The 144,179-nt window shown below is 38.8% G+C and overlaps 1 protein-coding gene across 1 annotated transcript; it reads right to left on the bottom strand.

The window, feature by feature from the left end:
- Positions 1 to 36,094: 36,094 nt before the first annotated feature.
- Positions 36,095 to 95,876, bottom strand: ELL2 (elongation factor for RNA polymerase II 2). Its single transcript, XM_080925329.1, has 12 exons — positions 95,631 to 95,876; positions 81,325 to 81,372; positions 60,514 to 60,635; positions 58,896 to 59,059; positions 52,293 to 52,552; positions 46,435 to 46,559; positions 46,194 to 46,278; positions 43,955 to 44,522; positions 41,965 to 42,031; positions 38,725 to 38,896; positions 37,871 to 37,915; positions 36,095 to 37,727 (listed from the first exon to the last, which is right to left on the bottom strand). The coding sequence occupies exons 1-12, from the start codon at positions 95,775 to 95,777 to the stop codon at positions 37,611 to 37,613; spliced, it is 1,920 nt and encodes a 639-aa protein (XP_080781455.1). The 5' UTR covers positions 95,778 to 95,876; the 3' UTR covers positions 36,095 to 37,610.
- Between the last annotated feature and the right edge of the window lie 48,303 nt (positions 95,877 to 144,179).

Raw genomic sequence — 144,179 nt, 5'->3', positions numbered from 1 at the left:
CTGCACTCATGTAGCCTACCACATGCCTAGTGTCTAGGGAGGTCAGAAGAGAACATCAGATTCTCTGGAACTTTATGGATGGTTGTAAATCACCATGTGGGTACTGGGATCGAATCCATGTCCTCTGCAAGAGTACATATTACTCCTAACTAATGAGCCATCTTTCCAGGCCCCAGTGAACCCTTTTAATCATGCTGGCTCTTGCAGCATTTTTTTTTTACCACTTAGCATGTATGGATATATCACAGTCTAGCCTATATCTATAATTGATTTAGATGTGTGTGTATGTGTGTGTGTAAGGGTATAATGTGTATAGATGTGTATGTGCATATGTGTATGTGTGTGCATATGTGTGTGTCTATATGTATATATATGTGTGTGCATGTGTAAATGTGTATATGTATATGTTTGTGTGAGTACGTGTGTATGTGTGTGTACATACAAGTGTGCGTATTTGACTGAGGCTTAAAACAATCTTATATTTCTTTGGGGATGTGACTCAGATTTGAAACCAGTCTAGGAACAGGAAAATAGCTTTGTCCATGGACCAGGGAACATCTGGATTTTTGCCTTCTGGAGCGAGTTATCCAGGCTAGCACCTGTTGACTGCTAGTGTGAGGCAAAATAAATCTGGTGGGTGCTATGCATAGCAAACCTGGGTGGGTTGGCAACTACCCACTTAGCTTAGTTGTTTCCTTATCTCTGTGGGCAGAACTTTTCCCCCCTGGTTCAAGTAACTTTTTACCATCGTCTTTGCTTTGGGAGCTCTGTGAAAGGTAGACAGAAAGAACAGAGAAACTGCTCAGGAACTTCCTGTCTACAACAGCTTACACAAATGCTCTGTAAAGGCAACTGAACCTACCTGCACATGATTCTGCTACAATTTTAAACTAATGGTTTCAAAGGCAAGTTAAATTTAAAAGGTTTTCTTCATGCTCATTTAATGTGTGTTGTTGAGAATGCAGAGGTAGGGAGAAGGGGGAGTGGGATGGAGGGGAGAGGTAATTAGAGGGTGCAGGGTGGTGGAAATGGTGGTGGTGGGTTTTAGATTCTGGGGATTAAACTCAGGTTTCTCAGCTTGAAACAAATACATTTACCAGCTGCGTCTTCTCCTGGGCCTACTGTGGGGTCTATGGGAAGGTTTGGAGGGAGGAAAGGGTAAGGGATGAAAATGATGCAATTATAATATAAAAATCAAAATTATTAAAAATAATATAAATTTAATACAAAAATGTATTTCATCTGGCCTTACGGATGTTTCACTTCTTTCTTTCGTGTGATTGTATATTAATTGTTTAAAAATGAGTGCTACCATGACGTTTTCATATTTGTATATTACTTTAAGTGATAAGATTCCTAACACTAGCCATTAATCGATTAGGTTACTCTCATTCAGGGAAACCCAGGAGAAACAATGTGGTAAATTCAGTGAAGTAATTCTCTGAGACATGATTCTCTGCCGGGATGCCTGTAGAAATATTGAAGTTTTTTGTAGAATGTCTCAAACACATCCCAGTCCTATGCTTAGCATTTCCTTCATTAATTAACAACTCTTTCTATTTATAACATTTTATTTTGCTACCTAAAGTAGGATTGTATTTATTTAGGTGTTTGGGAAACAACAACAACAAACCCATGAAGTCATTTGTATGCTTGAATTTAATTTAATCATGAGACACAACATATTGTGGATGTTGGGATTCTGTAAACCCCACCCCTCAGTTACCTGGCAATAACCAGGTACGCTCCGCCCTAGTGATGTGACACTATAAAAGGGGCTGCTTCCCCCTCCTCTCTCTCTTGCCTCCTGGCTCTCTTGCCTCTCTAGGCCTCTTTGCCTCTTGCAGCCCCCTTTACTCCTTTACTCCTTCTCTTCTCCTTCCCTTCCCCGTCTCCCTCCACGTGCTTATGGCTGACCTCTACTCCTCTCTCTCTCTCTCCCCCTCTCTCTACCTCTACACCCTCTTAACTTTCCCATGACCTGAATAAACTCTATTCTGTACTATACCATTGTGTGGCTGGTCCCTCAGGGGGAAGGAATTCCCAACATGGGACCCCCAGAGGCATCTCCCTTGCCCCCAGGTCTTGCCTTACCTCCATGGTCCATATGCCCTCCACTCTCTTCATCCTTCCCCTAACAGTGGACATGCTGACTTTTTCAACAAACATATGAGACATACAGATACATGCGTGCACACAGACACACACACACACACACACACACACACACACACACACACACTCAGCCAGCATTCTTACCCACTGGATGATCATATATTATGTATTTTCCTAATGCATGGGAAGATGATAATTATATAACTTTCTGTTTTTACTGTTTTTTTAGGACTCTAGTAGATGGTTTGCTTATTTATTTAATTATTTTGTGTGGGGGTTGTTTGCCTTCATACATGTCTGTGAATCATGTGCATGCAATGCCATAAGAAACCAGAAGGAGGCATCATATCCCTTAGAACTGGAGTCACAGACAGCTGTGAGCTGCTATGTGGGTTCTAGAAAGCCAACCTTGATCCTCTTGAAGAGCACACACTGTTCTTAACTGCAGAGCCATATCTTTGGCCCCAACTTAAGATTTTTGTTTTGCAAAATATAAGTCTGAACTCTTTAAGGTAAAGAGATTGCTTACAGATGATTGTCTTCGAGCCTTGTTTTAAACTTCACATGTGCATGCACACACACACACACACACACACACACACACACACACACACACACAGGCCCACACGTGAGCACCCAGGTAGTCAGCTTTGTACTTGTACTACAAATATGAGTGCCAGGTTTTGTTGATGAGGAACTGGCCATTTCTTAGAGGAAGGAGACATTGGGGACATTTCCTAATGGCACAGAATAAAGCTGTATTGTTTCTTAGATTTGCTGTTCTGTGTAACCTGAAGCTCTAGGTCTTGTTTCTGATCATATGGCTAGCCAATTACTCCGCAAGGGGCAGCAGCCAATCCAGGCTTTCCTTGTGGAGCCCAGCCCATGGCTCACACCACCCCGAACAATTGTAGCACATGTTGCAACTGAAAGTTCTAAGGCTCTTGGACCATTCTGAGTGAGGCTCCAAGTTCTGCAGAAACTTAAAGCATTTAAATGAGGTCACTGAGGTTAGTGAGGGACTCTGGGCGCCCCTGCCTTGTGGTCAGAGCACTTGCTTCTGGAGGTAAGGTGGAGGACTGCGGCGTGCTCCTCGACCATCGAGGAAAGACGAGAGGAAAGATGACCACCACCAGAGGATTCTTCTCAGATCACGCTTTATCGTGGGAGCCTCTTGATTGAAGGGGAGAGCAGGAAGCGAGGGGGCGAACTACCCTAGCTGTCCGCTTATATAGGGAGAAGCGCATATGGGCTTGCCATGATTGGTTGTCACCAATCTGCTGACACCAGAGGCCTCGGGATTGGCCGGAGATAGGTTATGTACTGCGCATGAGCAGGGTGCAGCGCCTTAGCTGACAGGAACATTACTATATATGGAGTTGTTTACCTCAAACCGTGAGGGAGCCAGCGCCATCTTCTAATGGCATCTGCATTTGGCTCCCCACAGAGAACTGTTGGAAACTTTATTGCTAAGGTCATGGTAGGCTCCTCTTGAACTCACAGTCCAGGCTATCATGAGTAGGCCCAACTCATTCCTCTTTTAACTGTCACATTATTTGGGATCAATGCCTCATTTATTCATGAGCTCTTCTTCTTACTAGTTGTCTGACATGGCTGCACATCTCTTTTCAAAGGCACACTGAAGGATCTATGGAAGCAAAAAAGGAAATACGGATTTTCTCACAACTGCTGGCAAAGCATATGCCCTATTGTTCTTCTTAAAGTTGGAGGCAGATCCTGACTGGAGGAGCAAATGGTAGCACCATGGGAAGAGACAGCAGCTATGATGTCTGGTACTCTCTACGCCCATCTTCCATTCTTTTCCTGATTCAGAATACCAAGGGGTAACCAAATCTCTCTTAGCTTACACACCCCTCAATAGTAAGGAATAAACTTATATTAAAAGAAAGACCACAAGTTATGTATGACCCAAAGCCAAAGCAGGTAATTTAAGAGAGAAGAATATGTTAGTGATTTAAGGTAAATAAGACATTATAAAAATAACCATGTGGAAATATCGATGTCATTAGAATAAAGAACATAATATAGGAGAAAAATGATAGAGAACTTAAATAATTAATCGATAAGTTAGAAGACAAGATTAAAGGGTTTTTGTTTTTTGTTTTTTGTTTTTTGTTTTTTTATCCTGGAAGAGAAGAAGGGGAAAAGATAAAATACAAGCAAAAAATAGAGTATGAGGAGGCCAGAAGGCTTCCTGGTAATAGGAGTCCCAGGAAAAGAATGGGCTGACACTTCGAAATTTGTGAGGTGCTGCAGATAATTTTCTTAGAATTCGGGGACATTCTCAGTTAAATGACCTGTGGTTCACTGACACGACCATCATAAAACCTTGCTTTTATCAGCATTATTTTACACAAGAGTCTGTGGATTCATGTACATTTTATATTAGAAAATCTATGATGTGGTGTGTGTGTGTGTGTGTGTATGCTACACAGCCTCACATCCTCATTTCCAGATGAAAGCCTCTAATTCCAGGTGGCCTTTCGAAAAGCTCTTTCTGTCCCATAGTCCACCTGACAGACTTGCTCTCAGGTTAGACCTGAGTCACAGGCCTGGACTTTATTGTCCTCATGAGCCTTTCCCTACTGTATGTTTGCTGGCCTGCCAGAGGCTGCTATATGCTCTGTTTTATTTTTCTATAACTTGGTCTTTCTGAGGACTGGGGTCAGAGACTACATCTTTGTAGCTTTTCTGTAAGAAGATGTCTTGTTTTATTCTTCTATTAGAGCAGTGGTTCTCATCCTTCCTGTCTCTGCAATTATTTAGTATACTTCCACATATTTTGGTGACCCCAACCATAGCGTTTTTATTATTACTTCATAACTGTAATTTTGCTACTGTTATGAACTGTAATGTAAAAATCTCTGTTTTCTTATGGTCTTAGGTGACCCCTTGAAAGGGTCATTCAAATCCCAGGTTGAGAACTGCCATATTAGAGGGAACCCTGGCCTGAAGAAACCCCTGCAGCTACTGTATCTGTTTGAGGGTCCTATTATGGCATTTATGTAAACATCTCATTTATTCTTTACTTCATAATTTGTAGCATGGATTAATAGTGTTTTACATGTGTAAGTGATCATTTTTAAGTACACCTTTTAGAAACAGAACATCCTTTCCAAAGAAGATTTTCTAGAGGGTCATAGTATTAAAAATTTTTAAGTAGGATTGTTTAGGCTAAAGTGGGGTGTAAGGGCCATGGGCTTCATTCTCCTGCCTCCTACTTCTCCCGTGAAGACCACCAGGACTTCGAAGGAAGGCATTGATTAGAGCACATACTTCAGCATGTGAGACTCAAGGTGTGACCACCTGACTAGATTCCTAGTTTCAAGCAAAGAAGCAAAAGGCTTCATCAAAAAGCATTACAGAGCTCCCCATAGCTCTGGAGACTTGGAGGATCAGGGTGCCTTCACCTGCCTTTCTGACTCTTTGAAGGGGAAATATATAAGCCATGCCTGAACCAGGCTTTTTTTTTCTCTCTACTGGGCTGTAGGCTGCTCTGCCAAGGCTCTCGAGCCGGTTAGTGACACCTGTGCCATGTTCTGAGAGTCCAAGTACTGTTTTTTAATTTTGTCATTGTACTTTTATTCATGTCACATATTTTGGCATTTCCCCAGAGGATTAGGAAGAGACAGGATGGGAGGCTAAGGCAGAGGGTCAAAGAAAGGACCATATTTTCCTCCTTGCCAAACCAAAATGGTCGGGAGGTTCAATTGTCCCTGCCTTGGAAGTTTGCATAAAGCTACACTCATGTGCACAGACCACACCCCCTGCCCCTCATTGCAGCAACCTCTGCACACTAGTATCTTCTCCACGCTTTGTGGGGTCAGCCATGTCTCAGCACTTGGCACTATTTTCCGGTACATGGCAGTACGTGAGATGCCCACACAGGCTGTTAGTGACTTGGAGAGAGCTTTTTACTTCTCTACAGTCCAACTGTAGATGCTCTGAACTGGGCTTCTTTTTATTTCTTTCTTTAATCTGGTGCCCTCTCTTGTACTATAGGGCAACAGCAGCCTTGTAGGTTACACTGAGGACCAAAGTGATATGCTTTAAGCCACATTTATTTTGTTTATAAGGCTGACCAAGTTACTGTTTTGTTTAGAAAAGCAGATAGTGAAACTTGAGTCTGTTATTGGCTCAGAAATTAGTCACCTAAATAGGAGTTTAAAAACTCTTTATTTTACTTGATTGATAAAATAATACATATTAAAAGTAGCATCTAGAAAACCAAGAAATGAATAAAAAAATCAACATTCAAAAATGTGGCTACTTTTTAGGTAAGAATTTTTTTAAAAAAGAAAACATCTTTTTAGAACAATTTTAGATTTGTAGCAAAATTAAGTGAACAAGAGTAGGGTATACTTGTTACATTATTGGGCCAGTGTGAAGACAACACTGTGTGGTTGTGGCTCTGTTGTTGGGGGTGGAGGTTGCTTCTTTAGTGTGCAGGCAGCCTGGGGTGGAGTCCTAGCATGGAATGAAACAGGTATGAGAACACAAATAGCCCATGACAGATTTCATAGCAGGGTTTGGATGGTTTCCCCACTAACCTTCTCTGTTTCAGATCTTACACTAGTACCCATCCGTCTATGATGTCTTTTTTGGTTTTGCATGACCCTAAAATAAGCCTGCTTTTGTGTTATTGTTCCTTTTCTCTACATATTTAAAATTGCCACAGACTAGGATGGACCATTTTTCTAATGTTGGACATTCAGATTTTCACTTATCATGTAGGAAAAATTTAAAATTAGTTCCTGGAAATAACTTCCCAGGTTCTTGGAAAAACTGGGGGTTAGTTTGGAAATAAACTATGTGGTATAGTCTCCTAGACAAAAGGCTATTGTCTGAAGGCTGAAGGCCAGTGGTGGCTCTCCTGAAGGATGGGCCTAACTGGAGGCAGCCAGAGGAGGCAGGGGACAAGCTGGTGTGAAGTTAAGTCATCCTTGCTCCTGTGAAGCCAGAGCATTCAAACCTCTCTCTCAACCACTTAAGGATAACCCCCTAATCGTTTAAAGTAGTGGTTCTTAACCTGTGGTTCTCGACACTCGCTTGGGTAGATAAACAGTAACAAAATTACAGTTATGAAGTAGTAAGAAAATAATGTTATATTTGAGAGTTAGCACAATGTGAGGGACTGTATTGCAGGGTCATAGATTAGGGAGGTTGAAAACCACTGTTAGTCTGAAGTTTAGACCCACATTTTGCACCTGGCACCTGTTTGTTTTTCCTGCAGTTAGGGACTGTTGGCTTCATGGGGAAACCAGGCCTAGTGTTGGCAGAAGTGAGCTGGAGCTGTGAGAAAAATTTTGACAAAATGCATCATCCGGAGTAACCCAGCAAGTTCAAACTGCTCCCAGAAATCTGCAAGCTATGCCAGTCTGTATAGAAGGTTTCACTAGAGGGCAAACGGTTGCAAACATATCATGCCATTTCTCATGTACATGCATCCCAGCCCGTGTGACAGTAACAACTCTGTGTGCTGTGGAAAGGGTTAAGCTGAGCAGCTGCAGGGCTGGGTGGACCTCTCCTCCCACAGCAGCTCCTGGTCTATACCCTGGTAGTTCCAGTGCCCAGGCATCATTGTGGCAGCATTCCATCGAGACAACTTGGACTCTGGAGCTCTCAAGGCTGATTCAGCTTGTTACACGTGCTGTGTACTTCCATGTGGCAGGGGCCGAGGCTGAATTCATAACATGTTTTCCTGGTCTGCTCTTGCTGCCTAAGAATGAGCCAGGCAGTGTGCCTTGTTTGTTCAATGGGGACAGGTTTGTGACCACATCCCTGCAAGCTACAGTGAGAGGCCTTGTTTGCTTTTGCCCTACAGTCCAGCCAGTCTCCTGACCTTTAACCCAGAACTATTTGTTCCAGCTGGTCCTCAGTCTGACATTATAGTTGGAAACAAAGAAAACCAAAACAAACTAAAAAAAAAAAAAAAATCCAACCCCATCCCCCCCAAAAGACCAAAAAATAAATAAATAAATAAACCCACTCTCTCCAACCATTCCTCTGTACTTGGGGGTCAGAAGATCTGGTTACCTTTATGGTTTAGGAGAGGATGAGTTAGTTAGCCTTGAAGCAAGTAGCAAAATATACTGTGGTTCAGAGGCTGACAGGGCACCAAGAGCTGGGATATTGTAGGAAACGAGAGAGCAGAGACCCGGCCAGAGTTCTCCTTTAGTGCTCTTCTGCTGTGTGTTCATGAATGCACAGACAGCTTCCTCCTCCAGCAGATGTTTGGTCTCATGTTAGAAACCTCAGCAGTATGGTCGTGCCTCCTGGTTATGACATAAGCACACTCTGTAACTAATAGAGGATCTGGCCAAAACCAAAACCTGCTGCTGGCCAGAGCTTTCTGAGACCCACTTCCACACTCAGAAATAGCTGAGGCTTGATGTCAGACTCCTTATGGCTGGCTGGCTTTTACTTCATCTCTTCCTCTCAACAGTTGCTCAGCCTGTCTTTACTTGCACGTGGGCAGGAACTATGGCCAAGAAAGGAGGAGCCTCGACAGCTGCCATCTCAGTCGTGGCCAAGTCATGAGGAATTCTACTAGCAGAGCCACCATTTGATTCCCTCACTTCCATTCTGCTTATATAGAATGGTGAGAGATTACATGGGATTACTTAAGTATGAGTTTCTGTTAGTTGCACAGTTTTATACAAATTCAGCAATGAGGGGGGTGATGGTCACTTTTCCTATTTGTTCAAAGGTCATGTCCAATCTTGTCCCCTTTACATAACACCATAACACACACACACACACACACACACACCTTGAATATACATGTGCACATGTGCTTGCCACACCACATTCTGTAACAAGGAAAGGACCACGTGCAGCCTCAAGGACTGGTTTGGGTGTAGAGTATGTATTTCTGCTAGAGTTCCTGGCAGGCCTTGCAGTCAGACCTGCCTTCTAAGTCTCAAAGCTCGCAGAATCCAGAAACCTTGGTCTATGCTATCCACTCCAGGCTGCGGCTTATCCCACACCATCCAGCAGATGGCACTGCACTCCGCACTGCCGCACCGGTCTCTGTTGTCTGTCAGGAAGTCAGTCCTGTGCGGTCAGGAAGTGGGTCTGCTGCACAGAGCAGCGGGCATACGCAATCGATGACACATAGGGTTGATGAGGGCCTTTGTCAGAAGCAATGGGATCTGGCGTCACCACCCAATGGAAAACAAAGTGCTCTGCCTGGCAGGCCCCGGAGATCAAGGTTGCTCACCATTGATGCCTGGCTTTTACGGGCTGCATGAATTCACAGGGAAGTTCAGAACCTGGCTGTGACTCAGATTCACTTTCTGTAAACTAGGGTAACCATTCCCACTTCCTCTGCTTGGACCATTATTTGAACTTTGAGGTCTGCAATTGTTCTGGTGCTTACTGAAGGCTTTTGAGTATTTTATAAGTACTATTTCTTTCCTCTTCTTTAAATTTTATTTTGAGATAAGGTCTCACCATGTAAGCCTGCATTCTTGGATCTGGCTACGTAGATCAGTCTGACCTCCAGTCCACCTGCCTGTCTCCTGAGTGCTGGGATTAAAGGCACGTCTCACCACCCCCAAACCCCAGCAACACTTGGCACAGATTTGAAATATGTTGTCTCTCAGCCCTTCAAAACCGGGTTAGTCTCAAATACCACACTGCTCTGCCCTTGCTTTGAAGGCAGGAGAGTAACCTCCACGAAATGCCTGAAATTCAGATGGCATTAAACTCTATAGACACTGTTTTACTATATACATATACACCTTATCATGTATATGGCTGCATCTTTTGTAGTTTTTGAAGCCATAGAAAGTTAGTTCAGGGGGCTGGAGAGATGGTTCAGTGGTTTAGGGCACTGACTGCTCTTTCAGAGGTCCTGAGTTCAAATCCCAGCAACCACATGATGGCTCACAACTATCTGTAATAGAATCGGATGCTCTCTTCTGGTATGTCTGAAGATAGTAACAGTGTACCCACTTATATGAAATAAATAAATAAATATTAAAAAAAGAAAATTCAGGCTTTGTTTCCTTTTTTTCCCACAATTTTATTGTTAACAGATCTTAGCAGATCTAAGTTAGTAGATCTTAGCAACCCCAACATACTTCTTTTATTAGTAGAGATTTTTATCCTGCTTTAGACATTTTATAGCTCATCTTCGACGTACCTGAATTGTAGACATTACTCCTCTTATATGTTGTGGACTGTAACTGAGTTGGGGTGAATTGAACACAGTCAAGAACTACAGTCCAAGGTCCTTCTGACTAATGGGTGGGTGGCATCTGCAGTACATGCACATGGGAGAGATGACTGGACTTTATGGGACAGGGTAAGATGGAATCACAATACTCAGTGCTGGAGGTATGTACACCATCTTACAACTTAAGAACTGTTTGTTTCTAGAATTTTCTATTTAATACTTTTGGAATATTGTTGATTGTCAGGCTAACAAAAATCAGACAGTGAATAAGGGGAAAATGGCTATCTACTATTCACGGGTACGTGTACTTGTATAGAAATTCATGTGAAACTTTCAAAAAGTCTTGTGGCAGGAAGCCCCAGTGATTACCACACCAGGTGTATTGATGACTGGAGTCAGTCTGTTCTAAAGAGTCTGGCAGAACCGGATTAATGTGTGAAAGACATAAAATGTAGTTAGACACTGAGAAGCAGCAAAGCCTGAAGTGCTCCCAGTTTTGAAACAATGATCAAGAAGGCGGCTAGGTAACAGTAGCCATCCTGACAGGGGGAGCAGCACCTCAGGACTCAGCTCTGTGTGGTAGGGGGTGGGGGTTAGACTCAGCTAGATGTCCCATGGTTGGTGATTCTCTTCCATGCTTCCCTCTACAGCTCTCTCTGTTCCCAAAGTTCCTCTAGCTATATTTGAGGGGGAATACACCCCAAAGAACTTCCCCACACTCCACCTCTAATTTTGTTTAACTTGTCCCTCAGGAGTTTTCTGATCATCTTAAAGCCGCTCTCAGCTTGTGAAACCTCACATCTCATTTGCCTTCAAATACCATTTTATATAAATTGTGTGTGTGTGTGAGAGAGAGGGGGGGTGAGGGAAAGGGAGAGAGGTGGAGAGGTAGAGAGAAAGAGACAGGTAGGAAGGGAGAGAGAAAGAGGTAGAGAGAGGTAGAGAGGGAGAGGGAGGGCTCTCCCTCTAAATGTGTGTTGGAATATCCTTTGTGTGAGAGAGAGGGAATGCAGATGGAAGCAAGCCCCAACCATAACTGACCCAGACATAGGGCACTGGGGACCAGTGAGGCTGAGGAAGAGAGCAGCCATTGTCAGTGTACTCATACGTCCATGTGTGTACACATACTTCCACATGGTCCATCTGTCAGTTTTCAAAGCAGCTGTTCTCAAACAGAGGGTTGCAACCCCCAAAAGACTATTGAAAAACACAGATAATTTATATTATATTTTATAAATGTGGCAAAATTATAGTTATGAATGAAGTGGCTATGAAAGTAACTTTATGGTTGTTGGTTACTACAACATGAGGAACTATTATGAATCACTGTTTTAAAGGGCTTTTGTTTGGAAAAAAACTAATTTTACTTCTGTGTTTGTGTCTGCATGTGGATATAGCACACATGTGTGCAGTTGCTCGCAGAGGCCAGAAGAGGGCTTTAGACCCCGTGAAGCTGGAATGGCAGGCAATAAGGAAATGACTGAGAATTAGCATGGACTCTGGAAGAACAGCAGTGCTCTTAATCACTGAGCCATCTTTCCAGCCCTGTGTCACAAATTTTAATCTGACTTTAGTAGGTTTGAGTGACTCCAGCGAGCCCGGGTAAATTCCGTGTGCCAGCTGTGTGTGCCTTAGGCCACTTTGAGTAATGCCTTCAAATTTCTCCTAAGCCTTTGTAGAGAGACAGGGAAGATTGTTTTCAAGTCTAAAACATGTGTCATTGTCTTTTCTAGAGTCACCAAGGTTAAGTCGCACCTACAAGTCAAGAAGGTCTTGCTAGTAATCTGTGACCACAGTCCCAGCTCTCAAGTGGGGGTTATACCCCTGAAAAATTCTCCCCAAAGATTTCCGCATTCCTGCCGGACAGCTAGAAAGGCTAGCAATTGCTCCATGTTCTTAGGTTGATTGAGTTTATGTAATTAGAAGATTGTAGAATGCCAGCCAGACTTTTTATTATGCATGCCCCTTCCCTTCCTGGGGACTGTTTGCATAATGGAAATTTCCTGTCTGCGTTTTCAGTGTCTAATTCTCTATGGTTGCTCAAGTATTTGTGGCGTGTTTTACTGACTCATGCCCAGATGCCTCTGGTAAAACTGATGACTGGTGAATGAAAAGTAGTCAGCAAGGAAAGCCCAGGACTTGCCCCCAGCCTGCTGCACGGCTCCTGCTGATTCTTCAGAATAAGTTGCCAACAGATGAACTTTCAGAATTTATAGTTCCACTTGTCATCCTCATACTGAATTGGAAAAAGGGTACAACCTAGGGTAAAGTCAAACGGAAGTGGTCAGTGACTGAGTCAAACCTTCTAGACCCAAGCTTTGAGTGTCCTTTTTGCTCCCCTTGAAGCTTCTGTGTCAGCCCTGTGGCAGAGGCTTCCCCGGAAATAGCTGAGTCACAGTTGTTCATTTCCCTAGCATTACGACCATTATCACCTCATCTGACACAAAAGGGGGTGGGTGGGACGTGAGAGGCACACAGTAGAAATAAGCTCTTTTATGCTAACTACCTTTATGAGGTGAGGGCTCTTTTGAAAAGTCAGAAGGCTGATTATAAAGTCAGGGGAGCCCCCTTTCTGTAAGGAAAAGCAAAGAGCAGAGGGACTCACACAGTGTCTCCTGCCCTCCAGCGGCTGGTTTGTTGACCAGCCACGCCTACTCTTCTCAGTGTAGTTTTATTTATTAATTTATTCCATTTATTTATTTGCTCATTTAAAATCACAATTACTGCCCTTGTCCCAGTTCCCCCTTCACAGAGTCCTTGCCCCCTTCTCCTGTGAGAGGGTGGGGCCCCTCCTGGGTATCCCTCACACACCCACACCCTGGAGCATTAACTTCCTGCAGGGTAGGGTGTATCATCCCCCACTAAAGCTAGACAAGGCAGCTCAGCTAAGGAGTGGATTTTCCAGACAGGCAACAGCTTTAGGGGCAGCCCCCACCTCCATCCTCTAGTTGTTGGGGGACCCACATAGAGACCTAGCTGCTCATCTGCTACATTATGGCTTTGATCCAGCCAGTGTATGCTCTTTGGTTGGTGGCTCAGTCTTTCTTAGAGAGACAGAGTCTCTTGTTGCCCAGGCTCTCTATGTAATGATGGGTAACCTTGAACTTCTGACTCTCCTACCTCTACCTCCAGAGTGCTGGGATTATAACCCTGTACCTAACCAATTGCTTTTCACTTCAGTTCTTGTCCTTTCAAGTATCTTATGTTCCTTCTGAAATGTGGGCACAGGTCATTCTCCTGGCACATCATGTCTCTAACTGATTGGATTTTTTTTCAGGTAGAAGTGTTGACTGGAAATGTCTTTTGTTCCTGCTTGTGGAACAGCAGTACAGGTAGTATCCAGTGTTGGACATCACTCATTTCCTGCTTGTGGCAACCAAATGGCCGTTGAATGAAATGAGCTCAGAAAAAAACAAACCCCTTCCTCTGGTGGGTCCAATGGCCCTCAGAATAGCCAGGACACGCAAACTAATTAAATTTCATATTCTCCCTCTACCCAAACATGACTTGCTGGATCATCTATTAGATGACAAATCCGGATGTTTCTGTTGCGTGGTTGCTATTTGCCACATGCTTCCTGTTCATGTTTCCAGGTAACCTTAATGGTTGTGTGCTTCTGGGTCAGGGGAATAGAAAATAACTCACCTCTTGGTAAGTGGTTTTAAAAGTATAAACGGCAGTTAAAAGCCGTTAAAGAACAATCTTTGTTTCTGGCTGTTACAACCCTGTTTGTTTTGTGATAGGATCCCCCTGTATGGCTTCAACAGAAGGCAGGTTGAAAGAGTCTGAGACTGGTTTTCTTCTTTGTAGTGCCTTCCATGTGGGGTGTGGGAGGGAGACTGCTGGGGGAACTGATCCCTCCTCCTCTCCATAAGCTTGTCATTCATGTGTGGGACTAGACAAATTGCCCTCCAGCAACTTGGCACAAGCGGTGGGGTGGATACTTTATCCTATTGGGAGGGCAAGAGGTTGGAATGCCCACAATTTTTCTACCCTCTCTCATTTCCGTTTAAAAATTGCCGGGGAAATGGGCCCAGATCATGTGCCTGTTTTGACTTGATGTAGTCACCAAGTGACTAATCACTCAAGCCTACCCTGGTGCAAGCAGAACCAAGTGAGGCTTGATTGTCCAGTTTTGGGAAGTGGAAGAGCAACCTCTCTGTCATAGCACGGGACTTTCCTTCCTCAGAGTAGTGAGCATGGGTCTCATGTTTATAAAATCTGGAGCTCTATGGCATCTTCCTATCAGGGTGGAGAAGGGTGAGCAGGTACATGATGTTCAATACATCTCATTTTAAAAATATTTCTTTGACATTAAGTCTTCACAGTTATTAGCTGCTATAATGTGTGCCGCTTATCATAAAAATCGTGCCACCATTTATTCACAGCCACCATGTCACCCTGTGCCTTCCCTGAAGTCTTGCCCATAGCTCTTCCATCTTTTAGTATACATTGCTCCTCATAGTTGATGGAGAATTCTGTTACATAATAACTCCTAGGTCTTAAACAAAAATGTCAATACCCACCTTATATAGTGAGTCAACGCAGGACCCAATTTGAATATGTATGTATGGCTTTTGGGAAACACAAGGGGTGTCATGCAAGGTTTTACATATACTACCATATGAACCATAACTACATATGTATTTGGTGTTCATTAATTCTATGAAAACGAGAATTCCAGGCTGTCCTTAAACGAAGAAAGAACTTTATCAATTGGCTTTCAAGACTCTTGAAGTACTGGACTTGTAATTCTCCTAATTAGTTGGAGCCCTGTAAGTGTGGAATGACAGAAACCTAATGTTTCATACTGAGACATCTTGAGGCTTGACAAGGCCTAGGTTCCCAGCAGGATTTAAATGACATATATCAATGGGTGAAAGTTTCCCCAGGGAGCTCAGAGAAACAAAGGCCTATTAGACTCTAGAAAGCAGCAACCAAGAAAGCTCTGAGAGTTCTTACAAATTAAAACTACCAAAGTTCATTTTCTACTTCCCCCTAACCACATATAGCTCGGAAATAAGACTGTTCAAAGCTATAGATAAATATTAAGTTCTTCAGTGGTAGTTGATAAAATATTTCCAACTTTTATCCTATGTTGCCGTCCTCCTAAGCATGTGTTTGGCTTGTTAGTTTAACACAGTAAGCAAGCTGTTCTGGGCAGCTGTGGAAGTGACCATTTGAGAGAATGTAGGCCCAAGGCTGAGAACAGCTCTAGCTAGAGGGTAGCATGACTGTACAACCATGGGCCAAAAGACAAAAAAGGGACATCTTCAACAAAAATTCCAGTGTGGGTGGATTTCAAAGCACAGAGCAATGCTCCTTTTAGGCTTTGAGTGCTGGCGCTTAGTTTATAATTTTACACCTTTGTCCTCTGGCTGGATGGCTGCAGGCAAACAGACAGCTCATTAGGAAAATAACCAAAGAGCTAAATATAATAGAGGAAGTAGGCTAGGTGCAGATCCTGGGCAGACAAGAATTGCTCATAGTACTTCATAGATGTTCAGAGACCAAGCCAAACCAGTGTGTCTGTTTCTCTGAGACCAGCTATCCAGGGCTTTGTCAAACCAGGAAGGGAAGAAGTTTCAAAGGACCTTTTGTGGAACATACACAGCTCTGGCCCCTGAGATTCAAATCAGGTTCTGGAAACTTGTGTAGCAACCACCTGCATGCATAATGCTTAGAGACAAGCCAGAGCTGTCCCCTCCCCACCCCTCCCATTCCAGTCCTAGTGATACTACCTTGTTCTCTATGAGCCTTATAATTTCCCTATTGCTAGGAAAGAGATTGTTTAAAGAAAAAAAAAGATGAAAAGCAAAGAAAAAGAAAAACCTCCCAACTGCAATATAAAGTATAAAAGTTATTGGATTATAGTAGATTATATTTTTTGTTAGATGTTTGCTGCAAACTATATAGAAAATATATATATTTAACTAAGGCATTTAGTGTCTATTATAGATTATACTACCTGAGGAGGACAATTAAAACAATATATTAAAAATACACCATACTATATTTAATAAATACAATATTGCTCCCTGGGCTTCTAACAAAATTTCAAACTATTGTCTGCTTATCTATCTGTCTGTCTGTCTGTCTGTCATTTCTGAACAAAACAGAACTATGAGTAGACCAACAGTAAACTTATTAAAACCTGAAATAAAACACAACTCATAGTCTCATTTATTTTGACTTTTGTTAGCTCAGACCTTCGATGATACCATTATTTTTCTTTTCCATAAAATGATCTGTGATGCTTATGTGTTCTTTCCCACCTTCTGTATTACAAGCTCACACAGAAAAACCTGTGTTCTGAGTCTCCCTGCATTGTCAGTTCTTATTCTACTTAAACAACTTAGCTTTGTTAGAACACAATATCAAGGGATATGGGATGTAGATTTGATGTCATAAGGAGATGATGAGGCCAAAGCCCTCAGCCCATCCTGGCTCGGGTCTTACTTCCTACTCTGTGGCCTCTGGTTGGTCCTTTGGGTCTTTCAGCTTGTGTAGATGCTTCCCTCACATAGTTGGTATGGACATTAAGCACTGTTCAAACATAAATATTTATCATTAGTAGTAAAATTTCTATTTTTTACCAAGACAAAAGAACATTGGTAGTCACTCATTTGGTATGTTTTCTTCCTATTCCTGACATTTATTTAACATGCTTCCCTTTCTATTTTTGTATGTGGTTCTCTTAGAATTTTGTAAGTTTAAAATGACTCTGTCATTATTGAGTCATAACTGAGTCAGACACTGAGAACGAGAATAAGTGAAACCTGGGGTAGAATTGTCTCAGATTCACAAGGAACTAACATTATAGTCAGTGCTCAATAAAGACAAAGAATCTGAAACCCTGAGTTGGAGTTATAAGCAGAAGATACCAGGGATGCATCTACCTGCACAGCACTGACAAAGTTACAAGCATCAGCTGTACAGGGCTACTTGAACCTGAAGGCCTGGTAACCTATGATCATCCTTGAAGGCAAGAGGCTCAGCAAGCTGAACAAAGGAGGCCAACCAGTGAATCAGACCTATGGTTATGCAATGGCTTGCCTTGCAGTTTGGAAAGCTTGCTGACAATAGGTACGCTCTCTCTCCACCCTTTCATTGAGGTTTCTTGGCCCAGAAGGGTTGAATCTCTGTCCAAGGCCTATGTCTGAACTGAATTCCTTAAGCATTGGTCATCATTGCCTGCCTTGTTTCTATTGTGATTGAAGTATTTATAAACCAGCAGTTCAAGTTCATCTGTAAAGCCTAACTGGTACTGAGATTCTCATGGTTTAGAACCATGGTCTCATTTAAAAACATGATGGAGCCTCCTTGCAGAATGATGCTGTTGTGTGCTTGAAAGTACAAGGCAAAACAAACAAGATACCAAGAAGACCAAAAACCAATATATATATATATGGTACATATACATATATACACATATACACACCCACACCCACACACCTACCTACACATGTACAAACATACATACTCACACTAATATAGTTTTCAAAGACATTTAAAATATGTGATTCTTACACAGATAGTTCTTTATGTTGAGATCTTCTGGTGGGTTTAATAAGTATTTTATATTCAAAATATCCAATGAATTATATTTTATATGGTTATCTTAAGGTGTTGATAGCAATTGTTAGCACCTATAACTGTGAAAGTTTGCAAATGAGAGAAGTTCTAACTTCAGTTGCAGCATAGTTATATATAGATCTTTTCTATCTCCAGAGTTGTGGACTTTCTGACTTTTTTCCAATCATGCCTCCTCATAGCTATAGGTACTAGAGTAAGCATCGAACTACAGTGGCTTCCCTGCTACTACTCCAGAGAACAATCACGTGGACAGCATCTCCCATGTCTTGTTGGTATACCAACTTTCAAAACTCAGGTTTCAAGGACTGGGGGGTGGTAGTTGGGGGGAGTGAGTTAGGTCATTTAGTAATGTGCTTGCTATGTAAGCATGACTTTAATCTCTGAAACCCAAGTAAAAACGTCAGGCCTGGTGGCATTACAAAAACTTGTAATGCCATCATAAGGGATATGGAGACAGGCGGCTACCTGCTGGCTAGCTAACCTATCCTACCTGGAGAATTCTTAGCCAAAGAGAGACATTCTCTCATAAAACAGGGTGGACAGTGACTGAGAAATGACACCCCAGGTTGACCATACATTAAACAAATTGGCTTTTACAGGTTGTCCTCAAAGGGCAGCTTTTTGTAGTGTGCACTTAATAGTGCACTGATGAGGTTAGACTGGCGTCTACAGTGATTGTGCATTGCACTTGTACTGGTGGCTTTGCTAGATGACCAAATATCCACACGCAGATGGGAAAAATGTGAGATGTTTTTCAGAGTCATCTTGACTTTGAGGGCATCATACTTTTTGAAAGACACTGAGGTTGGCACCCAAATGGACCAATAGCCAGATAAATGCCAACTGAGGCCTTCATCATCAGTGGCAATAGATAAGGGAAGAGAGCTGGAACAACTGGACTCAGAAATGAACCCAGCTTGCAAAGGCATTTGTATAACTTCAACCCCAGGTCCTTGACCTGGGCAGAAGTGGGCTTGATGAAAACATACCTTACCAGCAAGGAGCCATTGCAGGATAGAAATGCAAAAATTAAAAATGCAAGCGAGGTGGCTCATATGAGTAATGAGGCCTAGGCATCAGGATTGACATGTTCAAGGCTATCTCAAGCAAAAGACTGAGACATTGTTAAAATAAATAAACAAATCTACTTTAATCTCTTTTTTCCTCAAAAGAGTAATGGCTTAGTTCTGTGGAGGCAAAGGATGAACTGATTTTCGAATTTGGCAATTTCTATCTACCATAAAAGCAAAAGGATTTAACGGCTCTTGGAACTTACATGTTATAACCTGCTTAGTGACAGAGTTTTAATTTTGAAATAATTTTTTGGGAGAGATTGTTATCAAATTTTAAAAATGTGTCTATTAAGGTAATTTTATGGGGGGTTTCTATTAAGGTAAGTTTCTGCTCCACTCTTTCCCATTTAGCTCCCGAGTAAGCAACACAGAGGTATCAGAATTTATTAACAAGCTGCAAGTCTAAACTGAGCAGGTTCTGAGACTTCTATAACCTTAGTATAACCAGACAAATGTTCTTTTACTTGATAACTGAGTCTTGCTCTGTTGGATGTGTGTCCTAAGGGCTTATCCTGCTTCATGGTGAATTTTTTTCACCTCCTCTGTCCTTCTCCTCATGGTTTCTACCTGAGAGGCCCTACTGTATCCAAAGTCTTGCTTTTCTCTCTCTTCTTCCCTACCAGAGATTATTGGGGAGCACTCTCTACAGCACATTGGTCAATACAATGCCCATGCCCAGATTGCAACCTGATTTGGGGGCACAAAATTCAGCATCTGAACATAGCACATGAGACCAACCGGAACGTCTAACTGTGTCAGTAAGTTATATCATCATTAGCAAATTTTAATGTGCAAGGATGGGTATGTATTATGTAAAGTATATATGCACATACTTTGTGGTCCTTTCTGTCTGTAAGCATGCTATTAGGTGCTGCATACAAAGAAGCTAGGTAAACACCACTTTTTCATAATGAATGAAGGGGTAATGAGTGGAAGATATATCACCAGAGTGCTCACGCTTCCTTGTTTGTCCCTGAGTCATGAAGGCAGTATTTCCACATAAATATCTGAGTTTACAAGGCTTTGGGCATAGGCTGAGTCAAAACTGCACAAGGGAATAGCCATACAGACAAGAAGGGAACATAAGGTTTAGGAAATGTGAAGATGAAAGCATCTCCAGATAATAAGAAGTCTACTTTTAAAAGAACTCCATCTCTGAATTGGAAAAGAAGATGTAGTAAGTGACAATGGAAACCCCTAGCATTGTGTATGGTTGACTACTGGCTCTGGACAATGAGTCTCATGGACTTTCACAGCTGTCAGCATGTTTTCTCAATGCCATGTGCTTCATAGGAGTGAGTTCTTCCTCTCACTTTTTTTTTTTTTTTTTTTTTTTTTTTTGATATCTACACTTCTTAGGAGCAATATGTTCTCATTCATTCTGTGCTTGATAGTGGAAACTCCCCAGCTGTGCTTAGTACCATCCTGAATACTAAAAAGTGCTGACCCTGATCCTGGACTTCTATCTACCCCTTTCATTGAGGTTCATGATTAAAGCCCAGCCAAGGCTCTACACAGAGATACAATTTCCCATTTTAGCCATGGGGAAAATAGCATCATCAAATTTTATTAGAACTTATCTTTATAATGTTGTCACTGGGACTCTGAAATAGGGTTCTTTGCTCTCATGAAGAATGTGTTCCCTGTTTTGCTCTATACTAGTCATTTCCTTCCTTGAACCAAAACAAAACAGAACAAAACAACAAAAAACAAAAACAAACAAACAAACAAAAAACCCAACCCAATGCACAGAGAGTTCTGGGAACTGTGGAAGGATTAAGAATGACCTTTAGCTGGGGAGTGAGGCAGCTCTAAAAGATCTGACCTAGTTTCTTTTCATGTGTATCATGTTACACCTCTGTGGAAAACATGGGCAAAGTCCCATGCCAACATCAGGAAGATCCTTAGAATTCACAGCAGACTGGTCCAGTTCTGCAAATTCCAGGGTAAAACCCAGCTAAAATGTACTGAGGGCGTCAGCAGCCACAGTAGGGCTGTGTTTCTTTGTGAAGACAGGCACATAAAGGATTGTGCTGACATGGTGACAATACATTTTTCTTACACTGGTTAGCCCTGATAGCTGAAAGAGCACTTTGACAGTAATGTCATTTGAGTCCCCAGACAGAGGCTTACAGAGCAATATGATATTTAGGTGTTATACGATTATATAACATAATTAATAAAGACTCCTTTTTCAAGAAATCTTGTATATATTAAACAGTAAAATAACATGAAAATTAAGGGGTGGCTAGATCATGTTACACAAACAAGAAAGGACATGAACCTTTAAGAATATCTACTGCGAACTGGTATAAAACAGACACACAGTTCAATGGAACAGAGAATAGGACCCACAGACAAACCCATCCAAATTACAATGGAACAGAGTTTAGGACCCACAGGCAAACCCATCCAAGTTACAATGGACTAGAGTATAGAGACCAACAGGCAAACCCATCCAAGATACAAAGTTACAAATGGAGTAGAGTATAGGCCCCACAGGGGAACCCATCCAAGATACAAAGTTACAATGGAATAGAGTATAGGACCCACAGGGGAACCCATCCAAGATACAAAGTTACAATGGAACAGAGTATAGGACCCACAGGCAAACCCATTCAAGTTACAAAGTTACAATGGAATAGAGTATAGGACCCACAGGGGAACCCATCCAAGATACAAAGTTACAATGGAACAGAGTATAGGACCCACAGGGGAACCCATCCAAGTTACAAAGTTACAATGGAATAGAGTATAGGACCCACAGGGGAACCCATCCAAGATACAAAGTTACAATGGAATAGAGTATAGGACCCACAGGGGAACCCATCCAAGATACAAAGTTACAATGGAACAGAGTATAGGACCCACAGGGGAACCCATTCAAGTTGCAAAGTTACAGGCACCTAATCTTTGACAAAGGTGTCAAAAACACAGATTGAAAGAATAACAGCCTCTTCTACAAATGGTTCTGGAAAGGTAAATATCCACAGGTTAAAATAATGAAACCAGATCCATATTTCTTACCTTGCACAAAAAAATCAACTCAAAATGGATCAAAGACCTTAATGTAAGACTTGAAATTCTAAAAGTGCTAGCGGACACAAGTCAGCACTTCAAGATACAGGCAGAGGCCAGGACTTTCCAACAGCACAGGAAAGAATCCCACAAACTGATGAGTGAAATCAGAAGCTTCCGTGTACAGCCTCCAGCATGAGAGAAAAAAAATCTTTCCCAGCTATACTTCTGAGAAGGGATTAATATTCAGAGCCCGTGTAATCACCCAATCAATAAGTGGATAAAAGAAGTGAAGACAGTTCTCAAATGAAGAAATACAAAATACTTATTTGAAAAAGGGCTCAACATTCCTAGGCATCAGGGAAGTACAAATTAAAACTACTCTGACGGTCTAGCTCATGCCAGCCACAGTGACTGTCATCAGGAAACAATGACAACTATAGGAAAGGAATATGAGTTCCCATAGACCTCCATCATCCCATTACCTTCTCCACTCTCTCTGTTAGATTGCTGCAGATCATAGATCTTACTGTAGTGACTTGTACATTTTTCTCCTAATTGATGTTACCAGTGTTCTTTGAAAGTAGGTCTTAAGTCTTACTCATTTTTATATCTTTGGAAGCATTTCCCCCATAGTGTTTTGCATCTATTCTCTCCTTAACAAATGCTTTGGAGCAAAGATAATTTCTCATAATTCAGGAGTTTTATGAACTGGAGAACCTAGAAAAATTATTTTTCTATAGCTCAGGCTGACCTCAAAGTTGCTATGTAGTCAAGGATGACCTTAAATTATAAGTCAATTTTCTTGCCTGTGCTTTCTGAGTGCCTGGATTATCGGTGTGCTTAATTCCCAGGTACATGTAGTGCTGAGGACAAACCCAAGGTTTCACAAATGCTTGGCTACACAAATGCTTTCAATTGAGCTACATCCTTGGCACCCAAAATGACTTCTTAAAGTATGAAATTTTGATTTCAAAAGTCTATCTACAAGAAAACTAGAGAGCGGCTAAATGTCAAATCACATACATAATCTGTCCAATATGGTGAACATGCATGAGAGTTAAGATCTCCCTCCATACTTCTCTGACTGGTAATGAGAGCACCAGGGATGCTCCTCTGTGATACAGAGAAAAAAGATGGAGACAGGACACAGCAGGAATGCAGAGCTTCCCCTGGGGCCTGGTTCTGTTTTGCACAGAAAGAAAGGATGGTCAGACAGATGGCAGGAAGTTATTGGGCAAGCTTTGTTTATTTTCTCTGAAAATAGACAACCTATTTAGGAGGTTAACAGAGAGTATAAAAAGTGGTATGGCAGACACAGCCTTGCAGCAGCTGGGCAGATTCAAGCCACAAGTAAACAAAACAAAAACAACAACAAAAGATGTAAAGCTGGTGCATCCATCATGGTCCTTCCTGTCTGAAGGCCTGCCTGGGTAGCCCACTCATCTGCAGGGTCAGAGAGTGTAAGCAGTACTTACTAACACCAACCTCAAACATCAGGCTTGTCAGTAACCAGCTGTAATGACAGAGCTATCTTGCAAGCCCAATAAACTCTTAAAAAAGACTATTCCAGAAAACCAGTTTCCTTAAAAGAACTACAGAGATTACAGAGAACAAATATGTAAAAATATATAACACATTTGCCTATCTGCCCCCCCCCACACAAAGAAATTAACTTAAGCCCTCTGTCTCTGTGCTGCATTCCCCACCTTCAAGTAATTAATTACCCAGGTAAAAGTTTTCTACCAGACCCAGGACTTAGCTACAGGGTATGGCTATGTTCACTTCTGTAGTGTTACCTTATCTAACCAGAATACACTAGGAATTTAAACATAGTTTTGAATGAAAAATCTAGAACACCTGTTTGTACATTGAATTTTTTATTTGTCCTCTACTATCTATCAATCTACTATCTATAGGACTTGTATACATAAACTATGTACATTATATATCTACATATAGATATAAATTATATATAATATGTATATATTACACATTATATATAAAATCTATATTATATATAGATATAAATATAAAAGCAAACTAATATGTATATCTATCTATCCATCCAAGTCTGATGTCCCAAGTTCAAGGCCTATGATGGCTACACAAGTGCTGGGACACATGTGTGCCACCTCCCCAATAAATAAATGTAATTTAAAAAATTTAAGACTTTATCCTTCATAGTTTTAACTTCAGAATTTTTTCAGTGTTGGTGTTTTGGGGTTCGGTCTTTGTTTGAGGTTGGTGTTTGTAAGTACATGTGAAGTATTGCTGACTTCTAAAGGAAAGAGATTCTCTCCTGGCTCTCCAGGTTGAAACACTGTGGTGATGAGTCAGGGCTGCAAACCTGGCTGCAGTCTAAGATTGGCTTTTATTGCTCACACTCTGACCCTGCAGATGAGTGGGCTAGCCAGGCAGGCCTTCAGACAGGAAGAATCATGATGGATGCACCAGTTGTACCTCTCTCTCTATCTCTCTCTCCTTTTCTCTCTCTGTCTCTCTCTCTCAGGTATTTTGCCTGCATGCATGTCTGTGTGAAGTGGCAGATCCCCTGGAACTGGAGTTGTGAGCTGCCTTTTGGGTCCTGGGAATTGAACCCAGGTCCTCTGGAAGAGCAGCCACTGAGCCATGTCTCTAGTCCCCTGTACATTCTATTTTTCTTAGGTTTTTGGGTGCCTTTTCTCTTGTATTGTTAAAGTTGAGCTTTAAATAGTAAATAGGTTAAATAAAATTAAACGAAACATAGTAGAAAACAAATTAAGGAAAAATAGAGAAAAGATAAAGTAAGAGTGCTGAAAGAAATGGAAGATAATGAAACTGTCAGAGTGATGAAAACACTTAGAATGGATACTGTGGAAATGTACCCAGTGACGGGTGAGGCTCAGACTACAGAGAATAAATAGTTTTTAAGCAGGGGAGCAAATAAATGACATTAAGGAAAAAGATGACAGCCACCTGCCAAATGTGGGTAATGGTTGTCTTTGAAATAGAGCACCAGTAGGGAAGCACACACTAAGCTCTGACCCATAGAAACAATATAAGGATGTTATGAATGGCTTTGCAGAAAAAGCAAGCTGCATAGAAGGGGAAAAAGAGGAGGCTGATCTTGTTTTGTTTTATTTTTTTCCCTAAAGAACTAGTCAAAGGCAAAAGGGAAGAAGCAAGGAATAAAACTTTGTTAAATAGTGATTTAAAATAGTCTTGGGAAAGGGGAGGCAAAGGCAGAACTTTGGGCCCTTTTAAACATAGGCCAAAACAAACGCACCCAGAGTCTTGGTTGAAGAACCAAATACATTACTGTAATCATAGACCTATAAACACCAAGTAACATGGACATGTCATATAGCACAGTACAGAGACCCAAAGCCTCCATTTTTTCCCTCTTGTTTCATAGCTGCTTCTGGAAGCTGCCAATTTCAAGAAATTTAATTTCTCACATCTAGAAATTAACAATGTAAAATTAAGTTTTTTTCTTTAAATTTGGAACGTGTTTCTGAACATTCATTAAACATTATCTCATAATTTTAGGTTTTTAAATTTTATGAGGTGAAATAGGGCAGACTGAGAAGGACTCAGCTATACATGTGAAATAGATAGTGAGAATTCCTCTGGATATAGCTGGTGCAAATTCCAGATTTTCACAATTAGGAATAAACAATCTAAATCTCAGGGGTGATTATAATTTAATATTAAATATGTCATTATTAGTATATATTAAATATAATTTAATGTTTAGAATAAATAATGAAAAAGCATGCAGCTGTTAACAAGAATGAACAAGGCCCTGAGGGAGTAACATTAGTTCAGACAACGTTGTTAAGTGAAAACTTACGTTTGATATTTGGACAGCAGGAAGATAAACACTGCATGAATGAATATGTGTACTCTTGTAATTACTTTTACAGCCAGTTGGAATAGGGAATTTCTACTTTTGCTATGTCCAGTGTCCACTGTTTGGAATTTTTGCAGAGCATATTTCCTTTCATCTTGTTTATTTGAAACAGGGTCTCTCTGTGTTGCTCTGTGTAACCTGGAATTCACTAGAAGAGCAGGCTATGTATCCTTCAACTCAAAGAGATCCACCTGCTTCTGTCTTTCAAGTATTGGGATTAAAGGCATGCACCATCACATCGCACCTAGCCCTCCAATTCTTAACACTCTTGTTGGCTATTCCTTTTCTCTATCCAAATTGTTTTTGTTTTGGAATTTAAAAATTTCTAAATGTATAATCGCATACTTCTCAATAAGAGGAGGAACATCTCCGCCCCTCCCCCCCAATGTTCTTTGACTCGGTCCCCTCAAATTCATGGCCTCTTTTTCTTTATTGGCACATAAACATGTGCTTAACCAAATTCTTAAGAAAATGGCTGCATCTAGAGAATATCATCCTGAGTGAGATAACCCAGTCACAAAAGAACAGACATAATATGCAGTCACTGATAGTGGGATGCTAACCCCAGAGGCTTGCACTCCCCCAGAAACAACTCACAGACTGTATGAAGTCCAAGAAATAAAGAAAACAAAACAAAACAAAAAAATATTTACAAAACAAGAAAACTTTAACTATTTCCATGCTACATTTTGTTTTACATGTACTTTAGCTCATTGTAACTATTAAGTTTTCAAGGCATACAATCAAACCTTGAAAAAAAATCAAGTACTGACTAAAAAATATATTCATATAGTTTTATGTAAAAATTATGTTAAAATCTGAAAAAAAGTACTGACAAAAATGTATAATTTTAAGCAAAAAATGTTTAAAATCTGTACATTTATCTTTGTTTTGTAAAATAAAGTTGTTTTAAAAAAATCATTATGATTAATCTATAAAAAAAGAAAGGCAAAAGAAGCATAATTTCAAAATAAATACTTGTCTGAAGTATTTTGCAAATATACTTTACCCTTTATGTTGCAATATGTCAAATTTAAGTTCTAGAAATATATAACTGTCATAACTTGCTAATCCCATCTGCTTGGGGGATTTATTTTGTGTGAAGAAAATCATTAATCACCCATTGAACTGGGTGAGGAATTCTGAACCTACAAATGGAAGTTTGGCTAAAAAATGGAAGTTTGACTCAAAATTTTATGACACTCTTCACTGTTGTATTAATACAATTTGAATAATAATATTTAATTATTTAAAAAAATACAACCTGTTTAGTCTGTTTAGCACTGCATATATGTTTCTGATTTCAGGGTTAACCATTTAGTATTAGGGGACTCATCCCGGGAAGACTTTTCTCCCGCTCTCATTAGTTGTCTGTAGTTTTTGGCTTAGTGGTGCCCCCCCCCCCTCGCCATGAGATGTCCCCTTCCATGTTAGCATAAGCATTTTGTTATTGTCCAGGCCTATTTAGGTATCTATATGGATGTAACTTCCCTCTCATTTCTAGGAAAGTAATCTAACATCGGACTTCCTGGTCCTGTGGCTCTTACAATCTTTCCCATTAATCTTCTGTGCTGCTTCCCGAGCCTTAGGTGTGGGGTTGTGTTATGGATGTATCAACTGCGACTGGGCATCCCCAGGATCAGTTTCTGTTTGCAATCAAGCAGTTGTGATTTTTATAATGGTTTCTGTCTGCTGCAAAGAGGAGGGTTTTCTTTGTTTTGTTGGTTTTTTTTTTTTCTTTTAATGAGGATCTTTTTTGTTAACCTGGACTAACAGGTGTGGGTCTAAGGATGAGCATTTAGAATGCAGCTAGGAATTATATTAGTTTAGTGAAGGTTCTTCTCTATGATTCAAGATCTCACTATCCATGGGTAGTTAGTTGGTTAGGTTTCCATTACCATAACTGATTTCTGTCCTGTTGAGCATGCCTTACATCTGATCAGTAGCTGTTGGTCACCTCCAAGTGCTATTACTATTGTACTCTCAGGGATTACTCCATGCTGGCCATTGTTGTGGCTCATAGGCATCATAGCTGGGGAGGACTGATTCCCTCCCTCCCTTAGCAGACTGCTTAGCAGCTTCCCATACTGTGATGACCCTAGGGTGGAGGCTTTTGGGTCAGATCCAACTCAGAGTACATGTCTATTAACAGACCAAAGAAGGCAAAGGTCATGTTTTCATTTTATACTTGACCACCAGCAAGTCACAGGCTGGGAGTTCGGAAGATAATCAGGTCAAATCACTTAAGATTTCTTTGCTAGCTCATGTTCCTTCTCCCCATCCTGGCTGAGTTACTGGGTGATAGTCAGAACCTGTTTTCCAGATTTGACCCTTCTGCCCTGGCCTGCTTCTGCTGCAAGGGTGTCTTCTCATCAGATAGGTCTCATTATTTGGTTTCTAGCACCAGCTTTACGTTGGCATTCTGTTTTGGCACCTGGTAGTTGTTTTTGCTTGGCAGTGAGATTTGGGCTACTGCAGGCCTCTTGAAAGCAACAATTCTCTCTCTCTCTCTCTCTCTCTCTCTCTCTCTCTCTCTCTCTCTCTCTCTCTCTCTTTCTGTCTTAATGGATGAAAGATTTCCACTAAGGCAGGAGTCCCAGAGGCAAGCCATCCTACTTCTCAAACTTGATTACTTGCCATGTTTTCTCCTTGGTAGACAATCAGAGGCAAGACAAGAACCATCAGGGACTGCTATATACATTTCAGTCCACAGTTCTAGACTTTCCTGGGAAACTCTTCAGAGATAAGAGTTCAGTTCTATATTTTATTTATTTTTTTTTACAAAAACACATAGGCATAGGGCTGTCATCCCAGTCGTAAAGAGAGTATGGCTGAAGGGCTGCCGTGGAGCCAGCAGGGAAATGTCTGAAATGTCATATAAGCCAAGTCTGCACCTCAAGTATTGGGTTATAAACTATTGGCTTTCATCTGGGTTCTGTCTGTCTCTCTCCCTACTTAAAGTCTATCACTCTTCCATAGGGACATTTTCTCAGCCTAGAAACGGTTACACATGGTGAACATAAGAGGGACCAGCCAACAGCCACAGTAAGCTGTGCAGTGGATTCTCTGGACAGGAAAAGGCCTGTCACACTTCAGCTTCAGCTGATGGCTTGATTTGAACATTTTGAGGAATATCAAACTAGAACTACCTGGCTAAGCTGCTCCTAGAGTTCCTGTCCCCAATTACTGCATGGGGTAATAGATGTTTGGTATTTTGCTAAATATGTAACTACAGCCACATGTTTTTAAGTGACAAGGCTTTGTTGAACACTGATATAATGAGGACAAAGGGGCAATTTCAGAAATACCCTTGTAATCTTCATCATGCACAGGCATTGCAAATTTTAGATCACCATCATGCCAGACCTCATGGGAGACAGGAAATAGTACAGCTGATCATTCTGGAGTTTCTCCATGATTCAACTTTCCCCTTTTCTTTTTAGAGAGAGGAAACCAAAGATGTACAAAAGCTCCATTTCTTTTTGAAAAGTTATATAAAAGTTATATATCACTAATCTTCTAAAAGGGATTAGAATAGCTAACAATGCTAGCAAGTTATCAAGTTACTAAAATGAAAAGACATCATGGATGGTAGTTGTGAGTGATAAGGATATGCCACTTTTTGAGCATGAGGGTTAGTTATGCTATTGCCAATTCATAAATGTCAAGGCAAAGGTACCACAGTATAGAGTCCCCTTTCTTAGAGCTGAAGGGAGCTCCACATACAATGCTACAAAGGCCTGGAGCAGTGACCCCATCAACAAGTGAGAAGCAAAGCTGGCCATGGTATATAGCATCTCATTTCCACAGGGTACAATGGGCATGGTAGGAGGGGAGACTATACTAGCAGGAGCCCTAGAGGGCCACTAGTGACCCAAGCCAACGATGGTGTTTACTTACCCTCTGGGAGGAGACAAAGAACTGAGAACTGGCTCAGAGCACAGGCAGGGTAGTGCAAATTTTACCTTCTGTGCAAAAGGTTTCTTTGGAAAACACTAAACTGCATGAAAGGAGAATGTAAGTGGCCAGTGAGGAGATGCTAGTGGGCACCTCTTAAGGACTGGCACCAAGTCAGAGGACAAACTCCTAAAGCAGGCTGGCCAGAATTGGGGTCCAGTAGTGACATCTGACCTGTATTCTTGTGTGTCACTCATCCTGTATGACCCTTTTGCACCCATTTCTTCTTTGTAGGCCATTCTGCCTCACACTAAAAGGTGGGTTAAAGCAAGAGTGCACCGATGCCTGTGAAATGTCAAGTAGCAAATAAACACACCATTTGCTTCTTCTTTGGCACGTTCTTCTTGCCTGGTTACTTGTTAGAGTCACATCACACAGATGGCCCGACTATTGACAGCAGAGAGCTGACAATTTTAACAGCACAGGTGTTCTCTTTTTCTGCGTGGCCTACATTTCTTGCTCTAACTACAGAAGTGTCTACCCAGACAAGACACCAGCAGAGCCAGGCATCATGACCAATCCTGGGAAACAAAGTCACCAGCCTTCCCCTGACCGGATCTTTCTATGTGAAGTCTTGGGTCAGTTAAAATGATATCAGTCAATTTTGGAAACTTTCCTCTGTAGAAGTAGCAACATGAGAAGGCCACCAGAAGGAAACCTCAAGTACCAAAATGCCTCTGAGTAGAAACCGAAATGCCTGGTACTCATGACTGAAGTGTTCATGTCTCTCTGATTTCACCTCCCCAGAAATACTTTAAGCAATTGGAGAACAAACTAAACAGCAAAAGCAGCAGGCCTGTCGGGCCTTTTTGCTAATGAGAAATTAACTAGAAAAATGGACACTGGGTGCAAACAGCTTTGCCAAGCGGTCTGTTTCTTCCTGGCTCTCCATGCTGCTTCCTTTGGAGGGTTACTTGTTCCCTCATTAGTATGCTCATTATTACTCACTCTTAAGGTGAACCTACCTTGCCATATTTGATCCAGTTGGGGTCATTTTGCATAATTCCCATTTGTCTTCTTCAATGGCATTTTTCTGTTTCTAAGCACAAAACTGAGGTGCACATGAATACTTGAACATAGAATGGTATGGCAAGGAACTAAAAAATTATGCAACAAGGATTAACAGAGGACATTCTGACAGTTTCTGTTGATGTCCCAAGATAGTTGGTAGCATCTGCCTCTGTCTAACTCTGATAGAAGTCTGACTCTGAACCATTTGTTAACAAGGACTTTGCAGAGTGCTGGAGAAAGCCTAGTCCCTTATCATCTGGTTCTTCTTATAGGTGTAATAGTGAAGAGTCAGCTGATGTTAGACTTCCTATAGGTTTATATAGGGAACAGAGGCTTATTCTTTACCAAGAGTTAATGGAAAAGCTTCATGGTGGCCTCTTTGAATGATTGGTGACTCCTCAAGCTAGTTGAGGAACTTCAAAGGTAGGTTTGTGAGTCATGCTTAATGTACATCAGAGTAAGGATGCATCTGGGAAGTTGCTGCACCCCTAATGAGGGCTATGGTGCTCATCTAAGGGTGAGAACCCAGATATCATTTCTCTAGTTTATTTGAGCTATTTAAAAAGGCCCTCATGTCTAGCTTCCTGCATGAAAAAGCCAAAAAATAGCCTATGAGAGGAAGATGCAGGGGTTGGGGTAGAAGAAAATGGGGACTGCCAAGCCTGACTAAAGGAGAGGCCTGGCCATTGGCCACAAAATGGTCTGAAATGTCCAAGAGCTTAACAGTGTCTGGAGGAAACCAAGGCTGGTTTCAAAGGTGCCATCCAAGGTCTCTCCTGCTCCATGGCCCCTACCTGCCCCCTTCTATTCAACATGCTGCAAGATGGGTGGTAAGAGGAGAGGGAAAGGCAAGAAACACTTGGCTGTTAGCCTAAAGCAAGCCGGAGTTGGAAGAGAAGAGGTCCTAACTTCAACACACTGTAGAGTTCTGGCTATTATACAAGACTGAACTTATAAGGTACTAAAATGAGAACCATATTACAAGAGACTATGAATAGCTGCTCTAGAGAAAGTATGGGTTTCTGCCACAACTTCACTGCTGAAGGCACCTTCTAGGGGGACATGCCAGAACAAACAATGTAGCTTTAGTCAGGCTAGTTCAGTGCAACAGCCTTGGTTAATCTACCCTAAACCCTGATAGCCTAAATTGCTAGGAAGTTGGCCTATAAAGCATTTCAACTGCTTCAGTGTATTGCTTTGTGGTTCCTGTTCTGAACCAGAGGACATATTATCTGAAAGCCTTTATTTTTAGTGTTAAGATATGCATATGAACAGAAGGGAGGAGTAGGCTTGTTCATTCAAATAAGTCAAACAAGAGAAGGGAGGAGCAGGTGGGGTGGTGATAATTGGCTCCTAAAGCAATAGAGACTTGTCAACTGCAGAGAGAGGGAAGGATGAGGGTGGTTGTAGAGTGGCACATCAGGCGTCCCTAGTGTCCCCTTATAGCTGTTCTCAGCTGCAGAGTCTATAGCCCAGGTGGCCATAGGACCCCTGGAGACCCTCCCTAGTCTCTTTAGGCAAGTCTGATTTAAATGAACTTTGTCCTTGAGAGGAGGAACATCTAGTTATAAGGAGTCATTTCCCAGAAGCTTCTCCCTAAAGCATCTTGTGTGTAACAACCCTCTCAGTGACCCTCTAGTGAGGAGGGTAAGGAGCACCAGGTTTACAAAAAGAGGGCTCTGTCCTTTTTTTGTGAAAGTTGGGAATTTCTTTTGACCATTATTACAATGAAAATCAGATGCTATGAGTCACTGAGAAATTTGACTTTTAAAAAAGGTTTATATGTATGTGTGAGTACCTGTATATAAGGCTGTGTGCCATATATGTGCTCATAGAGGTCAGAAAAGGGCACTGGATCCCCTGGAATTGGAGTTTCAGGTAGTTGTGAGCTTCCTGACTGGGGGCCTCTGTAAGAACATAAGTATTATTACTTGCTGAGCTGTCTCTAGACCTGAAAAACTGACTAAAAAAAATACGTAAACATATATAAAAGCATTTTAGTTATAGACATTTAATACATAAGTTGGATTGCATAAAGTATGGTTTTAAGTAAATTAAAAAAGAAAACTTCCACAACTCTGTCCTTTATAAAGATAAATAAAAAATGGAGAATATTCCATTTAGCTCAAGTTTGGAATAAATGCATATAATTTATTCCATATATGTGTATGTTACTGGTAGCCAAGGTGCTAAGTTAATGTGGTTCTTGAAAATTAGGACCAGCACCTTTAAAACATTAGGCATCCTGTGTCTGTCTACTACAGGAGCTCAGCTGCCTTTATGCCAAACTCTGAATAAACTTAATTGTTCATTGATATGCTGTAAAGCTTTGCACATACAAATCAGAGATAGAAAGGAGTAATTCTCAAATACTCAGATACACTTACTAGGTTCCAGTACATCTCTACATATACATCTCCATAACAACTCCTGAGGTCCTCACTATTTCACTCACAGTTGAGAAACTGAGGACTTTCTTCTCTGATTACTCTCTGCAGCGATGCTCTGCACCGCTGTAGCCAATGCTGTGCTTGTCTGGTACCTTATCGCACCCCACCCATAACTCTGAATCAGATGACTACTGCCCTACCTGCGGTGTGTGTAATAAGTTCTTCAGGCTTCATCTTGCTGTGCTCTGTGCTGTCAATAAGCTTTGTCTGTTTCAAAATGAAGGCAGTTTGTGGTGAATGTCTCCACATGGGCTCCACTGTCCTTCCCCTTATGGAAACACCAAGAGTCCTTCCATTATACTCAGAGTGTCCACCACTTGGGAGGCTGAGCAATGTCAATAAAAGCATGTGTTGAATTTGAAGTAACTTCTCTAGAGATGCTGTGGCTATGCTGGAAAATTGGCGTACCAATTTTAGACTGTTATCTTCCACCAGGTTCTTGAGACCTGATAGAAAGTGATTTAGAAAAATAATATTGAACCAGCTTGGCAGGTAAAGGTGCAAATTACCAAGCCTGATGACCTAAGTTCGATATCTGGGACCCACATGATGAATGAAATGACTCTTAAAAGTTGTCCTTTGACTGACACACACACACACACAAATTTAAAAATTCAAGATATGAAGTTAGTACCTATATGCAAGTTGCAAATTGTGGCCAATGGTAAAAATAAGCCAAAACAATTTCATTTCAGTTTCCAAAGGAATCTGGAGGCATGAATGCTGACATTGGAAAGAGATGCCCCCTTTGAACATATCCAGCTAATCCCAGCATTAGCAAAGTGCTACAGGCAGCCACTGTGACCAATGCCTATACCCTGGCTTTGAGAAGACAGCAACAGGGCACAGCCACCTGATGACCCAGTACACTCTTGCCCTAATCCAAATCATTTCAGGGTTAAATATGACCTTTGTGAAGAGTTTGCCTTGCTCATTCTTTTGACAAAGCCCTAGTGAGAGTGAGCATTCTTTCTATGCCAGGTACTAAGCCAGAGGCTGCAGACCGTGGACTGAACAAAACTGTCTCCATACTGTTTTGGAACTTAAGAATGCAACTAGTATCCCATTATAATTGTAACAAGCACAATGAAGGAGGGACACAGAATCATGTATCAGTTCCGATGGTTAAGCAAAGACTTCAAGGGTGAGGACTCAGTAGAGGGAGGAAGTGGGGCTTAAGTGCTGCAGTGTTGCTTTAGCATGGGTACCTTGGGAGAGCAGGAAGTGAGAGTGGTGAGGCAGAGCAGGGTGAGCACAAAACACAACCAGCTGTAAACCCAATGGGAAAAGGCAAGAAGCCCTAGGCTGTTTAATGCAAATATGCCTGATAGTCACGCAGGCTTGTCTTCAAGAAGCTTCCTCCTAAATTTCATAGACTTAAAAAGGGGGTACTTATTGCCTACTTGTAAGTTCCCAAGTTGTATTAATTATCCAATCATAGAAGGAAAAACCAGCCTGGTGGGTCAGTTGAATCAGGCATGCAGAAGTTGAAAATGACATGTCTCTGATTCCAATTTGAGAATTAGGCAATCATAAAGTATGAGAGCCACCTGAAGTCACTGCTGTCATCCCCGTGCAATCTCTGAAGAGTAAAACCAGAAGAGCAGGCCTAGCACTCAATAAACCCCAATACCCTGCCTTGAAACCTCAAGCCTATCTCTGCTTTGCCCCTTTTCAGTCAGTCAAAATAGATTTACTCTCATCTGAAAAGCATAGATTCCACAGACATTATCTGCATTGCACAGATATTCAAATTACCCAATTTAGGTGGCTAATTTTCATTGACTTCTCAAAACCTTTATGTCAGGGAACTTCCACTTCTACCCAATGAGGAGGCATAGCTTAAAGATGTCTAATTGAAGGGTTGCTGACACAATGCCTACTTTGGGACCCTCTGTTTAGCTTTGAGGATCCTTATAAACTTAACTAGAGTCATGGCTGGCACCAAATGTTTCAGGTTTTTAATGCTAGGGCTCAAGGGGTGCCTCTACATTTTCTGCATTGTTTCCTCAGAAAATGATTAGAAACTCAAGTGTAGATTAAGCTGGGGTGGACTCATGCCTAATTCAAATTAGGTATCTGCTAAAGCTGGAGTCTGTAAATTCAAGGTTTCAAGATTAAGGGACTTAAAATTTATAGCTACACCTAAGCCAATTACATTAGCTTGCAACTATCAGTGCAGGCACCTTGAGAAAATGTGTGTACCTGGGTTCTCTCAAGAGACTGCAGTGTGGGTAATGCAAACAGGCCATTCAAGACCCTTACTTTTGAGAAACATTGCTCATAGCAAAGTACAGGAACAATCTGATTGAAAGGCCAACAACACTTCAGAGTACACTGCAATGATGTGAGGCCCCAATTTAGCCACAACTAAGCTTCTTTTCTTCGTTTTAAACTCAAATTTTGAGGTAAATTTTGATAATGACTGTAGCAATATCGAAGTATCAAGGTAAAAGAGCACCAGGCTCTCAAAGCTGAAATGGAAGTCCCTAGAAGGCTGTGCTACACAGAGACAAAATGTGTGCAGCGATATCTGAGTTGTAGAGTCAGAGAAGTCTTGGTCTCAGTGGTTGGCTGCCTCATGCTTTGGATCCATCCTCCAGTCTTTCCAGTTAACATTTCACAAAAACTCCACCAGAAAGTTAATCAACATATTCTGCCACAGGACCTCAATACTAACATTTTCTTGTTTACAGTGATACACGACAAAATTACTCACTTTTTTTGAATGCTGAAGACAAACATTTTTATTAAAGATACTACCAAAATTTTGGCAAACATTTCAAAACAGATTTGTAAACATAATGCTTCCCTTTTCAACTGGCAGCACTTTGAAACAATGCAAGACAACCTGAATCAACTTTAGTTCAAAATCCTTATATTTTGACCACACAACTTATGTTCCCACATGATAAGACAAGTGATAGTTTAAATCGACGTTAACAGATAAACTCCATGAAATGAAAGTTTGTGCTATTTGATGAATCACAGTATGTTATGGTTAAATATATCTACTCTTTTTTTTTTTTTTTATAATCCTGGCATCCAGGATGAAAAAAAATCTTTAAATATACATCTGATGTAGGTAATAGCTTCTTTGCATATCTCTCTTCAAAAAATACTTTATAGCAGTATATAAATAGGTTACCTACACATTTATTTTTGTCATTTTGCCCCAAAACTATAAGATCTGTTTCATTTTTATAACATATCATTTTTTGCCCAACATTTATAAAGCTGACAAACTGTTGAAATGGAAATGCTTTTGTCTTCCATAATAGAAGTAGCAAATTGACAGAAACAAACAAACAAATAAACACACACACACCAAGAAGCTACTGCAACACTCATCAGCTCTTTAACCTGAGTGTCCGGCCTACTGAGAGTAGCAGCTTTTTAACCTTCACACAATTCACATCCACAGCAGCTCTGCAGACATACAAGCAGAACACACACGTTCTGATGCTGGTAGGCCACAGTGTGCTTCCCGGGACTGTAATCACTGGGAAGCAGTGTAGCTACTGATTAACCACATGATGTACACAACTAGCAAACACCTTAAGGCAGCCATTGCAATGGGGGTTTAACTTGTAGGGCAGATTTAACACTCTAGAGCCAGACAGCCCTTATGTATGTATGTATGTATGCATGTATGTATGTATGTATGTATGTGTGTGTGTGTGTGTATGTATGTGTGCATGCATGTATACATATGTGCATAGAAAACTACACACATTTACACAACTTTCTATTTTTCAACCTTCCAAAAACAATGTTTTGATTTTTTTTGTACTTTGTGCAAATTTCAAAATATTCTACCATTTAAGGCAAAGAGTTTGCATTAAGAAAGGTCAGAAAATAGGCTTATGTTTATCCAAAAGCTTTTCACCTTGCACATTACTGTTTTCTCTTGTTTTAAACACATGCAACTCTTTTAAGTGTGTATTTTGCATCCCTGATATCTAACAAAAATCATCTCTAATGACAAACACAAGTTTTCAAGGAAAATTGATTTGAAGTATAGACACTGGATCTCTAATCTCTAAAAAATTGCTTCTATTAACAAACAAGTTTGGGGTCAGGGGTCAGGGAGAGGACCAGAAAAAAAGCAGCTTCAAAATTCAGGGAAGCAAAGTAAAATGGAGAGAGAGAGAAAAAAAAGTAACTCAAGTTTACTAATACTGAAACTTCCAACAAGCAAAGTTTCATCTTTTAGACTCTAGAGCAACTCATCTGGAATTTTAAATAAATAAGCGTTAAGTTTATTCACATCTTCTGGTCCAAGCAGAGCTCTAGCGCCATGACTCTGCTTGCTGTTGGTCAAATTCACCTATTAGTCTTTTGATGTGAGCCAGCTTGTTATGAAGATACTCGCATCTGTATTTTTCTTCATGGTAATTGGGACTGGACTGCAGACAAAAAAAAAAAAAAAAAAACAAAACAAAACAAAACAAAAAAAAAAAAAAAAAACAAACAAAACAGTGAGACATTAGGTCACAGAATCTACCCTGCTTCTCACTGCAGGTCAGAAAGGCAAAGGGGTGATACTCACTTGCTTGATCTTCTGATATTCTTGTAAGACTTCTTCATGAACATTCTGTAAAATTATAAATTAAAATAAGAAAAGTTTGGCACTACATATAACAACAAGAAGAGTTAGTACTATACCTAACAAGTACCTGGAAGGTGTAGGGAATACTGATATGGAGATATAACTTGGGACATTTTTATGGAGGGCAATTTGGCAGCAGCCATCAAAATAACAAATACAAACTTGACTCAGCACTTCTACACATTCTGTAGGTCTGCCACCATGAGCCTTGGTACAGACAGAAAGCTAGCAGCTCTGTCCAGCAAGACAGTCTATATTACAAGAGTGACCATAGGCCCTACAAAAGGACAGTAAAAAGAACTGTAAGTGCTTTCTGGGTTGATGAAAAATTTCTCCACGAAGCTCTGTATTAGTGAAAAAAAAAGTATAAAATAATGTGGACAGTTTGATAATATCCTTAAAAGTGAGACATATTTTAATTATTCAATAACTTTTCTATTCTATTCAATAACTTTTACTATGAAGTCTTCTAAATTTAATGAACTAGAAACCTAGAAAAACAGAGTAATGGTTTAAGTTACTAGAATGTAACAAAATGGTGTCTCTTACAATTGCAGTAAGTACCCTACTTGGTTCTGTTTTGTATGTTTCACAATACATTATATATTATAGCAGAACACACTTCCCCCCACTGTTTATGTTTTCTCAGTATTTAAGAACTATTTCAAGCACCTTTGTATCCTAAAGTATCAGAAAGCCTGGTCTGCTAGACAGCTTGCTCTAAGGCTGATAGAATGGCTACTAGGGAAGGTGAGGAAATCACACAAAGCTCATTTGGGAACATGTCCTTTTACCTGATACTCTTTTGAACCTGGAGAAAGGCGTTTTCGTTGTGCATCCAGTTTAATAAATCTCCTGGCTACAGTCTCCATCCTGGCATGCAAAGCTCTGTATTCATCATATTCAGCATTGAAATCATCCTTATAATTCTGGCGTTGCTCATAAGAAACAATAGCAATATATTTTCTAATAAGAAAAGAGAAAAACAGGATAAATAAGAGAAAGAAAGAATAAGCTGGGTAGCATGAGGCTGGGATTTAAGCTAAATACTTAAAGAGACTGCCTTCTTGCATGTACCTCCTTAGTAACTGCATGTTACTCTGTCTCTGGTTTGTTGCCAGACCACTGTTTCACAGGACCTTCCAGGTTGAATGACCTTATACACAGACAGCCTTCAGAGTGTCCATGGAGAATATGAGATTTAGTGGCAATGGAATTTAAAAGGAACCACATAAAAGAAAAGAATGTTTATACAGATTTGTTCCAGAGTCTTTCTATTTCAGACAATTTACTACCACACAGTGGAAGAGATCAAGACATCTGTTACAAGTCATATGGAGAAAGAAGTGCTTGATAGGTAACATGTCCTGGGGAATGCCATAGTCACTGAACACTGAAGTCAAATCTGTCCCAAGACTACTGCTTTGTGAGAGGTCTCTTTTAGACTTGTGACAAGCAGAACTCTTCAACAAGGGCATTCTGGTTTGCTCTCTGTTTCTTTTCTGATATTTCTAACAAGGCAAAAAAAAAAAAAAAAAAAAAAAAAAAAAAAAAAGACCTAGAGTAAGGCCCTCCACTGAAAAGTTTCTCTAGATTATATCTTTCTCCCACTTTTGGATAAAGAAAGATTTACTTTTGTCTGTATGTATATGTGAATGCTTGTCTGTATTTGTCTGTTCCTGCATGTACACATAAATGTGTGTGCCTGATGCCTCATGGAATTCAGGTATGTGAAAGACATCTTCCCAATGCACCAGGTGATTCATCAGTTAAGTAAATCAGTTAAAAGGTCGTTTTAATAGTAAAACAATCAGTATGATTAGCTCATAGTCGGCCTTCTTTTTTGCTTTGTTTTTCTGCCATGAATGGTCCAAGTTTCTTGATTGTTTTGGGTTAAAACCAGGCAGCTAGGTGGGAGTGGGGGGGGGGGCTGTAGAATACATCCTAAGGTGCACACATGGTCCTTGGGCCTCTCCAAATGGTATTATCTAAGTTGCTTTACCACAAATTCTTTGCTGGGAAGTGGGGAATTGGGAAAAGTGATGGAGTGTGCAAACTGAGCATCCTCATTAGCATTCTCATTTCTGCTGAGTTCGACAGTGTGGAGGCTGAGTTTTCTAAGTGTAACTGAGACAGTGGCAGTGTACTGATTAATTTACCCAGCTGGTCTCAGCTGCAAAAGGACCCCTGCCAGCCACAGACATGCTATCTCATCTTACGGTACATCAGAGGGAGCCATGAGGGCAATGGATGTTCCTGGGAATAAGTGTATATATGTAAAGACTAAGCCAATCTTGAAACTCTGGTTTAACCCATTGTTTAATGTATTTATTACACTTTCCAAGAATCTGACCTTTGGCATTTTATTTAATAACTTTAATAAGGAAATATCAACTAAGCCAACAATTGTGTTGCAGTTTGATACTGGTACTTTAGCAAAAACTATTTTTAGCTTGTTCTTAGGACTTTGCAGTTGGTTTTTAAAGAGATTTAAAAAAGTGCAAATATGAGATAACTCCCAACCACAAATAACAAAAGTACTCTTAGTATACAAAAATTATTGTGGTTAAGTGAGAATTATTCAAAGACTCATCATGGAAGTTTTATTTTATTTTATTTTGGTTTTCTTATGAGTTAAGTTCTGCTGTACTGGTTGGTATAGAAGTTTTTAGTTTGGGTAAAACACATTACTTTAAGTAAATTATGTATGTATATAACAAAAGCCTCAGGAACGTGACAAACACACAGGGTTTGCTGAAGCAGAGGATCAACACTTCTTAGTGATCTAGTGATTATTTCCTGCTGAAAGTCATTCACACATTAGGACTAACTAAAACACTTCTTAAATATAGTTAGCCAATTAGGTTGGCAAACATGGCAACAGCTTTGAATCCATGGCAGACATTTTAGGATGTACTGTTCTATATATATCACTGTTAATAAAGGATGTAAAACTTATCACAGGAGAATGCAGGTGGCATCCTGTCTATCTGTTCCTGGGTTCAACTTTTACACATCTAAGGAGAGGATTGTGGGTGGAGAATGACACTCCTAGTACTCGAGTGTGGAGCTGATCACACTACCCAGTGGCCCCTCAGGCTCTGTGAGTTAAGAGGTGCACTAGCATCATTCTGCTTTCTCATTGTCCAGCAGCTGTAGCTGTCACACTGGGGTTAAGTTGATGCACAGCTTAGTCAATCAAAAATGATCTCTCCTCTGCAAAGTCAAAGGTTAAAAGGATTGCCTGACTTGGCCCTCTATGAGATGGCACTAACAGAAAAAGAGGTTCAGACAGCTCAGGTTATCACTTCATGTTCTATGTTCTGGCTGTTTCTATGTTCTAGTTGTTTTGCAAACTTGTTTCATTTTGAAAGCCTTCTGCTATCAGAGCTTTTAGCTTTTCCATTTTCCACTTTTCCAGGCACTTGCAACTTCATTATTTTCTTCTTACAGAAGCCTTCTATTGTATGAAAAGCTAGAATTATAAGTCCAAGTTATAATTTCTGTGATAAGCAGTTACAAAAATATTCCCAGCTGGGCATTTAGCAACTTGTTGTCACATGTATGCAAAACTCATACCTAGTACTAAATGGTAATGAGCCAACTTTATTATTCTTTTCTCTTAAAATTAATTTGAGAAAAAGACCTTTATTTACATAAAAACAAAACTATACATTGTTCAGGACACAGGTTCGAGCCCTGTGAGCACTCTGGGCCCCTCTAGGGGCTGTGAATTGATGGACTGTCATCTTTGAAGACTCAGATGTTCACCCTGGCCCTGGAACAAAGGACAAGCTTCTCTATACTTAAAAGCCAATGAGCACTGCCCTGCACAGGGGAGGAACAGGCTGCTCCTGCAGACAGTGGATCTGGGACAGCAGGCTCAATGGCAGACTTTCAATTGCAGAGGTGGCTCCAGGATTCTATTTCTGGAATTTCTACTTTTTTTTTTTTTGATTTGCAAATTATGGGAAAAGAATTTGCAAACTTTCTAAAATTAAACAGCTCTCTCGATTGGAAGACAGAAAACTTACATCAAATAATCTGGGAGTTCAATTGCTGAAGAAGGCTCCATGGAGGCTGTGCACCCTTCTTTAACTCCTATGAAGGGGAAAAATCAGAGCGTTCAGAAACCAGTATGGTTATCAAATGCCTCTAACTTAAAAACAGATTAGAAACATCTGGAACACTTTTCCTCAAATTCTTTTCTTCCATCTCAATAAGCAACAGCAAGCAAGGACCACAATGGAGCACAAACAATGGAGGCCTGCACCCAGCGGGCTGACCAGGCATTTAAAAAACCCTAGCTATGGCAGTGTCTGCATAAAAAAGAATTCTGTCTTAACCCAAGGTCAATCTTCTTTTCTTTCACCAACACTTGGCATCTGCCTGGCAATTCAAAGACTGTGGTGGCAGATGCAGACAGACAAAGGGGATACAAATTTTAAATCAGCATCTACTTTTCCTGGGATTCAAACAGGCAAAGAAGAAAGAAACAGTCAGGGAGCAGCTGTGGGTGTCTGATTCCACTGTCACACTTTGGTAACCACATAGTGGTATTGGGTAGGAAGTTTCTTCATTGGCTCACCAGACATTAATGAAAGTGGATGCACACTCCTTTAACCTGTGGCACTCACAGCATTAGACAGAAGATTTATGGGTAAGCAATAAAAAATGCTGTAGCCACTCATGGCTATACTGTTAAAAGTGGGTAAATTCTCAGTATTAAATTGCTTAACACAGCTTCCAGGGACTATGTTGAGATCATTAGGTTTTTTTTCTTTCTTTCTTTTTTTTTTTTTTAATTCAAGCACCCTCTCAATAATTTAAACTCTAATTTGCTGACCAAACGTATGTTCACTAAAGTAAATGTGAATATTTGACAATTTATCAGTCTTTTAAAAGGTAAAATACACTAATAAGTCACAGAGTCAGTGCTTATTGTTCACCTATATAAATCTGACCTGGCCACAAATGAGTATTCAAGAACATCAAGTATAGAATCCTTGGTCTTTGCCCTGGATGCCAGACCAGATACAGAGGATGCAGGTTTACCCAGGTCTCTGTCCCAGAGAAAGCACAAGTTTCTATGGAAGGTCTCTGCACTGAAACCTGTCTTGAGTAACCCCGTGAGGGTAGATGTGTGGAAAGCAGAGGGTAACATGAATCTGGCTTATTAACTCTAAACATAAAATTTTACTTTATGACTTATCCTGACTTGACATATTCAAGTCCAAAGAGTGGTATAGGTGGGGGACAATACCTTATACTTTGACCATTCTTTAGTGTTATGCTGATTTACAAGATATACTTTGTCATGCAATATACCCAATCCAGGTCAACTGTATCTTACTATAACTCCTCTTCTGCAAAATTTACTAGGAGAAAATAATGAGAGGATCTTCCCTATGATAGAAATGGTCAGTTAAACCTCAGGCTTTCAGGTGTTCAGTGCTAGGGGTAAGATCTGACTAACAAATGATGTCAGTTTACTAACAAAAATACCATATATTTCCAATACTAGGAACTTGAAGCAAATTACTTTTATTGCAAGTGACCAAAGAATTTTTACAAAGAATTTGACAGTCTTTCTGTGCTAATCTTAATTACAGCAGGAATGCCTTTTGCTTCTTGGAGAGGAGGGAATTGCTATTTTTATTGTCTATTGTGTATCTGTTTAAATCAATTAAAAATGGCATGTACCTGTTATATGAATGTTGTGCATATAACAGAGAAGGAAAAGAACAGCAAAGGTGAGTCTTTGGAGAATGAAAAGGTCATTTTAAAATGCCAGTATAAATATGTACATAGAAGTCATGTTTGATACTCTGCCAAAGAAAGACTAAAGTGATAGCTACAAGGTGAAAGAAAAATGTGCTCCAAAAGCACAATATTAAGGTTAGTTAAATAAGTCATTGCTTAAAAATCTTTATTCTAAACAGCATCATCTACAACTCATAGTATGTTCTTCCAGTTCATTTAACACAGAATGCTGCCCCCCCCATTTAAACAAATGTAAAATACCTTCATTGGGATTTGGACTGTCATTACTCAGCTTGGCAGTTTCTTCTCTCTGATGGTCTTTCTCCTTTTCCTCCACTGTCTCAATGTCATGTTTCTTTATTTGGTCCTTTTCCTTGTGTTTTTTAGACTTCTTTTTGGACTTTTTGTGAGACACTGGATGCTCTTCTTCCATGGGCTTTGGACACTTTAGCAGAGCTGAGCCAGGGGGTAATGTTTCCAGACAAGTCCTTGAGGTATATTTGTCTTGCTGGTCCTCAAAGATGCTACCATTTTGACTAAAACTGTCAACAGGCAGGTCTTGAGTCCCCCGGCCTTCTGGAGTGCTAGGGGAATTGGAGTTGGAATTTACAGTCTGGGGAGGATTGGAGACAGGCAGGTGGGTTGGAGGCAGTGGTGAGGGGGTGGGGATGGCAGCAGCTGCAGGGGGTGATAGGAGGTCTGCACAAGATTTTTCACTGGTGGGATTCAAATGGCCATTTAACGTTGGTGGGACTCTGTTTGTCAGGTGAGATATTCGAGCTTTTTTGTTCATTAAAGGATCAATGAAATCTGAATCCAAAGGTCGTTTCTGGAGGTTGGGGAAGAAAAGGATAAGATTTGACAGCTGAACATCTTACTCATCATATCAGACTCTAAGATCAGTCAAAATGAAACCACAAACCACAACCAATGACATTCCTCAACACACACACACACACACAAACACACACACATACACACACACACACACACACACACACTTCTAAGAACCCCAAACCAAATGTAAATTAAATTTTAGTTCCTCTGTCCAAAGCAGAATAAAGGAACAGCGCCAAATAGTGTTTTTCGATCTTGCAAGCTACCTAAACCCCAGAGACTATTCTGATTTATGTGCATTAGATCAAGAGAAATCCTCTCAAACTAATAAACAAAAGCACAAACCAAAGGTTCCCCAGGTTTCTGCTAGAGGGCCTTTTCCCAAGTGTGATCTTCTCCTACCCCTTAGCTAAGTAGAAGCAAGCAACCTCCAGGCTGGCAGCAGTTGGCTTAGTTTACCAGGTGAGAGGAGAAAGCAGTCTGTACCATCTAACTTTTGTGAGTACTAATAAGGCTGGTGAAGGGCAGTGTGCCCATACTCTAATTGACTAATGTTCCAGTTATAAATATGTTTGTGGTCACTTTTCAGTTTAACCATTACATTGTGAAGTAGCCCATCCTTTAGACTCAGTTATCACTGCTGAAAATGCTATTTAAGCTTTTTACTGTACATGTATGTTCACAATGTTACAAACCAAGTTTTCATAATTGGCTCATTAAAATGAGGTAGACATACTTTAAACACTGATATATTATCATAATAACATTATATAAGTTATAAAAAATGAATAGTTGAAAAGTGTAAACATATAAGCCATAGTTACACATTTTGTATTTGGACTTAAAAGAATATAATGGTCAACCCATTTGTTCATTCTGTTTTCACTTTTAGCACCCAGTGTGGAATTTGTTCAGTATAGAAACAGCTTCATAGTTGAAGGCATTAAAACAAAGTCTCCAAAGATGGACCTGTTTCTTTTCTCCCACTGCCTCCCTCACAGTAGGTCTCTAGCACTTTGGCTCATAGCTAGTGTATAGCTTGTGTTCTCCACACATCTGTCTGCTTTCTCCTAGTTCTTCAGAGTAGGGTACACAGAGAGGAGGTTCTGTGTTAATAATGCTGGGATAGGCAGAGAGCTCTCTGCCAGGATTGGCCCAAAGCACCCAAGACATGAAAACTGTCCGAGATGTCACACTGAGATGATTCTAAATGAGAATGGGATCTAATAACAGGTCTACTGATTATGTTTAAATTGAAAAAAACAAATTCAAAAACCAACTTTAAAGTGCCATCCCTTTTTAATTTGCCCCAAACACATTTTTAACATTTTAACATTTAAGAGTGTTCTTATAGCACATTTCAGATAAAATTATCTTCCAAAGTTGTATGGGACTAGATATATCTTCCAGTTAGTGACCAAACTGAAAAACAGAAAATCTTACAATAAACTTAAAATTTTAAAATGGAAAGCAAGATATGCATTAATTATTTTGATCAGCAGTACAGCTTAGTGTAAGTAATTCTAGACTGAGGTCAAAACTAAAAGCTTGGTCATGAATTAGCTGTGTGCTTTGTGCAGGTGAACTGTGAAGTTTTCCTCCCTCACAATCAGAGAGTGAGTGCACTGAGTGCAGGCTGTGATTTCACAGCTTCCTAGCATACCTGAGGAGATGAAGCAGCATCTTTGCTGGAACACATGGGAGACTCTGACCGGCTAGTGCCAGCATTCTGAGATGGATTTAGTTTTCTGTAAAGGAAACACATTTTCTAGGTAATAAAGAGGACTCTGAAAATACATATAACACAAAGTTCTCCTTGCTTCTCCTTTCCACCTCAACAATCAAACAACACTGACTAGAATATTACTTCTTTGCACCATTTTTAAAGACAAATGGAAACTTACCTAGAGAGCACCGAATCCAATGTCTGTCTGTCTGTCTCACTGTAACCTGGCCAGTCTCTTTGGAGCTCCTTAAATACATAATCCTTTAAAGTATAGGAGAGGTCTTTAGGATTCAGATTGGCCACCTGGAACAGGGTATGAAGACATCATGAGTTATTTCTGTTGGTCATATACAACAGGCTACATAAAGCTTTTCTATGATCATCCTGGGAATATACCCACAGGAACCTCCATCTACCTCAGAGACCTTCTCTCTTACCCTAGTCACTGTAGCAAGGAAATGAAAACAGCCTAGCTCTTCATCTTCTGTTAAAGAATGGATAGCAAAATGTGGTGCAGGCATACTGACATGATTTTACTCAGTTGTTAAAATGAATGAAATTTGGGTTTGCAACCTCATTGGAAGAACAACATTATCAACCAACCAAACCCTTCACAACACCCATGAACTAAAACATTAACCACTGAACACACATGGAGAAAGCCATAGCTCCAGTTGCAAATGTAGCAGAGAATAGCATTGTCTGGTATCAATGGGAGAAATCCTTATGTCCTTTCATATATGTTTACCTTAATATTTGATTTTTGGAGGTATATAATTTTGTAAGCAATATATGCCACAGCACCCATATGAAGGACAGCTTTGTGGAGTCACTGTTTTCCTTCTACCTTCATATGGGTTCTGAGGACAGACTCAGATCACCAGGCTTGGCAGAGCAAGGCCTTTCACCTACTCAGCCATGTCCAATGCTGCTGAGTCACAGTGAAAAAAATCCCTGGTCACTTCTATTTAAACAGAAAACAAATAGGACCCTAATGGCAAGTTACAAGCTCTCAGCCAGTAGCAGAAAGTGTCTGTACAATTACTATTAATCTTGTCTTTTATTTCTTTTTTGATGAGCAAGTTTATTTCCTGTATCTGCCAGCTTTCTTGAAGAACTATTTATTCAAGGTCCTTGAAATCCCCTCAAACCAATAAAACTAAGTCACAAACTAAAAAACTCTTTATATATCTGCTAGACATTTTCCCCCAAGTGTAATATTTTTCTTACCCCTTAAGTACAATTCCTAGAATGTACAGGTCAATAACCTTTTTACTACACAAATCTATGGGATTATACTAAACCAAAAGTACTTAAAATTACTTTACTGACAGTCTCACACTTTCTATAATAGATTTTAAGTGAATTTAGTCATTTCACTCAGGCCAGTCAGTGAGTCTCCTTCTACACACTGAAAATCCTCAAGGCCAGGAAAAGGTCTGTCTGCCCACAAATCTGGAATTGTCTTTTCAGGAATGTGACTTCTTAGTGTGTCTTTTTTAAAGTGCTATCAGATTTAATAGTGTGTTTGTCACATATGAGCACTAATTTAGTATTAATGTTGCCATAAAGCAGTCTTTTAACTTTGTAAATCATTGAATATAACGTGCAATTGGACTTATTTTTTAAGTAAAATATACAGAACAATAGTTTTCTTTTTCTATTCTGACAATATACAGACTAACTCCACATCCCCACCAGTTTCCTCCTGCGGTGCTGTGGGTACGGTCTCTAGGCCACTTCTCTCCCTCAGGGCCTTTCTTAAGCCTCCAATGCTCATATGCCTTTCTATGGTGATATGCTCAATAACTGCCTTTTGACCTATTTTCTTTGTTCTTCTTCCTAAGATGAGTTCACTCAACTGTAAGATTAACAATAACCAATTTACAGGCTAACCCCTAAATGGCTCCAGCCCTAAATGTTTTCTGAATACTTATGTGTGATTACCTACTGACATCTATTAGACATGTCTTATCAACATTTCCAAATTGAATCTTTGTAGAACTCCTGCCATCCCTTACACCCATCCCTTTCTGCAATTCTCTAATCAGTAGCTCGACACCTACTGAACTGCTCTATGCAAAACCAACTCATAAACATAGCTCCCACTCTTTCCCCCTCTTCATCTGCCAGCAAGTCTTTTCTCAAAATGTATCTCTAACCTATGAAACAAACTCCAGCCTACCAAGTCGCCAGCATGTCACACCTTGATTTCTGCAGCAGACTCATTTAAGCAGTCTTTCTCTGTTCCCAACTGGCCCCCAAGCCATTCTTGCTATAAGGATGAGTGGTCTTATTGAAAGTATAGATCAGAGCATATTCTTGCTTAAACTCCAATGTCCTTTCCCATCTAACTCAAAATAAAATGTCTCTATCTCTAGTCTGAAATGTCCCTTGGGATTTAGTCTCCATCTCTTTTACCAGGCTGGTTTCCAGAAATGATGATTTTCCTTGTCTTCTTTTTATTTCAGGTAACCACCAAGATAGAGATTCCCTAAACTCCACATTTCTGAGTAGGTTTCTTGCCCAGTCCCTCTCAACTCCTCAATCATTCCTGAATATATATTGTAGACATATTTCAGAAAGCCAGGATTATGATATTTTCTGGTATAGTACAGGAACAGTTATCTCTTGTGTCTTAAGAGAATTAACTCAATGACCCTATAGTCTTCCATATAAAATTATCTAGATTTATAGTCTTTTCCCATATACTATAAATAACCTCAAGGCTACTTACATACAATAGCCAATAAATATAAGTATTACATACAAGGTTGTGATATAGTATTGTCTGGGGAATGACAAGGAATAAAGTCTATGTATGTTTAGTACAGATGCAATTAAAAAGCTGTGATCCTCAATTAGTTTAATTGATAGGTGTAGAGCCCATTGATACAGAGAAGCAGCTGAAGTAAATGAATGGGGTAAGCAAGTGATGAATGTGTACTTAAAGGTCCAAAGATCAGACTAAGAAGACTTTTCAGGTTCATTGAGTTGCTGTTTTGATTTTTTAAAAAAGGTTACCAAGAAAAGTCACTTCTAAGAAAAAGGAAACTATATATTTGTATACCAACTTAGTGATAAACAGTTTTAAACCATGTCCTAGTATATTATTAAATATTATTTTAATTAATAACATTCAGAGTACTCAAAGAAAACTACAATATAAGTAGCAAATCAGCAAAATATGCACTTGCATAGGCAAAACAGTACTGATCATTTTAGCTAGCATTTTGCTAAGTAGTTGGTGATAAAATAACCAATATTTTGATAATCGGATTCTTCTATTATTCTAGCCATTTTCAAGTCAGTTTTGGTCACTTTCATGAAGCAAAAGTCATATTGACTATTAGGAATGTTCAGGATAAGAAAATGTATCTGGACTTAGTCAAAGTTTTTAAAATATGAAGATCAAATGATATATATGTGAAATGCTTAGCCACACTGTGCCAGGCATACAGTACACTGGTATGTATAGTACAAGCTTCCGGAGTGGTAGGTTTATCAATAACTTGGCCTCTATATCTGTTTTCACCAGTCTAGAGGTTTTAGCTCATATTAAACATCCAAATTACTCAGGGGCTTTCTACAGAACTGGCGCTCAAGTCCTTCTTTCAGATTCTCACTGGCTTGTGCTGGGTGGAATCTGGCACAGGCACTTCCTAAAATGAGTCTTAGGATATTTGAATGTACAGCTAGGATGAAACTATATTCAACAGTTCTGTAAAACAACTCAATCAATAACTGTCATATTCCAATTGTTCAGTGTCAAGTATTTCTATCTTAAGATACTGCTATCTGTATTTACAACACCATATAACTACTGCCTGTGTAGCAGAAGCTTCTATGAGGCTACTCCCCTTCATTGTGTTCTCTTTATCTTCTGTCTCAGAAAGTAATTCATCAACATTCTGGAGATGTCCTTCCTGTGCATTGTGTGATGTGCAGCCTAACTCTCTTCCCAATAGAAGAGTGATCTGGCACTCTCTCTCACTATCATCCTCCTTTCTCCTTGACCTTTTCTCTTCAGTTTAATAAAGGGTATATGATGTATAGATTAAATACAGATTCAAATTATTTATTGTCATGTGGTAGTGGAACACACCTTTAATGCCAGGACTCAGAAGGCAAAGGCAGGTGGATCTTTGAGTTTGCAGCCAACCTGGTCTACAAAGTAAGTTTCAGGACACCCAGGGCTACATGGAGAAACCCTGTCTCAAAACAATATAAAGCAAAACATTTGTTTTCAAAAGGTATTCAATGGATTTAATAAAGATTGTTCCAAGTGACTGAAAAACTAGCTAATCTCAACCTGTAAAGAATGGTTCTTCTTCATAACCTTTAGGATTGTGTTTTGGATGTAAGACAATAATGGATGAAACAGCTTAAAACTGTCATTTCTTTAGTATCAGATAAAATATTTTAAAAAATGATGAAGTTTTAGAATCTTGGAAATGTCAATATTTTTTAGAAAAAAATAGAGAAAATATATTTATGATGGATCTGGATATTAATTTACACTTACCACCCTAAGTAAAATATACAAAAATATATGAAAAATATAGGAAATTACTATCTGATATTTCTTTAACGAAAACCAACACCTACTTCACAGTGTACCTTGTGATTATAAGGTAACTAACTGATCATATCTAATCCTGAAATTCTCATATCCTTTAAAGAAAACAACTGACTGGTCTTGGCACATACAATGGCCTAAAATTATGAGGTAATAAGGACTTCAAAGAATATGGAAGTCATGATGCATTCTAAACAATTTACTAGGCCAGGGCATTATGCCTATGCCAACTGAAGATTAACAGAGGATGTCATACAACTTTGCCTCCATTTATCAGTTAAATTTTGGTGATAAGTGAGGTGATGTAAGAGAAAAGCAAACAACAAAAAACTTCCCTAGTTCTTAGTGAAATTTTGGACAAATTTTGTTTTAGCCAAATGAGAAAAATGTTCACATTTCAACCAGTTTTTAATGAAATTGCTAGATGGCATAGTGGCATATACCAACACTATCAGCATTCAGAAGGATCACCTAAGCAAGCCCAATCTTACAAACAATACAACCCAAGATGTCCTAGCTTAACAATATTCATGAATTATATTTCTACATGAAAATTCCTGTTTCAAAAATAGTGACAATATTAAACACGAACAGGCAGAGGGTTTGTTGTATTTAAGAACAGACCCTACAGGGACTATAACTCACTCTGTAGCTAAGAATGATGCTGAACTTGTGATAATTCTCTTGTCCCCATCTCCTGAATGCTATTATAGGTATGTCCTAGGGATCAAATCCAGGGTTTCAGGGACATTAGGGTGTAGATTATTCTAAAGCTGTTCATATTTTAATGTTAATTTCACTTCCCCAAGAAGGACTGCCTAGTCATGTACTCATTAGGTGATTTCATCTGAACCTTCCCATTTTAATTAGTAAAATAAAGGAGAGCCTGTGACTGGGTGGGGATAAGGGAGGTGGAGTGAGAGGTCAGAGGATGAAGGAGGATCGGGAGTTCCAAGATGGACCTCCAGAAAGATGAATTAGATCCAGGTGGGCTTAATTGTTGTTAATGAGTATTTAAGGAGTTTATAGGTCTAATGTCTTATATAGAAGGGCAGTTTGTATCTTTGTCTATTTGATGAAATCTTGTTGTGTAGAGGGTTTATGAATTGAGAATTGAATACATAAACCTGTATGAAAAGCTATTGGGCATTAGAGTAGTGTTTGTGTTGAGATTTTGGGGTAGAGACAGTGGTAATAGGAAAGGGAGTTGTGCAAATGGAGTGAGACCCGGGTGGCGGCTTGGATGGGGTGACAGAGGTGCACATGGCTCCGTACTAAAAGAGGGCCCTTGGAGTAAGACTGCAGGGCCACTAAAGAGATAAACCATTTTATTTTTTAATATTTACTGCAACACTAGGGAAGTACTGTATCAGCTAACTATGTCCACAGCCCATCAACAAGTACTCTTACATGAACCTCCCCAGAAGGTACTCAGATATTCTCTCAGTTGTCCTCACCTGTTGCAGAATTGCTCCCAAGGAGTTCTTGTCTTTTTGATTGACACCGTCTTTCTGCAGTCGGGCAAGCAGCTCGGGTTTCTTGTAGGCTTTTAGCGCCAGTAAGTGAATGACCCTGTCTCTGTATGGCCTCTGACAGACACTGCTGCCACCTTGAATCTTTCTAATTGTATTTGCAGGGTTCATGGGCGTTGACCTTTTCCTCTCAGGTACTGCATCCAAGATTGCTTGAGGTGCTTTACGAATTTGCACTCTTTTCCCTAAAGTTCAGTGGAAAAGACATGGTTAAAAATCTCTGTGCTGTAATATGATGAGCATTGAAGCTTCCACAACCCAATTTATGTAACTTTTTATTTCTAGGAGGGAAAAAAGGTCATTTTGTTTCAATTTGTACTCTAAAGAAACATAGGAAGTATTCTAATGAAGTTGCCTATAATATGGAGCAGGAATTTTTAGTAGGATCATTTCTTGTTTTGTTTTTGTTTTTAAAGTCTTACTTATTTAATTCATTTATGTGAGTAAATTTCTGTTGCTCTCTTTAGACACACCAGAAAAGGGCATCAGATCCCATTACAGATGGTTGTGAGCCACCATGTGGTTGCTGGGAACTGAATTCAGGACCTCTGGAAGAACAGTCAGTGCTCTTAACCTCTGAGCCACTCCTCTAGCCTCAGTATCATTATAGATGTGCTTTTGCCATTTAGCTACACATGGTCAATAATTAGTGATATAAACAACAGGATAGGAAATTTTCCATTGTTGATTCTTTGATGACAGGTAGAAATAATTTTAATGCTGTCCTTACAGTACTTAAATCTGCATGTACATTATTTCTAAAAGAGCAGATAGAAACAATATCAGGAAGAAATGCATGTTAGACCTCATAAGGAGACACATTTGCCTAACCCAGGGCATTACTGTAATAAATCCATAGACATAGATGCCACAGAGAGTAGTACCAACATCTACCAGGCATATTCCAGATGGTCATGTAGTACACAACAACACATTTTAGAAGTAAAATCAAATCAATCAAACACACATACTCACAGAAGACAAGGAGATCTGTCTATAAACTACATGGACAGGTCAGATAGAAACATAAAATGTCCAAGAAGGCACACCCTTTCCTTAGAGGCAGTGTTGCTTGAGTCAACAACACTTTCTGCCTGGCCAGATGGCAGATGTCAACTTCTAGAAAGCATGTGTTGGAAGTGACTCAGTAACCCTCTATTCAAATCTATCCATATAGAGCATCCTCCTTGCCTCCAGTAACTGGTAAAGGACAGAAAACAGGATAAGATCCCTATATAATTTCCAAAATAGAATCTCTTCTCTCTTTTACTATACCTCATGTCCAACTCTATTCCCTCTAGTTAAGCAGAGGGAGGAACTGAAAATGACACAAATGGGGTAACTGTGGTAGGAATAAGACTAAAAAAAGTAGAAATGGCAGATAAAGTAAAAGCAAGTCTCATGTGTTATGTCTGAAGGTAAATCAATAGTGTTTCTTGTCCAGGCTGGGTCCAGACAGAACTTTACTCATTCCTAGGAAACTGTCAGCTGGTATACTTCCCCAATTAGGACATAAGTGATGGCAAATATGAGATGAAATTACTGTACAGTGAAGAAACATAACACTAAAGGATATTCCCTAGTGATAAGAAAACTAGTTAAATTTAATTATGTGTAAAGTTTTAAAGATAAACTGATAGCTGTTTTCTACATATTTTATAATTTAGAGTATGCTAGATCAATATCAGATGGAAAATGACTAATAATTTATTGTGCATTGATGATGGTATGGTGGTGGAAAGGCTCTGTAAGCTAAGGACTTCATGCCAGTAATTTTTCAAGGTGAGTCTTATCTCCATTTCACAGTAGAGAAATCTGGGGTTTTCAGTGGGAGATGCTCAAAATAGCAAAATGTTTACTTATCATGGTGGGAAGATCTGTGATTATGCCCAAATCTCATTTGTACCTCTTCGTGGGAAAGATTTTTATGAATAAAGGCCTAATGCTTTCCTGTTGTTTCATGTTGGGTTATAAGCCTTGTGAGGGCAGGGCTATGGCTGGTTTCCACCAGCAGACTGAGTCAGTACTAATGATTGTGAAGGACGGCAAACAGAAGGGCAGGAGTCAGCACAGTCTGTACTTCCCACATTGTCAGACTGCCAGTCCAAGCAAGCAAGGACACATGGGCATCTTTAAATGCAAGTGCTATGGTCTACCATTTCTGGTATGTGACAAGATTAACAGCACATTCTTTGTTCAACAGAAATTTCTGGAGAAAAAAATAAAAGCAGTGTCATTATAATTTAGGAAATACACTAAATGCCACCCTTCCCTCCCATTTGCCAATTCCTGCAGGAAAGAACCTGCTTATCTCTTTTCTCAATGAAGCTATCAGGAGGCCAGGTCAGGAGGAGCAGATCCAGCATTCTATTTCTAATTGATCTACTTTATATCCTTGGTCTCAAAATGGGCCCCAGGGGTTGCTGTATTTTCTTGTACCCCTTGAGAAGCAGGCACAGGAAGATAAAGGAGGCTCATTTTGTCCTGAAGAGGAAAGGGAGTATGATATTTGATTTAAAAATTGGATTCTGATGAGGGAGAGAGCTGAGTTTTTTTTTTTTTTTTTTTTTTTTTTTGAGAGCTGGGTCTTAACGAGGTCTAGTGGTGGGTCTTCTGGTACCTGCTCCCAATAAACCAACTTCACTATTCCTTCAGACTGCTTGTTGTTGGATGATTGTCCCTTTCAAATGGTTGAAATAGCATTGGCACTGAATTACATTTAAACATCATTTGCTTACTCTCCCTTTAAACCTTTTGTGATATTCAATCAGGAAGGAGACCCCAAGATTAATGAAAGAGATGGTACAGAGGAAGAACACTTGGTGCCATAAACATCAACAGAACTGAGATGCTAAATTCAATGCAGTCAAGGGCAGTTGTATTTTTATTTTTAATATTTGCCTCAGAAAGGCCCTTTTTAATAAAGCCTGTGGGAAAAGTTAATTCTCTTCCCAGACCTAACCGCTAATCAATTCCCTGGGGTTCTTTATATACAGCAGCAGTGGTTGGTACCCACAGGGTTGGCTAAACTGGGGTTATATCTGAGGCACTGTTACATTTATGAGTCCATCTCTAGTTCCTCCATTTAATACTAGATGGTAAAGTTATTTATCCTTCAGCAGTGACTGTGAGTTAACAGTGTGAAAGGAAATGTTAATATGAGCCATCAGAAGACATGAGCAAGCAAGCCACCTTCAGCAGGGCAGCAAGGATGGCTTCAACTCTGCTTAAATACCTAATCTATGCAGTAGCTTCCGCTTGTACCATTTGGCACCTGTGGTACTTTTTCAAAGATTACACACACACACACACACACACACACACACACACACACACACACACACACACACCAGGCACAATGATGGCAGAATAGATATTAGATGTTCTCTAGTTCAGATACTAGATATCTAGTATCTGAGAAAATTAAGGCAGTCCAGTAACCAATTAATCAGTTCCATTATTTAAATATACGTTAATGCATCAAAAATAAGGATAGTGCAAAAACTGGAAAAAGAATCACCAATATCAGATCTGCTGGGTTATTTTGTACACTTACATAAGTATCAATATATACAAAGATCTGTCATTCAATAAGATTTCAGAAGTTAGGTAGGAGTCAAAAGGTGGATTTGCCTATTAGGAAACAAAGTGGTGGGGATTAGTAATGTTTTCTTGTGGAAAATGTTTACTATAGACAGAAACACCAGGACCAGAGTGGAAGAAGTAACCACCATGTTGTCCAAGAAAAAGCATTCCTGATTTCTCTCCAGACAATATTTGTTCTTTGTTTCCTACAGGAAGAGTTTCAGAAGCTCAGCTCAGGAAACTAGGCCAGGTGACCCCTAGACTCCTAGAAAAGCAGACTTCATTCTTAAGCTTGGCTTGAGGCCTAGCTTAGCTGGCAGAGGCCTGCCTGGCACTATGCCATACCACACCACAGCAGGACCAGCATGACTCTTGTCTGCCTCCACCCAGGCCCATACCATTGAAAGGAACCTTGTTCTGCAAGTCTGTAAGGTACCTAGGCTGGCATTTTACATGGTACACTCAATTACAAGCTAAACAGGTAACTCCTGCTGTTTATGAATGAGAATGCAATTTGATCATGAGGACATGCTCATTATCATTAATTTTTTTGAGCCCAACAATTTGATATGTAAAATGTGTAAAATAGTTATAACCTATTTCATAGGGTAATCATGAGATTCAGATGAAGAACTACGTACACAGTACTAACATACACTTTGTACATAATGAGCACCTAGAAAGTACTGAGTAATATTAGCACTATAGGTTGATTCACTAACATTTTAAAGAACTGAGTAAGCCAGGTATTATAAAAGTGGGAAAATACAAATTGAGCTTGCCCAGCAGGAAAGGATCAAGTGGTAAATACAATAGAAAAACCTCAAATGCAACATATCCAGGTAGTAAAACTCAAAGTAAACAACAAAAAACCCAATGAGACCCTAGAGTTGATCTGGTTTTGACTAACAGCATTATATGGTTTTAAACTCTGAGGTGAGAAACTGGAAGCAGTCCAGAGATTACACCACAAATACTTAAAAGGTTTTGATGCAGGCTGTATTAAGGAACATTAAAAGAAGCTGTGGTTAAGTAATTTGGAGAAAAATGGCTGAGGAGGTTCGTGGCAGGATTTCGGATCAGAGAAGAGCACTGCACAGTGAGAGTGAGTGGACAGAAGAAAAGAATGAAGAGCCATTTGAGGATGGCAGAGGGAATGTGGAGCTCTGATGAGGCCCAGAGAGAATTTTGTTCAGACTTAAACTTTGATAAACTTAGACTGGGTTACCCCTAAGATATATGGAAATTATAATCCCTGTAAGAAAGCTTGGGAACTCTAAAATTCCTGGTACCATTAGAATGTAACATAGTTGGAGAGATCACAGATGTTGAAATGTTTGTCATATGAACTGAGTGTGGGGGCTCATGCAATTCTAGCTTTCATGATGCTGAGGCAGGGGGTTTGCAACCTGGACTACAGGGTGAGATGCTTCAAAGCAAGTAAGCAACCCAGCCCACCCACCTTCTAAGCCAGTTATATAAAGTGTAACTGCATTGCACTTAGACTTCACACTAACAAAATATATCATCAATACAGGGGACATTTAAGTACCAACCAATGGGGAAGTAAAGAAGTCTTTGCTGATTTTCAAACTTTAAAATAAATCTAGGTAAGAGTTTATAGCTAGTTATACTAGGAAGAAAATCATTTTAATGATTGAAGTCTTCTGTATATTTAATCTAATATCATTGCTTATAAAATAATAAAATGATAAAAACAACACTTTAAAAAACAGTGACAGATAATTTATACTTTATAGTTCAAATGTTAAGTGTAGAAAGATCTTATAGATTGAAAAATAATTTGAGATTTATTTATTCTCTTAATATGGTCAGCTACTTAAGTTATTTAATTAGGAGAAAGGACAAAGAAGAAAGGAAGAAGGCTAAGATTTGTTACTTCACTCCAGAGGAAAGGAAGAAAAAAAATGTCATTGTTGGTAACTTACTAGTCAGGGTATTGGGTCCTATGGGTACAGATGCCTGGGGAAGCCATGAATTGTTGTTAAACCAAACTAAATGTATCTAAGCTGAGCTCCAAATCCCAGGAGAATTGGCTTTGTTCCAAAGACACTTGTTAAAGGCACCATGGAGCCTCTTAAAGTTGAGTGCAACATGGCTAGATCAGCAATGCAAAACCAGAGCAGTCACACTAAGTCTAGGAAGAAACTGTGTTTGGAAACATTCACATTTCCAAATTAATAGCCATTCTTCATTTACACTTTCAGTGCCCTGAGTCACAAAACTGACCTGAGACCTGAATAGCTCTTGTTCTCTCTAGCATTCAGTTCTTGTTAATCACTATGAACTGACTTATTAAAGATTCAAGACATTGCTCACAAAAGAGACACCCATCATGCTGATCTGGTGATAATTTCCTTTCTTCTGATGCATATTTGAATGAGCTGATGATAAAGATGATTGGGGTGGGGCTGGGTCTTAATTCAATCATCATTCTGTTGCTTTGCCATAAGTACATTTTATACTTTTATAATAAAAATTCATTATTGTACAATAATCCTCTAAAATATAATCAAAATCTATAACAATGAGATTATCAACTTTTATTTAATAGATTTTTGATACAAAAATAGCTCTATAAAAGTACAAACAGAAATCACACTGTCCATGAACTTATATCATCCGATGACAAAAGATCCAACCTCATGTAGTATCATGGCCAGACCTTAGTACTGCAAAATAATAATAAACAGCCAACAGAAGGTTCAAGAATTAATTATAAAACTCATAAAACTTTAAAATATGTTTTTTGATTTACCAGCAGCCTACAGGGAGAAAAATGACTTTTTTTTTGGATCATGTTATATAAAGTATCCTGAAAATGAATTTGAGTTTTCATTCTTAGTATTACCAATATTTACCTACAGTCATCTTGAGTTAGTCCAGTCAACCAGTGTGATGGAGAAATACATCTATACAAACCTACATATGGTCCACCGGGTTTGATAACTTTTGTGCTTCGATTACGGGATTCCTCCTCTGCCTGGGTCATTCTTTCTCGAGTCATTTGATAGGAATCGTTTGTTGCACACACTGTAATTTTATCTTGTATAAATCCCAGGCAATTGAGCTGAGAGGCTCCAGAGCTGTCAGGCAAGAGAGTGACTTTGTTAGATATGACTTTCATTTTCACGAGAGGCAAACAAGAATATTAGCCTAAAATCAGCAGCAAAAATAAGTTAACAATCCTTAAATAACTGGCAATAATTTTAAAATATGATTACCTAAAATGTTTACCCCCTTAATTTTTCCCACACTCTAAACAGAATGGGTAAAATGAGTTCCTAGAGACCAAACATTTGAACTCTTGTTGGATTGTGTTTTAGTGTTCCAGCAAGCACTTTCTTTCATTTAATTGCTGTTTTAAACTTCCTGCAATAGAAATGACAAACACTTAACATCTTGCATTTTAGAAAAGAAACCATGATGTACATGGTTTAGAAAGGACAAAATGAGACCTTGGCCACAATTCTTTTTATTTCCAATAATATATTAATAGTATAGCTAAAATATTATAAAATCTGTATTTATCACTTCCTTAAATCTCTATATAGCAAATATTGAACAAAGAATTGGGACAAGTAGTCCTTGCTGAAGCATTAACAAAGAGAAAACAAAACATCAAGACGAACATGGATAGATATTAACTCTGACAATGACTTTGCTTTAAAGTTACATGGAGCAGTTTGAATACCTGCAATCCTAAGAAAATCACTAATTCTAATTTTTAAACATAGAAATTATTTAAAATGGTTATGTTTTTATTGTTTTTAGAGATCATGATAAAGTCACAACTAATATTGATAAGGAAACACTATCTAGCCTTAATGCCAACTGGAAATATGGAGGAAGAATGGCACTTCTGCTTCTCTGCTTCCAAACTGAATTGGAAACAACTTTGTTATGAGACTAACAGAGTTGATAAGATTTTGTGAAGTTTGCTAATGACTCTTTATAAATACTATTCTTAAAACAGTTAATTTTCCCTATAAACAAGGAACCGCTTCTCTGAAGGGTAACAAGGATGGGGAGAAATAGAAGGCAAGAAATGAAATGTCTTGAAAGGACATTTCACTTGGACTTTGTAGAGGAAGTGATAACTGAGCACATCATATAGTTGACTAAATAAGAGAAAAGATGGATAAGAGTGCTCCATAAATATAACCTGCCTCGAGGGAAAAAAAGGTATCTCCCTTATAGCAAGACTTTCTAGAGCAGCAGGGGCAGAAAGAAGGCATGCAGGATGTTTATTTTTCCACCTTACTTTTACACAATGCCTTGAGTACTATATAAGACACATTTTCTTAAATACAATGAATGTTAAAACAATTTTCAAAATTGACTTATTGATTTTAACCCAACTCATTTTATAGTATTTTTGAATTCTGTAACTTCAGTGACATGTGTCTAGTACATGATAGGTGGCTAATATGTTTAAATAAATGAGCTATGTAGTTAAATTCAATTAATGTCAAGTGACTAGTTAATATGCATTTTGTTAACTAATAAGCAGTATTTAGCACATCTAGGCAATACTCACCTAGAGAGTGTTTGCTGGATGCAGTCAAAGCTGCCCTGAGGGTTATCTCTCCCCACATTTGACAAGTAGAAGTTAAAGTTGTGGACTTCACTGAAGGGATCATTTTTGGGAATTTTCATAAGCTAAAAGGTAGGAAAGAGAAAAATGCTTATGCAGTTCTGCCTCACTGGTTGTTCAAGTGAACCCTGTTATAAACTTTGATACATATGCATCTTCATAGCATGTGAATCACTAAACAGTTCAAGCAACACAACAAACATGCCCATAGCTCATCACAATCTTGCTTTATTCTACCCTTAGGTGCGGGTAAATGATCCTGTTCGTGAGCCTGCTGAATAGCTTCTAGATAACAGAATGGTCTTTGAGGTATATTTGAGTCAAATCTTTCTGCTCTCCTAACACAAACACATTTTATATTTTGGTTTTTACTTTTTTGAATAGTACTGTTGAAAAATAATAAGTAACATAAGGCAAAAGTGTAGTTGGGACATATCTTGGTGTTCCAATCATGAGAATCATTCCTCACTCAGTGTCATATTTATACAACAGGGTCAACAAGTCCCTCCCAAGCTAGGTCCTGGGTGGCAACACTCTGGCATGGGCAGACATGCTTTTCTATTTGTTTTTGAGACAGGGTCTCAGATAACCAGGTTGGTCTTTACAGCTGAGGCAGACCTTGAACTCCTCATCTTCCTGCTTCTATTGCCTGAGTGTTGTTGGGGTTATAGACATCAAGCTAGGTGGTTTGCTGATGCCTTGTTCAAGTTCCTATTTTCCTGCTAGGTGAGAACAGAATGCCTATTAGCAAGGGTTTCTTTTGACACCCATGCACCCAGGCTCAGAATCAGTTAGACTTCCTGTGTATGGTAGGAGCTCAAAACTGTCAATGAATTAGAATCTTCTGTCAATTGCTCCTCCTTTCTCAGTTCCTAAAGCTTTTCCTCTCTTTGATTTATAAGGCTGCCACTGTGTTAAGTGCTGGTTAAGAATAAGGATATACAGGCATGTAAAAACATAAACCAACACCTTCTAGTCTCCCAAAACACTGGATCTTAGTAACATAGTAGATGAGGAAGAAGGGACATTGTGTTTTGCAATACCCATGTGGCTCAAAACCTGTCCTCTTTGGAAGAATACATAGGACACTAGTTCTACAGACATGGCACACCCATAGATGTGCTAGTGAATGCATCCCTGTGTCATCCCTGCTTGTGAAGAGGTCATGCTGGCTCAAGCCATGTAGCTCAATAAAGTAGGAAAGTTAGAGCTACCTTCTTCAACTCCCAGAAGGAAGGAAAACTAAGAATAGATTGGAATGGAAGCATGTAATAAACAACTGTTCAAGAAATAAAGACTTGAAGAAGCATGTGAAGCATGTCTTCTAAGATTTGTCTAGAGCTAGAAAGATTGCTGTGTATCAGATGACCCATACAGATATTATCCATTAACTCCAATGGTCTTGGCCTCTTTATTTTAGTCCTAATTCCTGAAGAACCATGTCATTTACTCTAAAAATATATCTTGGAAGGGGATGGGCTATAGTCACTTTTTAATTCTCTCATATTTCTAAAACACAATACCTTTGTGAACATAATTTATTATGTTTGTAGATACTTATTGAGCATACCATCTCTCAGTATATATATAATCTCATTCCTGGGGAAAATAAGAGGCAAGGATGCTAGTACTGAACATGGAAGCACATAAGTCCCACCTTTGTGCTGGTATATGTGCATACGATACGGTGTTCATTTGTTTCTTTTCTGAGAGGAGCAGTGCCTTGCTGACAGAGAAACACCACAGCCTAAAACCACTCCCCTAAGGCCTGGGAAAGGAAGTGAGTGGAAAGGTCTGGACCTCTGAATGAAATCCTCCTAAACCTAATACTCACTCCATCTTGGTTTGCAGAACCTGATTGTTTGGGAGACTTTCATAGGGGTTGAGGCCTCACTGCCATGTCAAGCCATGCATAGCCAAGGTTTTTCTTTTGTGTATCTCTGATTTTGAAATAGAATACTACTTTTCTGTTGAGAGTATAGAAGATTTGTCCTAATTATTAGATTTTAGCTTATATATTTTTAAGTGATTCATTTATTTATTTTGTGTATATAAGTATTTTGTTTTCATGTATACCAAAAGAGAAAATCAGATTTCATTGCAGATGGTTGTGAGCCATCATGAAATGTATGAGTCTACCTTTCTAAGAGGTCTGGGAAGATATTACTGGCATCTAGTGAGACGCCAGAGATACTGAGAGATACAGTATAGTGCACAGCCTCAGTAACCAAGAATTGCCTACTCAGAAAAGCCAAAGAGCAATGCAGAAATTTCAGGTTAAAAACAGGTAAGCTGTAGACTTAAAACAGAATTCAGATTTCACTGACTTCTACAGAAGAGTAAATTGTCTCTAAAGGAATAAAGTATATGTTTTAAACAAAAAGAATCACTTTACTTTGTGCCCTTATTTCAATCTTAGAATTTCTAATGAGAAAATTGAAAAGCAGAAGAGATAAGCAGGAATACGTGAGCAACAGAACATATATTATGGCTTTTCTTTCTTGAATTGGAAGTGACAAAATTTAAGATATTCAGCTACAAATTTCAAATAGATCATGAGTTCTTAAAGACTCTAGTCCCTGACTAGAGGAAAAGCTTAAAATACTTAAAATTAAAATCAAGAAGTTCCTCTCTCATCAAGGGATTTAAAGATTGCTTCTAAATTAGGACTCAGAAATGATTTCCCATGGTAGTTAGCCCAGTCTTCAAGGCTGATCCTAAGTCTATGCAAAACACTACATGTCCTCTGCACACCCTGCTTCTTGTGTACCATACATTTGAAGGCTGGTTCTTAAGAAAATGAAAAGTAGTCTTTAAGTAAACCGAGAGATAAAACTGCTGTATGTCACAGCAGAATGGTGCATATTTCCAGTTCTACTGAAACTCAAGCACTTTAGGCCCTGAACTAAAGGACTCAGAACTCTCCCAAATGTGGCCTTCACTGAGTTCCCCGAGTTTAGTTGTGATGTCCTTTGTCTCCCACCTGTTCTGTCATATATAACCTGCTTTTTCCAGTGTCAGTTTTCATGCTCAGGGGCTACAGTGCTAAACAGACTTGCCAGCTGTATACCTTTGTGCTACTTTGTAGAGCCATTTCATTCTTGAGGGCATACTTAGATACTTATAAAAATAAATGGCATCTAATTTGTACCTTGAGAATAAGCTATTATTTAGAAAATATTAAATATTGTGTGATTCCAGTTTCTTATTTAGGATGAAGGATATAGAAATATATTATCATATACATATAATTGGAAAAGTAGTTATTAATTTTCATTCCAAAACCAAGAAACTAAACATCAAAGGCTTAGGTCCACAATCCACAACTTTCCTCTCCAACTGCAGTCTGTCTTCAATAAGAAGCTACAAAGAAAAAGTTTCAGGAAACTTTCAGACATTTATAATTAACATAGGCGCTGTATTCCACAGTGTCTAAGGCAAAGCTTCTAATTATTCAGATACAGGCTGAGGCATGTGGCAGAAATACTGTCTGAAAGGTCATTTCAACATCAGTTACAGGCCTGCTATCTTAAGGATCTAGGGCACAAGTGCAAGCATACAGTCTTGAAACTTGTACACATGGACATTGATATCTGCTTAAAAGTAGTTGGTATCTGAGTTCCACAGAGGATCAAAGTATATATTAGATTAGAAAGAAATCCAGTAAGGCTTCTTCATTTATTTAAATGTATTGCTTTGTGGATCTCACAAAAAGACTTAAATGGCAGTGCTCTTCTTTGGCAGTAATTATAAGCATTAATACCTAACTTTTTCTGCTACAGTGACTGAAAAGGCTCTATAAGACATTTATGAACCAGCAGAGACACAGTTTGATATGAAAGTTCTTGGGGTTGTTCAGTTGAACCATAAGACCAGGGGAGCCCAGATCCTTTTTTTTCCCCCAAATTCTTCATTTTATAAATTAGAGACAAAGAGGCTCAGTAAGCTGTTCAAGGTTATGTTCATGTAGAAAATTGCCACCCTATACTCTTAGACCACTTTCTCTGCTCCATGGCTGTCTGAAACACTTATTACCTTGTAATACTAACATATTATGTTTATGGTATTTCTTCCCCCTCTAGATTATAAGCTGCACAAAGACAGACGCCTTTGTGTGCTTGTGAAAGTGCTGCCAGCATCTTGAATGGGGCAGAGCACAAAGTCTTCAGTTGATATGTATTTGCTGAGTAAGTAAAAATGTTGATTAATGTCTCAGGCAAAACTAGAACTGGTGTGTGCTTTCTTTCCACCAGTATTTCCAAAGTATGCTGAAAAGTTTTATTTGAAAAGGGGATTCTATCGTCAAGTAAGTTTGGGAAATGCCAGGTTAAACAAAATGACTCTATTGGCTGTAGATCTTTTGAACCAAAGAATCATTTCCCAATTAGTGTAACCTAAAAAAAAACCTACCTCCTCCACCTCTTCAGAATCTCAGAAAGCCAACATGTCTCTTAGTATCATCTGACTGGTATAGTTACCACTCAACTCTATAGTGTATAGAGTGTATACTACTCTTAGATCTAAGTGAAACAACTTGCTGTAACCATCTAAGCATTAGAATTCTGTTGCTTTCAAATTCTTCCCAGATTTCTGATGATTCTGATTTCCTAAGAATTTAGAAAATGGTTTAAGAGATGCATGCACTATACAGATCCCAGTCCTGGGGAAGAATGGATAACCCAGAATCAGAATAGAAAATAAAAACCTCAACCTGAAAACCACAACACAACACAAATGAGAACTGCTGTTCTGACTCTAGGCTCAACATGATAGGTTTTGGGAAGGAAAAGAAATGGCCTTAGAACAACCCAGGTGTACAAATCAATGCTGGGGCAGAAGTATGAAGTAGAGGTATCCTTTAATGACAACAGAAAAAAAACTGAATATAGAAACAAGGGAAATATAAGGGCAGAGGTTAAGAGATGCTAATACATGCTAAAAACCTCTGGAAGTTCATGACATACTTTTGTTGATGAGAGGGTGGTGTAAAATGTCAAGTGCAACTGGCATAAAGAGAAATACTGGAAGTTATCAAAAAAAGTCATGTCATGTAGCAATTAACATAAATAATGCAGGATAATATAAACCCACTTGCTTCTTTGATTTCTTTCTTAACAATATGCATACTAAGGAAAAGAAAAGAAGAGAAAAGGAAAGAAAAGAGACTAGATTTCTCTCCCAGTCTCCACATACCTCACAATGACCCAGCATATTTTGGAATAGTTTAGGGTTAAAAAGTGTAGCAGCCCAATACTGAGCTATGCCTTTGCTGCTGTTGCTGTTTTGGTGGGGTAGAGACTGACTAGAAAAATGATTTCCTAGCTTGACATGCTCACCCTTATACTGAGTTCTTTTCAACTTGTTACCACTTTAGAGGAAACACTGATTGTAGTAGTTACAACTAATATTATTTGTAAAACTATAGTTTCATTCATTTATTCCACATTCAGTGAGTGCTATTATGCTGAGTACTGCTTGAATTACTATGAAATACTGCTGAATAAAACTGGCTGAGATCTTTGCCACTGTTGCATATATATTTAGAAATCTTGAGAAATGTGAATTGATGTATTTTGCAACAACAGGCAGCAGGACTTGTAGACATATTAAATGTGAGGAATGAGAGAAAGAACCACATGACGACATGACATTCTGTCTGAGAGAATGAACTGCCTGAATGTGTGTGGACATATGACTCCCCTGCCAACTCCCTCCTGTCTTTGCTTCCAGTTGTCTTTCTTTCATTCTGGAAGTGACACAGAGTACCTTAATGTAACTAAACCCACTAACAAGTTGGGCATGAATCTTAAATACAATTGACCATTTTTGGTTTCACCAGCTAAAAAAGGGCTCCAAAGTGAGTCCTGTTATGACTCACTTTGCAGCTTGATGGCTAAAATCACTTAGAAGACACCAGGTGGCTGGGAGTAAGCTGGTTAGTAGCTGGGTATCGCCAGGAAAGAAAATAGGGTGGGCTGGGCAGTTGCAAGGGAAAGATGCAAATAGTAGATGATTAGAGACATACAGGGTAAGCTATGTGGCTTAAGAAACACTAGAAAATAAAAAGTTATATTTAAAAATAAATGTTAAATTGAGCCAAATGCTTACACAGCTTTTGGAGAAAAAGTGAGAGAGCATGGGGGAAAATCCAAGTTATTTTTTCAAAATGCAGTCATGGCTAGACTACACATATGAAGTCTTTGGGAGCAAAAACTAAAACCTCCTAGTGAGTTCAGCAATTCTCATCATTCTTATTTTAGAAAGCATTTAAAAAATCTAAATATATTATATAGAATTGATGCTGACATCCCTGAATCATCTCCCAGAATACTACAATATCCTCTGAGGCCCCTGTTGTCCTAGAGACTTAGTGTTTATCTCTCTCCTTCTCAAACCACCCTTGATGTCCCAACTCAAAACCATCCCATGTTTGTCTTCTCCTCCCCAATTATTTCTTAAATATGCACTCTCATCTATCTCCCCTGCTTTGGTTAAGATCCTCTCATGCATTTGACAATGTCTTTTGTCTTTCAGCTTAAAAAAAAAAATCCCTTCTCAGTCCTATCCTTAAATCACTTAAATCTCTTACCCCAGAATCAGGTTTTAGGTCATAACTATTCTTGAATGTCAGTCTGAAAACTTAAGTCCCATACATCATTGATGTTTTTATCTAGCTATCCATGAGTGGTAATCGAAGCTTCTTTATAGGCATCCAGAGTTCTCTGCCACTAACCCAGCTGAACTGGGCCTCACTTGCCATTGTGCCCTTCATCTCAGAGGCAGCACTGTGCTGTCAGAAAACACTGAACTGTGTCTCTGCTTCTTGTTTACCTTGTGGAAACATTTCTTTCATTTGTGACTCACCTCAGGACCTTTTCTCTGTAAGGGAGCTCAGCCTTCTCTAGTCCCTACACCCTTTACTAAGATGAACACTGGGTTCTGATTTATGTCTTTCTCCCCAACCCAGAATGAACTGTTTAAAATCAAGGGCCATGGTCTCATTCATTTTTATTTATGTTTGGGCATTTAACATGCCTCATAAATATTTACAGGTTTATAAAACAAACATGCCAGTAATTAAGAAAAAATACAAATGAAGTTGAAATAACCCAATTATGGCTTTTTTGGGGAAACTAGGACCCAGCAGAGAAGACAGACCAGAGGGGCCAGTGGTCTGCTGCAAGGCACGGATGCCAGGATGAGGAAGTTTCTGATCTCTTTTAAGCTATGTTTAGCCTGAAAACCTAGGCAAAGTGGCTTCTTGGGTTTGTGGCACTTTATATTACGTAGTTGCCTTTTTATTAAAAAAAGCATAGTTCATCTTTACTAAAATGCAGTACTCTTGTGCTCAAATTCCACTTCAAAACACATTCAACCTCTTAAAAAAACACAACTTAGAAGACTCAGGGAGACAGTTAAAGGGCTGGGGAGAGCACACTAAAAGAACTCAGGAAGATATTGTCCTGGTCAATTATAAAGCAGAAATTTGTTTGTTTTTCCGAAACAAAGCTCAAATCTGAGTTCTACAAGGAAAAACAAACGTTACATGTGAACAGAAAGGTCCAAATCCCTGTCAGTTTTTTCTCCTCCTGCTCCTCTGTGGTCCTGAGGAAAGCTATACCATGCCAGGAGGAACTGCAGGCAAAAGCTGGAAAAACCTGGGTTTGTGCCTGGCAGTCACCAGTAGTGGTGTAAATCTAGTGAAGAGACAGACCTGACAGGTAGGAGCTGCCCTGAAGATCAACAGAAAGGTTGGCCTAGGCCCAAGATTTTGCAAAATGCATGGCTTCATCCCAGTTCAATCAACATCACCATGACAACTTGCATACTCACTAATATAAACAACTGTTGGGAAGGTTATTTTCACAGTAAAATAGAGTAGTGACCAGCTCTTAATTCTGCAGTTTACTATCAATTAGTCTCAAGACATTTTTCTTTTTAAATATATTTGATTATTTTAAAAAGTTAATCTTCAGCTAGCCTGGTGCAAGTGGTGGCATGTGCCTTTGATTCCAACACTCATTATCCTTGGGCCTGTAATGGATCAATTGGTTGTCCATATTCTCTCATCCCATTCTCTCCTCTCTTTGACTTTTTGGATATAGCTCAACCAGTTGGCCTTAAACATTTTTTTTTTAAAACAAATGTAAAAAATAATGTTGACCAGTTGTTTAATTATAATTACTTTAATAAACATTTTTAAAAGGTAGTTGATCAGTTGGCCTTTCCTTTTTGTTTTTCAAACTTTTTCTATCTAAATATAGTCCTAAAGATGAGTGAAACCTGTAGCATTTGAATTTTTATAGATCATGCCCCAAATACCTGCTCTGAAAAAATTCACATGGTATAATATACATACACAATTCCATAAAATTTATTTCTATTTAATTTTCATAACTCAAATTCATGTGCTAATTTTCTAAAACCTATAAAGGAATAAAAACTATTTCTACTTTCAGAGTTACATATAGGTTTATGTCAAGGTGATACATGATTGGGCAGTAGAGAATGGGACGGGAACAAAGTTTTTGATAAGGCAGAAGAGAAGGAGAAGCAGGAGATTCAAGATAGAGACAGCAGAGGAGGATGGGTCAGATCAAGGTGAACTAGATCTATTTTATCTTGTCTAGGTGGGTGGTTTATATCTTTATTAATTGACAGTGAATAAATAAATCCAAATTTATTGTTTGGATGTCTTGTGGATTGAGAATTTAACATATAAATCTGTTAAGATTTGATTTGATATTGATTTGTTTTTGTTTTGTTTTGTTTTTTGTTGTGTTTTTATGGGGCTGTGGAGGACAGTGTGTGAAAGCAATGGCTGAGAGGCAGGTGGAGTGTGTGTTGCCTGTGTGAGGTGGTGCTCGGGGCCCGTGGAACAAGATGTGTGGGTGCCAGACTTGGTAACTAACTGGTAGGCCTGATGATGTAATATCGAAGATGTAAATAGAACCTGTCAAACCCCCAGATAAGTTGATTTATAACTTTAAAAAATATAGGGTTGAAAGATGGCTAGGGATGGTATGGCTGACCTATTGTGAAAACCATTAAGCCAATGTCTTTACACAGAGGAAGAGATACTGTCAAAGAAAAGATGAATACTTCTTACACATGAACAGTAGCAATACTGAATGTAGAGAATAGATAAAATGAAATGCTTTGGTGATTATCCTCTAGATAGTCAGACACTTCTAGAAAGCAGCACTGCCAGTGCACTAAGCCATTACAACAGTGCTGTATGTAGTAGTAAATTATGTGACCTCATCAATAGCCAATAACTCACTGAATTCCTAGTGTGATGGCATGTGAGGAGGGGGAAGACATCGCTAGCTTTAAAAGTTTATAACATACCTTTACAGGACACAGCCATCAAAAGGAGATTGCAGAAACCCAAGCATGTTAAATTATTAAGACTATAAAAATGATATGCAAAAAATGTCAAAACAGCAAAATATGTAAAAGGCTACATGAATACCATAATTATTTTTACAATTATTTAAATAAGGTAATTATCTCAAAAAGTATCATTAATTATGAACATAAAGACTATTCCACTATGTTGGGGAGAAACATGAGTAATATAAAGAAAAGAAATCAAAACCACTCCTGGCAACACCAAATGGAGACATGAAACATTTGATACTCCATGGCTTCTTAAAATTCTGCAGTTATTTAGCATATGTCAAGGACAATTAAGCAGATTACACTGTCAGTTTTTAAAAATAGATTTATTTTATTTGTATCTATGTGTATGTGTCTGTGCCTCTGGATGTGGTGCCTACAGAAGCTAGAAGAGGAAGCTGGATCCCTGGAGTTAAAGGCAGGCATCAGCTAGCTGATGTGGGTGCTGGAAACTAAATCTAGGTGCTAGCTGTATCTCTAGCCACACTGTTAATTTTTAAACATTATCAAATCATTACTTTGAAATAATAGTAAAAAACAAAACCAAAATGCATTCAATATTGGCCAGGGGAATCAGTTCCTGACAATACTTCCAAAGAGCTGTGGGAACAGAAAAGAGCATCCTTCCAGAGGCATTACTGAAAGTCACTCCTACTTCCTAACCTAGTGAATTCCACATCTCTGAATCTATCCTAAGGAAACAGAGATGAAAATAAAGTAAAATACCAAAGTATGTTGCCTGTACTGTTATTATTGCATAATAATGGTATAAGTAATCATAGAATAGCTAAATGATAGATGTTAATACAATAAAAATGTTAGGCAGCATACTTCAATGAAACCTTTATTATTGAAAAATGCTAATAGAGATTTAAATATAGAATATTTTAAAACTAATCAATAAACAGACAGCTTCTGCAATTTTAAAGCTTTATTTAGTGTTTGTTTTGATTTTTGAAAAATGAGGTCTCATGTGGCTTAGTCTAGTGTCAAACTCACTATGGTGCTGAACTGATCTTCTTGCCATCACTTCCAAGTGCTAGGATTGCAGAAATGCAGCTGCCTTTGCACCTTTTAAAAATATATGTGTGAGAAAGAGAAAAAAAAAAACAAAACAAAACAAAAAAGACTAGAGGAAATCCAACAGAATTGCTTTTTACTGGCCAGACACTCCTGCCTCATCCTTATTCTTGTCTTACTTTACACAGTTCTAAAATCTTCATTCACTTCATTTTTCAAACAGAAACAATGAAGGAGGCATAATAAATTAGATTTTAGGTTATCACTATGAAACTTGACCTTCATGACTCAATCAGCTTAAATATTTTGAAAGCTTTAGGAAAAAAAAGTGTTATTAACTGTAAAGTGCTAAAAGTCTCTTCAATATTAATCATGGATTTGTAAGTTTCTTTTCTTCAAGTTCTCCAAGGAAGACACAGAACACAGCCTTCCATCAAAACCAAGAAACAAAACTGCAAGCACCTGTGCATCTTTATAGCCAAATACAGAACTTTCAGGCACCTGTGGCAAACAAGTCAGCACCTGTTCATTGTCCAATAGAAATTCGACTTCACATTCTCATCTTTGAAGACAGACTTTAAATGGATTACCAACACTCAAACTGAGAAAACAAAAGGCGTCCATCTGAGCTGTAAGAAAGTGTTAAGTACTGGTTAGTACTGGTTGAGTAGTGCTGCATTCATAATATGGCTACCATTTCCATTATCCCCAACAAAGCACTGAATGGCTACTCAAAGTTTTTGAAATATTTTTGACTTCTCTGGGTAGCTTACTTGGGAACTTCTGTAGAATGGAATAAACACAATTTAGTTCTTAATCAGTTTTCTATTGAGTTGAATTTTGTTAACCTAACTATCACCAGCTCTTCAAATCTAACCAACAGCTGCAGTTTACTCCCTAATCAGTCTTTTCCAGATTGAATGACCCTGGTACCCCTCAGTACCCCCTCCCAATACCACTGCCCCTATGTCTTAACTCTGTTCCCACACCTTTGATAACGCTAGCACTCCGCCTGGGGAGAGAGCAGACAGAGCACTTTCCTCACAGATAGATGACAAGGCAACTCTATCAAGTCCCCAAAGAACACAATACTCAGCTGTGTCTAACCACAGATAAATTAAAGACCTGACTTTTCCATTCCCTTTGTAAACTTAAAAAAAAAAACTTTAATATTCAGCTTTTGCCTAGATTTTCATATCAAGCCTGACATTTCTGAAAATGTCTTTTGTTTCTGTTTATGGTACATTTAGAAAATACAGGTAACAAATTACCTTTTGAGAGGCATCTATTGAAATATATTCTAGGTTTTTTCTTTTTCATTTAACCCATGAAGATAAAAAAATTACATTTATCATTAATAATAACAAGGCAAATCATAATTTACACATTTACTTCTAGAATAAGCACAGTTTGAATTGCTAAGCTTGACACCTGTAAAGTCACTAGCATGTCTGCAGTAAACTGAGTTTCCATACCAAAGGGAACCAGTTTTGGAACTTCTATAGTTATCACTGTGCTTGGTTTTTACTAACTTTATCATATGAAAACCACATGATATGCCTTTTGGCTAAATGGTTACTCGATACTATACTAATTTGACAAATGACATCACTCTATGTGGTCACTGCCATGTTGTAGAGCTATAATGCTGTGCTTCACTATGGTGATTCTACCATACAGCCCCCTCCAGACTGCTGCTGTTCTTAGTAGCAGGGCTCATTTAAGTATTCATGACTAAGGAAGTATTCGCCACAGCTGAAAAATAGTCTGTAAATTCCATTTCATTTCAGAATTCTCTGTATAAATCTATCTATCCTTTTACTAACTAGGAAAAAAAGTATTTTGGAGTTGCCTTTCTTTTTAGTATAAATTTCTGGCGCTAATGCTCTGACAGAAAAAGAATGGAAAAGGCATGGAAAGCCACCTAAACAGTTTCTACACAGCACAACCCAATCACTCATCTTCTTGTTTTCACCCACTTCAATCTTGAGTAATGGTCGATCTTCCAACCAAATTCTTGGGCAATAAACACAGGGCTATCCTTGACTATTCCCCCCCCCCCCCCCAGAGAAATTTTTTTGTTTTGGTATATGGTAATGAGTGTCTGTGTGTGTTTGTGTGTGTGTGGGGGGGGTGGCATGTGCATGTATGATTGTTTAAGTGCCCATATATGTGACTGTGGAAGCCTTTGGTCTACATGGAGTATATTCCTCTTTCACGTTCTACCTGCTTTTTTTTTTTTTTTTTTGAGATGGTGTTTCTCACTAAAACTAGGGCTCACTGATTGGCTAAACTGGCTGGGCATGGAGACTCCAAGATACCACTACCTCTGCCTTTTACAGATGTACACTGCAACACTTGCTTTTTTATATGGACAATAGAGATCTGAATTTAGGTTCTTCATGCTTGCACATCATAGACTTTACTCACTGAGCCATCTACCCATGCAGGACTGTTTTGTATTTATACTTGCAAATATGTTGAAAGACATTTGTCTGCAGACATAACTTCCTCCCATCAGAAATCTTACTCCAAAATTGATGAGTTATAAATCTTCTGAGAAAGTCTCTCTCTCTCTCTCTCTCTCTCTCTCTCTCTCTCTCTCTCTCTCTCTCTCTCTCTCTCTGTGTGTGTGTGTGTGTGTAAAGAATCCAGCTGTAAGAAAGAAAACTTTTCAAAGTTCAGATTTCCCGATGTCATCACAGACTTCCACAGAGATTTACAGACAAGCAGCTCCTTGAGAAGTAGAGACCCATGCCACACCTGTTTGCCCTTTGCTCATGCTGTGAAAGTACAGGCCCAAAAAGTATTTACCTCTTCTCTCACCAAGTCCTGGCAACCCTTCAAATTCAGCTCCAAAAGGACTTCTCTAATACCTTCTCATTAATAGCTGGAGAAGTGGTCAACGATGTATATGAGAATGTGAGAATAAATTAAAAAATATGAATTCAGTACTTATCATAGGAAGGTAGGGGTGAGAAAACATGTGTCACACTGAAGGCCACGAACCACCTTTCTGGAACTTCAGTACCATTAACTTTGAAGTAACAGTATCTCCTTCCTAGCATTGCTGTAGTAACTAGGTAAGATTAATATATGTAAAGTGCTTAAAGTTCTAAGCAGCAACAAAAACATTTGTAAAGACATTTCTTTTCTTTAAATGCTTGAGATCTAATAATATGTCAAGTTAACACTAAGGCATGTAAAAGACTATGTGAAGGGCTTGAGCAGTCAGGATCTTAGATCCCTGCCCTCCTGCATTGTTAATGGGCCATCAAATCTAAGAGGCTAGCAAGTTGGGGGATGTAGCATTATGTACCTCAAAATGTCAACAGCCTCTGATACAATGCCACTGATAATGGGGTGCATTCTAAGTTCAACTTTTATGTTAAAATGAAAAATGCACACACACTGGAGCCAGTGACACAGTTTTAACATGTATAGAATGTTGTTTGAAACATCTGGGACACTATAGTACTCCCTCCCCACCATGCTTTCTTTTCTTTTGTTTCTTCTCCCCCCCTTAAATACAGTTATTAGATAAAATCTTGTCATTTGTGCACATAGGACATAGAAAGAGGTCAACAGCTATTTTAATATTGCTAATGGCTAAAATTTAAGGACTATTTTAACTATAGGAACTGCCAGTGTCACTGAAGGATAAAATTATTTCCAAGCTTAAATAACAGAGTGCCATCAAAATAATATTATTTATAAAAACAGATGACTCAGTTTCACAAGTTTTAGGTTTTAATAGGAAACAAGCAAAAACTCCAAAGCTATCAACTATAGATTTTACCAACAAACAATATATTATGTCAGTTAGGAGGAAGAGTTAGCATCTGGAGGTCATATTTACCTTTGTCTGGACTGTCTACCTTGGTGCCTGGATGTTGCTGCGCAAGACTGGAAATCAGCTCCCTGCTTTGCAGTTTATAGTATCTGTGGCCTTTCAGATTAGTCAGTTCCTGCCCCACTTTCCAGAGTGAAGATCATCATGGGAGAGTCCCTCTCTCCACACTCATGCTTCAGGGGCCTATCTCACTATGCTTCTCCTTAGGATCATGGCAAAACTACAGTTAGGAAATACTGTCGAATAAATAGTTCTCTGAGGCTCTATAAACACAGATGAAGTTACCCTCCTTCCTATCTTCGCTCATTCTGAAATCCTAAGAGGTAAGGGCCAGCCTAGGTTCTCATGCTATAGTGATACTGTGTTTAGCCCAGAGGTGAATCCTTGTCCAGAAAGAACACCAAGGCAGGGATGAGTGACAGCATAAAACTAGAGAGGCTGGTTAAGTTATATCAGCTTCAAGCTATGACTTTATTTGTTAGAGATAATAAGTGTCTAGAGGCAGCTCATATCCTTAGCTAAAATGAGATTTAAAAAAAAGTTTGTGTGCACATAAAAGTTAAATGACACTCCTGATAATTAATATGCAAAGAATTTAAATTCAATATAAATATTAATATAAATGTTGTTTTATACTTAAACCACTACAGTATTCAAAATCTTAGAACAAAACACCATTATACAAGAATAACTTTAACAGTCTTTTAGTGGTAGTCACATTCAGAGACAAGAGTATCATCCCTTAATCATCAACTTTTGAGCAAACTGATGAGACATAATTGTTCATAAAACTAGTGGGCTAGCCAAACCAGAAACAGCAGGGGGAAAGAAGCCAGAGGAAAGCTTATCATCTAAGAGAGAAGGCAGTGCTAAAGATTTATTTTTGTCTTTGTTACTTGTTCTAAACCCATAGTTATCTTTGCTTTCCAGGTACCAAGTTGGGTAGGGTAGGGCAGTCTGAGGGAAGCATATTTAGGGTGGGTTGAAATTGCCTACTAATTTCAAATACTGTATAATTTAGTCTTTTAGACTCCAAGGAGCCTACAAAGTAAAATAAATAATTAGCAAAGTTATTTCTGAATGTTATGCTAAGTTCTAAGCTTAAATAAAAAAATTTAAAACAGAATTCAAACTTCTGAGCTTCCGAATCAATGACAATACTTCAGGAGGTTCCTGTGCCTTTTTAAAAGGTCCACATTTATAACTTGTTTGTCTGGCTTTTTCTGTCTTGGAAGGACACCTGTGACTATGTTTTATTCAGTATACAAAATACATAGTATATAAAAATGTCTTTTATTTTCAACATCCTTAAGATAATTTCTAAAATTATATGTGCAAAACTTCTATAGCCTCTGTAGTTGCTAAGTCTGTAAGTAAAAACTTTTGAGTAACATTCTCATAATAAATACTAAGTTAAAATATAGATTCTATAATCTCATAAAGTGAGAATATGAACATTATATCTTCCTGAGACAATCACTCCCTGGATATTAGTCCTAGAAGCCACAAGCAAATCAACTGCAAGAGCATCCACCCATGCCAGCAAATGTGGCCATTATTTGCTATCAAAAACCTTGGTATTTCAGATTTTATCCCAATTATCTCATTTCTCACATTTATTTCTGTGTATAAAATGTTGTGTTAGTCCTTAATTAGGCTTTTAGAATTGTATGCATTTGTTCTGAAGAAAACTTTAGTTTTTTCTTTCCTTTTTAAATACAGAACCTTGATAGGAAGCCATGCTTGCACTCTAAATGTTCCTGCCTCAGCATCCAAAATGCTGGTGTTTACAGGCCCACAGCATCATGCAGAGCTAATGTACACCATTTTGAGCCCACAAAAACCTTTGTTTAAAATGTTGATTCACAGCAGTGAGAAACACACACAAACCTTGTTATTGATGGTTCCTATAGAACAGTCCTTTTGTAGAAGTGCTGTGTGAGGTTCTAGCTAAACCCTTTATTTGTTATTAACCTTTTCCTAAATGTTATTCTGCATGTGTTTGTCAGGCTGGACATTCTGCAGGACTGAGGACTGTACCTTACCTAGCTCTATATTCTTTCACACTAATGCAGAGCTTGGTCATGACAGCATATGCCAGAAATCTCAGTGCTTTGAAAGCCAAAGCAAAGGATTTCAAGTTCCAGGCTAGCCTGGAACATCTAGGGAGCCTTCATAAATCTAAAAAAGCTGAGTAAATAGCTAAATGCCAGGCATTCCAGCCCTTGGCAGGGAGAGGTGGGAGGATTATTTCAAGTTCAATGTCATCCTGACCCACAATGACAGTTCCAGGCTAGCCTGGGCAAAACAGAGAGGCCACATCTGAGAAAGTAAAATCCAAACAAACAACAACAAAAAAAAAAAAAACAAACAAACCCAGAAAACACCATAAAACCAGGAAGCATGCAGAATAATAACAACTTATTAATATGTCAACTAGAAACTTTTATAGTTTGTGAAATTCCTGCTATGTCAATTGTATCAACAGCTGACTGAATTAAACACGGAGTGAACTTTCCAGAAACATTCTTTCAGAGCTCTCCAATACATGGGAAGAGTTTTTTTGTTTGTTTGTTTTGTTTTTGTTTTTTTACCTGAAGTATAGCCTGCCTCTACCAACTTTTTGCTCTTAGAAATGTCCAATTTCATAAAGCTATATAGACTGGTTTTCCAAACTCCACTGGAATAGACATCCTTGGAAGTCACCTGCTTCACGTTCCCTGTGTAAGAGGAAGAGAGAACAGTGCGGCTTTTCAGAAAGCTGCTGACTATAAAGATGCAGCTTTTGGAAACTGGTATATTGTGTTGTCATTTTCCTCTGAATATTCTACCTTAAAGATCTGAAGTTACATGTAGGTGTGCAAGGTATAGATTAGACCCTTGAAAACAAACTGGCTAACCCACACTGGGGAATAAATGAGGATATTTTCAGTTGTACATAGTTCCTAACATTCATGAGGTCAGCAATCAGAACCAACTGCCCCCCTACAGAAAACGCCTTCAATGAACATCAAATTTCCAGTGTGCCCTTTCCCACTATGGGAAAGGTGTAGGTCCTTCTCAGACATAGTTTTCATTTTTTTTTTTTTTTTTGCTATGAAAACTACTGCTCAGCTATAGAAATAAAACCCAAATAATCAATGACTTAGAATTTCATATAGCACAGTGCCATATTTTAATTTTTCAGTCTGTATTTTTTGTAGATAACATCAACCCAACAGAACATGTTCAGACCAAAAAAAAAAAAAAAAAAAAAAAAAAAAAAATGCAAATAGGTTTAAAAGCTAAATTGCCAAGATCTAAATTCTAACCCTCTATAGATATTACCAAAGGAGGCAGGGGAATCCTATAATTAGCAACTAGGACTATCATAACCATGCAGACTTACTTAACATAACTTCACCAGGCAAACAGAATATCTGTAACACTTTTAAAAGGGTACTTTAACAATGCTTCAAATTTGTTTACAGATGGCACTATCATGACAGTTAAGATATATTTTCAATTACATGTGACATAAAAAGACAAACATTTCTCACTAAATAACAGTTATCTTTTGTGGGAATTCTAAATTTAAACCTTCTAATTTAACACCCTAAGTATTTTCCACACTAGAAAACTCTATAAGCATACTTCTGAATGATTTTAAAAGCAATCAGCACAGGCAATGTTGGCTTATCATGGCTCTAAAGAACAACAGAGGAGCACTGTATAGAAGACCCTCACAGTTATGGCTCTGCAGACTCCCTGTGGGCTGTGCCAACCCACTCTCTCCCCTGTAATGAGTCTTTGTTTTTACCAAGTTCCAAAGGGCTGGGGAGAGCTCTGCAAATGGAAGGGGGAAGGGTAGATAGAATGCAGCTGCAGGCTCTAAAACAATGCTGAGTCCATAATTTTGTTCCCAGGAGAATAATAAAAAGGGTAGGGTGTTGATGAGACAGACACAGAACAAGCAAGGTAGGGCCAAGCATCCTATTCTCTCAGTCTACAAGCCCCATTCACTATACAAATACAATCACACTGTTATTGGGCTGAAAGCTTACCTGTTAAAATCCAAACACATGTTAAGAGTTAAACCTATCAGTCATTTTATAACTAAATTACCTTTGGCAGCAAATTAAACTCAGGCAAAGAATGCAGTGGTATAAGCAAAGATAAGTAGTAGGAAAAAGACTGGACATGTGCGCTCAAGGATACCTGTGCAAAGAGGTAAGGAATTTGTAAAAGAAAGCCCAGTGTCTCAATGTGAACTGCTCGCCCAGGACCTAGGGTAAGAAGTAGATCACAGAAGCCCATGCCTGTGCTAAACTGCATGATGAAATCGGGATCAAAGTTCCGTAGCCCTAAATATTCACTCCCTGTCGTTTGGCTGTTGTGGCTAACTTTGTGCCTCCTAGGAAAATGTCCTTTCTTTACATTTTCTTATCCTGAGATCTCAAACAAGGCAAAGAGAAAGCTAGGGAAGCAGCAATTCTAGAACAGCAGTGGCATCTCGAGCTCCGAGAAGCACAGCTCAGACCTTACTTTCCTGTCTGAAAAGCCAGGGCTCTCCAGGGTTCTAGGACTCTGGTCTGTCATTGGATCTTCCCTTCAAATATTACTGATGTCATTAAAAACTGCAGGAAACTACATAAGTCTTTTTTTTTTGAACTTGAAAAATTATTTATTTGCTTCAAGGTTATTAAGAAAAAGACATGCAGCAATAATTTTTTAGGTTATTGAATATGATGTCTAAATCTTTACCAAATCGATTGTAGCAATAGAATTTTTCTCATGTTTGAATGTTTCTTATTACCTGATATCAACATAACAATAAACACTTTCAAATATTTACAGGGCTAGAGGCATGGGCAAACATTTAAGACAAGTTTATATCTAGGACTAAGGGTCAAGGTTTTCATGACATCCTATAGTTCCTGCTCCAAGATGACCCAAAGGGTTCTTGAAACTAGCACTTACATGCACAAAGTCATATAAAAATACACTGACATCAAATAATTAAAACTAAATCATAAAACAAGTTAAATTTTTACTCACTAATGTTTTTCTTTTGTAAGCATTCACTCCTGTAACAAAGGACTACACAAGTCTTAAATAAACAATTGAACTAACCCCTCAGATATGAAATGAGATGAGGCTGGTAATCACCACCTAAAAAGCTATACAAGAAAATTCAGAAGAATGCTCATTTCTATTAGGACCCCATCCATGAACACTTAGTTACTAATGAGTAAGAAAGGACTTCATTGTAAAGCTGTCATGCAGAAGCAAAGCTCACATCCACACAAACATCTCCTTTAAGTTAGCATCATAAAAAAGATTTAGAAATACTGAACTCTTAGTTCAGTGCATGATGTAATTAATCTGGCTCCAAAGATTTTTCAAGTTATAAGGCTTAAAAAGACTTGGTACATTTTTATATTTCTGATGTTACAAAAAGTCACAAGGATGTAGATTTACAATGATCAAGCTTATGATCTTCTTCCTTGGGATTAGCTTTTCTCCAAAGCCCTAAACCCCACTTATAAGTAATCCAAATGGTCATGTTACATAGCTAGCATATAGGAATATAAATACTTACTAATTTAAGCAAGAAAGCAAAATAACCAACTATTTAGTTTCTTAATGTTAAATATTAATAGTAACAACTAAGAAGTAATAGTAGGGCTGTAAAGGTGACTCATTAGTTATGAGTCCTTGTAGCTTTTGCAGACAACTCAGGTTCCATTCCCAGCACCCATATCCATCCATTCATAACTCAAGCCTCCCTCTTCTCACCTCTAAGTATACCATGCATGCATGTGATAAACATACACACACATACACACACACATAAAACACTCAAACTTATAAAATTAATAAACCTAAGAAAATTTAATACCTGCACTAATGCTACTCCTATACAGTTAATTATCTATTATAAACACAAAATTCACAGGTCCATTTAACTAAAAGTTATATATTATGCTTGTTGGTTTTGGTGCTGGTGACTAAACCCAGGGTCCTGTATATACCACCTCTAAGCTCTACTCCCTGGTGTAGAATAAAGCAGACATACAGAAGTGCCGATACTAGCAAAACTTATTTTCTATTTGTACATTTTATTTCCTACTGTGTAAAATTAAGAGATTAAACACACAGCTACATTTTATTAATAGGAACAATTGTATTTATAACTTGCATAAAATCAATCCTTTGCTTAGTTGTTGTAAATACAATATATTTCCATAAAACTCTGATGTTTAATTTGCAATGAAAAGGTTCAAATCCACAACCATTCATGATTTTCAAAAAAACTGTTTTTGTTTTTGTTACATAAAGACGATTTCAAACATCTTAAACCTGATAGAAAATCTCATTTAGTTATGAAGCTCCCAAAATGTGAATGATTATATTAAGAGAGTAAGATGAAAGAAAAATGTAAACCTTTAAGGTATTTAATACAATTAAACCCCCCCCCCCAAATTGATAGTACTCACCCCTTGGAGTCCTTGAAACTGAATTGAAGGTCGAAAAGGAATTAAATTCTATATATAAAAAAAAGAAAAAGAAAAATGGGTAAACTTTAGTTAGACTGTCTTAGTTAGGTTTTTACTGCTATGAACAGATGCCATGACCAAGGTATATCTTATAAAGGACAACATTTAATTGGGTTGGCTTACAGTTTTAGAGATTCAGTCCATTATCATCAAGGTGGGAACATGGCAGCATCTAGGCTTAAGCCCATGCCCACAGTGACACACATACTCCAACAAGGCCTAAAGGTGCCACACCCTGGGCCAAGCATACACAAACCATCACATTCTACTCTCTGGCCCCATAGGCTTGTCCAAACACATGAGTCTATGGGGACTATATCTAGCTATATCATAATGAAAAAAGTACATTTAGTCCAACTTCCAAAGTCCCTTTAGTCTGTAGCAGTATCAACAATGTTAAGAGTCCAAAGTTCAAAGTCTCTTCTGAGATCCATCCAATCACTTAACTGTAATACCCAAAGCAAGACAGGAAACCAGCTGGACAAACTATAACTCTGCATCTCTGTCTGATGTCAAAATGGTCTTCTGCAACAAACTTCTTTTGCTGGGCTGGCTCCACTACTCCCTGTTAGCAGCTTTCCTCAGCAGATATCCTATGGCTCCGGCATCTTGAAAATCTTGAGGTCTTTAAAGCAACTTCAGTGTTACAGCTTCTTGTTTCAATGTCTGGGATCTAAACATGATCTTCTGGGATCCTCCAAAAGGCTGGCATCACTTCTTCAGTTCTGCCCTCTGTTGCACTCTAAACTCAGGTTAATTCACTTCACTGCTGCTTCTGTTCTTGGTGATCATCCCATGGTACTGGCATCTCCAATACACAATAGCCTCTAATTGGCTCTCTTCATGGTGGCAAGTCTCAAATCCTTTGTATGACCCCTTCAGTCCTGGGCTATCCACTGCAATGGAGGCTGCACTTTCACCAATGGCCTCTCACAGTGCCAAGCCTCCTGCTTCAAAACCAGCACCACCTGGGTGACTCTTACTCATTACCAACTATAGTGACAACACAGGTACAGCCTTGGCTATCTCTGGAACACAGCTCCTTTGTGTTCTCAGAAAACACTTTTGAGATTTCACCTCAGTGATGCTGGTCTTTTTTTAATCACTGCTAATTTCTTATCTGCAGCTAACCAGAATCAATTGTCCCAGTACTCTTTTCTGTTCTTGACTCAAAAGCCAGAGCCACATGGCTGAAGCTGCCAAGTTCTGCTGCTTGCAGTAGCTGGAACATGGCACCCTTGTTCTATTACATTATCATTAGCTTTCTGTTTTCTAACTCATTCACTGTCTAAGCTTGGCTGTCCTGAATCTTTCTATGTATATTGACTTTGAACTCAAGAAGATCTGTATACTTGTCTCCTGGGGTTTAAGGTTTGTACTACCATGCCTAGACTTAAATTAAGCTTTTCTTCACTTAGAAGTTGCTCTATCCCAGGCTGGCCTGGTCCACAGAGATCTACTTGGTTTTATCTTCTGGGATTAAAGGTGTGTATCACCATACCTGAATCTAAACTTAACTGGGTAGGATCTTGCCCCAAATTCCTACTCCCTTAATCTGCTATCTCCTAGAACACAGAATTTGGGTCCACTTCGCTACCTGGTGCCCCTGTAATACTCTAATCGTATATTATATATTTTTCCTTTTTAAGCTTGTCACAGTTGTTCAAAATGTTCTTCATGACACTTAACCACAGAACAAAGTCTATGGTAGTTTTGAGACTTCCTTTGTCAATGCAATTAATATAGATTTCTTTACCTTAGCCTCAGGTAGACTCTTCAGACAAGGGCAAAAAGCAGCTACATTCTTCACCAAAATTCCACAAAAACAGTCTCTAGACCACAAACTGAAATTCTTTTCTAAAATCTCTTGGGTCAGGTCTGCACAATTCAAATCACTCATGGCAACAAAGTCTTTTATATTCTTATTAGGATGACTTGGTAAACCCTACTTAAAACATTCCATAGTTTTCCAAATCCAAAGTCCCCAAGTCTATACTCTTCCAAACAAAAGCATGGTCAGGCCTATCACAGCAATACCCTACTCTGGTACTAACTAACATCTTAGTTAGGATCTTACTGCTGTTAACAGACACCATGACCAAGGTAAGTCTTATAAAGGACAACACTTAATTGGGGCTGACTTACAGGTCCAGAGGTTCAGTCCAGTATAATCAAGGTGGGAGCATAGCAGCATCCAGGCAGGTATGGTGCAGAAGGAGTTCTACATCTTTATCTGAAAGCTGTTAGGCAGCTCAGAGCTTGCCCCTGGACTCCAGCTCACAGCTTCAGTTTACCAGTGGTACTGAAAGTCTCCATCAAGTTTATCAACCCTTTTGTGCCACGTAATTGCCAACTACTTTCAAATTGCTGACTTTTCCACTCCATATTACCTCTTCTGGTGCTAAGAGATACCAGGCCTTATTTCAAAAGCTAGTACCTGCTGTTTCCTCATTCTGCAACAGCCCCACCCTGGAGTCCTGTTATACTTGTAGGATGACAACTGGGTCTCCTCTCCAATCCTCAGTTGTCTTTCCAGAGATGGTTACTTATTACTGCTTACAGAGCAGTCTTTATTAGAAACCCAGTGAAAGCAAAATTCACTTATTGACAAGCACTAACGGAACTCCCTGACCAACCTGGCAACTCTACTACTTTTCTGTAAATGCTTCTTCGATCTTGAGGCTCATAACCTCAGAATTAACTTACAATTCCCTCATTTTCCCACTCCACATTCTGTTAGTCAATTACTTTAAATTAGAATCACAGAATTCCAAATACAGAAGACCTAGAAATCTCAGAGTTGATATTCTCTCCTCCATTCCTAGTGTTTGTGTTCCATTAATAACCAGGCTGGTAACAACCTCGGACTTGGAGTACTTCATCCTGCTACCTTTGCCATCTTACCCTGCCTACATATACATCTGCTGTGGGAGATATGAAACTGTGGGAGCCTAACCCTTTATGCCTGAGTTCACATTATAGGAAGAAAAAAACCTGAGAAAGATTAGGCACTAGGTTAAGTTTACTAGGAAGCTAGCTAAGAATTCCAAGGAAGAAAAAAACCAAGCAAAACAAAAAACAAACAAAACAAAACAAAAAAGAATTCCAAGGAAGTTTAGAATACAACTTAGAACAGATACTAGAAAAGCCAAGGAGACAGAGAAAGGTATATCTTAACTAGGTGATTAGAGAAAAACCGTACTCACGTTGAAAACATTCTTTAGGAGAAAGCAAAGGACACTCTATGGGCAGAGGGCAGGTCTGATATACAGTGTTCTGATATACATGAACAAAATAAAGGACAGAACAAGAACCCGCGATTCTTGCCTAAGCTCTCCTGCCCTTGGCGTTTGTGCTGAAGAGTAGCAAAACTACAGTTATGAAGTAGGAACAAAATTTTTATGGTTGGTGGTAACCATAACATGAGGCTCCCAGAGTTAGGAAGGGTGAGAACCACTACCCTGCAGTTACTCGATTTTTTTCAAAAGAGCTACTTTCTGCAAATATTTAATTAAAGCTAAAGAACAAAGAATCTCTATCAGGCACAGTAGGTGAGACAGACCTCAAGATCCCTGCTCAGCAAGTCTATAACTCTGTCAAATAACCTTACCCCAACTCTCCTTAATCTCTTACTGAAGATCCTTAAACCTTGTCTTCAGTGTGATAAACAATTAAAGATTCTTACAGTTTTCTGAATAAGAAAGTGATCTGGAAAAAAAAAGGAAGAAAATAAAAGCTGTTGAAATATTTTTTTTGTTTGTTTGTTTTTTTCTTTTGAAAGATGGACTAGGGTATGTAGGTATCAGAAGGCTGGGAAATGGCTTGAAAACAGCCCCAGGGGATGCTTTAGAAAACTCTGAATTAGTATGACTTTCATTGAATGTTATAGTGCTTGTTTTGAAATAAGAGCTTTAAAAAAGCTATTGTTACTTCACAAAGGGCAAATTAAAAGAGCAAACAATAAAACTGCCCTAAATTTTAGGATTTCAAACAGCTTTTAAGTGAACATGGTTGACAAGAGTCTGAGCTGAAAACCAACCAAAAAGTTAGTTACTGCAACCCAACTTGAAGTATAATCCCATCATTTCCCCTCAGGAACCTAATGTGGTGTTGTAACTGTATAATAAGCTTAATGGCAATTATAACCTGTAAATAAAGGCAAATAAAGTCTTGCCCCCAGGAATCATAGTTGCTGTAACAGAAGTAGTAAAATAGTACAAGATTATTAAAAGATCTGCAGCAGCTAAGTCATAATGGGGGACATTGTAGGAATTGACACAGGGAAAGTATGTGATCATATTCAACATACTAGAAAACACTCTGCAAGCTGATCTAACAGGCTGTGAGGAAAACTCTGAGGGCAGCTGCTAGTCCAGGGATGTGGTCCTGAAGAGTGATGGTGGAGCTACAAATGGAATGATGATGATAATGGAGGCAGAGTCTAGATAGTCTAAGATTGACAAGACCTAATGAGAGACCAAGTGTCCCAAGAGAAGAAACAAATCAAGGGCTATGAGTTAGCTGTAGACAACTGGAAAATATTGTCATTAACCTGAAATGGGGCTCATTCAGGTGATACCAGATCAAGAAGTGAAACCAAGCCAAAGAAGAAAGATTACTGGGTGGTAAAAAATCACTAAAATTAATTATATAAATATACAAATTGTCAAACAGTAGAAGAGGTATATTTGATTACAAGTTTGAGGTGCTTATTAAATGTTGATGAATAGGTGATCTGTTAAAAGTGCCTATCTCCCTAAAGCTGTTGCCTGATGCCTTGCCTAGCCTCAATGGGAAAGAGGATGCTCCTAATCTGGCAGACTTGATGTGCCAGGATGGAAGGATGCCCATGGGGTCCCCATCTTCTCAAAGGAGAAGAGGATGGGAGAATTCTGTGAGGGAGAATGAGGACACAGCATTTAGGGTGCAAATAAATATTTTTTTAAAAATGCCTAAAGTTGAATAGGCTTATTTGTTTATTTATTTATTTATTTTAAAGACAGATTTTCAGAATGTAGCCCTAGCAGGCCTGGAACTCACTATGTAGCTAAGGCTGGCCTCAGACTTAGAAGTGTTATTTCTATTGTTATAGTTTTAAAATTGAGAACTTGCTGTGTATATAAGGTTGAAGTCAAATTTCTGTTGATCTTCTTGTCTGTCTTCTTGTGTGCAAAATCCAGCATATCCACTTTGAAAAGGTATGATCTGGAGATAAATCTTTGTAATTCATTAGTCTATAATTGATATTTAAATCCTCAGAACTAGATGAACTCACCTAGAGAGAGTGAATATAGGAGAGCATGCATGCTGTGACAACATGCAGGGATGATCTAAGTACAGTGGTTAGCAGAAGACAGAGAAAAGAGGGAGGGAGATCCTGGGATAGTTTGTAAAACAAGGAGATGGTCAGGGATGCAATGCCTGTCTTCTCAGACTGCCTTGACTATGGGACTGTATGGATAGACACCTGGGTGGGTACAGTTTCAGGAGCATGGCAAAGACAGTGGGCTCAGCAGACAACAAGGGACGACATTACTTTTTCAAACATACACTCTCTTCCTTTAACATGTATGTGTGTATGTGTGTGTGTGTGTGTGTGTGTGAAAGAGAGAAAGAGAGAGCGTGCGCTCACATGTTAACTTCTTTTAAGTGACAGCCACTTTACTGTTGGCAAGGACTATCCACCTAATTTTGTATTTTCAGTAACTCAGTTCTATGTCTGGGCAGGTCCAAAGATAAATAAAAATGTGTACAGAATGGATGAATATATTAGATATAGATATAAATAGATATATTAGTTGTAACTGTGGCTCCTCTATCTTTCATTACAGGAAAAAAAATCCAACTAAGTTTTTATGATATGGGTCCCTTTCCTGGTCCCTTAAAGCAAAATGGTTCTGTTACCTAGACACACACAGGATAGTGAGAAAGCTCACTGAGTAAAGGCGCTTGCCACCAAGCCTGATAAGAATCCTTACAGTAAAAGGAAAAAACTGACTCATAACCCCTGATCTCCAAATGTGTGCTGTGTCACATTTATATCCATACATGCACAGGCAAGCATACAATAAAAAATATAATAAAAATTTGAAAGATATGCTAACAGTTTTGTTCCCAAATAAGCATATTAAAGTCTCTAGACCAGTGGTTTCCAATCTGTGGGTTGAGAATCCCTAGGGTGTTGCCAAAGACCATCAGAAAACACAGATATTCTGATTCATAACAGTAGCAAAATTACAGTTGTAAAGTAACATTAGGGGTCACCACAGCACAAGGAACTGCATTTAGAGGTCTCAGCATTAGTAAGGTTGAGAACCACTGCTCTAGGCCAAGAAAAAGTTCAACTGTTTGCTGTTGGGTGACAGTCCTCAAGCTGAGATTACCTTCATTAATCAAGCATATTTAATCAGTTCTGGGCAGGATTTTACTCTCAGAGACAAGCAACTAAGGATCTCTCTCTCTCTCTCTCTCTCTCTCTCTCTCTCTCTCTCTCTCTCTGAGACAGGGTCTTTTTGTTTCTATCTCTGTCCCTCCTAGTCCCCCCCACTTTGAGGTAGGGTCTCTAGTATATATATAATGTCCCATTTTTTTGGTACCAATGTTAGGAAAAAGATGAAGAGAGTGGAGGAGATATGGTTCATGGAGGTGCGGCCAGGCATGGGGACAAGGGGTATGCCTCCGGGGGACTCATGTTGGGAATCCCTTCCCCCTGAGGGACCACACGATGGTATAGTACAGAATAGAGTTTATTCAGGTGGTGGGGGGAGTTAAGAGGCAGAGAGAGAGGAGAGTAGAGAAGTAGAGTAGAGGTTGGCTATGAGCATGTGGAACGAGAGGGGGAGGGGAATGGGGAGACAAGGGGCAAAGGGGGAGAGCAAAGGGGGGTTAAAAAAATGTAAAAGAGAGGAGGGGCCAAGTAGCTCCTTTTATAGTTTCAGGTAACTATGGTGGAGCATGCCTGGCTATTGCCAGGTAACTGGGGGGTGGGTTATACCTGGCTGTTGTCAGGTAACTGAACCTGAGGGATGGGGTTTATAGAATCCCAACAGTTTCTTTCTTCCCACCCCCCTAGACAAGGTTTCAAGTTTCCTCATCTCTGCCTATCTTACTTAGACTAGAGGAATACATCAGGCTGGCCTTGAACTCACAGCAATTCATCTGCTTTTGCCCCCATAGTGCCAGGACAAAAGGTATGTATCACCATACCTGGCTTCTCATGGACACAAAACATTTAATCAAGCTGGAATGTTTTGATTACCAAAACAAAAGACAGAATGAATGAATTTTCACCAAAAATGGTGCTTGGTGCCTTAGTTGGCCTTCTACTTCGATCTCATGGTCTCAACCATCTTGGACTTTTCCTTTCCTAAGGGTACCCTACTAGTTATCAATGTCAAAAAATTCCAAATTGAGCCTCCTCCTTTAAAATCTTGTTAAAGTCTAATGATTTTGTCTATCTCTAGTAAATATCAATAGTAGCCTAGTCTAGACTCCACAATCATCTCTGGCTTACCCCACCACACACCTTCCTAATTCATCTACTTCAAGATTCATGTTACAGTCATTTTGAACACCAAGCCTAGAATTTGAAAACACTGCTCAAAGCTCTTTAAATTTCCACTCAGTCTCTTCTCAGTAGTGAAGAACAAAGTACAAACTACTTGGGAGGGTCATCAACCTGCTCCAACCTGCTGGTGCTCTCTCAAGCCCAGCTGTTTTTTTTTTTTTTTTTCTCCCTCACGGCAGGTTAAGAGGCATCAGTTCTTTCTGTCAATTCTCAGAAACTGCCCAGCTTTTCTACCAATGTTTCTTTACTTTTGACACTCCCTCTCATGGTCATGTGGTCCCCCAGATCAGTTTCTAGTCACTAAAAATTGTAATACTCAAGCCCTTTATTAACCAAAGCTAATTTCTAAACTACTAACACAAAAGACTCCAGGAAGCAAAGAAGCCCATGCTGTCTAATGATATAGCTAATATGAAACCAGGAGCCAAATGCCTATAGAACAGAGGCCAATGCAAGGTGCTGCTCTGACTCATGAGTTTTAAAGTAGTCTGTAGATTAATATCCTTTAATGTCTTCTGTTACATGGCCATGGCAAGTTGAGAGAGGTTTGGACTGTGATGGCAAAGAACTAGTAGAAACTCTTAAACCAGTTATTTTGAAGTTTAAAATTATTCACAAGAGCAGCAGGAATTACAGATGGTAGAAATTTAGGAAAAAAATAATTTAAAAAAGATAAAAAAAATAAAACAAAGAAAGTAAGCAATACTGTCTGGTAATCCTGAATTATGTCATGTCTTTTTACCTTAATTTGGCAGAAGAAATATAGCCATTAATTTGTTATATACATTTCTAGTTAGGTCATAGGAAATGTTCTATACAGCTGTGTGGTATGTAGGAGAGTTAAATATGGGGTTCTGTTACATGCTTTATTTTCTTTACTGTAAAAGCAGAAATCACACTACATTTTAGAGAGATCTTCTCAAACATTCCACATATACTTAGCCCAAAGTGGCTGTGTGGTTCCAGTGCCTCTTAATGTCAAAGCAAAGGTTCACTGTGAATTGTTAAAAAGGACCCAGCACTGACTTCCTTTGGCCCTACCATCAACTGCTTGGCAAGCCCCACAGCACAGCTTCTGTAATCTTCCCTAAGTGTGCAAGGAGTAAGTGGCAAGGCTGAACCTAGGACTGTCCAGAGTCACTGGAAGCCATTCCAAGAATTCTATACTCTTCTTCAATGATTTTTCTTGAACATGTTCCAACCTTTCACATGTTCTTTTCCTCTCCTCCAGTCTGGGTGCCAAGGTTCCTGGCTATCTTTTTAGGTAATCTGGCTACTACTTTTCTTCAGAAAGGAGCACTGAGAACTGAGTATGTGGGTAAACGTTTTAAGTAGTACAGAACTGGGGCACTAAGCTATCTTTCCTGGTTAAAAAAAAATCAAGCATGTGCAGATCATGTGCTGATTGAAAATGGGTCTAAGATAAAAGCAGGTAACACTTAAATTAACCTAGTTATACTTCTGAATCCAAACAAACAACCTACAGCAAATCTTATGGTTTTAGTTAATAAGCACATTTGCCAACACTGGTACTGCTGTGGCAGCAAATCTAGATCCTGAGGTGGCAGCTAGAGAAGAACATCTAGATTTACAAAGTAGATTGCTGAAAACTAATAGACATAATTAATAGTGAGCAAGAAGTAAGAAGCATGGGATAATTTTCTGTCTTAAACCATAGTGAATCAATTGCTGAAACATTTATCTGGAAGAAAGCCTGAGGCATTGCAGCCTGTCCTGGGACCTGTCAAAGCAAGGACTGAAGAAAATGATCATGTGGCTCACCACCTAGGGCCACTAAAGGACAATGGCATAGAAGCTAATTTGAGACTCTATGTCTTGATTACAAAGAATATATAATTAAAAAAAAAAAAAAAACAGATGAGCTCTTCACTCAAAATTAGGTAGAAGTATACTTGAAAAAAATTTCAAACTAACATTTTTCTAAATGACATGAATCAAAGCAAAATGTTAGTTCAAGCCAATAGAGGTGACACAAGATTAACTAAGTCTTACAAAAAGGCATAGGCTACCTGATCTTTAGGAGTGGAAAATGAACAACTGTGCTCCCAAACATCAATCACTATGTTCAATTTTTATGTTATAGTTGGGAAAGTATGATATTTGAGCCAACTGAAGCTTTTCTTGTCAGCTTTTTTGTTTTGAGAGTCAAGGTTTCTCTGTGTAGCACTGGCTGTCTTGAAACTACCTCTATAGAACAGGCTGGCTTTGTACTCAAAAGATCCACCTGCCTCTGACTCCCAAATGCTGGGACAAAAGGTGTGCAACACCATTGCCTAACTACTTTTGAAGATTTTGGCAAACATTTTTATAAAAAGGCTGAAGGAAGAGAGTTACAAGTTTAAGACCTGCCCGAGCTACAGAGTAAAATTCAAGGCCAGCTTTAGTAACTCAGTGAGATACACCTGAGCTACATAGGAAGTTCAAGGCCAGTCCCAGTAAGGTTCTGTCACAAAAGGACAAAAACCAGAAAAGGCAGATTAGCTGCTGGAATCCAGCTTGGCTGGTGGCATAGCACCTGCCTCACACAGGAAGCCTGTATTAGATACCCAGTACCACTCCAAATGCTGTACAGTTCTGCTCGGCCTGCAATCCTAATACTAGGTAGGTGGAAGCAAGAGGATCAGAACTTCAAGGTCATCTTCATCTGCATACCATTTTCTAGGCCATCCTGGAATGCACAAGATTCTTCTTCCTAAAGGGGTTTGGGCTCTAGTTATTGGCAGAAAGAGTGCTTGCTGAACATATGTGAGGTCCTATATTCAGTGTGCAGCCTCAGAATCTAAAAAAAGACCAAATTGATGGGCTCAGCAATAACAATATCTAAAAACAGCATTTAGAAAATGCTTTCTTATCTAAGTATATTATTAAAATGTCAAAAGAAAAACACTATATAAGTAAGGAAGTCAGCTAAAATATACTTTAATTTTATAGTTTGACATTTCTGAGATTATTTGGTTCTGTGTTCTTTTAATTCAAAGCCATCTATCTATCTGTGTTTAGACAAAACTTGATATCCTAGATATCTGCATTAAAATATCTGAATATTTCTGTAAACCATGACAATAACTTTCCAGTTATTTTATATATAAGCATTTTTAAAACTGGCACCCTATTCCAGGTGTGTGAAAAGCAACATGCCCTCCACCTGTACCTCTTAGCATTCCCATGCTTATTTAGTCTCCAGTTCTCTTTTCTAAAAATAGAAAACTTGAATAATGATGGTCAATCAAATTTTGTGTTATAAAACAATGAAGAATTGAGACCTGAAAAAAAAGCAAAATTTTAGTATCTCCATCAGATTCTATTTTTGATAAGCACTGAGAACTTATTTGATTATTATCTACAGAATTATATAGTTGAATTAAATCATAGCTTTCACATTCCTAACTTTCCTTCTGTGAAGCCTTATGTCAAATGGGTTGTTTAAAAGAGTAAATGAAACAGACAAAATAACTCCTGATGCTCAGTTTAGCAAATAAGGACCTTTGGCCCTTAGAAAGTTATTAAAAATTTCATCAAGTCAAAGCTTCTTGGTAGCCATTTGACACCAAATACTTTTTAATACAGACATGGGAAGAGCAGTTTTATGTAAGAAATGGCAATCATTCCAAGCCCAGAGTGAGGATAAGCATCCCCAGGCTTTTCCTTATTATCTATTCCAAGTTGACAGGCTCAAGTAGCAGATGTAAAATCATGAGCGCTGCTTCTGAAGATGGGAAGTAAGAAGGACCAAATAAATATGTTTCCACTGGAGAATAAAATGGTTCAGGCAGATGCCCACTGTTATCAACTGTTACTGTGTCAGCCCTGGTCTGGATGAACCCAGGAGAGGCACCCAGGCATGCTCATGGAGGATTAAGCTATATATTCCGGAGTATCCTGCTTTAACTTCTTCCCATTTTCCTACAAGCTTGTTATTTTCACCCTAAGTTAGACTCTTAACAAGTGTTTCTGTTAAAACAAAAACTAAAGTATAGCTTAAGTGACCCAACTAAGGACAGGAGCTGGTTAACTGAGAGTGAGGCAGTGTCTAAAGAAAGGGCTGAGTCAGCGTGTTCAACCCCACCCACCCGCAGCATGCCACATTTAGAAAAGTGGAGACATGGGATTGATCCAATACACTAATTTACATGCCAGAAGAGGAAAATGGGTGATGACAGTAACAGGGACTAAGGACAGTTCAGAACAAAGCCACGGACTTCAGTACCTTTAATTAAAACAAGCAACATTAAAAAAAAAAACATCTAAGCAGAGAGCTTAGAAACAAGATTTGATATTCTGTCTCTGTTAAGATACTGACATATAAACAGAGGTGAGCTGGACACTCTACCTTAATTCCAAGTATGAAAACACCAGACAGAAATGAAGGCCACACAAAGCTAAAAAAATAAACTCCCTTTCAGGGCCCCAGCAGACACTGAGGCTGTGGGGGGAGGGCGGTGTCTGTCACTTCAGTTAGCCTGGGCACCACCTTTTCTTCAAGTGGACCTCTTCATCAGTTCCCTGAACCAGTGTGTGGTGCAATATCCCTGTCTAACTGTACAGTTTGCCTGTTGTTCCCCAAAGGGGACGACACCCCCCCATCCCTCTCCCTGGTTCCCAGAGATGGCTTTCCACGGGCTCTATCTCAGCCTTTCTGTATCCCCAGGTCTTTTTAATTGGGGGCTGGGCTCCTCTTCTTCCTCTTACACCCCCTTACCTCACTTTTTCCCACTGTTATTGCTTACTATGCCACTGGAACCCACAACCTTATCTCTCCACCTTGCAGGGCTGAGTTTCTGTCAGCCTTGGGTCCCCCCCACCCCTCAGCTGGCTGGGTTTCCCCAGATGGGCCTCTCCACTTCATGCTGGTGCTGGCCTCTTTCTTGCTTGTGAACATGTCTGGAGAGTAGCTACTAGCACATTGTTTTGTTATTCTTTGTGTATTTATTGATGACTCTACACTGCTCTCCTAGCCATACTTGAGGTCTTCTCCCTGGGTGTAAGGTATTTTTCTCCCTATACTTGCACTCCTTCCTGTTGCCTTTCCCAGTCTCCCACAAAACTTATTTTTCACCATATGCTTCTCTGTGCATAACACATGTCCAGCCAATTCTTTGGGAGCCTCTTGAGCATATGCTCTGGATCTTTCTTTTTTTGTCATGTGACCCCATATACTCCCAAGATGTACACGACAGTTTCTGCTCTCCTCTGTATGTACGCATGTTTGTGGGAGCTTCTGGAAGCTCTGCTGGCCCAGTTTCTGCCTCTCATGATGGCTCTGCCTAAGACTATTTTTCTCTGTATGCATTTAAAGTGCCTGGCACTAGTGGGAGCTCAACAGATGTTAATTCTTTTCTCCACTTTTATCTAAGTATGTAAGGTCTGAGTAGGGTGTCCTTTGCGCCTGTTTTATGAGACAAATTGGAATATATTCTTTATTAGGCACTGAACTTCTTGTCAGAAAATCCTGTGGGGCGTAGCCCTATCTGTTTCTTTTCTCTGAACAACATGCCCCTGGTTCTCCCATATGGTACAGTCTTTCCCTTCGACAACGTGTCCACTTTCGTCTCCCTGCTCCACCCCCGCCCCCACCATTACATGTCCATAATCGGCTTCCTTGTACCCCCTCCCCCCATCTTGTTAAACTGTCATTATGGTGCCTTTCAGTGTGAAAGTTCCTAGGTTTGGACTCCAACTACTGGGTATGTGCCTTGAGCCTCTTCCTGTAGTGGAGGCAGGCGCTCGGAGTATGGTATGAGGGGGAGACCGCAGGTTTCTCTCCGGGGCCTAGGAAAAGAGCAGAATCTCATCCAGTCAGCCGTTTGTCTCCCCGAAACAGACAGCTCCTTAGGGCTCGCTCCTCGTCAACAGACAGGGAGTCAGCACAGGACACTGCGCGCCTTTCAGCTACAGCCGAGCTTCTGAGAATTTCTGTTCCTGAGAACCTGCCGTCTTGTTCCTGGCTCTAGTTGTTGTTGAGTCTTCTGGTGTCTCTCCCCGAGATGCGGTGTCGGTTTGCGGTCAGACGGTACGCGGCGCGTCTCCGTCTCCGGGAATCCAACGCACAGAGTCCCCGAGTTCCCGAGAGTGCAAGGTGTGTCCCCCCTCCCCCACCACGCAGTGCCAGCGTCCCGGCCTTCCCGACTACCCCTGGTACCCTCCCGCCTACACTCGGGGGTGCCAGCGTTTCCAGTCCCTGAGAGTATAAGTTGTGTCCTCATCCCCACGGAGCGCCGCTGCCCCTTGCTCAGCCGCTCCGCCATCCCTCGGGGTTTCCCAGAAAACTCGGACCGCTCGCGGCCGCTGACCCTCGCTTCTTTACTGGTAGCTGCGCGCGCCCCCTCCGTGGGTAGGGCGGTCGCCGCCCGTCTCTCCGCTGACCCAGTCCCTCCGGACCAAGCAAGTCAGGAACCCCGCGGGCGCCGTCGGAAAGCCCCGCAACGGCCGCGCAGCCCCTGCCCCACTGACCCCGCCGCCAGGGGCCGCCCGCCCGCGCCCTCGATCCAGCGGCCCCGGACCGCGGCGTCGGCTCCCCCCGTCCCCCGCCGGCCTCGCTCCCCCTCGGCCGGTGCCTAGGCAGCAGCTGAAGCCAGCGCCCCGCCGGCGCGGTGCCAGGGGCCCGGCAGAAAGCGCAGTGGCCTCCGCCTCCTTGAACTCTGCCCGGCCGGCCGCTCACCTTATGGCTCTGGTAAGTCTCCAGCGCCCGGATCGCCGTCTCGGTGAGCTTCACATGCAGCACGGTGATGTTGTCCTGTCCCAGCCGCCCGCACGCCAGCCCGTAGCGCTGCTCCTCCCGCAGCCCCGCAGCCCCCCCCGCCGCCATCTTAAACTCTCCGGGGTGCCACCGCGGACGCCGCTCCGGCTCCAGCCTCCACTGCGGCCGCGGCTGCTCGGGCTCCTGCAGCCGCCGCCACAGCTACGGCCATCCCGCTGCTGACGTACTGTCATGTACTGCGCGCAGCTAGACCTCGGGCTTCCAAGGCTGCCGGTCGCCCCACCCTCGACCCTGCACCCCGCCCTGGCCTCTGCTCATTGGTCTGAATCCCCACAGAGCCGCCCTCATTGGCTTCCCTTCACCTCAAGGGGGCGGGGCTCAAAGTCGCTGGAGTTTGGCTCTCAGGACGGGACGTCCGACAGAGGAGAGGCTGACGTCGGGGTGACGCGCCAAGTTAATCTTATTTGACGTCATGTCTCATCTCGGCTCTTCTGCGGCGATTGGCTGGACCGATTTGGGGAGCCCCTGCTAATTGTGTGTCAAGGTTACTGAAGTCGGAGCCCCGCCCCTTGAGGTGTAATAGTGGACTGAACAGGGCAACTAGTAACCGCCAACCTGTTCTTGTGGTCGGTGGTAAAGATTCCCATTCTACCGAATGGGTGAAGGCAGGACAGGTGACCAAGTATGGATTTTGTTTCCCCGACAGCTGCTCAAGCTTTGGACCTTGATATGCCTCTGTGGGGCAGACACAGTAGCCCAGTCACTGGAGAACTTTTCCTTAAAAGGAAGTTCGGTACTGGGGTGGAGCAGAGGATTATTTATTGATTTATTTTTAATTCCAGACTTGAAATTGTTAAATCAGCTGTAGTCTTCAGTAATTGTGTGAGACTGTATGGAACAACTTAAGCACAACTTTATACCAGAGGATTAAATGTGTTTCGACTGGTGGGCATGATACAATAAATAGAGTTGGACCTGAGTCTTTCAAAACCAACTCATACATGTGAGTGACTTCATAGGAATGGAATATGCACTGGAGCTCATCATATCAGAGTTATGCCTTTTTATGGGGTGTGGGAAAACCATACTGTTTGGGGTTTCTTCTTTCAGAGGCTTAGAATAGAACTGACCTTGACCTAGGTGAAAAGAGACCCCATAGCACCTATTTTCTGAGTCTTGTTTGAAGTCTGTGTGTTTCATTTGACAGCTGTGAGAAAACCTACCTAGGCTTTTGGCTAGGAGACCTTACCAAGGTTATAATGGAGGAGGTAGAGGCCTAAGTGTAAGGAGACTTGGCTTACTTTCCACTCCAATTTACGCTGTATGTGGGCATGGCTAGAGGAGGGTGCCTACAGCAGTCCTCTTTAAGCTGTGTGCGGATAGACTAGATAGGTTTCCCCTGAGAAGGTCAATTAATTGGATGATCAGAAACACAAGACAAAAGCAAACAATTGCCAAGTTGAGGCTGAGAGAATGACTAGGCCAGCCTGGGCTACAAAAACAACAGCAAAATCTAAACAACAACAAAAAATGTGAAAGATTTAAAAGCAGGGCTAGGCACTCTGTAAAGATAGTCCCTTGTTGTTTTTGTTTTAAAAATCAAAACGTTCAATTATTGTAAAACCCTACCCTGTTCTTTCTGGAATTCTTGGTATCTACACAGTATTTTTCTAGCTTTTAAATACAGTTTGGGCTATGATTGTTTCTTATTCTATATCTACCCCACACCTTAGTAAATCCCCCCTTTTTAGACCCCCAAGCATTCTATGAGTTCTTGTTATGAAAGTCTCAGAAGGAATTCTTTCTGTAGTATAGTAATCTCTACTCTTCAATCTAATGAAAGCCTGAGTATTGAGTCTAGTTTCATCAGATCACTTTGTAAATTGCCCTACTTTCAGCCTGCTAGCACTGGTTCTATTAACCCCAGGTTCACACCTGTTACTTTGGTGTTCATATAGTGTCAGCTCACTTAAATTCACTGATAAGAAAATTAAGGCAATAGCAAGGGGTGGACTAAGAAATGTACGTTCACGGGGGGGGGGGGAAGCTTCATGTTTTCTTATAAGACTACCTGACTCAAATATCTAGGTGAAATATAATCTGGAAAGGACTTCTGTATGACTCTTTCTTTGTTCTTGTCTCCTTTACTTCTATAGGGAAGAACTTATTACATATCTAATGCCTTAGTTATTTGGGGGCAGAGCAAAAATGGAAATGAGGGAGGTTTGCCTAGAACAAGTTAAGCCTGTATCCCACTGCTTTTCCGGTGAGGGTGGGTAAATCCCCACCCACAGGACATCCTAACTTAGTCTCCTCTTACTAAGAATTCTGATGACATCCAAAAGACTGGGGAAGTTTTCAAAAGTCTAATTTCTGCCCCCCTTTCTAGTAGCTGATTATTATCTTCATTTTAGGCATTTTTTTTTCTCACACCTTATTTATTGGGAACCAAATCTTTATTAATGGGCAATATGATGGTGTAGCAAGTTAAGGTTTATTTCCCCCCCTTGAGCTCTCCAACTGGGGATGGAAACAATCTTCTTGTACAATGTAACATGCCAATATAGCACTATCCAACTGACATTTTGAGTGCTTATGCTGCTACAAATCAGATGGTCAAGTTGTGCTACCCATAAGAATAGTTTGAAGGAGGCTGATAAAAGTCACCTGTTGGGAGGGTTCCCAGTGTATACATGTTTTTTGTATCTTTGTTCAGGTTAAATTATTTGTCAATGAATGCCAGATAAGTGTATCATATTATGGAAAAAATTTAAATATTAAACTTTATGGTGTCTAGGGGAGTTTTCTGTATAAATGTGAATGAGCTAATACATAGCAAAGCAATTAGAGAATTGGACATGTTGATGATGAACTTGAAAAATTCAAAGAAAAATGTCTGGAAGTTTTTGTGGAGGTGTTAAAATTTTTAAGGTCTCTTGAAGTCCAAGTAAATTCTTGTTAAGATGAGTGATACAGATGGAGAGATGTCAATAAAAATTATTGTAATAATCACTCAAAACAAATCTACTCATTCTTTGGATGAGGAATCAGAGACCCTATTAATTTAAAAGCAAGCTGCCTAATTTATTATAATTGGAAGAGGTGGGTCTGAGTCAGCTTTTTAACTGTATATACATATATATGTACTATATACACATTTTAACACCTATATATACTGAATAGACATTGTTGTAGTCACAAATACAAAGGGAAGTAGTTTGAGCCTCTGATGTATATATGTAGAGTTCAAAGAGGGGCTGCTTGACCATTAAGAAAATTCGTGGCCTTCAGCTATATGGTCACCCCTCATCTCTGGTTGCTGCATAGTTAGCAACCATTTCAGTTGTCTCTGATATCCTCAGGAACCATTTGATACCCAAGTAAGTGAAACAGCAAAATGTCACAGAGATGGTAGTACTGATGTTAAAGGTGTTTAAAAACCTGATACTTTCTTGGTTCAGCAGATTATTTTAAGTGAGTTTGGCAAGTGTTGACAGATTTAATTTTTAGCATAGCTAGAAGACAATAATATTTATATAAAACCTTTGATTTTTATTAGTATCTAACAAAACATTAATGTATACTTTCTACCCAATAAAGATTTTGAGCTGGGCAAAGTAACAAGTCTGCTTATCCTAGCACTTGATGAGGCAGGAGAATTAAGAATTCCAGACCAGGTTAGAAGGAGTAGGGCTTGTTTAATAATTTCTTGTTAGGAAGTGTTAAAGATGAAGTGCTATATAGATTAAAATAACAACCAGAGAACTTAAACTGAAGTGGAGTTCAGTTCAACAAATATCTTGTACTTCTGTGGATTATATGTTTATCTAGGGAAAGGTTAAGAGTGGTACTTACGGGGATGTTGGGAAGGGAGGTTGAGTCTTTCTGTAGCCATGTATACAAAGAACACCCAAGTCTAATGGTTTTCTGGAAGAGACTGCCCATTATGGTAGTCCTTCAGGTACCAGTTCTATGCTCCCTCTTGTATACCAGGACACTGGGATTGGTTAGTGCACAGGATAACCTTCTCTGACATCTTTCTCTATAGTTAGTCTCCAAGGCTCTTTGCTCATTTTAGGACAACCTGACACCTTTTTAAGTGTTTGATCTACATAGAGGTAGAGAAAGTTTGCTTAGCCTCTTGGTACCTATCAGTTTACCCAGCACTCCTGCTCCATCATTTATTTTAGTCCTTCCTTCTCAGTTGGGGCTGAGTAGTGGGAGTGTGATAGAACAAGAAAGATGTAGATGGATAGTGTAGATGTTATTCTTTTCAGATTGATTGAACTAGACAGATTCGCTTTCCTTCTCTAATAGTCTAACTCTTTAAGTCTCTAATTCAATTCTCTAATACTTCATTTTCACTAACACCATTCTACAATGTTTACTGCTACAAAGGTAGTTAGTGTAAGACCTGGAAAAATGGAGTCAAGAAATAAGGCTGCCTAAAGTCTTATGAACTAGCTAACTTTGTTCCGAGCACCAGACAATTTATACTCTGAGAGTTAAAAGGAATCACATGAGAAAAGTGTACATTCACAAGGGCCAGCCACTTGGGACAGGCAAGCAAGCACATAGCAGAAACATGGTTTTTTTTTGTTTGTTTGTTTTATTTTTCCCCACAGAGGCATATAAGCAAATAATAATAATAGCCAGTTCTAATAAATAATCTGATATAAACTCACTCCTATCCACTATCCTGGGAGGGGCAAGAAAGCATAATCCAAGAACAATTCTGTTTTTTTTCAATGAAACTAAGATCACAAGTCTCTTGTCTTGGTTTCTTGGAGTTTTTCTCACAAGTGCTCAGAAATCTCCTCACACAACATAAGCTTCTTTTTCTCTTATTTTGTTTGTTGAATTTTGTTGGTTCCTTCCTTTCTTCTTTCCTTCCCTTCTTCATTCCTTCCTTCCTTTTTTCTTCCTTCCTTCCTTTTGCCTTTTCTCATTAGAAGACCTATTTATAAGAGACTGTGTGCCCTTTGGAAAGATAAGTCATATTTTATTCTCTTGCATATTGTAAACACCAAACAAACAAGCAAAAGAGCAAAACAAAGCAAACAACTCTTCTTTCTTGGTGTAGGTGCAGAGAACAGTTCATAACATGGTAATTGACAATCTTTTTCTCATGTGTGATAGTTGCTTTCTGCTTTCAGCATAGTGAAAAACCCCAGAAGATGTCAAAAAGATTTTAAGATGAGTGCCAAAAAGAAGCTAACAATTCAACAATTCAAATTCAACAATTAGGTAGAAGGGAAATGTGCTACTTCTCTGTCCAGCTTTTCATTTCTACCATGCTAATAGTGAATAAATACCATCACCATCAAGAAGCAGGGTCTCACTGTAGAGCTCAGGCTGGCTTCAAACTCCCATCTCCAATCTCTTGAGTCCTGAGACTATAGTCCTGTTCCATCATACCAAGCTTACTAGCTTAGTCTTGATAAGGCTTTATAGTTTAAAAGCAGTTAGTTATATATCTCTGGATTTCTTTCCCCTAGAACTTTGTAAGGTAGCAGCTATTGTTGTGGACTCTTGTGCTTGCGATTGGTGAGGCTCAGAGAAGCTGTATATGGTCCAGATTATGAACCAAGGTTTATTTGTCTTACATAGACTGAATTACAGTCCACCGATGGAAGCTAAGGCAGGAACTCATACTGGTCAGAGCCTGGAGGTAAGAGCTGATGCAGAGACCATGGAGGAGTTCTATTTAACACCCTAGTCTTCATGATTTGTTCAGCTTGCTTTCTTAAAGCATCCTGGACCACCAAGCCATAAATAGTATTGTCCACCATGGGTTGGATCTTCCCTCATTAATCACTAATTATGAAAATGCCCTACAGCCTGATCTCATGCCAGCATTTTCTCAACTAAGGATTCTTCCTCTGAGATGACTCCAGCTTGTGTCAAGGTGACATAAAATTAGCCCACAGAGCCACCAAAGCATTTCCTTGAAAAGGTACCATTCATATGGGTTCAGACTATCACCATGCCCACCCCCAATTTTTAGCAACCTCTGATTCATTCTCTGACATCATACTATTGCCTTCTCTAGAACCACATCTAAACTAAAGTCAACAGTCTGGCTTTTTCACTAAGCACAATGTACTTGAGATTCATTCATGTTGCTGTATGCACCTGAAGTGTATCCCTTTTTGTTGCTTAGAAATATTTTTTGTGGATAATATGCATTTTATATAATGGTTAGAATTTTGTCCATTTTGGAGGTATTATGTATTAACCTATTATGTACATTCACTAGCGGCTTTGACTTGAATTTTCTCTTGGGCATGTACGAACAAGTGAGCTAAGTATGTATAACAATCATGTTCTTTGCCTTGTAATAACCTACCAGTTTTCCTAAATGGTTGTACCATTTTGCATTTGGTGGTTTGAGTTTCTCTGAAACCCTAGCATTTGGTAATTTAGTATTGTTAGGTTTTTTTGTTTGTTTGTTTGTTTTTGTTTGGTTTTACAGTGTGTTTTTTTTCTTGTTTTATGGTGTAGTTTTTTTTATTAGATATTCTCTGTATTTACATTTGAAGTATTATCCCCTTAGTCCAACCCTTCTCCCCTATCCCTCTACTTGTCTTCATGAGGGTGCACAAGCTCCCAATCACCCTCTTCACCTCAGTGCCTTGACATTCCCCTACATTGGGAAAATGTGCCTTTACTGGACCAAAGGTCTCTTCTCACATTGATTCCAGACGCTGCTATTCTCTACTACATATGCAACTGGAGCCATGGGCCTCTCAATGAGTGCTCGATGGTTGGTGGTATTGTTAGTTTTTTTTTTTTTTTTTTCGTTTTTTTTTTTTTTTTTGTTTTTATTTTTAAGTTTAATTGTCTTAGAGCACTGGTTCTCAACTTTTCTAATCCTTCAGCCCTTTAATACAGTTCTTCACATGGTACTGAAACATGTGGTGGTTTGAATAGGTATAGCCTCCATAGATTCATGTGCTTAAATGTGTAGTCATAGGGAGTGACATTATCAGGAAGTGTAGCCTTATTGGAGTAAGTGTGGCCTTGTTAGATAAGTGTGCCATTATGAAGGCAGGACTTTGAGGTCAGATATGCTCAAGGTATGCCAGTGTGACAGTCTCCTGCTGTCTGAGGATCAAGATGTAGAACTTTCAGCTTCTTCTCCAGCACCATGTCTGCCATGCTTCCCACTGTGATAATAATGGGCTAAACCTCTGAATCCGTAATCCAGCCTCAATAAAATGTTTTCCTTATTAATAGTTGCCTTGGTCATGGTGTCTCTTCACAGCAATAGATTCCTAACTAAGACAATCCCTAGCCATAAAATTATTTCTTTACTACTTCAAAACTATAGTTTTGCTAGTTATAAATCATAATGTAAATATCTGCAATGTGGAATAGCTGATATTTGACCCCAAAGGTATTGCAAATTAGAGGTTGAGAACTACTATCTTAGAGGATACTGAAATAATTTTGACTTAAATATGGGTTGATACTTGGCCCAGCCAGCTCCTGTAGATAGTAAACCATATATCCTAGCTTGATGTGGAAATAGGTTGTAACCTAAACTAAGAGTATACCTTTGTCAGTATCTTTAGAGTAGGTGTGAGGGATGCTGGGTAGTTTTATGTCAGCTTGATATAAGGTAGAGTTTTTGAAAGGAGTGAACCTTAATTGAGAAAATACCTTCATAAGACCTGGCTGTAGGTCATTTTCTTAATTAGTGATTGATCTGGCCTACTGTGGTTGGTGCAATCATTGGGCTGGTGATCTTGGGTTCTATAAGGAAATAGGCTGAGCAAGCCAAGAGTAGGTCAATAAGCAACATCCTCCATGACCTTTGCTTCAGCTCCTCCTTCCAGGTTTGAGTTCCTGTCTTGACTTCCTACAATGATGAACAGTGGCATGGAAGTGTAAGTCAAGTAAACCCTTTTCTACTAAAGTTGTTTTGGTCATAGTGTTTCTGTTTCATCACAGCAATAGTAAGTGATCTGTCCTGCCCAAGACAGATGGTTCTATTTGTTTATTTTGAGACAGTCTTCCTATGCAGCCCAGGTATGGCTTGTTACCATCTCTCTTGCCTCATCTTACTTAACGATGCTCTTGCAGGTCTGTACCATAGAGGCTCTCAAACAACTAAGTCTCAGCCCAGTTACATTTACATTTCAGCCAATCTCAGGCTGCAGAAGATAAATGCCTTTCATCAATCATGTTGTTTCTGTTTCTCCTTCTCTTCCACCCCCTTCTATTTTTTTTTCCTGGAAACATTAGTAATTTTAAAAAGCATTCCCAGTAACCTGGCATCCCACAGGTTTTTAACAGTAAAGATTGTTACTTGTGCAAATCAGAATCTGACATCAGCTAGATGGGACAGCCTTGTCAATAAGCAAGAATAAGGTCTTTCATGAGGTCATTTCTTTATGCATATTATTACTTGGGTTATGAATGTCACCTGCACCTGTGAGTGCAGCTCAACCATCTTTAGAATAGTGTGAGTTTCTACAGCCCCCTTTCTTGGCCATGTATACTATGTTGGATTGAACTGGTTTCAGATTTTCTTTTAAGAATAGGAATGTCTCAATTGTGGCCTTAATTTGCATTTCCCCAGTGACTAATGCAACAGAGCTGGTTTCATGTGCTAATTTACCAACTAAGTGTATCTCATTTGTCATAGTCTTCAGATCTTTGGTTCTTTTGAAAAATTGGGAATTGGATTATTTTATTTAGTGAAGCTTTGTTTTACACACACACACACAGAGAGAGAGAGAGAGAGAGAGAGAGAGAGAGAGAGAGAGAGAGAGAGAGAGAGAGAGAGAGAGAGGAGAGAGGGAGAGAGAGGGAGAGAGGGAGAGAGGGAGAGAGAGAGACAGACACACACACACACACAGAGATGCCTTATCAATGTTTGCCCTAGGCCTATGCCTTTCCTTTTTCGTTCTCTTAAAATTCTCTTTGGCAAAGCAACCTTGTTTATAATTTTGATGAAGTCCAATTTGTAATTTTTTTTCCTGTTACAGAAATATTGATGGTATGTTCAAGAACTCTGCCTAGATTAAGGTTACAAAGATTTTCTCATGCATTCTTTCCCTCAAGTCTTAGAACTTTCCAATGGTATTTATCTCCATTGCCCATTCATTTCTGTCTGGAGAAGTCTCTGGCTTTGCTTTCTGGCATTTTGAGTTGCACTGTCTGTTAAAAGACAGTTCCCCAAGTGACCTTTGCACCTGTGTCGAAAATCAACTGACTAATATATGTAGGCCTATTTTTGGCCTCCATGCTCTGTATTGATCTATGTTTGTCAGTACTGCACTGTCATGTTTAATGTAGCTTTACAGTAGAATTAGCCTTTGGACATCACAAAGAGAAAGAAATTCTGTAAAGTACTTTAGCTAATCTTCTTTTCAATATTTTTACCTAAGCAAAAGAATTGTTTCTCAAAAATTACACTGTCTTCCAACTTCAACTTAGATATTGATTATAAACCTAGAATAAATGGTAACCATACTTCTTTTAATGGCATAGATAGAGTGAGACTTTGGGTCCTATGGCATTTACCTTGTGTTTTACCAAATTATTGGCAAAACGCAAAATGAAAAAAAATTACAAGAAAACCCTCTACTAAACTCCCATTGTGAAACTTCCCTTGAGGGGCTTCTGAAGAAGTCAGCACCACTGGCAAGCCACTGCATTCTGCCTAAGCAGCCAGATTGTGGTAATATCTCACCAGCCATTAGTGACCAGCTTCCTGCCTGGTAGAGTGACAGGTGGTAGGACTCAGCTCTTCTGACTCATCCTATTTAAGACTGCCTTTTGAGGTGTGACACTTCTATAAGAGTAAAGCTGTCTGATTGGGAGAATTTTCTTATAAATGTAGTTTGTTTTCTAGTGCTTCGAAAATTGAACACTTTGTCTTTTAGCAGATATGCTTCAATTTCCAGTCTCTGTGTGAACTCAGTGAATAGATAAATGTTATTTTCATCAAGTTTTTGTACCAGTTGTTATTTTTCCCCTGAGAACCAAACAAGTATTCCAACTTCTTAAAAAAGAAAAAAGACTTTGCATTACTATTTTGTTGTTGTTGTTTTAATATTTTCCCAAAGCCGCCTACTCAAGAAGTATCCTGTTTGTTACTCACAGAGATGTAAGAAGATCCCTGAGTGCTTCAGATAGGTTTGTATACCTCAAGGGCATAGCTTTTCTTTGCTGAATCCAACTCCTGCTTTATTTTGTGTTTGTTGTTTTCTTGGCTCTGATACATTAAGGAATTTTAAAAGAGTATTTGTTTGAGATTAAAATCTTTATCATTGGGAGATAAACCGTTATAAATGTACCATAAAGAACCATATTGAGATATTGTGTATTAAAATGTTGGCCAGGAAAGATGTACTTAAAAAACTTTGTTACAAAAATAATATTTTTCTTACTTTAGAAAAAATGAAAGAGCATACAAAGGAAAAAGACTGTGATTAAGCTTGGGGACTGGGCACACATTGAGCTCACTGGTTGCTAGTTGTCTTATACAGGATAGGCCAGATTTCCTTAATGTCTCTATAGAAGTCTTTGGTACATAAATAACCATATCTCCAGATAAAAGGAAATTAAATAACAACTGAACTGTTCCTAGTTCTAGAAGTGCTGGTTTCCTGTAGCCAATTACATTCCTGCTAGAAATTCAACATTTTATGATGCTCGATGATACATGATTTTTGGCTTTGGACTGGTGACATCCTAGGGCACAAGTTCATAGACCTGTACATATCGATTGCCTATGAACTTGTTAAAATTTAGATCCCTGGGTCCCAGTGCTGAGAGATAGCAGATCTGAGAAGTAGCCAATAATCTGCATTTTAATAATTTTGCTTTCAGCCCTGTTTGTCATTTCTCACGAGGTTGCCACATTTTCCAAAGAAATTCTTACTGAACATTAAAAATAGTATTTCATTTAGTGTAAATATTATGAGACTTAATGATGGAATGTCGAGGGTTAGCTGTAATTAATTTAGAATTTCTGTGTGTAAACTAAGACATAGTATTCAATATATAGACTTTAGCTAGACTTATTTCAATTAGAAATTATTAGTTGCATAATTTCCATTTCCAGGTTACCTGTACATTCACAGATAGTATTAGATAAGAGTATAGATAAAGCCATAGATACCTAGGGAATTTCACAAAGTTCTTTTATAATCATTTATTACCTATTGTGCCCTTAATGATGTTACTCAGAGTCCCATTAGGTTAGCTGTGAATTTACTAATTGGTCCCCTGATAGTAGCCAAAGGTTGTCAAGTCCTGTTGCTCCAACCCATAATAGTCATGCCAGCAACAGACAGAAGTTGCTGGTTTCCACCTTGTTTCTTTTCCAAGGATAAGGCACACTACTCAAAGGATACTTTCCACAATACAACAGCAATCTCTAGGGAGTTGTAGGCCTCTAACTTTGGAATGTACCCATGACCTACTTTTAAAAGTAATTTAAAGATGCTGCCAAACACAATCAAAGACTAGACTACCCACTAGCTATTCTAAAGAACTAGAGTGACATTGATGTTATCTGCTACACCAACAGCTTTAATCCAGTTTTAACAGGGTTTCTCCTACCTCCGTTGATTCTTAGACTAGATGAAACCTGTCTAGTGTCTGGATTCAAAGCAGTTACCCCAGCAAACTCATGCAGGTTGTTTCTATACATATACAGCACATGTTTGTTTGGATCTAAAGTTTCTCTGGAAGAATACTGGTTTGAAACCTTGGTCTCTAGCTAGTATGTCTGATACTGAGAAGTGACTGGATCATGAGAACTCTTACTTTATCTGTAGAGAGAATATCTTCTTTATTGTATGAATGCAACACCTGTCAATTAAAAAGCCTTTGGTTTATGGCTTAGGCAGGAAATAGAGGTGGGACATATGGAAGAAGAAAGAATTCTGAGAAAGAGTAAGGCAGGGAGATTGGGCCAGGAAGATGTAAAGAGATGGAGGTATGGTACCTAAGCACAGGTAACTAGGCATATGGCAAAATGTGGATTTAAATAAATAGGTTATTTTAAGTTATGATTCTAGTAAGAGAAGAGCCTAGCTATATGGCTAAGGTGTTTGTAAATATATTTTGAGTCTGAGTCTTATTTCTGGGAGATGAGGCTGGGACGAAAAACTGGGCCTAACTTCTACATTGTCGGTGGATTTATAATTTGATGCTAGTATTGAGAAGTAGTGGAGATATTAGGAAATGACTACTGGGGTCATGCACTGGAAAGACATACTTTGTCCCAGGCCTCTCCACATTGGTCTCTTTTCTATGGTGTGGTTGTGAGGTAAATTAGCATCCTCTCTCACAGGTGCCCATTACTACAATGTTTCTCTCTTAGACTCTAGGTTAAGGAGCCAATAGGGCATAGATCAAAACTCCTGAAATATAACCCAAAATAAATCATTCCTGTTTCAAATTATTTCTGTCTCAATGATAATGGTTTGACAAACCAGGGCTAAAATGATGGCCCAGTTGTTAAGAGTGCTGGATACTCTTGTACATGGAACTTCACAAACATTTATAACTATATTTTTAGGGTATCCCACACCCTCTTCTGACCTTCATTGACTCTGTGTGAATGTAGTACACATACAGACATGGGAGTAAGGTACTCATACACATAAAATTAAAAGAAAGGAAAATATTTGTTAAAAATAGCTGTCAAACCTAAAGGGTAATCAGATTTGCTGACCTGGTATTTATATTCAGAATTCCTCAGTATGCAGATGAGAATCCTAAGAATCTTTCCCTTGTTGAAATGAATCCAGTGCTTGTGGTTCATGTATAAATACTTGACCTAATAAAACATTTCTGGAGTTTTGGAATCTTCAGTTTGCACCATTTAACAGTCTTTTGGACTGTGACCTGGAGGAGTTCTTTTCCTGCCAAGGACTCATTCCTAATCACTCCAGCAAGACTGTGCTGCTTTGACTTTAATTGGTTCAGGGTGTTTCTGAGTGATTCATCTCAACTATTCTATTTGTGCTGGTGTCTTTTTGTATTTTCTAGAGCTATTCACCTATAGCTGTATTTTTGTTTGGTAGAAATTCTGTAGCAGAAGAAATTTTCCAGAGTGATTCTGCCCTGGGAAGATAGGCTGAGGGCTCTGGGAAGATGGGCCTGAAAAGCCACCACAACCGATAGTCTAATCTAGGTGCCAATGAGCCTGTGTGTGATACAGAATCTGCTGCTTCATTGTCTGATTGGGCTAGGTAAATTGATAAGACTCAGTCATCACAAGAAAGAGGAGGTGACAATAGTACTTATGTCATGGGGTAAAGCATTAAATGACTCAACATACGCAAAAGCTCTCAGAACTATTGAGTAGTATTGGTGACATAGATACCATGTCCAAAGCTTGTCGGAGGAGGATTCTGAGCAAATTTGGGGGTGGGGCTTAGGCATTGGTATATTGTAAAACCTCTACCATGGCTTTCCTATGCAGTTAGGATTGAAAGTTACTGGATGAGGTGAGCTTCAGAGTCTAGGCTAGTAGATACTGTCATGGATTTATATACTTATGCTTTTGTCTCTTCATTTTGTTCTATTTAGAGCTAATTGTGCTATTAAGTGCTGATTAGAAAACATCCTAGGAAGGCACATTACAGCAAGTACACACTAGCTATACTTTTTTCTTCCTTCCTTCTTTCCTTCCTTCCTTCCTTTCTTCCTTCTTTCTTTCCTTCCTTTCTTCCTTCCTTCCTTCCTTCCTTCCTTCCTCCCTCCCTCCCTCCCCCTCTCTCTCTCTGTCTCCCTCTCTCTCTCTCTCTCTCTCTTTCTTTCTTTTTTTCTTTCTTTCTTTCCAGATTTTATTCCCTTCCTGGTCCACCCTCCGACTGTTCCACATCCCATACCCCCCCCACCCCGTCTCCATGAGGCTGTCCCTATCCCACCACCCCACCAGACTGCTAAACTCCCTGGGGCCTCCAGTGTCTTGAGGGTTAGGAACATCTTCTCTGAACCCCATCTCCGTAGTTCTCTGCTGTGTAGGTGTTGGGGGGGTCTCATATCAGCTGGTGTATGCTACCTGATTCATGACCCAGTGTCTAAGAGATCTTGGGGGTCCAGTTAATTGAGACTGCTGGTCCTCTTACAGGGTCACCCTCCTCCTCAGTTTCCTCCAGCTTTTCCCTAATTCAGCCACAGGGATCAGCAACTTCTGTTGGTTGGTTGGGTGCAAATATCTGCATCTGATTCTTTCAGCTGCTTGTTGAGTCTTTTGGAAGGCAGTCATGAAATAGGTCCCTTTTTGTGAATGCTTCATAGCCTCAGCAATGGTGTCAGGCCTTGGGGCCTCCCCTTGAGCTGGATCCCCTTTGGGCCTGTCACTGGACCTTCTTTTCCTCATACTCTTCTCCATTTCTTGAAGTTTTTTCAGACAGGAACAATTCTGGGTCAGAGTTTTGACTGTGGGATAGCAGCCCCATCCCTCACTTGACGACCCATCTTCCTGCTGGAGGTGGGATCTACAATTTTCCTCTTCCCACTTTAGGGCATTACATCTAGGGTTCTCCCCATTTGAATCCTGAGGGTCTCTTACCTCCCAGGTCTATGGTACATTCTGGAAGGTCCTCCCAACATCCTATCTCCTGAGGTTGCCTGTTTCCATTCTTTTTGCTAGCCCTCAGAGCTTCAGTCCTTTTCCCGCACCGGATACCAGATCATGTTCCCCTCCCCCCATCCACTTTCCTTCACAGGAAATTTTTTCTCCCACTTTGTGGTTGCTTTCTTCTCCATCCCAAGTGGTACTGAGGCATCCTCACTTGGGCCCTTCAGCTTTTTTACCTTTTTGAGTTCTGTAGACTGTATCTTGCATATTCTGTAATTTTTTTGGAGTGGGGGCTAATATCCACATATTAGTGAGTATATAACATGCATGTCCTTTTGGGTCTGAGTTACCTCACTCAGGATGATATTTTCTAGTTCCATCTATTTGCCTGCAAAACTCAGGATGTCTTTATTCTTCATGGCTGAGTAGTACTCCATTGTATAAATGAACCACATTTTTTTGTATCCATTCTTCTTTTGTGGAACATCTGGGTTGTTTCCAGCTTCAGACTGTCACAAATAAAGCCATTATAAACATAGTGAAACATGTATCCCTGTGGCATGGTGGGGCATCTTTGGGTATATGTCTAAGAGTGGTATTGCTGTCTTTAGGTAGATCTATTTTTAATTTTCTGAGGAACCTCCAAATTGACTTCCAGAGTAGTTGTACCAGTTTGCAATCTCCAACAATGGAGAAATGTTCCTCTTTCTCCATATCGTCACCAACATGTGTTGTCACTTGCATTTTTGAACTTAGCCATTTTAAATGGTGTAAGGTGGAATCTCATGGTTGTTTTGATTTGCATTTTTCTGATCATTAAGGACTCTGAGCATTTCTTTAGGTGCTTCTCAGCAATTTGCAATTCCTCTGTTGTGAATTCTCAGTTTAGTTCTATATCCCAATTTTTGATTGAGTTGTTTGTTTGTTTGTTTTGGTGGTTAGCTTCTTGAGTTCTTTATATATTTTGGTTATTAGCCCTCTTTTGGATGTGGGGTTAATGAAGATTTTTTCCTAGTCTGTAGGTTGCTGATTTGTCCTATTGACTAAATCGTTTGCATTACAGAATTGTTCCATTTTCATGAGGTCTTATTTATCGATTCTTGATCTTAGAGCATGAGCCATTGGAGTTCTGTTTAGGAAATCCTGCCCCTTTCCCCTGTGCCAATGAGTTCAAGGCTCTTCCCCACTTTCTCTTCTATTAGATTCAGTGTATCTGGTTTATGTTCAAGTCTTTGATTCACTTGGACTTGGGCTTTGTGCACGGTGACAAATACTGATCTATTTTCATTTTTTGTACAAACTGACTGCCAGTTAGACCAGCACCATTTATTGAAGATACTTTCTTTTTTCCAATGTAAATTTTTGGCTCCTTTGTCAAAGGCCAAGGGTGTGCAAGTTTGTGGTTTTATTTCTGGGTCTTCAATTCTATTTCATTGATCAACCTGTCTGTATCTGTACCAATACCATGCAGTTTTTATCACTATTGTTCTGTAGTAAAGCTTGAGATCAGGTGTGGTGATTCCCATGGCTGTTCTTTTATTGTTGAGAATTGTTTTTGCTATTCTGTTCTTTTGTTGTTGTTGTTTTGTTTTGTTTGCATGACTTTGAAATATTGTGTTGGGATTTTGATGGGGATTGAATCTGCTGATGACCTTTGGTAGGATGGCCATTTATACTATGATAATTTTGCCAATCATGAGCATGGGAGGTCTCTCCATTTTCTGAGATCATCTTCGATTTCTTTCTTGAGAGACTTGAAGTTATTGTCATACAGATCTTTTACTTGTTTGGTTAGTGCCCTCCCCCAAGATATTTTATATTATTTGTGGCTATTGTGAAGAGAGTTGTTTTCCTAATTTCTTTCTCAGCCTGTTTATCATTTGTATAAAGGAAAGCTACTGATTTATTTGAGATAATTTTATATCCATCCATTTTGCTGAAGTTGTTTATCAGCTAGAGAAGTTCTCTGGCAGAATTTCTGGGGTCACTTATATATACTATCATATCATCTGCAAACAGTAATACCATTATTTCTTCTTTGCCAATTTGTATCCCCTTGATCTCTTTTTTTAAAACTTTTTTGTTGTCTTTTTAAAAATCATTTTATTAGATATTCTCTGTATTTACATTTCAAATATTATCCCCTTTCCCCTGTCTCCCATACCCCCTCCCTCCTCCTCTTGCTTCCATGAAGATGCTCCCACTCCCAACCACCCACTCCCATCTCAGTGCTTTGGCATTCCCCTACACTGGGGAAAGGAGCCTTCACTGGACCAAAGGTCTCTCCTCCCATTGGTTAGTCTGGCTAAGAGCTTTACTATCTTGTTAATTCTCTCTCTCTCTCTCTCTCTCTCTCTCTCTCTCTCTCTCTCTCTCTCTCTCTCTCTCTCTTTCTCTCTCTTTCTCTCTCATTTTTATTGGATATTCTCTGTATTTACATTTTAAATGTTATCCCCTTTTCCCCCCACTTCCATCTCCCTCCCCCTCCAATTCCTTCCATGAAGGTGCTCCCTCTTCCACCCCCTCCAATCTAAGCTCCCTGCTGTTCCCCTACACTGGGAGAACGTGCTGTCATTGGACCAAAGGCGTCTTTTCCCATTGATGCCAGACAATGCTATCCTCTGCTACATATGCAACTGAAGCCATGGGTCTCTTCATATGTGCTCATTGGTTGCTGTTTTAGTCCCTAGGAATTCTGAAGGGTTTGGTTGGTTGATAATGTTGTTCTTCCCATGATGTTGCAAATCCTTTCTGCTCCTTCAGTTCTTTCTCCAGCTCCCTTATTGGGATTCCTGTGCTCAGTTCAATGTTTAATTGCAAGCATCCTCAACTATATCTGTATTGCTCTGGCAGAGCCTCTGAGGAGGCATCCATATCATGCTCCTGTCAGTAAACACTTCTTGGCATCATAAATAGTGATGTCTGCATATGGGGTGGATTTATACTCATGGGAGGAAATTCAGGGACAAATAGAGGAGCAGGGATTGAAGAAAAAAAATAATCCAGAGACTGCCTCTTGTTGATTCTCTTAAAGAACCAGCTTTTGGTTTTGTTGATTCTTTGTACTGTTCTCTTTGTTTCTATTTGGTTGATTTCAGCCTGGAGTTTGACTATTTACTGCCTTCTACTTGGGTGGGTTTGCTTCTTTTTGTTCTCAGGTGCTGTTAAATTGCTAGTGTAAGATTGCTCAGGTGTCTTTACCAGGGCACTTGGTGCTATGAATTTTTTTCTTAGCACTGCTTTCATTGTGTCTCATAAATTTGGGTATGATGTGTCAACTTTTTTTTATTAAATTCCAGAAAGTCTTTAATTTTTTTTCTTCCCTGACCAGTTTATGTGGGCTTTCTGTTGTTTTTGCTGTTATTGTTGAACCAGCCTTAGGCCATGGTGGTCTGATAGGGTATGTGGGATTATTTTCATATTCTTGTATCAGTTGAGGGTTGTTTTGTGATCAATTATATGATCAATATTGGAGACTGTTCCATGAGGTGCTGAGAAGAAGGTGTATTGTTTTGTTTTAGGATGAAATGTTCTGTAGATATCTGTTAAATCCAATTGGTTTATAACCTCTATTAATTTCACTGTGATTCTGTTTAGTTTCTGCTTCAATGACCTGTCCATTGGCAAGAGTGGGGTGTTGAAGTCTCCCACTATTTTTGTGTGGGGTTCAGTGTATGCTTTGAGCTTTAGTAAAGTTTCTTTTATGAATGTGGTTGCCCTTGAATTTGGGGCATAGATGTTCAGAATTGAGACTTTCTTTTGGTGGATTTTCCCTTTGATGAATATGAAGTGTTCTTCCTCATGACACTTTATAATTTTTTGGTTAAAATTATTTTATTGGATAGTAGGATGGGCAAATCTTGCTTGTTTCTTGGGATCATTTGTTTGGAAGACATATTTCTATCCTTTTACTCTGAGATAGTGACTGTTATTGAGGTGTGTTTCTTGTATGCAGCAAAATGCTGGATCTTGTTTACATATCCAGTCTTTCTATAGGTGAGTTGAGTCCATTAATATTGAGAGCTATTAAAGACAGATGACTGTTGGTTCATATTTGTTTTTGTAGGTGGCTTTATGTGCTTATGGTTCTCTCTTTTTGGCTTTGTTGTGAGATGCTTAATAACTTGTCTCTTCCTTGGTGTAGGTACCTTCCTTGTGTTGGAGTTTTACTGCTAGAATCCTCTGTAAGGCTGGATTGTTAGATAGATACTGTTTGAATTTGGTTTTGTCCTGAAATATTTTGATTTCTACATCTATGTTAATTGACAGTTTTTCTGGGTATAGTAGCCTAAGTTGGCATTTGTGTTCTCTTAGAGTCTGTATGATCTCTGACTAGGGTCTTCTGGCTTTCATAGTCTCTGTTGAGAAGTCTGGTGTAATTCTAATAGGTCTACTTTTGTATGTTACTTGAACCTTTTTCCTTACAGCTTTTAATATTCTTTCTTTGTTCTGTGGGTTTAGTGTTTTGATTATTATGTGATGAGAGGAATTTTATTTTCTACTTCTATTTGATTGCTGTGCCTTTATTGCTATCTCTTTCTTTAAGTTGGGGAAGTTTTTGCCTGTGATTTTGTTGAAGACATTTTCAGGTCCTTTGATCTGGGAATCTTCATTCTCCTCTATTCTAATCATTCTTATATTTGTCTTTTCATTGTATTCTAAATTTCCTGGATATTTTGGGTTAGGAGTTTTTTTATGTTTTGAATTTTGATTGACAGCTGTGTCAATCTCTTCTAAAGGTATCTTCACTTGAGATTCTCTCTTCTATTTCTTGTATTTTGTTGGTGATACTTACATCTGTAATTCCTGACCTCTTTCCTAGGTTTTCCATTTTCAGGTTTTCCTCCATTTGTTTTTTTCTTTATTGTTTTTACTTACACTTTTAGGTCCTGGACCTCTTTATGCAATTTCTTCACCTGTTTGATTGTGTTTTCCTGTATTTCTTTGTTTCTTCTTTGAGGGTTTCTACTTTTTTACCTGTGTTTTCCTGTATTTCTTTCAGTAAGTTATTTATATCCTCCTTAAAGGACTCTATTATGAATTTATGAGATAGGATTTTATTTCAGCTTCCTGATTTTCAGGTGTGTTGGTGTATTCAGGGCATGCTGTGGTAGGAGAACTTGGTTCTGATGATGGCCATGTATATTGGCTTTTGTTGCTTATGGCCTGTGCTTTTTACCCTTGCCATTGATTATCCTTATTGTTTACTGGTCTGGATGACTCTGTCTGGGGTCTGCCTCTTTTGTCCCCAAGTCTACATGTCTCCTGGAAGGCTTGATGCACTGGCTGTAGCAGGTCTCCTGTGGAGTCTTCCAACTGGAGGGTCTTCAGAGGGGCAGAGAGGCTGCTGATTTGTTGCCCTGGCTGCAGTAGATCTTCTAGGAGGGCTTCAGATTGTTAGGTCTTTAGAGGAGCAGTCAAACTGTTATCCTGTGTGAAGCTGTTCTCCAGGGGTTGGGGGGGGGCATGGACTGTGGTTTCTGTTTCCCTGTTTGCAGCTGAACTCCAGCAAGGCTTTCAGTCTTTTGGATCAGTTGCCATGTGTGCCATAGAGCCTCTGGCAGGTCTTCAGACTGTGGTGTCATTTGCCCAGTTGCTCTGTGTACAGAGGTATTCCTTGGTACTCTTCAAGCTGTGGTGTCCTGGGTTCAGTGGATCTCATGGGATGGCTCCATCTGTGGTTTCAAATACCCTGGGTGCATGGGATCCTCTGGCATGCTTCAGGATATAGCCTTTTTCAGGGAGCAGGACTATATTTTATATTGCAAATTTAAGTGACCAAAGATGCCCAAGATATATTGGGTTAAAAAATAGACAATCCTTCAAATCAAAGAAGTCAGACCCAAGAAAAAAATATATGATCTAAATCTAGGGGGTGGGGGAGGGGGCAACCCTAAATGTTAGAGCTGAAGATCAGCAGTTAAGAGCACTTACTACTCTTGGAGAAACCCTGATTTGCTTCTTAGTACCTGCATGGTAGCGTACAACTGCTTGTAACTCCAGTTCTAGGGGATCCAATGCCTTCTACCTTCCTGCATTCACATGGCACACAAAAACTCAAATGGATGCACACATACATGCATGTAAAATAACTAAATTTTTAATAAACTTAAAAATCAAGAAATTATAGTGTTTATGTGATAAAATTAAAGAGTAAAATAATTGCTGACTCAACAGGAATAGTGGAGGCAGGTTGGGGGTGTTACTTCTAGAGGCTAACAATGCTTTGCAGTTCAGTTTGTGTGGCAAAGTTGGTCCCTTTGTTACCTGTGTGCATGTTAGAGTTTACAGTGATAATTACTTGAAAACAAAATTCATAGCTCTGCAAATATATTTACATGAAATTTCACAAGAAGTCCACAAACACAGGAAGAGCTATGAGTAATCATTACTATTTTTAGGTTGTATAAATGTTGTTTATGGATAATTTTACTTTTATAATTTGCATTTTCTTCCATAACCATATGTTACTTTACTTAAAATGCCTTTTAAAATATTGCATGTGACTATAGACTACTCCATTTTGATCTGTTTCTATATTACTTATATTTATTCATAATTATGTTGCTATAAAATGTCTTCAAAACTTACATCTATGTTCATATGTGTACATATCTGTGTATACTATTTATATGCAGTTATGCTTTTGGAGATTTCTGGGATATCACTTCCAACAGCAGTCACTGCTAACAGAAGCATATGATGATAATGCTTTGAGAGATGAGAACCTTTACTTTTTATTATAGAGAATTATGATTTGTCTCAATATTTTCTTTAACAATTTGTGTTACTTCTTAATTAATAGCACATGCTAAATGCAGTGCATTTGGTCATCTACACAGAATTGCTTTGAAGGAATAAAAAGGAGTCCATTAAAATGTCTTTCAATTTGTATTGGTGGAGACGGCTCATTTATATAGCCAAATAAAAACCTCATCTTCTCTGTCCCAACTGTCAAATGAGAGAGAATCTGATAAATAGGCCTATCGAGACTTGAAATTTATCATGGATGTCCTCTGTGATGTCTCCTGGTTGTCATCTCGACTGTATCTGGAATGAGCTTCAATAGAGGATTGGAGGGCTCACCTGTGATCCAGATTTTGAGACTGAAAGATACAAGTTTCTGACCTGGATTTTGGTATGGAGATCTTGAGGCATAGTGGCCTTGGAAAGCTTAAATTCAGACAAAGTACATGCCTTTAATTCCAGGAGACTAAGGCAATCTCTGAGTTCAAGGTAAGCCTGGAAAAGGCAAGTCCCAGATCCAGATGTGGTGGTACACACTTTTAGTCTGGGCTACACTTTCTGCTGGAGACCTGCATATAGACATTAAAAGAAGGAACATTTGCTCTTCTTTGCCTTGCCAGCACATCTGTTGGAATCTACTTCTAAAGAACAGCCAAAACAACTAGCCTCATATGTCTGAGCAATACTAGATTCTTGGACATCTCATTCACAGCTGACCATTGTTGGGGTAGTTGGACTACAAACTGTAAGTTATCACAATAAATTTTCTCAATATAAATAGACATTCCATAAGTTCTGTGATTCTAGAGAACCTGACTAACATACCCTCTTGAACACAAAACATACTTCCCAGCCAGTAGGAGGTATTCAAGAACATTTGTTGAATTCATTGGAAAACAGTATGGTGATTAAATGATATGTGACCTATTAAACTTTCACTGATTGCTATATTTCAGATTTTAAAAAGATTTTTGTTCTTTGTGAGAAGGTTTATATAGAGAACATGATTGATAGAATACAAGTGATTGGTTTCTACAAGTAAAAATAAGAACATTAACATTTTGGGTCAGTTAGTATTTTAATATTGTTCAAAAAAGCACAAAACATTTAAAAACTATTAGTAATTATGTTCTGTCCTAATTTTTCTGTGAAGTTCAGAGTCAAGTCCTAACAACCAATCAAGAAATATTTACTTAAAGACCAAATGTAATATAGGAAAATGAGCTGCTAATAATCAAATGTCTGGTATAGAAACTGAGTAATCTAGGTAGTTTACCATTTAATGTTGATGACTGGATAGTGTCAGTAAGTGGTAATCTTTTGTAACAGAAGGAATCAGTTATATAGATACAAAATTGAACTTCTTACCAAAATAGAAAGTCTTGGGAATAATGTCCAGTCTAAAAATGCTTTGCTTAAAACACTAGCCAGACTTGAATTGAGAATATTTTTATCTATTGCATAGCATATTGAAGGCCTAAATAATCATAAGATGTTAGTAATATTATCAAAATAGTTACTTTTAGATATTATTAGTTATAGTGTTAATTCAAATATGCTAGGATGAATAAAATCAAAATTACATTTTAAATAGCTACTGAAAGTTTAAGATAACATATTGTACTTAAATTTTTTTTTTTTTTGGTGCCAGAAAAGGATTAAATTAGAAGTGAACCAAGAGTAAATAATCTGTCCTCCCTTACTTTTGGAAAAGAAAAGGACTTTTAAAGAGAAGAAATGCTTTGTTCAAAGGCACAGAACTGGTTGGGATGAAATAAGAGGCTGGGCATCACCCTCTGATTCTCTGACTTGAGTTCTTCAACTGTTTACTTAAATTCATGATACAAGTTGGAGTTTAAAAATTGTGAGATGCTTAACAAGGATTGAAAGTAGAAATTGATGGGGCCTTAATATTATATGTCATGCATCTCTGTAAACTGTGGATTAATGTAAGTATTCAGAAAGAAAAGGAAGGCCTACAGGATGAAGAAACAAATAACTTAAACAATTCAAGTCTGTAGGTTACTTTACTTTAGTAGCTTTTTCTATTACCACCTTCCTTTACATCTCTGTTTATTTCTCCTGCAACCTTGGGAGGCTTTTATTTTTACATTACTAAGGCAAAATCAACTGGAACAAACTAATTTTTGAACCTGCAGCTGTAGATGTTGTAGATGAAAGAAACATTCTTGCTTTTGTAAACAACAGTGATTGGTGATTTTGCTTTAAGAAAATAGAAATTTTGCCTCCTAAAGGGCACTTGTCAACAGACAAGATACTTCTATTTGAAGCCATGTGCTACAATATTTGTGGATTTTTTTTCCTTAATAGCTCTTAGAGCTATTACTTGTCAAAGGATATTCTTAGAATGCAAAACAAGTCCATTTAGCTCCAGAACACACAAACTCCATGTTGGAGCAGCTGTGCTGTGTTTCTGAATAGAGAAATGACTTCCTTAGCACATTTTAAAGCCAGACATCATTCCTGATATTTTAAGACAGGAACTATTTTCATTTTTACTTCTTTATTGTATCAGGGTCTGGTGGTGTGGTTAGAGCAAGATTTTCTATTTTGATGAGTATCTTTCTTGTTTTTTAAAAAGTTACTTTTACTTTTTTACATTATAGTCATTACCCCTCCAGGTCTGCTCTCCCACAGTTCCAGATCCCATCCCATTCCTCCTCCCCAGTCTCTAAGGCGATGTCTCCATTCCCTTTGGCTAAGCCTCCCCACTCCCTGGGGCCTCAAGTTTCTTTGGAGGGTTAGGCACATCTTCTCCCACTGAGGCCCATCCAGGCAGTTTACTGCTTGCTGTATATGTGTCAGGGGCCTTGGAACAGCTTGTGCATGCTGCCTGGTTGGTAGCTCTGTCTGAGAGATCTCAGGCATCCAGGTTAGTTGAGACTGCTGGTCTACCTATAGGGTTGCCCTCCTTCTCAGCTTCTTCTAGCCTTTCTCTAATGCAATGACAGGGGTCTCCAGCTTTTGTTCTTGGGTGTTTTAAGTATCTGACTCATTCAGCTACTTGATGGGACTTGGAGCCTCCCCTTGAGATGGATCCCAAGTTGGGCTGGTTACTGAACTTCCTTTCCTACTGTCTCTTCTCCATTTTTTTTTTTTTTTTCTTTTTTCTTTTGTCCTTGCAGTTCTGTTAGACAGGAACAATTCTGGATCAGCGTTTTTGACTGTGGGATGGCAACCCCATTTCTCTAATTGATTCCCTGTCTTTCTACTGAAGGTGGACTCTACAAGTTCCCTCCCCCCACTGTTGGGAATTTTATCTAAGGTCGCTCCTTTTGCATCCTGAGGTCTCTGGTACATTGTAGAGGGCCCCCTAAACCTCCTACCTCCCAAGGTTGCCTGTTTACAGTCTTTACTCCTGTCTCTCCACCCTCAATACCTGATAATGTTCTTCTTTTCCCCTCCCTGTCCCCTCTCCTACCCAGGTTCATTTTTTCCTCTGGCTCCTGTGATTGCTTTCTTCTTCCTCCCAAGTGGGATTGAGGCCCTTTGGCTTGTTAACTTTCTTGAGTTGTGTGAATTGTATTCTAGATATTCTGTATTGTTTTGGCTAATATCTACTTATTAGTGAGTACATACTGTGAATGTCCTTTTGGGTCTGAGGTATCTCACTCAGGATGATATTTTCTAGTTCCATCCATGTGCCTGCAAAACTCATGATGCTCTTGTTCTTCATAGCTGAACAGTATCCTGTTGTGAAAATAAACTACATTTTCTATATCTATTATTTAATTGTGGGACATCTGGGTTGTTTCCAGCTTTTGGCTATCACAGATAAGGCCTCTATGAACATAATGGCATGCCCCTATGTATGGTGGGGTATCTTTTGGGTATATGTTCAAGAGTGTCATAGTCAGGTAGATCTATTTCCAATTTTCTGAGGAACCTCCAAATAGATTTCCAGAGTGGTTGCAAAAGTTTGCAAACTCACTAGCAATGGAAGTGTGCTCCTCTTTCTCTATATCCTTGTCAACAAGTGCTGTCACCTGCATTTTTGATCTTAGCCATTCTGATTGATGTAAGGTTGAATCTCAGGGTCTTTCTGATTTACATTTCCCTAATCACTAAGTACTTTGAACATTTCATTAAGTGCTTCTCAGCCATTCAAGATTCCTCTGTTGTGAATTCTGTTTCCCTCTATACTCCATTTTGGATTTGTTTGTTTGTTTGTTTTAGTGGTTAGCTTCTTGCGTTCTTTATATATTTTGGTTATTAGCCCACTATTGAGTTTGGGGCTAGTGAAGTTTTTTCCCCCCAATCTGTAGGTTACTGATTTGTCCTATTGATTATGTCCTTTGCCTTACAGAATCTTTCCAGTTTCATGAGGTTCCATTTATCAATTCTTGATATTAGAGCCTGAACCATGGGAGTTCTGTTCAAGAAATGTCACCCCTGTGCCAATAAGTTGAGGCTCTTTCCTACTTTCTCTTCTATTATATCCATTGTATCTGGTTTTATGTTTAGGTTCTTGATCCACTTGGACTTGAGCTTTGTGCAAGGTGACAATATTGATCTGTTTTTGTCTTTGTACAAACCAACTGCCAGTTAGACCAGCACCATTTATTGAAGATACTTTCTTTGTTCCATTGTATATTTTTGGCCTTTGTCAAAGATCACGTGTCTATAAGTGTGTAGTTTTAACTCTGGGTCTTCAATTATATTCCATTGATTAACCTGTCTGTCTCTGTATCAATACAATGTAGTTTTCTTTTCTTTTCATTTTTTAAAATCACTATTGCTTTGTAGTATAGCTTGAGGTTAGTGATAATGATTTCTCCTAGAAGTTCTTTTATTGTTAAGAGTTGTTTTTGTTATCCTGGGTTTTTTGTTGTTCCATAAGAAATTGAAAGTTGCTCTTTTTATGTTTTTGAAGGATCGTGTTGAAATTTTGATAGGGATTTCACTGAATCTTTAGATTGCATTTGGTAGGATAGCCATGTTTACTATGCTAATCTTACCATCCATGAGCATTTTCTCAGGTATTCTTAGATTTCTTTCTTGAGAGACTTGAAGTTCTTGTCATATAGATAGATCTTTTACTTGTTTGGTTAGAGTTACCCCAAGATACTTTATCTCTTTATGGATATTTCTTCTGATGATTATGAAGTACCTTTTCCTATCTCACTTGATAACTTCTATTTTATTGGATATTAGAATGGCAACCCCTTCTTGTTTCTTGGGACCATTTGCTTGAAAGACTTTTTTCCAGCCTTTTAATCTGAGATAGTGTCTGTCTTTGTCATTGAGGTGTGTTTCTTGTATGCAACAAAGTGCTGGATCCTGCAGGGAATTGAACTCATTGATATTGAGAGATATTAAAGACAGATGATTGTTAGTTCCTGTTATGTTTGTTGTTATAGGTAGCATTATATATGTGGGATTCTCTCCTTGGTTTTCTTGTGAGATAATTAGTTTCTCATTTTTTTCCTTTGGTGTAAATATCCTCCTTGTCTTAGAGTTTTCCTTCTAGAATCCTCTGTAGGGCTGGATTTTAGATATATATTGTTTAAATTTGGTTTTGTCATGGAGCATTTTGCTTTCTCTATCTAAGATTATGAGAGTTTGTTTGGGTATAATAGCCTGAGCTGACATTTGTGTTCTCTTAGGGTCTGTATGACCTCTGTGCAGGCTTTTCTGACTTTTAGGGTCTCTGTTGAGAAGTCTGGTGTAATTCTGATTAGGTCTGCCTTTATATGTTACTTGGTTTTTTCTCCTTACAGCTTTTAATATTCTTTCTTTGTTCTGTGCATTTAGTGTTTTATTATATCATGAGAGAATTTTCTTTTCTGGTCCAATCTATTTGGTGTTCTCTAGGCTTCTTGTATATTTATGGCCATCTTTTTCTTTGGGTTGGGAAAGTGTTCTTTTATGGGTTTGCTGAAGATATTTTCTGGCCTTCCGAGCTGGGAATCTTTACTCTTTTCTATTCCTATCATTCTTAGGTTTGGTATTTTCATTGTGTCCTGGATTTCCTGGATGTTTTGGGTTAGAGTTTTTTTTTTTTTTTTTTTTTTTTTTTTCTTTTTTTTTTGTTGCTGTTTGTTTGTTTTTTTATTTCTGTTTTGAATTTTTCTGACTGTTGAGACAATATCTTCTAAGGTATCTTCTACATCTGAGATTTTTTTACTCTACCTCTTGTATTCTGTTGTTGATGCTTGCATCTGTAGCTCCTGACCCCTTCCCTAGGTTTTCCATTTTCAGAGTTGCCTCTATTTGTGGTTTTTGTTGTTTCTACTTCTACTTTTAAATCTTGGAATGCTTTGTTTAATTCCTTCGTTTGCGTTTTCCAGTATTTATTTAAGGAATTTGTTTCCTCTTTAAGGGATTCTACTTGTTTACCAGTGTTTTCTTGTGTTTCTTCCAGTTTTTTAAAGTTTCTTCTTTAAAGAACTCTATTATCTTCATAAGATAGGATTTTAGGTTAGCATCCTGGTTTCCTGGTATGGTATGTTGGTATATCCAGGGCTTGCTGTGATGCCAAACTGGGTTCTGATAGTACCAAAGTATATGGGCTTCTGTTGTTCATGGTCTGGTGCTTGCCTCTTGCCATCTGGTTGGTTATCTCTGGTGTTAACTGGCACAGGTGTCTCTGTCTGGAACCTGCCTCCTGTGTCCCTGGGTTGCTGAAGCTGTCCTGGTAGACCTGTGATCTGACTGTAACAGATCTCCTGGGTGGTCTTCAGATTGTGAGGTCTTCAAAGGGGAACACATGCTGATGACCTGTTGCCCTGGCTGAAGTGGATCTCTTGGAAGAGCTTTAGACAGTGGGGTCTGTTGCCCTGTGTGTAGCAGATGTCCTGTGAGGCCTTCAGACTGTGGGATCTGTTGCTATGGGTGCAGCAGATCCCCTGGGAGGCCTCCAGATTGTGGGGTCTGTTGCCCTAGGCAGAGCAGATCTCCTGGGAGGCCTTCAGACTGTGAGGTCTTCAGAGGGGCAGACAAACTGTTGATCTGTTCCAGTGGAAGGTACAGGCTGGAAAGGGGGTGCAGTTTGAGCCTTGATGAGATTTCTTTAAGCATTTGCATATGTTGACGTTCTTACTTCTGATTGTGAGCTAAAGGTCTCTAACCAAAGATGCAAGTAGCCTGTATATGACAGGGCTCCAACCACAAGAAAATACCACAAAAAAAAAAATTCCATTCAGTTTTTTGTTAGTATTCTTAGTTTCTTCTCTTATTTCACCACCCTCTATGACTTTGGAACCTGAATCAAAGAAATAATTGCTGTTAGAGATTGATGTCATTGTATAGGGCAAGTGAAACCGGTTTAGAGAGGACTTTAAACTTATCTTCAATCTGAATAATTCCAGTCATCTGAATTGCAAAATGTGGTTCTAGGCTGAGAGGCTAGCTTATTGATAGACAGCATACCTAGCAAGCACACTGCCCTACATTTGTTTTGCAACATGGCAAATCATAAAAAACAAAACAAAATGATTCCATTTACTTCAAAACAATGATTATAAGCACTTCTTATGTGCAACTGTAGGGGTATATATATACGAAAGTAAAATGAAGCATAGATTTGGGGTCATATTAAAACACCTTCTAGAAGGCAGGGAGGGGGAACATTTTAGAGCCAGATGATGAGTTAAGAAGTCTGGAGAAACCGAATGCTCTTACATCTAAGAATAACACATTCTTAACCTCTGTTCTGACTCCCTTCTGGTTCCTCAGTTGAATTTTCTCAGCTTGTTACTGTTTTCTGCCTTACATTTCAGAAGTCAAAATATTTACCCAGAAGCCTAGATACCACTCTCTATACTTCAAGCCCTGAAAGTAAAAATAGAATCAATAATGACAACAGAAAGTGAGGGGAATCTAGAAATGAAAAATTTAGGAACTCAGGAACCTCAGAGCCAAGCCTCATCAACAGAATACAAAAGATGGAAGAGAGAATCTCAGGAATTGAAGACATGGTAGAAGTAATGGATTCTTTTGTCAAAGAAAATGTTAAATCTACAAAACTTCTGTCACTAGACATCTAGGAAATCTGAAATACCATGAAAAGAACAAACCTAAAGATAATAGGAATAGAGAATATAAAAGAAACCCAGCTCAAAGGCACATAAAATAGTCATAACAAAATCCACTTAACCTAAAGGAGATGTCTATCAAGGTACAAGAAGCACATAAATCACCAAATAGACTGGACCAGGAAAGAAAAGTCTCCTTAGCACATAATAAAACATGACATATATAGAACAAAGAAACAAATATTAAAAGCTTTAAAGGAAAAAGACCAAGTAACACATCAAAGCAGACCTATTAGAATAACACCTGAGTTCTCAGTGGAGACTTTAAAAGTCAGAAAGTCCTGGACAAATAGATATTCTACAGAGTCTAGATACCAGCCCAGATTATTGTATTCAGCAAAACTTTCATGATGGATGAAACAAGGCAGAGATAAAACCAAATTTAAGCAATTTCTATCTAGAAATTGAGTCCTATAAAAGGTACTAGAAGGAAAATTCCAATTTAAAAGTGTCAACCACACTCAACAAAACATGGAATAAATAACCGCAAATTGACAAATCAAAAGAGGGAAAATGTGGGGGCTGGAGAGATGGCTCAGTAGTTAAGAGCACTGATTGTTCTTCTAGAAGTCCTGAGTTCAACTCCCAGCAATCACATGGTGGCTCACAACCATCTATAGTAGAATCTGTTGTCCTTTTCTGGTGTGTTTGAAGACAACAACAGTGTACTCACATACATAAAATAAATAAAATCGTAAAAAGAAAAAAAGGAGGGGAAACATGCACACTAATACCACCACCATAGCAAAATGAATCAATAAACACTACACATTGATATCTCACAACATTAATGGTTTCAATTCCCCAATAGAAAGAGACTGGAGGGGACTAGTACAGGAAGAGACAACTAAAATTAAGGGCCTTTTGAGTGGTTATGTGGAATTATGATACTATAGAAGCTTCCTAAAATATAAACATATATGATGGTGGTCTAATAAAATCCTCAAGTAATGGGGGAGATAAACCCCAACTGAACATTTCTTGTCACCATATCTTCCAGTACTGGAATTAGATTATATCTAATTTACTTGTTGGACAAAAGGGGTCTATCCCATGGGAACCATTAAACAACCCAGGCTTTTGCCAAGATTGTTGGTTGCTCTCCTCTGGATAGCACATTTCCATTGCTGAAGACAACACCTATACAATTCAGTGAACACAGAGAAGCTGAGCAGGTGCTTACATCGAGCCTTAACCCTTGCATGCTAAAGTGTTTGGAACAGGAAGGTACTTTGCATGCTACCAAAAGTATGTAAACATCAACTCAGCCACATTTTTTTTTTTTTTTTTTTTTGATCTGCAATAGAGTTCTACCTGCAAGATTTACTAGGACATCAGTGGCATAAAATTTGTGAGAGTACCCAACCAATATTTAATTTAACTTAAGGTCTACCCCTGGAGATGGAACCCACACTTTATACTGCTTGGTTGACCAAGAAGCTGATGCTAGATAGGTAAAGGACTGAGGCTAAATACTGCTGTTCTAAAAAACTTAAAAGTAGTAATATGAAGACTCATAATGACATTCTGTTATACTCATAGATCAGTGTCTTGTCAACCATCATCAAAGAAACTTCCTTCTGTAGCCGATGAGAACAAATAGAGATCACAGCCAGGCATTATGAAGAGAGTGGGAGATCTTGGAACACACAGTCCAAAAAGAGATTATTCCATCAAATCTCTCACCTCAGGGCTTGGGAAACCCTGCAGAAGAAGGCATAGAAAGAACGTAAGAGCAAGATGGGATGGAGGACACCAAGAAAACAAGGTCCTATAAAGCAACAAAAATCAAAGCTCATATGATCTCACACAGACTGAGGAAGCCTGTACAAGGTCTCTATAGGTCCACACCAGGTCCTTTTTGTATTGTATTATGTCTTCCAGTTTAGTGTACTTATGAGATTCCCGAGTGTGTGGATGATTGGGCCTCTGATTCTTCTGCCTTCTCTTGTACTCTTCCTTCTAGGTCTTTTTTGTTTGTTTGTTTGTTTATTGTCCAATTCCAGTGTGGTAGTGTAAAAAAGTTTTAAATCCTATTTTGTTTTATTATTATCCCTTAGAAGCCTGTTTGTTTTCTGGAGACAAAAGTGGGGAGGAAGATGGGGAGGATCTGGGAGGAGTAAAGGGGGGCTAATTTTTATGTGGATATATTATGTGGGTAAAGAAATCTATTTTCAATTAAAGAAAAAAATCACAAAAATATAAAAATGCAAGTACATATACAACCAGTGTTGAGCACCACTGGTTATGAAAACATCAGACCTTGAGAGAGACTGATGTGTCTGAACATTTAGAATTTACCACTAGCCAGTTAGATAGATCACTTAATTTTCCTGAGCCTTAATTTTCTTAACTGTCAAACAGAGACACAATTATACCTTCTTCAAGGTAACAGTATCAGGGATCCCAGTGAGTGGTGACTGAGCTGAATCTATAGCTTTCCTGCCTGATACAGCAGCCACCTGCCACATGTGTTTAAATTATATTAGATATATTCAAAATTGTTTCTCAAGTTTCACTTTACCCATTTCAAGTGTTTATCAGTCATTAATGTGATGGCTAGAGGCTACTAAAGTACACAGCAGAGTGATGTCTAACAATGTTTTTCTATCAGAATGTTTCATCCACTGAAAAACACAAGTTTCTTAGGTCTGCTTCAGTAAAATCCATGTATTCTCACAGAAAATTTATTTCAAACCCTGTTTGGGAAAACCCAGCACTCCTCAGCTTTTGCAAGTAAATAGCAGACCTCTGGCTTAAACAGAATTGTGAAAAAAATCCAGGATTAAGGCTTAGTGTGGATACTTTTGTTTCTTGTTCCTTTAGACTCATAAATAAGCTTACCTGCAAGTAAACAGGCACTGGTCACATCCAATCAATTGAGTAAACTGATCTGGCTTCCTGCCCTGCCCCATTTTCTGAGGACACATTTACCGTTTTTTGCTGTTTAGTAAGTTTGTTAAGGTAGAACATTAACTTCTCTGCCCTGTTTGTTACTACCATTGGTAGAGGCTTCTTCCTCTTCTTCTTCTTCTTCTTCTTCTTCTTCTTCTTCTTCTTCTTCTTCTTCTTCTTCTTCTTCTTCTTCTTCTTCTTCTTCTTCTTCTTCTTCTTCTTCTTCTCATCCTCCTCCTTCTTCTCCTCCTCCTCCTTCTTCTCCTTCTTCTTTTTTCCTCCTCCTCCTCCTCCTCCTTCTTGTTCCCCACCCCCTCGTGTGAATGTGTATGTGTGCTCCTATATGTCTATGTGTCTGTGTGTGGTAGAAAGTACAAGAGGAAGAGACAGAACACCCACCCTGGCATTGAAAGGAAAGTTACTAAATATCAGTGGGAAGAGGGAGGCCACAAGTCAGCATACTTTAAGACTTTATGTGTAATAATTATTTCACTAAATAAGGTCCTCTAAAAAGTATTTACTACTATTTTGGTTTTCCCATAGTATATAAAAGCATAGAAGTTTGCAGTCTACTACCGGGGAAATGCTATATGAATTAAAAAAATTAAGATAAAGAAGTTTGGGGTGGTAGTGCATACCTGCAATTCTGGCACTTGGGAAGTTGAGGCAGAAGAATTAGGAGTTCAAGTTTAGTTGTGGCTTCATAACATTTGAGCCACAACTGTCATAGACAGACAAATTAAAAAAAGAAAAAAACAAAAAACAGATAAAAAGAAAAAAAGGTCATTTTACTGTCACTTGACAATAAATGTTACACTTCCACTAACTATTATACATAATATATACATCTTCCTAACAGGAATTTAAATTGTATTTTAAAATCAAATGTTCTTATCCTTTTGCCTGTCTTTTAGAATGAGAAGGCCTATTTCTCCAAGAACATTTGTAGTTACTGTGTTTCATAAACACTCCACAGTGCTACTTACTGTACGTGTTTAGTTAAGCACTGTCTAGCAGCTGGGGAAGTGTCAAAGTCTGAAGAGCATGTGGAGTGCTGGTTAGAATCACTGTGTGTGAAAAGTCACTAATAGAATCAAACAGTCTCAAAATGAAGGCCGTTAGAGATTCCTGAAGTAATGAGGCTGTAACTAAACTGCCTCTCAAATTTGTTTTATTGCCCAGAAAGGATGCTTTTTTTTCATTAAAGCTACTTTATTGTTTTTTAATACTGAAACACGGCATATCTTTGAGATTTTAAATTATTTACATGTTTTATGATATTTTGTAATGTTCTGAGACTTTGCAGTTCCAAAGCACTGAAAATCAGCTGCCAGAGAGTTGGCTGTTATCACTTATCTTTAGTCAGAAGGCTGAGCTGGTTCATATAGTTGTTTTCCCAGCTGAAACAACACAGCAGATTGGTGATGTTTGAGCACTGTTAATTGCTAAATGTTCTTAAACTACTAAATAGGTCTGATTAACTAGAGGCCAAACACTAACCCAAACAAACCGCACCACGTTTGATAAGATAAACACTCTACTAACCTTAAAGCTTCCCTTCAGATAATTTTTCAGTGGTATGAAGTGTTAGCCTAAAAATTTTTTATTTTCCATTCAGGCAAACGTTTGGAAAAACTGGTGTATGAAGAAGCAAAGTCTCAGTGTCTGAGCAGTAGGTCAGTATCAGCAAAGCTCCCCAATACCACTAGTCTATGAGAATTAACAGAGAGTTTCATCTCAGAAACCCCTAATTTACAGTTCATCCTATAACCCTGTCATTTCTGCTTGAGAAATTCCAAACAAAAGTAACAGTTTAACCAAGAAACAATGAGGATTTTATAAATACAGCATAATTTGGGTTCTTTACTATGCATTTTAAATTCTCGGCTAGGGAATGTTGTAGAATAAATTTTATTTGTACTCACGTTTTCAAATAATTATTGAAAATATAGCTATGAATTTCCTTCCATTGTCCAGGTTCCAGAACATCCATGTTAAAATTAGTTTGAGACTATATTTTAAATTAAGCACTGATGATGTAACCATGCTTATTCTTTTATTCTGGAGGCAGAGTGTCCAGAATACAGTACAAAATTCCTTCAAGAGATGCCAGGTCAAGAGTATTGACAGCTCAGATTTTGAACTTAAACAAATGTTTTAAACTATTTGTGTCTTGTATTGATAAAGAAACATTATTAATAACATATAGTGACAAACTAGTTTACTAAAGTTCTTTCTGGACCCCGAAATTCAATATGCTTAATTCTTAAAATTTTGTTAAAACTGATTTTCTTGACTCACTATTGGAAAAAGCAAGTGTGAAAACCAAAAACCTCTGTAAGTACAACAAGCCACCATGGTGGATTCAGATACATTATTTTTCAGGCTCTTAGCTTACACTTTAAAAAGTTAAAGTTGAGAGTTGATGGGATGGTTCTATGGACAAAGGTGCTTGCAGAAATGTCTTATGACTCACTTGCTAACCTTGGGACCCACATGGCAGAGAGGAGAGAACTGACTTCCAAAAGGAGTCTTCTGACTTCAAATGCTATGGCATGTGTACCTTCACATATATAGACACATATATACATACACACATAAATAAATGTGATTAAAAATAAAGTTGAGCTTAAATAGTATATACAAATTTTTAATATATGTTTAGAAGCTGTTTATAAACATTTTAAAGTGACCGTGAATATAAGCATATATTTTTCTGTTGGAAATATTTGTGGTAACCTTTATAGATGTCACAAGACTGAGGATAGTGAAACTAATTGGTAGAGAATATCCATGTAAATATTTATAAATTTTAATGAATATATTTGTATAACAGTCACTTTTTTCTCTGTCCATAAGTATTATTTCCATAAATTAGAATCCTAGAAGTAGGATATTAAATCAAAGGGCTGAAAAATGTTAAGGCCCTTCTTTTTATAATTCTCCAAGGAACTAGCCAGACAATGCCATAAAATAATGCTATAGGGAAAACGAGTCAATTTTACCACAATCTGGATAACACTGAATGATTTTTATTAAGAATCTAACATATAATAATCTTGTGTTTGATATTTCAGGTTTTGAAATTTTAACTCAGCAGAAATTTATTTACTTCAGATGCCAGTTTGCTTATACTGGAAAGAACGATGTCACGCTCACACAATTAGTGAAATTTAAGAGTTTGGTTTGGCTTCGCACAGACTGGGATCATGATCTGAGAGGATGCAATCTCTTTCTTTCTTTTACCCTGGCCACCCTTAGAAAGTATTTGAGGCGATGTTGGGTTTTACTTTCAGTAATGGCTAAGAGAAATATTGCTGAGCTGCCCTATTCTAGATAAAAACTAAATACAGACAAATTGTAGGCAGATAATTATGGTACAGAAGAACAAACAGAAGCAAAGATTCTACCAAGACATTCTTGCTTGCACAAATTCAGGAAACCTAAATAAAACCCAAAGCCAAGGACAAACTATTTAGGTTATCTGATTTTAGTTTTACCACAAAGCTATAATACCCCAAACTATGTATTATGGCATAAATATAGAAATATAGCAATAAAATATAATAGGGAATTCAGAAATAGATCCCTACCTGTAGGGATGACTGATTTTAAATGAATATGCTAAGGTGCCTCAATGAGGGAAAGAAGAGTATATAACACATACATACTATTAGGCTACCTAAATAGCTGTAAGAAAAAGTGAACTTTGACCCTTCAGCAGCTACACAGGCATTAATTCAAGATGGATTAGTACAAAAGCTGAAGTCATATTTACGGCATTGGGTTTGTCCTGTAATTCTCAGAAATTTCATATCCCAAAGTCAGTTGCAATGTGTAGAGATACTTTTAGCTGTCAAAGCTGTCAAAGTTACATTCAATAACTGGAAGGTAGTGACTAGAACCACTGCTATGCTTTGCATGTGCTGACCTTCCAAAAGAGTCAAATATCAGTAGTGCCAATGTGGAGAAAGTCTAGCCCAAGCAATAATTTTCTCAGTGACACAAAACTTATGCATTGTAAAATAAAACACTTAATAGAACAGCAAAATTGAGAATAAAAAAAAGCAATTCACCAATTGGGAGGAAATATTTGCAAGTGTGTATCTGACAAATGGTGTTTATTAGCCAAAGCATTTTAACCAATGTTTGAGAAAATAGCAAGCACATATATTCACTGAGGTGATAAATTGGTGCTTAGAACCACGTGCCAGTGAAATGCAAATTAGTGTGCATTCCAACCAGAATGGCTAAAGTAAAATGATGGACTGTGTGAGGTACTGACAAAGATGCTCAGCTCTGCTGGTAGGATTATTGAGTGGCAAATTCACTCTAAGAACAACTTGATACTGTCTCACATTAGTGAACATTGAATGGCCATACTATTAGCTGTGGTCTTAATGGAGCCACTATGACCAAAAGTTTGTCATATGAGACTGTATATTCAAAGCATAACACTAGACTTTTCTTCCTTCCTTCTTTCCTTCCTTAGTTCTTCTTTTCTTTCCTCCCTTCCCTCTTCTCTTTCTTCCTCCTCCTTCTTCTCTTCTTCTTCTTCTTTCTCTTCCTCCTCCTCCTCCTCCTCTATTTTTTAAATAAAAGGGATCATTATGCATATTCCAGACCAACCTGAAATTCTTCAAAGTCTTGCCTCAGTACTTCCTCCTGAGTTCTCAACTTATAGATGTTTGTCATATCCAGTTTCCTTTATAAAATAGAAGAGTGTTGTGGTAAGATGTGGGATGAAAGGCTGGTTCCAAGGCATTGCTAAAACAGGGCTTTAAAATTGGCTGAGTATTCTTTTTTTTTTAAACGACTTTATTTTACAAAACAAAGATAAATGTACAGATTTTAAACATTTTTTGCTTAAAATTATACATTTTTGTCAGTACTGTTTTTTCAGACATTGAAATAATTTTTACATAAAACCATGTGAATATATTTTTTTCATCAGAACTTGATTTTTTTCAAGGGCTTGACAGTATGCATTGAAAACCTAATAGTTACAATAAGCGTAAAGTACATGCAAAACATAACGCAACATGGAAATAGTCAAAGTCTTCTTGTTTTGTAAATATATGTATATTTTTTTGTTTTCTTTATTTCTTGGACTTCATACAGTCTGTGAGTTGTTTCTGGGGGAGTGTAAGCCTCTGGGGTTAGCATCCCACTATCAGTGACTGCATATTATGTCTGTTCTTTTGTGACTGGGTTATCTCACTCAGGATGATATTCTCTAGATGCAGCCATTTTCTTAAGAATTTGGTTAAGTCATTGTTTCTGGTGGCTGAGTAGTATTTCATTGTGTATATGTACCACAATTTTTGTATCCATTCATCTTCTGAAGGACATCTGGGTTCCTTCCAGCTTCTGGCTATTATAAATAGTGGCTGAGTATTCTTAATATCCTAGCAGTAAGTCCCCAGTATTTCCTCTATGATACTTCTTCTCTCTCTGGTGAGTCATTCCCATCGCCTTCTCCCTTCTTCACACTGATATTTATTTTCATGTTTCTGATGATGTTACAATAGTTTGTCTAGAGATCTATTCTAAGTTTACTTATAGTTCTAAGTGTCAACACTTAGAACTTTATAGAAGAGCACCCTGGCATGTAATTACACTGATCCAAATAAAGATGTCCATTATCATACTGTCACACACACTTGTGAAATAAATCTGAGTCTCTCAAGCCATAGCAGTGATTGGCAAACTTAGATACACAAAACTAACTCTAGCATTTATTAAGATAGATGTGTGTGTATATATATATATATATATATATATATATATATATATCCCAACAGTCCATAGACAGATATTTTGATTCATTTCAACTGGACTGGGTTTGAAATTGTTCATCCTAACAACTTAACTAGAATTGATATGGAAGCAATTCAGAGTACACCTGGCTTATAGATAGTGTTTTGAAAACATTGGCCTGTACTTGAACTTCTTAAATACCTTCTATCCTTATTTATTCACACTCATTAGTGTTAATCTAGTGGTACTTGGTAAAGTATTTGCTTAATGGCTCAATTCATTGATAATAAATAAATGGCCAGTTATATTCCATATGGTACTTTATATACTGGTACTGCTCAAAAAAATCTCTATGTGCTTTAGAACCAAAGAAATAAAATTATTATAATGTTTTATTTTATAGTGATTTCAAAGGAGTATCTAAGGTCAACTCTTGGTGCAGTGTGATTCTACTAAAAACAGAACTCATTTTATGGGAATGACATTCTGATGTTTGATTCACATGTTTACCAGGAGAAAATTATACCCATTTGGTGGACATATTTATCACTAAAGAAAGTGTCTTTTTCCAGAGACTCTGCTTAGATTTTAGACCCCCCATCCTGCTCATTTAGCCTTCTTTTCTCTGACACTGTCTGTGTGTCAGGAACTTACATTTGAGAGGAACAGCATTTGTGGAATATAACCTTCTAACACACAGCTATATATGTGATCATTTATAGATACCTTAATCACAGGGTTTCAGATGAAAGCATAATTATTTCTCTTAGCTTCTCTTCATTTTATGCCCAAGTCTATTTGAATACCCAGGTGTGATAACAGAACTAACAGAAGGTAGATGTGGCTTGGCAGGAAAAGAAATTTTAGGTATAATGATTCTTAGTTCAAAGCACTTTAAGAGGCTGTATCTATGCACTGATCCTACAGATGGGAGTCTAGTATTGGATATTTTCTCATATCTTTATTAACCATTATTCATCTGCATATCTTCTTTAGTAAATATCTGTTTGTATAGTTTGTTCACTTTTTATAGGGCTCTTTGTTCTCTTAAAAAAATCATACTGTAAAATTATAATGCTCTTCCAGTGCCAGGCTCTGAAATACTTGAAGCTCTTGGTCATGGGCTTACAAGAGATCCCCCAAATAATATAGGCTACTGCTATTGGTTGACTCCCAGAACTTTAAGGTGAAATACTATTGTTGAAGACACTTTGAACATAGGACTTGAAAGAATTGAGCAGGAACTGACCTAGATGCTTCCTCCACGAGGACTAATAGTAACTGAAGATGTCAAGGAAAAAAAGCAATTAGTGGTCTTACCCAATTATAAAAACTATGAACCATTACAATGACCAGCTTAGCAAGATATTGCGAATGGTGCATTAATGGTATTTATATCTTGGTGGGTAACCAATAGCCATGTAATTGGATGTTAAGTCTGTTGCATGTAATAATTAAAAAGCAATCTATGCTATCTCTGGCTACTTTTGGTTTTCTTGTTTTAGTTTTCTTGTTTTAGTTTTCTTGTTTTCACTAGTCTGTATTTTCCCTCATTGTATTGGGTTTTCCACCTAAAATTCGTTGTAGTGCTGGGTTTGTGGTCAGATATTGTGTAAATTTAGATTTGTCTTGAAATATCTTCATCTCTCCATTTATGGTGATTGATAATTTTCCTGGGTATAGCAGCTTGGGCTGGCACTTGTGCTCTCTTAGGGTCTGCATGGTGTCTGTATAGGCTCTTCTAGCTTTCATAGTCTCTGTTGAGAAATTGGGTGTGAGTCTGATTGGTCTGCCTTTATATGTTACTTGACCTTTTTCCCTTACTGCTTTTAGTATTCTTTCTTTGCTTTGGGCACTTGGTGTTTTGACTATTATGTGTCAGGAGGTATTTCTTTTCTGGTCCAATCTATTTGGAGTTCTGAAGGCTTCTTTTATGCTCGTGGTCATCTCATTCTTGAGGGTAGGGAAGTTTTCTTCTATAATTTTGTTGAAGATATTTACTGTGCCTCTTAGTTGATACTCTTCTCCCTCTTCTATTCCTATTATCCTTAGGTTCGGTCTTCTCATTGTGTCCTGGATTTCCTGGACATTTTGGGTTAGGAGCTTTTTGTTTTTTGCATCTTCTCTGGATGTTTTGTCTATGTTTACAATGTTGTCTTCTGCCCCCGAGATTCTCTCTTCCATCTCTTGTAATCTGTTGGAAATGCTTGAATCTGTGACTCCTGATTTCTTTTTTTGGTGTTCTACCTTTAGGGTTTTCTCTTTTAGTGTTTTCTTTATTGTGTCAATTTCCATTTTAAATTCCCTCTTCCATTTTTTCATCTCTTTGGTTTTGTTTTCCTCTCGTTCTTTGAGTTCTTTGAGTGTTTTTCTTGTTTCCTCTTTAAAAGCTTCTGAATCTTTTTGCTTTTCCTCCCTTTCGTTCTTGTTTAAGTATCTCTATCAACATCTTGAGGTATGATTTCAGGTCTGCGTCTTCTTTTTCTGGAGTGTTTGGCATTCAGATGTTTGCTGTTATGGGAGAGCTGGGTTCTGGTGTTGCCAGGTTGTCTTGGTTTCCTTGGGATATACTCTTTCGCTTTCCTCTTGCCATTTTGTTGTCAGTGATATGTTCTTGCCTTTCCGTTGTATCTATCTGATCTGTGTCCCTGGATCTCCACTGGTCCAGGCCGAGCCCTGTTCTGTGCCTCAGAATTGCTGGGTGGGAACAGAAGTTCCAAAGTTGTGTTCCTGGTCCCTGGATCAGGCAGGGCGGGGGGGGGGGTGCCCTTTCTGTGTGTACTCCGCAGAGATCTCTCTGCTCCCTGGCTACCTCGATCTCCTACTCCCCAGTTTTTAAACCTTTAGTGCCTGCCGGTCCGGGTGGCCGATGGGCAGGGCTCTGTTCTGTGCCCTGAAGTCCAAGACTGGTAATTTAAAAATGAGTCTGAGGTTAAAAACAAAGGAAAATCATCCTTAGGGAAAAGACCTGCATATGTAAGCTTCATATAGCAAAGTGGCTTCAAAATTCTTTGACTTTTTAAGTTTCTTAACATGGTAGCTGGCCATGGTTTATTTTGATACATACCTAAGTATTCAGATTCTAAAAATTCAAATATTGATGCTTGCTAATGAGCTCACACTTGGTATGTTTAAAGCTACAATTATAATGGTGTCTTAGGACTAATTATCACTCAACCTGTGCTTCAGAACAGGTCTTTCATATGGGTATTATAAAAAGAGGCCAAAACTGGCCTAATGGATGAATGCTGGATTAGGAAGCCAGAGACTTAATCTCTGTGCTCTTGACACATCACCTAACTTCTCAGACCAAGTTTTATCTGTTCAGTCAGCACTTCCCAGTACTCAATTTGTTGGACAGTGTGACTTACTATTAAACTGAGTTAAGACAAACCCTTCTACTGTCCTAGAGAGGAACTGGAATGGCAGTGTCATTTGTGGTTGTTCTGCTGTTCTCCATGTCTAGCAATGTACATTTCTTCTAAGAGAGTAGTTGAGGAAGAAGAAGGAAAATGTCCCAACATAAATTTTTCGGATATATCTGCAGGTGAGAACTTCATTTGTAGATATATAAACTAGGAACTCATTCTGTGTGAATGTACACAACCTTTGTAAAATAGTACCTCATAGCATGGTAAGGAGGTGTATTCATTTCCCTATGAAAAACGAAAGTGAAAAATGTAAGGACTTAAAAGTCTACAAAAACCTTGGTGTGCACTGGGCTTCTCTGTGTGTACTAAAACATACACTATTTATGATACTTATCCCCCACCCCAAAGAACCTACAATAAAGATATTTTGTTAGGAATAAATTCATTTTACTACATTATAAGAATACATATTTGGCATAAGTTAATGTCCTGATACCTCTGTCAAGACTTAGCTTGCAGATACTGAGTAACCTTTTTAAAAACAGTTTTTAAAATGCTGTAGTACCTTCAAACCTGAGCTTAAGCATCCCAAGGGTTTGTCTTGTGGTACCAGACAGTAAGTCTATGTCTTTTGAAACCTTTTGATGCTTTAGTTAGAGATCTCCCTATAATTTTGTCTGGTTAACCTCTGTATACACCTACACACTCATGCCCACCACACCCATACTACTTTTTCTTGGTAGGAGAAGAGCTAAGGCAGTGTTAAATTCTAAAGCTATAAGTAAGCTAAGCTGACATTGCTTTTATTTAACTATATAATCTTGGTTTGGCAAATGTAAAATTTAGGATCAACCATTGTTTAATTGTTCTATATGCCTCCATTATGTATTGCATATTGAAACTCTGCCCTAATCTATTAGTCAGAGTGCTTAGTTTCAAATGATAGAAATTTCATTCACATTAGGTGAAGCAAAAGTTAAATTTGTCGACTCTTTTAAGTACAAAATTTAGGTGTGGTTCTGCCTTTCTGTACAATCCCTGTTTCCAGAGTCATTTGGTTCAGCATTCCCCTAGGTCATAGACTCATCCTTGTACAGCTGCTCTACAAGTGCTACTCATTGGTGACACAGTACCTCCAGACTTACTCAGTGTTTGTAAGTCTGAAGCAGAAGAGGACTCTGGAATTTATACAGAAGTTATCACCAAGAGGCTGGCCAGTAAGGCTTAAGTATTGTGCTTATCTCTGTACTCCTATCCTCATGAACAGTAGAAGACTTGCTGCTGTAGGATCTACCTCAGCTTTTAAAGTTAGGAAAGAGAAAAACTCTTCAGACATCAGTGTCGGAAAGAGGATCAAGTCTCTTGGGTGTGTCAGGCACAAACACAGGATGTTTACACCATGTGAAGGTGCTGTTAGAAATCTTCACAAGTAAGCTGCAACAGTGTTCATTGGCCACAAAGATGCAGATATGCTTGGAGAATCATTGTGTTGTTTAGTTATCTCTAATATTATAATCTATCTTACTCCTTCCTTCCTTAATCTTTTGTGTGGTAATATGAAAGCTTTCATGTAATTGGCATATATTTTAGTGATATTAGTTTTCAAATTGTATCATTTTATAAATAGTCTCATTGAATATTTTTGTGTAAACCATGGCAGTTTCATAATAAAACTACAAATCTTACTAAGAAACGCAATTAAAACATACCAATTTCTGATAACTTAGATCTGCTGATGGTAGTTACTGGGAATTTAAAAAGAATCTTAATGGAATTTATTCAATGCCTTGTTGAAGACTAAAGAAGGACTTTTAATTATCCAGTTATAAACAGCCTTCAACAAACCACCTTCCCCTGTGCAGAATATTTTCAGTCTCTAGACTGTGACTGTGATCAACTTTTAGAAATTGCAGAACATTTATGAAGGAAAGAATTACACTCATGTATTTTAAATAGAAAGTCTATTTACCATGGTTTTATCCTTATTGACTAGGATACCAGCAACAATACTAAAAGCTATGCCATGTGTACAGATCAAACAAACAATTAAATATAACATACAAATTATAGCTGACAAATTTAATGTCAGAGGTTAACTTACTTTCTGATGGTTTAGAACAATAAGGACAATTACATGATTTTCTAGTTCAGGAACGTTTCATAATTTAACTATTCATATGTAATAATTATATGTGAACACAGATGAGAAAGATGGTCTGCCAGTTCAGGTGATTAGATTTTCTTTGTGTGGCTTTATTATTTAGCTAGAAACATCTCCTAAAATTTCATTTTATAATAATCTAGGTAGTAGGAAAGGATGAAATAACAGTATGAATGAAAGTGAACCACTGGGTCCTTATGACAGTGAGTGAAGAGACTATTGGAGGACAGAAAATGTACAAATCTTGCAGATAGACCAGGTCAATGTGATAGGTAATCAAACGGTTGTGTTAATGAAAGCATTGAAAATATAGAACAGAGAACAATGGCATGGGAATGATAAGAAAATGATCTCCATTTAGAACTCTATAATCTGCCAGTTGCAAAGGCAGAATTAAGATAGTTTCAGGTGGGTGGGAATGGTTGGTAAATGTTATCTCCTTTGAAGCTTTTCTTAGAAACTCCCATAAACAGATTATTCAAGAAAGACAAAATCCTCTGCCCAAGATGGGGACTCAACACAGAGACCACCAAGAAAATCTCACTAGGCATCAAGTCTAGGGGGCCACAAGTGACCAGCTGAATGAAGTGACAGGGTTAAATCATTCTGTGAGGACATGTTATTATTTTTCACAGAAACATATGCTTTAAAAATAATATCTGTTTAACTAATTGGCAGATATGTTTCTCATTAGCGGAGTAATAGAACCTTGAATCATAACTATCAGTTCCCCACTTTCTTCTCATTTCTGTGTCTTAAACCTCATTAGTTTTAGAAGAGTGGTTGTGGAGGACATGCAATGCGCTTGAGAAGGGTTGTGCCATGTCTGCAAACTGTTTTGTTCTCCATGGAGCCTTGTTGCTTCTTTTTTTTTCTTATCAGTTTGGCTAAGTAATAGTCCAGTTTTAAAGGTAATTAGTGACTGTCAGATGGCATAGTGGAGGGTTGCTTCTGATGCTGAGAGTAGGAGTACAATTTTGTCCTTGGGTTCCAGACACATATGGTGCCTCCTGTTACTGCCATCAGTACAGGCACAAACTGACAAGTCTAGGATCTTGGTATTGACTGAGACAAAACCATACTGAATGCACAGTGTTCTCTTGTACCTTTTAAGATGGTTTTCCTTATTTTATTATTATTTCTTTTACTTTCTAAATCCCCCTTTATGTTTTCAAAGTACTAGACATTGCAGGAAACAATTCAGTACCCTGTTTTCTCTTGGTGGATCTAGCAAATTAAAATGACAGCCTGCAGTAGCTAAATATCCAAGCTTTAACATTGCTTTGTAAAAGCATTAATTGGCATAATAACCTATAATTTTCTTTTCTTTTTGGCATCACCCATATTAAACCTTGTACTTCCAGTTTCTCTCAATCACATAATTATCAGATATTCTTGTGGGTTTTAAAAGGTATTTTAAAAGTCATATTCTTCAATTAATTGACCAGTGTGCTTCTATCAAGTGTACTCGTTTGTGCTTGAATGGGACATAGTCTGGCTTAGTAGTTGTACAGAGTGAGGCCTTTTTCTGATTTTTCCAATCATTTCTTTGCTGAATGTTACACTACTTTCTGCCTGAAATGAATCATTTTAGTGTTATTGTATATATAAATTGAACTTCTATTTCTGGCTGCAAAACAGATTGGTTATCTTTGGATTTGTTGATTTTCATCATGTCAGTAATAACTAAATAAACATTGGCCTTTCCTAGATTTTTGAACTAGCTCTTTATAATGAACGACAAAATGTCTAACTACCCAGAAGGAAGGTATAGCAAAAGACTTGAAATGCTGTCTTGTTTACTTTTCATGACTGTTGAACTCTTACATTCACAGGATTACCTGAACATGATCTCCATAAGATTGGTTCCATCAACATCCTGTCATGGAGCTTTCATATCTAGATAAAGGTTAATAAGAGAGACACTTCTTAGTGATATAATCACTGATAAGGTGTCCATATTCCTATAAACCAAGCTAGCCGAGCTCTTGTAAACAATACTAAATAGTTTTGTAAACAAAACAAAACAGTTCATTAGTTTACACAAGGGGGAGTACATTCATATGCTTGCATCTATGCATGTACATGTACACACACACATAGAAGAGAGAGAAAGACAGAAAGAGAAAAGGGGAGCTAATTTAAAAAAGGTGGTTAGCATTAGTAGGAGGAGTCAAAGAAAAGATTAAAAGCTGTAAGGCATATATATGAATATGGTATATATTTATGTACAGGTATAAAAATGCCACAAATTCATTAAATATAATTAATATATGCTAATAAAACATTAAAATCTATAATTATAATTACTGGTTGAACTTTTATAAAGCATGTTTTTAAAAGTGAGTTTTAATGTTTTTAGTAGACAAATTACAAAGCAATTAAAATAATCTTGACTCTAGAAAGAACTTAAGCAGTTAAGACTGCTTACTGTTTTTCTAGATATTCTGAATTTGATTCTTAGCACCCTTGTTGTGAGCTTTATAATGCCTGGAATTCTAGCTGTAGGAAATTCAATACCCTCTTTTAACCTCCATGGGCAATGTACACAGGTAACACACACACACACACACACACACACACACACACACACACACACACAGAGAGAGAGAGAGAGAGAGAGAGAGAGAGAGAGAGAGAGAGAGAGAGAGAGAGAGAGAGAGAGCTGCTTTTAAAAAATACTCTAATGTTCATTTAATTCTCCTAAGCAGGCTTGGGATGTTATCTCAGATGTATTGTGAGAGCCTGAGGGCTTAGGTCCAATATGCAGCACTAAGAAGAAGTCTCACTTAATATGATAGTTTTATAGAAACTCACAGAAAGGGTTTGATTCTATTCACTATCTTACTATCTCACTATTCCTGAGATAGTAAGAATCATCATACTAAAGTTAATAAATATTTGTTGAAAGTTTACTATTTGCCAATCACATTCCTAGGCCCACTTTTTGTGGATCATCTTAATGTTAACAGTTGTTGGTAGCTACTCTTAATGTCTTAATGTCTTCATTTTACAAATAAGTAAGGGTTTAAGGAAACCTAAATAAGTTTCCCTTGTTGTTCAGCTAGTACCATCAGACACATAGTTCTAAAATTGTTCTTTTGGTTACTTTGATATGTGTTTGGCTAAACGCTAGAATTAGAGTGTAGTTAATGCTGTGAAGGTATTTTGGAGACGTGACTCAAGTCCATATTCTGTTGGTGTTAGTAAGGAAGGTTATCCTAGCATATCTTCAGGAGGCTGACTAAATCAGCTGAAAGGCTTTTAGGACAGAGCTGACAGGAAGAAATGCTCTCTGTGGACTAGATTTCAGCTACCTGAGACCTCCAGCCTGCTCTTTCTGCTGACTTCTACTGCCTTTCAGATTTGCCATATCAGCTCCACATTTTCATCCGCTGAGTTTATACACAAGTCTGCTAACACTGTTATTGTTTTGGCTTTTGAGTGTATCTCAGGCTAGACTGGAACTCATAATCCTTTCCCTAGTCATTGCTGGGACTGTAGGTATGTACTGCCACACCCAGCTTACAGTGTCTTAGTCAGACATTTCCCCCAGGATCCAGCTCTGTGCTTGTTCACTGCCTGACATGTTTGCCTAAGTTCAAAGCTCAAGCAATAATTAGAATGCCATACTCATCCTTGTGTGTAGTAAACTAGGAATTTGAACTCTAGTCCAGTGCTCTGTGTACATGCTTTTGAATCACACTTTGCACTTAACACACCATGTCTCATCCTGCTAAGTTTTACATTTTGTGCAGTCCAATGTGATAGGCACTCTGAAGGACAGCAGGATTTAACCTCACTTTCACTGTACTGTGTAATACACACTGAACACAGGCCTTTGTCATGATTTCAATTCACTTTTTTTCTTTCTTAATGTTTTACTTTTTAAGCTTTAGGAGTTTAGGGGGCTGGAGAGACGGCTCAGAGGTTAAGAACACTGGTTATTCTTCCAAAGGTCCTGAGTTCAATTCCCAACAACCACATGGTGGCTGATAACCATCTGTAATGGGATCTGATGGCCTCTTCCGGTGTGTCTGAAGACAACTACAGTGTACTCATATACATTAAATAAGTAAATCTTTTTAAAAAGAGTTTAAAACTTAATGTGCTATTCTCTATCTTGTCTGTGGTTGGAGATTATCCAGCTAATTTAACCTCAGTGACAGAGAAAGTGAATGTCTCCAGGCATCTCTAAGGCTAAGCTTAGCTGTTGTAATCAGGACTATAGTCCTTCTAGGGTGGATCTCTGCAAATATTGGCAGGTCAAGTGCCCCAAATTTGATTTTTCCCTAATGAGTACAGTTGGGTTCAGAGATGTGGCTTACCACAGATCAATCCGAATTCCAAGGTGATTAGATAGAGCCAATTTGGGGCATCAGGTAAAGGATGGATCCCCCAAACAACACTTCCTGGCTTTTACCATCTTTACTTGTATTTTTTTTTTTTACAATTTTTTCTACAATGGATATTTTCTGCATTTACATTTCAGGTGTTATTCTCTTCCCTTAATCCTATCCTCCCCCTCCCATTGTCCCCATGAAGGTGCTCCCTCTCCCAACCACACTCTCCCACCTCAGCACATTGGCATTCCACTACACCAGGAAAATGAGCCTTCACTGGACCAAAGGACTCTCCTCCAATTGATACTAGAGAATGATATCCTCTGCTGTATATGAGCCTGGAGCCATGAGTGTCTCCATGCGAACTCATTGGTTGGTGTTTTAGTCCCTGGGAACTTGTGGTTTGGTTAGCTCATCATTTTGTTCTTCCCATGGGGTTGTAGACCCTTTCACCTCCTTCAGTCATTTCTCTAGCTCCTTCATTGGGGTCCTTGTGTTCAGTCTGATGGTTAACTGCAAGCATCCTCTTCTGCATTAATATGGCTTTGGCAGAGCTTCTGGGGAGAAATCCTTATCAGGTTCCTGCCAAGAAGCACTACTTGGCATCAGCAATAGTGCT

Source organism: Micromys minutus (assembly GCF_963924665.1).
Source record: "Micromys minutus genome assembly, chromosome: 11".
NCBI lineage: Eukaryota > Metazoa > Chordata > Mammalia > Rodentia > Muridae > Micromys > Micromys minutus.
Note: the sequence above shows the minus strand (reverse complement) of the source record. Positions and strands in the feature narration are given on the sequence as shown.

Bases quoted from the DNA above. Each gene is read 5' to 3' on its own strand.
- ELL2 (XM_080925329.1), bottom strand. From the start codon at position 95,777: ATGGCGGCGGGGGGGGCTGCGGGGCTGCGGGAGGAGCAGCGCTACGGG. The intron at 42,032-43,954 runs GTATTTTACATT...TCCCCTTCATAG, and splicing joins CAGTCCAAATCCCAATGAAG to GAGTTAAAGAAGGGTGCACA. The intron at 38,897-41,964 runs GTAAGTTTTCTG...TTTTCTTATTAG, and splicing joins GAACTCCCAGATTATTTGAT to AAAATATATTGCTATTGTTT.